Genomic DNA, 144,179 nt, shown 5'->3' with positions numbered 1-144,179 from the left:
GCACAGAGAGTATAAAGTCTGTGTGGTTTTTTTTCTGTGTGTGAGAGTATATGTGTGAGCCAGAACTATTGTTGAATTCAGTGCCTGGGCTTTGTATCTAAGCTTTGCTGCTTAAGGTTAGCACTGTATCACTTGATCCACTGCTCTACTTCCAGTTTTTTGGGTGTTTAAATAAAGATAACAGTCTCACAGGCTTTTCTGCTAGGACTGATTTGAAACCATGATACTAAAATCTCTGACTTCTAAACATCTAGTATTATAGGAGTGACTTTTCTGGCCCCAGCCAGGAATACATTTTAAGGGTGAAATCTGCTTATTTATATGAAATTACAATTAGATCCCACCCACCTTTGTAGTTCCTATGGCCCACTCTACCATATTTTATTATTCAAACGCTTGTGAACATGTAGTTTATGTGGAGAAAAATGGCCTACTTCCACTTGAGGTCAGACCTTCTGGAAAATTCCAAATGTTCACAATGTCATACTCTTCTTCTAATTTCCTTTTCTCAATCAAAATCTCTTGGCCTCAAAGAGGATTATGAAATTGTATTTTATTCACAAAATGGGTACACCTAAAAAAAGATACATCATCTTATGATGAAGTACATCTCAGACTTAAAACAAAAAATCTGAAATGAGTAAAGCTCCTGATTAAAATTTCAGATTCAGCATTCCAAAAGAGCAGAAAAACCTAATGAAGAAATAAAAAATTCTATGGGACAAAAAATCATCAAAATAATCTTTGGACATCCTGGTCACTCAGCAAAGAAATAGAAGTCTTTGTTTCAAGAGAAACCAGTTCCATACAAATACTCATAAATGAGACAATTCCCAATTTCCTCACTACAGTTTCACATAACTAAGTTTGTAAAAATCTATAGTTTGAGAATGGTAAAATTTTCATGCATAAAGTTGAATGAATTTAATTTACTTATAAAAATATGGATAATTCTGTTTAGCAGATTATCTTTACTAGTATTAAGAAACACATCAGGAAAAGGTGAATTTTTAATTTTCAAAACATTAGCTATGAGCATGTTGAGGTTATTTGAAACTAAATGAATTTATGGAAAAATGGAATATATTTTGCACTTTTTACTGACCTGCTTTAAATTAACAGCACAAGCACACATGTGTAAGAGACCTCAATTACAAACTGTTATACAGTAAGAGACCTGTCTAGGAAATGACGTTCCTCACTGTACCATCCAAAACTTTAAGTCCTTACCTGTGCAGGTGAAGGCACTGAACCTTTTCTATTTTCCGTTGTTTATAATATTGCTTGATGAAGAAGCGTGTCATGGAGAGCCTGGGCCACAGAATATACAGCATTCTATATACTGTAACTGTCTCCAGACATAGTCATGTCAAAAATGTGCCTAGGCAACCAAGCCAAAGAGGCATCATGAGGATAGTTCTCCCCATTACCAAATCAGAATCAGAACCTGAGCAATTAAAGGAGAAACCACAGCCCACCAAGGAAAATGTCTCCTGGGTATTTGGAACGGTTAACTACTTTGACAAAATTTGTGAATCCAAAAACATCTGGGTGATGATGTTAAAAAAATGACAGGTACATGTAATGAACTAAGCAGAAAATATTTTTCTTATGGTTAAATGCCATTCTACAACTTTTCCTTTTATTAAAATTTACTCAACACACACCATTAAATATAGTAGGAATTCATCATGGACATATAGGATGAGGACATACGCTGATGATTTACTTATATGGTTATAGGGTGCCATGATTTTTAAAATATACATCACTGGTTTGTTATTGCCAGATCAAATTATTCTTGGCCATCTCTTCTTTCAATGCAGGAAGAATCCGCAAACATTTTCATCTTGTAATGTTAACAGTCCTACCCAATTCCAGCTGAAGTGAAGTAGTAATAAGACCATGGCAGTTGCTACTGATGTGTTCTTTGGGGACATCTAATAGAGAGAAGGAAACTTTTTATGGTCACTCAGTACATGATCAAAAGTCCCAAAGGTAAACTAAAGATAAGGAATAGAAGATGCTCCATGAATGAGAACATTTCTATCTATGACAATCCCAGTCATCATATATGTTATATAACCATGTGAAGAAAATGGAAGGCATGTTTTTTTTTCTTTTTTCTTTTTTTTTTTTTTTTGCCTCTTCTTTTTTTCTTTTTTTCTTGCCCATGAAATTGTAACCCCTCTTTATGGTATTTTCAAAATAAAAAAATAATAAAAAACAACATTGAGATATCACCTCTTTTTATTACTTTTTTTTATTTTGAAAATACCATACAGAGGGGTTACAATTACATGGGTAAGATAGTGAGTACATTTCCTATCAAACATTGCTGCCTCCTCCTTAGTTTCCCCATACCATCCCTTCTCCTCCCCACCCACTCACCCCCACACCCCCATATCACAACCACCCTACCCCCTCCCCACCTCCTCACCCCGCCAAAGTTGTAAAGTTCGTTTTTTGGCATAACGTCTTGTACATCTCGTAGTTGTAATGGGTCTACCTCTAACCCTGTTTAAACAGTTTGTTTTTTCCCTTCCCCTCCACAAATTATATCAACATCAAATACAGTGAAAGCAGGGCTTATAAAGCATTGTTGCCTCCTCCTTTGTTTCCCCTTCCCATCCCTTCCCCTCTCCAACTCCCCATTCCCCCTCAATCCCACCACCACCACCACCACCTCCATTTGATAGGAAGTTGAAAGACTTGGAAAAAATTATATTAAGTGAAGTAAGCCAGGCCCAACGAAACATAGGTCCTATGGTTTTCTTATTTGCAATAACTAGTATATGTCTGAGACAAACAGAAACTCTTAAACAAGTTGATGTTAGGCAAAATAAACCCCAAGATAAGGATTCATCTGGGTTTTTTTTTCTTTCTCACGATTATTTCCATCATATTTATAAGATGCTTTCTTTGTTGCTGTGTATGTACCTCCCCCATGGTATAACCCCTGCTTTCACTGTATTTTATTTAGACATGTTTTTCTTTTAGTTTTTGAAAAGAAAAAATAAAACTTTTTAATTAAGTGTAAAACAAATCAATTTGTACAATGTCTTTTGGTCTTTGTCACTGTCTTTGTCTTTGTCACATCAACTCTTTTGGTCTTTGTCACATCAACTCCTCTCATTTGTATCTACCACAGGTATTCCCTGACTTTAATAGTTCCATTTTCACATATGTACATTGAATATTATGTTGTATTTGCCCAACCATATTCTTCTTTTACCTTTACACCTTTCCACATCCCCTTAAAACGCCCCAAGAAGATATGCTTCTGGGGCTCATTTTTTATATAGTCTGTTAATTTTTCAGAAAGGTTAGATTGATATGTACTATAATTTATTCAGATTGATCATGTATATATGTAAGTGAATATATGTGGGCTCCATAACTTTATAATATTTCATGAGCATAATTTTTATCTAATATTACATATGAGAGAACACATACCTACTTTTACTTTCTTTTTTTCCTGCCAATTGTGGGGCCTGAACTTTGGGCCTGGGCACTGTCTCTCAGCTCTTCAGCTCAAGTCTACCACTCTACCACTTGAGCCATGGCACCATTTCCAGATCTTTCTGCTGAGCAATGGAATCCAGGGTCTCATGCTTGCAAAGCAAGCACTCTACCACTGAGCCACCTTTCCACCCCCTACTTTCACTTTCTGAGCCTGACTTTCTTCATTCAATATATCTTACACAGAAGCATATGTATATGTGTGGTAATACAGGGATATAAACTCAGGGACTCATGTACTACTCCTTTCAAAGCTACCAATCAACAACTTGAACCACACATTAATTCCTGTTTAATTCTTGTTGATTCAGAATGTTTTCTGATTACTTGCACACTCTGCTTAACATATCTCTACACTTTCAAGTCATTTCCTGATTTTTTAAAGAAAATTAGTAAGGGTAAAACTTAAAAAAAAAACCCTCTTTGATGTGAAGAGTAAACAAAGGAGGAGGCTGCAATGCTTGGTAAGAAATGTACGCATTATCCTGCCCATGCAATTGTAACCCCTCTATACAGTATGTTCACAAATAAAATAAAATAAAATTTAAAAAACCCTCTTGTCATATCTAACTTTTCTCTTTTCAAACCAAAGGGACTATCCTATTCCATTATATTTGAGTACTTACTCTTTGATATTACAAAATTTGATAGGTTCATAAATCCAATCTCCTCCTATCATACTCTCCTAACAGCTGAAATGGCCCCAAATTTGATATTTTTACTATCGCCTACCCTTCCTATTCTTATCTGTGGACCTGTAAAGATTCAGAAATGTAACAATCTGGGCAGATATTCTTCCTGATGGTCCTGTAAATGCTGCTATGGACTTTTTTCCCTCATATGATTGTGGTTTGGAATATTATAATTTCTCAAGATGCAAATGAAGGGATCTTTAAATGCTGTTGAATTTCCATATTGAACATTATATACATACATACATCTATATCTATATCTATATCTATATCTATATCTATATCTATATAATCCCAGAGTCAAGTTATGTAAAAGACTAGGATATTTGTTGTGCTCTTTAATAGCAACTACCACAAAAAACACACTAGTAGTTCATGAATGTCAACCTGAATAATGAACATAGAATTTCAAGACTAGTATTTCAAACTTAGGATGTTGAAGTATAGAATGCTTACTTTCTTGCCCATATATATGTTAAAATATTACCCTAAATTGGGATATAATGTGAATATAGTTTCATGTGTGAAAGACATAAAGGAAATTTGTCATGAATGAAATTTAAAAAGTTAGTTAAGGCACAAGATAGTTTGCTTTATCTCTACTACCACATAAACCACAGCAATCATTTTCCATTAAATGTGGGGCTGGCTTTCATGAGACAACAAATATTCTATTGTTTTCATGTTTGGTAACTATCTCCACATATGAGAAAAGTTTTATTTCAAGCCACCTAGTTTGTGTAATGTGGTTATATTGCAGGTCAGAGTAACTAACAAATCTTCCATGTAAGAATGTCTTTCAGAAGCTAAGTGTCATTTAAGGAAGATTCTATAGCAAGTTATGTTCACAGACCCAACATAGTAAAAAAAAAAAAAAAAACACTTGATGCAATATCAAGCAAAACAAGAGCTTAACCATCAGGTGATGGAATTTTATTTCTCATTCATATAACAATAGTAAAGGGAGTCATCCAACTCCCAGGTGCTTATTATGGAGAGAGTAACCTCCAACATGGGGATGAGAATGTCAGCAAGCTTTACATTGAAATCCAATTTCCAAGGCCACCGTAGCACAATGCAGTAATCACTTCCCAATATATTTAGATTGAGATATTGAAAAGAATGACTATAAAAAAGTAAAGAGGATCAAAGTACTTTTCATTCTCTTTTGTCATGTTTATGTGTATAAAGTTATTCATGTGTGCACATTCTAAAGAAATTAATGCAATGAAATCAACAAACCTTTAAAGTTAACAATTGAGGCAATATTAAAATATAAGTAATTAAGAATTACTTATAGAATCCATAGAAGAACAGGAAACTGGCAATTAAAGTTTCATAAAAGTATAACCAAGCAATAGGGCAGATAATCAAGATACAGAAGAAAGGTGAGTAACATGTTAGGAGTTACTAAATAATTCTCAGTCCTAAATATCAATTTTATTGGACTTGACCCTACAATTAAATGACATAGATTGAGTAATTGGATCAAGATATAAAACACATCCACCTGCTGTCCCAACCAAAAAAATTATCAAATAGAAAGCAAACCCACAAAAAATAGGGTGGAGTAGCAATCCTAATATCAGATGAAATAGACATCAAATTAAATTAATGAGAATAAACACAGAAGGACATTACATACTAATAAAGGGAACTCTTTCTCAGAGTAATATACCAATTCTAAATATCTATTCACCAAATGCTGGAGTACCCAATTTTATTAAACAATGCATTTTAATCTAACAATGCACATAGATCTAAACACATTGATAATTGGTAACATCAATACATCATTGTCATCTCTGGATCATCCAGGAAAAGCTCTGCAAAGAAAATTCATACATATATGATTGTATGGACCACCTAGTTTTTCCAGATATCTAGTGAATATTTAAACAGGAGCATCAGAATATAAATTCCTCTCAACAACTTAATGAACACTCTAGCAAGTAGATCATATTTTAAGTCGCAAAACAAATCTTGCAAATTAAAAAAATATGATATTATTCCCCTGCATCCTGACATATCAAAATGGAATAAAATTACAGCTCAACACATAATGCTATGACAGAAAATTCTGTAAAGTGTGGATAATGAATAATATATCACAGAATGAAGAGATTAGAATGGGAATTCAAATATTTATTAAACAACATATATGAACCCATAAAATACAGATCCTCTAGGACTCAATGAAGACAGTACTCAGAGGAATATTTATAACTCTGTGCTTACAAAAACAAGTTGGGGAAATCTCAAATCAGTAGTTTAGTGATGAAAATCAAGGTTCTTGAAGAACAGGAATAAACCAAAAGCCAAAGTAAAAGGTTGAAACACTAAAAATTAAATCAAATAAAATAGAGAAGAAAATACCATAAAACATTAACAAATATTGGTTCTTTTAAGAAAATTAATAAAACTGGCATACTCTTAGCAAATCTGATCCCCAAAAGAAGAGTATGTACACACATAAAGAAAATTATAGGCAAAAATCGGAAAATCAAGAGAGATACAATCAAGCTTTAGAACATTAGAAGGGAATAATTTGTAAACATTTATCATGACAAATTGGAGAATTGGGAGGAATGGTGAAATTTCCAGAGAATGTTGATATATTCCAACAAACAAAATACATTGGAACCAAGACAATAGACCCATAACAAGTAATGAAATTGAACTGGCAATATAAGACCTCCCATCTAAGGAACGCCCAGGACCTGATGAATATATAGCTGAATTCTATAAGGCCTTCAAAGAGAACTCACTCCATTATTTCTTAAAAATCTTCAATGAAACAGAAAGGGAAAGATCACTACCAAAGTTCTTTTTTGAAACCAGCAAAACGCTCATCCAAAAACAACATACACTCATCATGAAAGAGATCTGTAGATCCATTTCTTGGATGAACATCAATGCAAAACTTCTAAATAAAATTCCAGCCAACCTAATTTAACAACTATCCAAAGAAGTTGTATTCTATGATCAAATTAGATTCAACACATCAACAGAAACAAGGACAGCAACTACAAAATCTTATAAACAAAGTATTTGACAAGATTCAACACCTCTTTATGAAAAATGCTCTGGAGAAGCTAAGAAGCCATGGACTACAGCAACTATAAGGTAATGGAATAACCTTCCATGGTCCTGATTGGGAAGGATTATCATCATGAAAATGGTAGTAGTGCCTCAAGCTATCTACAAATTCAATGCAATACTAAGAAAAATCTTAAAAACATTCTTCAATGATATAGAAGAAGCAATCTGAAAATTCTTGTGGAATAGTCAAAGACCAGAGCAACAAGAACAGTCCTCAGCATGAAGACTGGTACTATAAAAATATCAATACCCAACTTCAAACTCTGTGATAAAGTCATAGTAATAAACAGTTTGATAATAGTACAAGAATAGGGCAGAAAGCAGAGCAACAGCAGCTCATGCCTGTAATCCTAGCTACAGAGGAGGCTGAGATCTGAGGATCATGGTTCAAATCCAGCCCAGTCAGGAAAGTCTGTGAGACTCTTATCTCCAGTAAACCACTAGAATACTGGAAGTGGCACTGTGGCTCCAGGGTGCTCGCCTTGAGCTGAAGAGCACAGGAACAGCACCCAGGCAAAGAGTTCAAGCCCCACAACTGCCAAAAAAAGAGTAGAGGTGAGGACCAATGGAATAGAAGACCATGAAATGAACCCACATACTTATAGCCACATAATATATCAGGAGAGAAAAAAAATAGGATAGAAGGAAGACAGTATCTTCAACAAGTTGTCAAAAGAGAATTGTGTAAACATGTGCTGAAAACTTCAAAGAGATTAGAACAGATATTATAGAACCTTATATATCACCCTTCACCTAAATCAATTATACAAGAAACTAAGACCTCAGTGTAAGACCTGATACCCTGAAGAGGTGGGGAAACACCAACGATCCTCGACACAATTCAAAATGTCTGAAGTCAATATGCAGAATCACAACAAATCAAAGAAAGTCTGGATGCATGGGATTGCCTCAAAATGAAGAGTTTCTGCAATGCAAATGGCATAGCTAGCAAGATAAATTGAAAGCCCACAGATTGGGGGAAGATGTTTATTAAGTATGCATCAGACAAAGGCCTCGTATCTAAAATATACTCAATGGTCAAAACATTAAACCTTTCCAAAATCAAGTCCTCAAAGAAACAATAACCCAATTAATAAATGAGTTAAAGAGTGAAAGAGAGCTATCTCTGCAGAAGATGTAGAATGGTAAATTTATCCATCAAGAGAGAGAGATTTGACATTTCTCTATATGAAAGAAATATAAATCAAAACAAAATTGAGATTCCACCTCACCCCAGTTAGAATGCCCAATATAAAGAAAACTAACAATACCAGATTTTGCCAAGGATATGGCCAAAAAAGAATGCTTACTAAACTTTTGATGCAAATGTAAAGTTTTCAACCACTCATAAAAGAATTATGGACATTCCTCAAAAGAGTAAACATAGAGCTTCCCTATGACCCAGCAATTACATTCTTATTCATTCATCCAATAGAACACAAAAAAGACCACAGTGAAGACACCAGCCCAATGATGTTCATTGCAACATTGTTTACCATAGCCATGGTATGGAATCAACCCAGATGGCCCTCAGTGGATGGATTAAGAATGTGTGGTTTACATAGCTAATGGCATTGTATGCTCCCATCTGAAAAAATGATATTGCTAGTTTCATAAGGAAATGGAAAAACTTTGTCACTGTTCTTGATTTCTGATTTTATATAAGTTTATCTGTTTTGGTAAGGATAAGGGAGAACACAGAAATGGTGGAACAAAGTGTGAACAAATGCAGCAGTGATACTAGACACTAGGCAGAAACTGAAATATACAACTTGTGTGGAAGGGGCTTAGGAGGGAAAATCTGAGAGAAAAGGACAGAGGTTGCACCATTCCAAAAGAAAAGTACTCATCCAACATGTAACTCTAATCCCTCTGTATATCACCTTTAAAATAATAACAAAAACTTGAAAAAAGTGGAATAAAACATTACATGCAAATGAAATACAAAAAACTATGCGCAAGCATGTATAACATCATCACATCAAATAGACTTTAATGAAAGGATCAAAAAGTAACAAGATTTTAATGTCATGATAAAGGAATTAAATCAACAAAGTGAAATAGTAACTGTAGGTGTTTATTTTCACACTTCTAAGCAATTAACTATACTAACTGACTTTGAGATAGTCCTTAATACAATAATAGGTGAAGATTTTATGAAGAGATTTGCCATTCGGAATCAACAGGCAGGCATTAGAATTTAATTTCACCCTTGATTACATGAGCCCTATATATGCCAAAGAACATTTTAACCAACTTCTATTGAATAAAGCATTGTTCATCAATGTAATGAATTTTCTCCAGGAGAAATGATGGGGTAGGGCCAAATACCAGCCATGTTTTAACATTTTACAACTATCTTGAGCACACATGTAGGTTACACTGTAGTAATGCTAGAAATTACCAAGGAATATGGGCACATAATATGAAAATCAAATGAATTATATTTTAACCATTATTACTTAAATAATAATTGCATTAAAATTATTCATTGAAAAAATTGCTTCATGATAAAGTGAATTGTTTTTCAGGGCACATTTCATGAAATAATCTGGTCCTAGGAACAAATGAAAATGAAAAGAACATCAGAAACACATAGTTATAGAAAACAGGACTTAAAGGAACTATCAAATTTTGCTTAAACCAAGAGAAGGAATAATGAACTAAATAACTTGCACTGCATGTCAATGAACAAGAGAAACTCAAGAATAGTAGAAAGAATGAAGGAAACGATGTCAGGAGCAAAAGCATAGTGGCAATCAGCAATGAATCAAAAGGAGTTTGTGCAAAACAGAAGGGTTATAAGGCTGAAGTAAAAATCCTAAAGCAGCAATCAACAGAATGACATACATTAATCCATATCTCCATGATTCTGCATGGGCTGAATCAGTATGGTGAAAATAGCCATATTACTGAAAACCATATACAAGTTCAGTTCAATCTCCATCAAAATTTCTATCCCTTCCTAGACAAAAACAGAACAGGCAGACTAAATTTTCTGAAAAAGGAAATCCTTTATTCAGAATGATGTTAAGACATAAGAACAGTACTGAAAAATCACTGCCTTTCTCTTATGCTATGGGGCCAAATAACAAAAAACCACATAAATCAATGAAAAATAAGACAGAAATACTTGTAACATCTACAGATATCTGATTTTTGGAGAATTGACAAAAAATACATGGCCTAGAGATGGCACCCAAAATAAGGCATGGAGCCGTTAAATTGGTTATCCATGTGGCAAACATTGAAACTAAAGCCTATCCTTGAATACACAATTTTTTCAAATGAAAGTTGATTAGTTTTCAAATAGATACTGGAACATTGAAAGTAGTAGTGAAAATGAAGGTCAATATAAAATAACGATAACCTTAATAGATCTCACACCTGTCATAAAATAATAGAAAGATTTAAGTGTGGGGCTCGGAAGGTGGGTCAGTGGTAGAGTGCTTGCCTTGCATGCATGAGGCCCTAGGTTCAATTCCTCAGCACCACATAAGCAGACAAAAAAGACCAGAAGTGGCTCTGTGGCTCAAGTGGTAGAGAATTAGCCTTGAGCTGAAGAGCTGAGGGACAGCGCCCAGGCCCAGAGTTCAGGCCCCACTTCTGGACCAAAAAAAGAAAAAAAGAAAAAGAAAGATTTAAGTGTGAACTCAACTAGGTGGTAGAATATTTTTCTTATTTACAAGGCCCTAAATTCTACCCAAGAATGGAAATTTATAGCAGCTTTGTTTGCATCAAATTGAAAAGGTTCAGCACACTGAAAGAAACAGTGGGACAGCCAAATATTTGGTTGAAACTCATTAAATCATTTTAGCAATCAATACAATAAAAATAAAAACTACATCAAGCCACACAAAATTTTGCAGTGTTATTGTAACTGAATATTGGATGTGGGCGATGAGTAAATGGCAAACCTCAAGATAATCTTTAGGGCAAGAGACATTTAAATTAAAGGAGAGCATAGCAGTGTGGGCAGAAGAAATGTATTTTTAAATGATGATATCATGCATACCAAAGCTCAGGGATGAGGTCTGAGATGCATGCTAGGATCACAGTATTGTAATAATATATATGAAGTAGCTTCATATATATTAACTAATTTGCTAATTGTTTAAATGCCTGCAAGGTACAGTTTTACTTCTGTAATTCAGGGAGGGGAAGGGAAAAAACAAAATACTTAAATAAGGATACAGGTTGACCCACTATAACAATGACATGTACAAAACACTATGTGGAAAATGAACTTTACAACTTTGGTGGGAGGGGGTAATTGTGGCGGTAGGAGGGGAGGGATGGTAGGGGAAAAACAAAGGAAGAGGCAACAATGCTCAATAGGAAATGTACTCATTACCTTCTCACCCCTCTGTACAGTATTCTTACAATAAAAATGTACAAAAAATTAAAAATAACATTCAATGATGGAAACCAATGTCTCATGTCTGTAATGTTAGTCATTCAGGAGGCTGAGATCTGAGGATAACAGTTCAGAGCCAGCATAGGCAACAAAGTCCATGAAACCCTCCTCTCCAACTTAACCAGCAAAAAGCTGAAAGAGCTGTGCCTCAAGTAGTAAAGCCTTACCTTGAGCAAAAAACTCAGGGACAGCACCTGAGTTTAATCTCCGGACTGGTATGAACACGCACACAAACACACACACACACACACACACACACACACACACACACACACACACACACACACACACACACACACTCCATGCAAACACAGTAGTAGATCACATACCTGTAATATTTTCACCTTATTTCCTAGTGATCACATTTAATTTTAATTTGTTTCATTTTTTCTGCTAATAGTTATTACTTTAGTTGTACACACTTGTGGAGGTACAATGTGACTAATACATGTATTAATAATTAATATAATGTAATTATAATGATCAAATTAAGGTAGTTAGCATTTCCATCTCTTTAAACTTGATCTGCATGTTTTTTACTAGGATGGAATAAATAAAATTTTGAACAAAAAAAATACAGTTTTAAAAATACCATGCAAACAAAGAACCTGCAGATTATTGCCTTACAGGGTCCCACTGATAGAGAACGGCATTACATTTTCATTGTTTATTTCTGTCTTGGTAAAGTTTCTCAAATGCCATGGGAACTAGAGGATTCTCATTTCAATTATGACTTTTAATTATATTCATAGGTGGTTAACTTGCACTCCTATTTGCCATTCAAGCACATTTGTACCTGGATCTGTAAGAAACAAACCAACTAGTTCTTTATAAAGATGATCTAGAACACAAAGGTAGCTTCTCAAAATCATTGCTGAATTTCTTTAGTAGAAAAAACAAAAATAAGGGGCTGGAAGGTGGCTCAGTGGTAGAGTGCTTGCCTTGCATGCATGAGGCCCTGGGTTCGATTCCTCAGCACCACATAAGCAAAAACGAAAAAAAAAAGCCAGGAGTGATGCTTTGGCTCAAGTAGTAGAGTGCTAGCCTCGAGCTGAACAGCTGAGGGACAGCGCCCAGGCCCAGAGTTCAGGCCCCCCAACTGTACCCCCCCAAAAAAAGAAAAACCAAAAATAAGAATAAATTTATTCCAAGTATGTTGTACTCATATATGGAAATACCACAATGGACGCCTATCATAATATAATTTGTACAAATTCAAAACATACTAAAATATTTTAAATCCCTTCAAATGATGGTAATGCTATATACAAATTAGAGATTGGGAATACATCCAGAAAGTCTGGAAAATTATCTGTGCTGGGGCCTCATGCGTGTAATCTTATATAATCAAGAACCTGAGAATTGCAGATACTAAGCCAAAGTCAACTAGTGTAGAAAATTCCTTGACAGACTTTTCTCCAGTTAACCAAAAAAATCCAGAAGTGCAGGAGTGATTCAAATGGTGAGAATCAACCTTGAGAGAAAAGGCCAATCAAGAGTACAAAGCAAACCAAACACTAATATCCCATACCTGTAATGCTTGCTCCTTCAGGAAGGTGAAAATGAACAGAAATAATTAGAGATGTAGGAGAGAATAAAGGATGTAGAAGAAGGCATAAAAATGGAATTAAATAGACCATGTGACTATGAAAAAAGTTCATGGTTTGCAGGTGGAACTACAATATGAAAAATTATTTGGCACAAGTATCATATTGTTCAGAAATTGAGAACGATTGTGGGTGTAGAATTGAGTGAAATTTCTCATTTACTGCTGTGTAATTGCCATGGTCCACTTATATACAGGAAAGATTTCATGTATAAATATTATTATCTGTAGTCAATAATATGAAGGGTATGGTTTTTTGGGGGTCTAGTCATGGGGCCTGAACTCTGGGCCTGGGCTCTGTCCCTCAGCTCTTCAGCTCAAGGCTAACGCTCTACCACTTGAGCCACAGCGCCACTTCAGGCTTTTTTCTTTTTGCTTATGTGGTGCTGAGGAATCGAACCCAGGGCCTCATGCATGCAAGGCAAGCGCTCTACCACTGAGCCACCTTCCCAGCCCCACCATTAATGATATTTTACTAATACAGACTATTCTTTTCTTCATATCTATAGGTAGTTATGAGATTTGCTGAGATTATAATTCTCAATGTGTTCATATTAGCACAGAAACAAAAGTACACAAACATGTTTTGGGAAATTAAGAGAAGGAAAGTTAGCTTAACATGGATAAATACTACGGAATAAGAAAAATAAACTACGCTAGGGACTGGTGCATCATGCCTGTAGTCTTAGGTACATAGGGGTCTGAGATGTGGTGATCATGTTTTGAAGCTATCTTGGGCAGGGGCGACTGTGAGACTCATTTCTCTATTTAACAACCAAAAAGAATCAGATGTAGAGCTGTGGCTCAAGTGGTAAAGCACTAGTCTTGAGCAAGAAAGCTCAGTACAGTGCACATGCCCTGAATTTCTAGTACAAGCACAAAAGAAAAAAAGATAAGCAAACATACTACTGGCATATAAGATAAGGACATATATATATATATATATATATATATATATATATACATATACATATGTGTGTGTGTGTGTTTGTGTGTGTATAATAGGAGGGAAGGGAGTATCTGAAGCCTTTTAGTACATAATTGGTGACACTGACTCAAATGTTTGAAATAGCAGCCATCCCATCATAATCTGCAGTGACTTCTGGGATTAAGAAGATAGTTGAGTAAAGTGTAGTGCCTAGAAAGAGAAGCTGTATATGGGAGGAAACCAAATTCATTTCCTACTAGTAGATAGAAATGTACTGAACCATAGATGAAAGGTACAAGTATGAAACTGAGCTTTTCACTGGTGCATAAGGATGGGTTGGCATGGTAGAGAAGAAAGAGAACACTCATCTGTGCACCTAAACTTCCCTCAGGCATTGCCTATCCTGAGAACAAAAAGTAAATGGAAATAGATTAATGAGTTACTTAGGGCTTGTTCTCTTCACGCCTTGGAAACATCGCCTGTTACTGCGATCTTTGTCTAAAGTGTAGAGGGCCAAAACACCAGCAACATCCCATCTCCATCCATGTGTGCTTAGTGCTTCATTGTAGAAAAGCACATAATGCCAGCCAAGGACTAACAAAGAGTGGAAGCTGGAGGAAAAGGAATGTGAAAGTCGAAAGGTACATCCATGAAGTATCTGCTAAGCTAAAATCCTGGTTCAAACTGAGGCCCACAGTTTTAGGTATACACACACACACAGACACACAGACACACAGACACACAGACACACACACACACACACACACATATGTGTGTATATATATAGATATCTTTGCACATGTGCACATGAGTCCTTTTATTCACAAACATGTGTAGTATAGTCCATCTTTCATGGAAAACTCTTGTGAATCCCCAGGAAGAATGTATTAAATTCTTCCCTGGAGCTCTGCGTCTGTGGCCTTGCATCCAGAAGAAAAACATAGGTTGGAAAGCACACTTGCAAGTTCTCCTTATTCATCTCGGGTGCTACTGTTTCTTCCAAGACCACAGACAGTGAGTCCCTAGTGTTGAAGTTAACTTTGATATGTTTACTCCAATATCTGTGTCTATTTGCCGAAAAGTCATTCAGAATGATGCAATTGAATTGCATCAGAGGATCCCATGTCAGGTGCATGGTGAAATGGACAGAAAAAAAAAATGTATTGTAGTGGGATATCAACCAAAGTTATTAAGGCATCAGACCCAATGGGTCAGTTCATAAATTCAATGTCCACAGAACGTTGCTGGTTGATCTAGGCAGGGTTCCATAAAATTTCCATTTGCACAGGCTTCCAAAAATGTACCTGCTTACTTCTCCCTGGAAGCAATGATGATGCTGAAACCAACAAAATGTTACTAAGGGCTCTAGAATTTATATCTAATATATTCTGATAAATTCACAGATTAGTACATCATAAAAATATCCTCAGTAAGTTAGTCTCAATAAATCAAGTTTGATGCCAAATTGAATGTCACATTTGCATTCTGAACTTTCACCTTTACACAGGTAATTTTTACTCAACCTGCTTTCACAATCTAGTTTTGTTTTTCAGGACATGTTTTTGAGAACATATGGTAATAGAAGACTTCCTTCTCTACCATGAGCCTAAATCAATATCGGTACAGACTCTATGTTTTCTACTTGTCATAATATATTAGACACAAATACCACACAGAGACCCCAATGGCCCTTGAAAGCAGAGCTACTTCAGAGATGTGTACACACTCTGCAAATGTCGCAACCTTCCATGCACATGATGTACTTGCCCATAATCACGTACTACGTATCAGAAAATGTGCATTGCTGTTTAAACAAATCAGCAAATGTACTATAGATTGTAGAAGGAAAAACTTTTATTTATTGTGAAAATATCATACAGATGGGTTACAATTACATAATTTGCAATAACGTATATGTCTGAGACAAGCAGAAATGGTCAGATAAGTTGATTTTAGGAGAAATGAACCTCTAGATAAGGATTCAAATGGTTTTTCTTTCATGCGGTTGTTTCTAACATATTCATAAGATGATTTCTTTGTTGCTTTGTATGTCCCTCTCCCAAAGTATAACCCATTTTCACTGTATTTGATGTAGGAAAAAATTTTTAATGAGATTTCCACTGGCCCTTTAATCTTGTATACTCCTTATATTATATAATTATATCACTTACTTTTTCATTCTTAGTAGCATATGTTAATTCTATAGAGGGTTTATTTATACACATACATGTACATATGCAATGAACCTCAATCTCATAAGGTAGTGGTATTGGTTCATATCTTCAATCTATTTATCATTTTTGTGGGGTTTTTTTGTCAGTCATGGGGCTTGACCTCTGAGTTTGGGTGCTGTCCCTGTACTCTTCAGCTCAAGAAGAGTGCTCTACAGATTGAGCCAGAGTGCCACTTCTGATTTTCTAGTGGATTTTTGGAGATAAGTATCTCACAGGGGCTGGGAAGGTGGCTCAATGGTAGAGGACTTGCCTTTCATGCATGAGGCCCTGGGTTCGAGTCCTCAGCACCACATAAGAAAAAAGAAAAAAGCCAGAAGTGGAGCTGTAGCTCAAGTGGTAGAGCTCTAGCCATGAGCTGAAGAGCTGAGGGACAGCGCCCAGACCCAGAGTTCAGGTCCCACAACAGGAACCCCCCCCCAAAAAAAATAGAGTCTCACAGATTTTCCTGCTCAGGCTGGCTTTGAACCGCATTCCTTAGATCTCAGTCTCCTGAGTAGCTAGGATTACAGGCGTGAGCCACAAGCATCCAGCTTTTTATAATTTGTGAGAAACTACATACATTTCCATAGTATGAAATGATATTCCTATGAATTGTGTATAACTGATCATTTTATTTTGCCAGCATTTTTATTTGTGTTCTTGGTGATAGACATTGTCATTGAAGTGTGAAAAATTCAATGTCCTTTGGCTTTGCATTTCCTTTATGCCAAGGATGTTGAGCATCTATTTTTGTATTTTAATTGGCCCCATATACTTCCAGATGTCAGGAATATCTTTAAATTTGCTTGCCAATGTGTTCATTGACATTACTTAAGAGTTTAGATTTCTAACCTTCCTTCATATTCTGATAATTAAGTTCTTGGCTGATGTTAAGCTAATCTGTAAGCCATCTATTCACCCTAGTTACTGTTTATTGTGTTGTGCCACATTTTTAATTCAGTGTAACCCCATTTGTCAAATTTTGCTCTTATTTACTGAGATATTTGAAGTTTTAATCAGTAGCTTACTGTCTAAATAAAATGTTTCTTCTTTTATGTTGTCTGTAGTGTAGTATTTTATTTTACATTTTAGCTCTTCAATTTTTATGGGCTAGAAAAACAAGGACCATTCACAACTTAAGGCATACTGGAATACCTGGAGACAGTGTCCAGGAGAAGATGACTGGAATTGCGGTCAGAGAGAGAGAAGCTCTGTGAGTGGAAATATTTACTCACCACAAGTGCTGCCCTTGTGTACACATGTGGGACCTTTGGAGCCAGAGCGATCCTGCTTGTCTCATGGACTAGAAGTCTCCCTGAAGCCAGCAGTTGTTTCAAGTACTCAGAAAGTAATCTTGTGAAGTGAATCAAATATCCATTTGATGTTTTTAAGAATCAACGATATAGGGCTGGGAAGGTGGCTCAGTGGTAGAGCACTTGCCTTGCATGCATGAGGCCCTGGGTTCGATTCCTCAGCACCACATAAACAAGAAGAAAAAAGCCGGAAGTGGCGCTGTGGCTCAAGTGGTAGAGCGCTAGCCTTGAGCTGAAGAGCTGAGGGACAGCGCCCAGGCCCAGAGCTCAGGCCCAACAACTGGACCAAAAAAAAAATCAACAATATATTAAATAAAGCTACAATTTACAAATTGTCCACATACACTAATAGGAATCCTTATGCATTTCTGATCACAATAAGTAATGGAGGAAAGATTTTACCTGTTATTGGATTAACAGATATCTCCCTAGAGTAGTTTTACATATCCCTGATGCCATAAGGGTATCATGGAGTAAAATATAGACATTGTGACTTGATGAGTCTTTTACAAGGTATCCTACACTTAGACTTGTTGGAGTTGGTGAATTCTTCAAAACATGCAGCCTAACTCTGCTGACCATCTACTGGATGTTTGCCAACATCCACCTGGCACTGAACTATCTGTTCAAAATTTGAGTGCCAATTCTAATAATGTGAAACTCTTGACCTGCAGGAAAAGCATTGGAAATAGAGCCTGAAAATGGAGTGCTCAGATCAGAGAAGCACCCTCACTGGTTATTTTCAGCACCATGTTTTATGTGCCATGAAGATGCTGGCTTAGGCTGGCCCTTTAGAGTGTGCTGCTTACAGCTGTGGAATCTTCGGAATCTTTTTTTGTGCCTCTACTTTTGAATGAAAAAATGTTCTCTTAATCCAACTTCAACTATTTGATGCATGAGAATAAGAATCAATATTTATGAAGGGGGCACCTGATTCTATCTGAAAGGAGTTTCCCTAACCTATATATAGACAGAGCAAGGATAGCTTATAGCAGATTGTGAGACTTTAATCAAACAGGATTATTTGGAAAAGAGCTCGTTGTTCTAATACATTGCATAGATATGAACCACCTACAGTGTAACAGCATTCCCCCAGGCACTGGAAAACCCAAGCTCTGCTGCTCTCCAGGGAATGGACAGTTGGTCATTAACACTAGAAATCCTAAACAGTTTCAGTAGGTATGAAGTCCTCATGGGCTCTAGACACAATGAAATTCTTCCCAACTCCAGTTTGAACTTCATACCTTAGGACCAACTCACAAAGTGAGATTTTTGTGGGGTTGTTAGGCACTTTGAGACGTTTAGAATGTTTTTGACTCTTTTTGGAGCCCACTCTTGTGGCAACACTAGCATTAGTTTAAGATCTAAAGCCAGAGCCAGCTGTAGCACCTTGTGTTGGCCCACAGGCAGAAACTGTGCAATCTATATATTGTACTAATCACCCACAGTACCTGTTTGATTGGCAAAGCTGATATTCGAATTTTTTGTATTATCTGAGACAAACCCAACATCAGTTCTGTCAGGAGAAGCTTACGAGATGAGTAAGGAGAGGCCTCATAACTTGTCTTGCTTTCTTTCTTTTTTTAAATTGTGAAAATACCATACAGAGGGGCTACAATTACATGGGCAAGGTAATGAGTATATTTCTTATCAAGCATTGTAGCCTCCTCCTTTGTTTCCCCTTTCCATCCCTTCCCATCCTCCACCTGCCCCCCCAATCCTCCCACCCGCCTACCCCCACCCATGAGATGTATAAGTCGTTATGTCTTGCTTTCTGTACCTAGTGGCACATATTAATATATATGGTGAGGCTAAGGATGGGTCAGAGTTCCCCTTACTCTTGTGTCCTCTTGTTCTGTCTAGGACAACTTGCCTTTAAAAATGTTTTTATTGATACAGGTGGACCCATTGCAACAATGAGATGTACAAGTCATTATGTCGAAAACGAACTTTACAACTTTGGTGTGGGGGTGTGGTGGAGGGGAGGATTGGGGGGGTGGAGAGAGGATGGGAAGGGATGGGAAGGGGAAACAAAGGAGGAGGCTACAATTCTTGATAAGAAATGTACTCATTATCTTGCCATGTTATTGTAACCCCTCTGTACAGTATTTTCACAATAAAAAAAGAAAAAAATGTTTTTATTGATATTATAAAGGTGATACACAGAGGGGTTACAGGTACATAAGTTTGGACAGGTTCTGAAAGATTAAACATTAAAGTAGAGAGATGGGACCTTTTTCATTCCCATTAGAGCTGAACAGTCAAGCACTGGAATAGAGCTACAGCTAGGCAACCACTCATGCTCATCTGCCAGGAGAGTTTTCCATCTTCACCACGTATTGAGTTCCTGATATTCAGTGGAGCCCAGCCCACACATAATACTATTTGCTAGTAGTAGGATATGTTTACCTACACCAGGAGATAGACAAATGCTTGAGGGGCAATGGTAGAACTTGCTTCCATGACCAAGAAGTCACAACACCTCCCTGTGTTAGGATTGAGATTAGGGACTGAAAATTTTGTTATCCCTTTCCTATTTTCATTTCCTTCTGGGATACTCTGGTGCTGGGTATACTCTGTAGTTTAAATAAACTTGGCTATGGAGGCTCAGTCAGAGGTGACAAAGGAGTCTTTATTGGAGTGCTAGTTATGTGCAGATGACCAATTACAAAGACCTGCATCCACCAAATACACTGAACTCAGGAAACAGACCAAAGGAAAACAATACTAGCAAACCAATTCAGCTCCAATGGATTGCTGAGTTGGGATGACATGATGACTGGAGAAGAGCCAGGAGACATAAAACAGGACATGAACATGGAGATACGTGACATAGCATAATGGCTCCTGAGTAGGCCCATGCCTAGGTAGTCTTTTCTGGGGGCAGTATCAAGGAAACTCCTGGTCCCAGGCACTGGATGGACAGGCTTAATCGCCATTCATCCAGATACCCACCCAGAATTTTAAATTTTGCCATTACCAGTTTATTGTCTTACCAGTAAATTTTGTGCATTCTTGTGTATTTTCTTGTTCACTAATGTAGGTATCTTTTGGACTAAAAGACTTCAGTATTTTTGTAGAATAGGTATGGTGGATGTATAGTCTCTTAATTGCATCAGTCTGGAAATATGTTTGTGCATTTGTCCTTTATCTTTCTCTTGTGAAAGATATCTTTGAAAAGTACCGTTGTCATGGTAGATAGAATGCATTTTTTTCAGTTCTGTAAAGACTTCCTGCCAAACCCTGCTGGCATCTGTGTATTATATTTAGGACTCAACTGTTAGAGAAACAGAGACACACCTAAGTATTAGATCCATTTCTCTTCTAAGCTAGAGAATCTTCCATACAAAATTCACTTTTGACAGCTTGATCATACAATAGCTTGCCATATATGTGTAGATGTCATTGTCAAAAATTTGATTAACATTTTATGTTTTAGTTGGTATCATGTATTCTTATTCTTGTGTATGTAGGAATTTAAAATTCTGTCATTACTTATTAGAACAAGCATTTTAACTTGTTAGCATCCTCATCATTTCCTAAATCCACAAAACACTAATATTAACTATTATTTATACTGTTGTCAACTTTTGACAAAACTTCTTTCACATGTCTCCTCATCCTTGCTTTCAGTTTAGTACTCGACTAGATTTCCTTCAACGTAACTATTTTCTTCTATTTAGAAGACATCACTAAGTTAACAGGCATGAATTGAGAAATTTTAAATATATATATATATATATATATATTATACCATATGTTGAAAAAGTTAATATTCTCATTTGAATTTCCATGTTGCTACCATTGTTTACTCCTTTGAACAATTCGTTTTTACTTCCTTATATTAATTTCCTTAAAATGTGCACACATACATATATCAAAAGTGTACACAAAGAAAGAAATGTACTTTAATCCTTTTTACTCCTGTTTTCTTTCCTATCCACAATTTTAATCTAAAAATATTGTGAATATAATAGTGATTACTCCTTTTTGTCCTACTGGCCTTGGAATTGGAATTTCAATGTAGAGTTTGCTCACAATTCATTCCTCTTCCCCCATGTTTGATGTTCCTCTGTTCAGAATGATTTCCTAGAGTTGAATGAATCCCTTTGTGCTACATGAATGAAAATACAATTCCCTCACCTGATATTTGAGCTCTTGTTCTGATTGATATTGCAGGACGTGTTGTTCACAATGTTGGGTGTGTGAGCAGAGCTTACTATGGAATCTTCTCTAAATGACACTTTGCTTCTGAAAGATGTTCTTAAATTGAAATATTTGTTAGTTAGCCTGACTTCCCATATAAACACATAACCTAAACTGGGTGACTCGAACACAAATTTTAATTTTATTTTCAATTCCCTGGCTTGAATTTGGGGCCGTGGAGTTGTACCTGAGCAGCTTTGTACTGAAAGCTAGCATTTTACCACTTGAAACAAAGCATCACTTCCGAATTTTGAGTGGTTAATTGGAGATTAATATTCCATGGAGACTTTCCTGCCAGTGCTGGATTCTAACTATGGTAGTCAGATCTCAGACTCCTGAGTAACCAGGATTACAAGTGTGAATCACTGGTGCCCAGCCAAACAAAAGTATTTTCACACACATATGGAAATTGTTACCCCAAGAAAAAGACAACTGAATACTTGGTGTCTTATGAGAGTCTATTTCATATTTAAGGGACAAGTTTGTGCTGTGGTGCATGTGAAAGTGGGCATAAAGTAAGCTGTCTCAGAGCTTAAGTAAGTTTCTGAATCTCATGCATGACAAATTCCCTTCATGTCCTTACTTATTCCTATTTACAAACATAAGTATAATATTTGTAATTTATCCTGATTGGAGATAATGTTTTAACATATTCATTGGCAGAGAAGTAAGCATTCAAACAATCAAAATCTTAAGTTTTGAAAAACTCCCTAAATTTCTATGCTCATTATGCAGCTTGATTTTCAAGAACTATAATTCGTTTTGGGATTGGCTTTTTCTGTTGAAGAAATGAAAAAAAACTATAACTTGACCTTGGGATTTGATATTTATGTGGTTCAATATGGAAGTTGGACAGCATTTAAAAATCCCTTCATTTGCCTCTTTAGGAAGTACGAGATCCTTAACCAGCCTTGTATGAGAAACTGTAAGACTATGGCAGCATTTACAAGACCACCAGGATTAAAATCTGCCCAGATTGGGACACTACTGGACCTCTACAAGATTGCATAGGTGAAAGTGGGACGAGTGAAGTAATATCTTAAAATGTCTAAATTGGTGCCGTTTCAGGTGTTAGAAAAGAATGAAAAGAGGCTGAGAAAATGCAGTCACCATGGAGACGCAGCCAGTATGGGCAGCAATTAACCCTCAAAAGCAAGGCTTAGAACAATTTACCAGATCTCAACCGTGGCTCCTTGCCCCCGGTTACCCTGAAAGCGAACCATTCAGGAGTATGCAATGCCTTGACTCAACCACTTCCATAGCCCTCATGGGCTGGACGCCGGGTTACAACCAGGTTTACAAGGGGAAGAAGCTAGCTGAACAGATGTTTCAAGGACTTATTCTTTTTTCTGCAATAGTTGGATTTATCTATGCATAAATGGCTGAACAGTTTGGATGGACAGTCTATATAGGTATGGCCGGATTTGCTATTCCATGTTTGCTGATGCTTCCTCCATACCCATCTATGCACGACATCCCCTCAAATGGTTATCTGTTCAAGAATCAAGAACAGAAGACAAGAAAATTGGGGATAGAAAAATTAAGAGGTATGTTAAAAAAAATTCATTGGGTTTTTACATTTGTTTTCTCTGAGATGAGCTAAGTTGACATCATACCCAAATCATGAGCCTAAAACTCCCTATGCTCTTAAACACAGATTTCTTTATATTTTAGTTTTCTTTATATTTCTTTTTTGTTATTGTTTTGTTTTCTACCCCTAGTTAATTGAGTGTTGATTAGTTACAAAATAGTCTCCTATTGTTCACTTCTTATTTTGAAGAAGAAGCCAAAGCCAAGCCTGTCATAGTAGCACTAGCCTGGCCCTTCTCCTAGCCATCTGTGAGCATTCATGAGTGACAGTCAGGTTCAGCACATTCTTGGCTTTGCTTCTGTCTTTTTTGTACTTTTTTAATTCTAAAAATGCTGTATAGAGGGGTTACAGTTCATGAGCAAGGTAATGAGTACATTTCAGCTCCCCTATGAACCAGAAATCCCACTTTGGGGCATTTACGAAAGGATCACAAACAAGGCCATACTCAGGCTACCAGTACAACTATGATTATAACAGCATTATTTAACATAGCTAAGATATTGAACCAAACCATATGTCCTTCAATAGATGAATGGATCAAGAAAATGTGATATAGATATATATATACATATATACATATACATACATACATACTATATATACATATATAAACATACATACAATGAAGTTTTCTTTATATTCCAAAGGCAGTTAGAAATAACTCAGTTGTATTTGACTTACAAATATTTTAGACAAATATTTTAGACTTTTGGAAAACAAAAGTACATGTATGCAATGTTTCTTCCAGGTACAAATAATAATAAATGCCACATAAATGACAGCCAAAAAGGAAAAGGTATGATAGGAAAAAGGTGTATTTAGGAACATAATTTTTGTGATATCAAAGACTATGCATTCAAAGATAATAGGCTACTTATAATCTAATTGGCTTGAAAAAGGGAATGCAAAAGTTACAGTAGATTACTGGTTTATTTGGAGTTTTAAGCCCTATCAATAATTTCCTTTAAAAATTGGGAAGTTGAAAATGACTTTAGAGTGTGATAATATGTTGAACTGGGTGGTTCATACATAATAATACCAGTTACTAAGGAAAATTATCTCTAAGTACCCATCAAAACACAGGGAGTAATTTGTAGTTTAAGTGGTAAAGTACTAGCCTTGAGGAAAAAAGCAAAAAGTGAATAAGGCTCTGAGTTTGTCAACCTGAACTAGCATGTGTGTGTGTGTGTGTGTGCGCGCACACACACACACACACACACACACATACACATACACGCACACGCATGCTCATGTGCAAGGGATGTTGAAAGACTCAGAAAGAGAAATGGAGTGTAAGTCCTTTCATATGTATATTAGATCTAAAATATGACCATGAAATTTGAAAAAAGTAAAACACATGTCCATTAATTATATATGAGTTCAGACTATATAGTACAGAAAGCAGTAAAATTTTATGTTGAATTAATTTTTTTGTGAAAGTATTGTACAGAGGGGTTACAATTACATGGGCAAGATAATGAGTACATTTCTTATCAAGCATTGTAGCCTCCTTCTTTTTGTCCCCTTCCCATCCCTTCCCATCCTCCCCCGCCCCCCCAATCCTCCCAGGCGACCACCCCTCTGCACCAAAGTTTTAAAGTTCATTTTCGACATAATGACTCAATTTTATGTTCTAACCTCTCTGACATAACAGTATCACATGTGAACAGTAAAAAGATGAAGCATATCTTGTCCTTGGGTAGGTGTTAAAGGAGAAATGGAAAGAGGCAAAGTAATAGGGAGTAGATGGCTTGGAAAATACAACATAAGATTCAATGCACATATGTGAAAATGGAACTAGGAAAGAAAGGGGATGGGTGGGGTTTTTATAGACTAGAAGAGTCGATGGACACTATGACAAAGTCTAAGAGGCATTGTAAAAACCAATTGATACATTGTACAACTGTTTAAAAAAACTATCCATGAGGCCTGTAATTCTAATTACTCAGGAGGCTGTGAAATGAGGATTGTGGTTTGAAGCCAGCCATGGCAGAAAAGTTCATGAGACTCTTATCTCCAACAAACTACTCAGAGAAGGCTGGAAATAGTGCTGTGGCTCAAGTTGTACAGGGCTAACCTTCAGCACAGAGAGGTTTTGGAACAGCATTTTGATCTTGATTTGAAGTGCCAAGACAGGCACAAAAACAAAACAAATCAAAAGATAAAAAGAAACAAACCAAAAACAAAAAAGATCTTAATTTTTATATTTTTGAAAATTACAAGAAAAACCCATGTTCCACCTACTTCAAATAGTTAGATAATATACATTACATGGCTGTGCTTATGATGGATGGAAATTTTCTCATTCATGTAGCATCTAATGTTCAGTCGAGGCATGGTTTTTCATGCCTCCCAGGCTATGACTTGTGTAGGCTGAGGTTATGGGCTTGGAGCTGCAGATGCTGATACCCTTCTCAACCAGTGTTTCACCTCTTAACAGGGCAGTCATACCCAAGGGCTCCTTCAACTACAGCTTCATGACCTCTTCGTGGTCCTGTGGGCCCAGTTGGGGGTGCCATCCTGGATAGATGTGATTTGAAGTAAGTTCATTCTACTCATCCTCTATGCCAAAAGAGTCAAGTGTGAGAGGGTTTGCAGACATTTGAAGTAATGTACATACACGGTGCTCCAGTGGCCCCACATACCTACCCAGCATATGCCTGTGTATCCTAGGATTATTGGTCTGGAGCAGGGGATGCTTCCAACATATTCCCTAACTAGTGCTTCACCTGCTAAAGTGAATAAATGATTGAGAGCCTCTTGTTTACCTTAAGGAAATCTAAATTCCTGATCTGTGCCAGGCCACAACAGATGCCATCCCACATGCCCCCATTTCATTTTATGTTAGACATCTCCTGCCACACTGTGGGAACCAAATCACTGGTGAGCAGTTGTGCATGTATGTACACACATTCTCACTAAGGCATGTACATAGTGTCAGATTTGACTGGTTGTATACTATATATTATAGTACCAAAGTGAAAGAAGACTTGGAGATTCCTTGACTACGAGCTGTCCTGTTTTGCTATTTAGCTGTGTCCTGTATAGCCCAGGGTTGTGGGATTCGAAGTGGGCATGCGTCCACCTTCCACAACCAGTGCTCCTTCTCCTACAGGGAGAGCATACCCAAAACCCTGTTCTTTCCCTCTTGGACTAACATCTTGCAGGTCCTTCTCTGAAGACCGAGGTGACAGTGCCATTCCAGATGCCCTAGTTTCTATGCAAATAGGACCACTCTCCCTTTGTGGTAACTGAATATTTGTGTGGGGTTGAGTGAGTATATCATTGTGCTTGTGTATACACCAGTTTGTGGAACACAAGGACCTGTGGCAAGATTTTCCCACTTGGGTGCTGATGCCAGCCCAAGGGAAGAAAAGCATAGAGAGTAGGTCTTTCATGTCTCCCTTGCAGAGTATGGCCTGTGCTGCTTGGGATTACCGGGCTGGAGTTTGGCATGGTGCTGCACTTTCTAACCAGGGCTTATCCTGTTACAGGGAAGCCATACAAGGCGGCCAGTTTTTCTTCACTTTGGGACCTCTGGCTTCCTGGTATGAGTCAGCCCATGTGCAGCTATATGTGCCTATGTCCTTCTCAGTAAGTGGTTCCACTCCCGGTTGGAACTGTGGGAATCCAGTTGTGATATGTGTTGTGCATGTGTGTATACACATTCACAGGAGGGCACAAATGTGGTGCCATAGTGGCCTTGTTGTGCAATATATTGGATCCAGAAGAAGGGAAGCCATAGCTTGTCCTTTTTCCTTAGCTGGCTAATTTCAGTGTAGCCTTGGGAGGCCTTCAATTCAAAGTGATTCCATTCCCTCCTCTGTCCTGTGAAAATGAAATAATGGGTCAGGGATTTTGTGCATGTGTATACACATGTTCCCATGAAAGCACTTAACCTATTTTTAAATTAGATAGGTCCTAGGTGTTTTTGGACCCAAGAGAAAAAGGATGGGGTTGGAGACTGTAAAACATCCCTTTCACAGGCCTGTGGAGCCGGGCTTATATGCCTGGGACTTGGGGTGCTGCCTACCTTCCTAAATGTGCTTACTCCTGCTAAAGAGAGGTCGTGCCTGGTAGCTTGCTCTTCACCATGTGGACTACTGTCTTGCTGGTCCCTTCTGATAGGCCTATGCGCCAGTACACACTTTCATAAGAGGGCACATACATGATGCCAGATAGGCCTGATTGTGGGCATATTGGGCCTGGTCCTGTGTCCATACCCCTGTAATTCCTTTGTAGCCTGGGGTTATTAACTTGGATCTGGGTATGTTGCTACCTCCCTAACTAGTCGTTTACCTGGTACAGTGACTTCATAGTGAGGACCTCTTCTTGTTCATGTAAAGGAATTCTTTATTCATGATTTGTCAGCCTCAGAGACAGTGCCATCTGAGATATATCCATTTTCATGTAAAGATTGCTCCTACCCTGCCATTCTATGGGAACCCATTCATGGAATGTGGACACATGATTGTGTCTATGTGGTGCCAGTTGGACTAAGGGTGGGCTCTAGCGGGCAGAAGAGATGGCACATTGGAGCTTGGAGTATGTCCACCACCCTTCCCAACTATAGCCTATATACTGGGATTATGAGCCCTGAGCAGGGGATACTGTTGCTCACCCCATCCAGTGCTTCCCCTTCCACAAACAGGTCATGCCCAGTAGCCTGTTTTTCTTAATCTTGCAAACCTCTAGCTTCATGATTTGTGTTGTCCTAGATGCAGGTACCATTTGCAGATGACCCCAATTCAAAGGAAGCTGTTCCTCTCCTGCCCTTGCCCTGTGGGAACTGAATTGCAAAACAAAAAAGAAAACATTACGAACTAGTAAGTAGTGGGGTACTTGAAGTTATTTCACAAATGAGGGTCCTTATTAAGGCTTCTTACCCCCTTTTTTCTTCCTTGAAAAATTTTCCAGTGTACTAAAAATCATCACAAATACTTATGACAGTGCATATTAATTGTGATGTACTTCATATTATGTATGAAAATTTTCTTCATGAATTTTAGTCAGTGGTGTTTGATAACTTTTACTCCTCTATATGCAGTTTGCATAATGATAAAGTTGGTATCAATATCCACATATATTCTTATATAATCCTTATCCAATCATTTGGTATTGTCCAGTATATTTTTAACTTTTCCCTAGTCTGACAAGTGTGATATCTCTTTATTGTTCCTGATAGAATATTTTTCATAAATCTTGCCACATCACATATGCCTTTTCTTGTGAATTGCATGCTCAGATATTTTATTCAATATCATGTATCCTATCTGTCATCTTCTTGATTGAAATGTTCCTTTGTTGAATACATACTATTTAAATGTCTTCAGCCTTAAGAGAGGATGTTTATATTTTTCTTGATATTACTTACTCAACCAAAGGTGTTGCTGTAATGTAAACTTATTGATATTTTCCGACCTTTGTATTCATTTCCTTGGGGAAAATCTCCATTCTTAAAATGTACTCTTATTTCATTCTTAAAGCTTTTAAGTGTTGCTTTCTACCTTTGCCTCTTTGTTTTTAGGAATTGTTTGCTACGGCTTTAAGTTAAGGTCTATTTTGTATCTTATTCCATATAAATAGATAGCTCATCCAAATAGCTATTTGTTGAATAGTCTAATGTCAAATCTCAGGATTCTACATGGGCTTGTACTCAATTCTCTACCCTGTGTAATTCTTTTTCTTCAGCTGTAATACCAGATTGTCTTGATTACTAGGCTTTAGTATAACAAATCCTCATTTTGAGTTATGGTGTGTCCCCAAAATTGTTCTTTCATATTCTTTGTGTCTTTTGATCTTTACAAATCCTTCCCCTCCTCTGTTAGCGGGGACCAAACACCGAGTCTCTTGCATTTAAGGCAAGCACTCTACCACTCAGCAACTCACCTCATAACTTTGAGGAACAAGAGTCACTGGGTCCAGGTGAGGTTTGGGGAAGTTTCCCTCTATCAGTAGAAACTCTTGACTTAGGGTCCTTGGTCACAGAATAAAAATTTGCAGAGTAGTCACCATGGTAAGAAAACTTGGCAATACTTTATTGAGTTAGCAAGCAAACAAACAGATAAACAGATAAACAGGAAGACAGAGGCACACTCAGAGTGTGAGTGCTCTTAACAGTAGGCGCAAAGAGCTCTTTGACATCAGTGGCATTTATATAATAAAAGCAAGTCCTGTCATAAAGCCATATATATAGGTGTTTATCTTTGCTCTTAATCACTCTGGGGTTATACCATCTGAGTTCTTGGTTATTTGGTGATTCAGTCTTTAGTGTATTTCTTTTTTTTGGGGGGAGGGTCCAGTCATGGGGCCTGAACTCTGGGCCTGGGCACTGTCCCTCAGCTCTTCAGCTCAAGGCTAGTGTTCTACCACTTGAGCCCCAGCGCCACTTCTGGCTTTTTTCTTTTTTCTTATGTGGTGCTGAGGAATCGAACCCAGGGCCTCATGCATGCAAGGCAAGTACTCTAACACTGAGCCACCTTCACAGCCCCTTTAGTGAATTTCTTACAGGAAAGAATGCATATATTTTTGCCATAGAACAGATGCTCATCCTTAAGATGATGAATGCATCCTGAGTTAGAAGCAAAGAAGATAGTGCATGTATTATTCTAAATGTATTATTTCTATCAGAGTTCCTAGATGTCATTTTCCAGGTCTCATTTTTTCTAAGCTATGCAGCCTGAAACTATAAAAAGTCCTGATAAGACTTCTCATAAAATTCCATTCAATTTATAGATTGATTTGATAGAAAACAATACATTCTTTAGATATTGAGTATTCCCATGAATGATTTTTTTTTGGAGGTCCGGTCATGGGGCCTAAACTCTGGGCCTGGGCACTGTCCCTCAGCTCTTCAGCTCAAGGCTAGTGCTCTGCCACTTGAGCCACAGCGCCACTTCTGGCTTTTTTCTTTTTGCTTATGTGATGTTGGGGAATCGAACCCAGGGCCTCAAGCATGCAAGACAAGCACTCTACCACTGAGCCACCTTCTCAGCCCCCCATGCATGATTTTGACATGGCTGTATTTTGCTGTTTTTCAGTTATTTTTTAATGATTAATGTTTGTTACATAGTATTATATATCTTTTGTATGATATGCTTCTTTGTGTGTTTTTGTTTGTGTGGTTTGGTTTGAACAACGTGGGGAATTGAACTGGTGTATGGGAGGAAAGCATTCTACCACCTAAGCCACAATATAGCCATGTTAGTAACTATTGAAGCTACTTAAAATAATCATCCATCTTATAATTTGTTATTTTTACCTTTTTTTCATCCTGGGGAACTGAGTATAGGAGTCTGGTTTTTTTTTTTTGTGTGTGTGTGTGTGTGTGTGTGTGTGTGTGTGTGTGTGTATGCACATGCATGCATATAAGTGTATATGTGCCAATACTGGGGCTTGAATCCTCTTAACTTTTTCCAGCCAAGGTTAGCATTTACCATTTGAGCATGTATACACCTTCAGTGTGGCTTTTCTGGTTAAATCCTACTCAGGAGGATACACATGGCAGTTCAAAGCCAGCCTGGGCAGAAAAGTCCAGTAGTCCTAAGAACTACTTTGAAAAACTACTATGAAAAACCTGGAAGTGGTACTATAGCTCAAAAATAGTGCTCAAGCTTTGAATTGAAGCCCTCAATCCTTAGGGCCAGCACATACAAAAATTAATGAACTTTGAATTGTATAACCATGATGTATTTACACGATGATCTACAGATCTCAGCCTCTCAAGTAGGTAGCATTGTAGGTGTGATCCTGTAGTAATAATAAGTCATTTATTATTGTTACTAATGGATATATTTTAAAGACATAAGTGTATGCTAGTGGCTCAAGTCTATAATCCTAGCCAGTCAAGAGGCTGAAGTTTAAGAATCTCTGTTCAAAGCTGACCCAAGGGAGAAAAATCTATGTGTCTTATCTCCAATTAACAACCAAAAAGTTGGAAACACAGCTGTAGCTTTAGTGGCATAGTAGTAACCTTAAGCAAAAATGCTTAGGGACAGTGCCCAGACCCAGAGTTCAAGTCCCAGAATCAGCCCCCAAAATTAAAATAAATAGAACACAGAATAACTCCAGGTATGGCTAGTGATAGTATGCATAGTTTGCATGAAATTCTGAATTTGATTGCCACCAGCAAGAAAAATACACAAACCAAGAAAAAATGTTTCCAAAGTCAGAGGGAATTTTTTACTGATCCTTACTAACAGACAATTTTTTTCTTACACAATTTCATTTAGAAAGTTAGCCCAAGGCAGGTGCTAGTGGCTTGGCTCATGCCTGTAATACTAACTACTCAGGAACTTGAGAATTGAGGATAGTGGTTCTTGAGACTCTTCAATAAGCTACTCAAAAATAACTGGAAGTGGCCTTATGGCTCAAGTGATAGAGAGCTAGCCTTGAGCTCAAAGAAGCACAGGTACAGGGGCCAGGCCCAAAGTTCAAGCTTCATGGACAACAAAAATAAAAATAAAAAGCCAAACAATAACTCCAGTAGAAGAGAAATGATTATGCAATGGCTACTTTAGCAAGAATGCATTTCTCAGTTTAAAATGAGGTTTCACTTTGTATAACCTTATAAATATAAGATAATTAAATTTCAAGTAATTATTTAACTTCACTATCCACTAAGCAGCAACAAAAATGATCCTTATCAGAAAAAACAATGTTGGAGGAATATCAGTACCAAATTTCAAACTCTACTACAAAGCCATAGTAATCAAAACAGGTGGTTACTGGCGCAAAAACAGACCTCAGGACCAATGGAATAGAATTGAAAACCCAGAAATGAACCCATCTAATCTTCGATAAGGGAACTCAAAAATAGAATTGAAGAAAGACAACCTCTTCAGTAAATAGTGCTGGCAAAGCTGGTTAACTACTTGTGGAAAACTAAAGCTAAATCCTTATATATCACCCAGCACCAGAATCAACTCCAAATGGACCAAAGACCTCAGAGTCAAAGCAGACACCCTGAAAACATTACAGGACAGAATAGGAGAAACCCTGGGTTTCCTTAGTGTATGCCAAAATTTTCTTAATAGATATCCAGAAACACAATAAATCAAAGAAAGTTTGTTCAAATATGCTTTCATGAAATTGCAGAGTTTCTCCATGGCAAAGGACATAGCTAGCAAAATCAATAGAAAGCCCAGGGATTGGGAGAAGATCTTCACTAGCCATACAATGGACAAGGGTCTCATATCTAAAATAATAGTTTCATTTCATTTAAGTGTTTTTTTTTCTCAGTGGTGGGGCTTGAACTCAGAGCCTGGCCACTGGCCCTGGCCCTTTGTGTTCTCGAGGCTGGTGCTTTACCTCTTCAACCACAGCACCACTTCTAAGGAAGAAATGCTTCTGGGGGCTGGGCACTATAGTCTCACCTCTCTAATCCTACTCAGAAGGCTGCTATCTGAAGACTGAATTTGAAAGCACACAATTATCTCCATTTAGCCATCAAAACTGTGGTAATATAGCCTTAGCTCAAGGGATTGAACACCAATCTTGACAGAAAAAAACTAGAGGATAGTACCCAGGCCCTGAGTTCAAGTTCTCATACAAGCACAAAAAAAAAAGAAAACAGCGAGGTCGAGTAATAATGGAGCTTCCTGTTTTCATACCTTTCCAGGACTGCATGGAGGAAATAATCCTGTTATGTGAAAAGAAGTCCCCATTGAAGCAAATGAGTGAATAGTGGAAAATCTTCAGCAGCAACACAAAAGCTTTCAAGGTGGATGACAGGCATAGCAAAGTTAATGAGTGTTAGTAACATGTCTTTGATGTCCTTGTATTAAGGTAAGAAATGACTTGAAATTGCTTCCTACTTCTAAGCTTACTTCACTGAGCGAGGAACCTAAGCATGCCTTTCTTCTACAGTAATCTGGAATCTTTATAAACTTGCAGATTAAAGTTTGATGCTTAAAAAGAATACTTATAATTTGTGCATTAAAAGAGATTGATTATTAGTAAAAAGTTATTATGCATTAGGTTAGTATTGTTTTTTTAGTACTTGGGATTAAAAGCAGAGCCTCTGTTAGAGAAGTTCTGCACCTGTTTCTTTGAGACTGAATCTTCCTGTGTGTGTTACCCAGGATGTCCTTCAACTCCTGGGCTTGAATGATCCTCCCACCAAAAGTGACCAGCCATTGGTAGGATGAGGTATATGATCAGCTATTGCAGGGGACTGAGCTAAGGTTCAATGCTAATACTTGGTGTAGGTCTCAGGAGCGTGAGTAAACCAGATGTTCCATTTTGGAAATAGCGTTCCTGAATTTGAATTCCAATCCCAATAATCTAGACTATTGTCCTAAAGAAGGAGGTGTTAACATTGACTTAGATGGCTTGTAAGGAGAGTATCTTTCATGAAGCTGGAAGTGAGCCTAACAGTGGTCTGCTAAACAGAAATTCTGGACTAAGGAAAATGAGGCTAAGGATGGGAGGAATTTGCCACATTATGTTAACTCTCAACAAGAGAATGGATAAGGGATATCATTCCTTTTCCCTGCAAAGTCTTGAAGGTGATTTGGCCTTCAAGATGGACTATTTTTAAGCCCATGGATTGGGAGAAGATAAACTAGCCATACAATGGACAAGGGTCTCATATCTAAAATATACTTGGAACTCAAAAAATTAAATCCCCCAACAACAAATCATCAAAGAAACAACTGCACAAGAAATAAGTGGGCTAAAGACTTAAAGAGAAACTTCTCTGAAGAGGAAAGAAGGATGGCCAATAGACACATGAAGAAATGCTCAACATTCCTCTCCATAAAAGAAATGCAAATCAAAGCAACACTTAGATACCACCTCACTCCAGTTAGAATGGCTAAAATCACGAACTCTAATAACAACAGATGCTGGAGGGGATGTGGACAGAAGGGAATCTTACTGCATTGTTGGTGGGAATGTAAACTTGTTCAACCACTTTGGCAAGTAGTATGGAGGTTCCTCAAAAGACTCCACATAGAGCTCCCCTATGACCCAGCAATCCCACTTTTGGGCATTTACCCAAATGTATACAAACAAGACCACACTAAAGTTACCAGCATGACTATGTTTATTGCAATATTATTTACTATAGCTAAGATATGGAACCAAGCCCGATGCCCCTCAGTAGATGAATGGATCAAGAAAATGTGGTATATATACACACACACACACACACACACACAATGGAATTCTATGCCTCCATCAGAAAGAATGGCATTGCCCCCATTTGTTAGGAAATGGAAAGGCTTGGAAAAAATTATATTAAGTGAAGTAATCCAGGCCCAGAGAAAAATAGGTCCCATGGCTTCCCTTATTTGCAATATCTAGTATATGTCTGAGTTAAGCAGTAAACGTCAGATAAGGTGATGTTAGGGAAATGAAACCTAAAATATATATTCAAATGTTTTTTTTTCTTTCATGCGATTGTTTCTAACATTTATAAGATTATTTCTTTGTTGCTATGTATGTCCCTTCCCCAAAGTATAACCCCTGCTTTCACTGTATTTGATGTCAGTATAATTTGTGGAGGGGAAGGGGAAAAACAAATCGTTTAAATAGGGATACAGGTGGACCCATTGCAACAATGAGATGTACAAGTGTTTTGTCGAAAACGAACTTTACAACTTTGTTGGGGGGGCAGGGGGATTTGGTGGAGGGGGCGGGGAAGATGAGAAGGAATGGGAAGGTTAAACAGAGGAGGAGGTTACAATGCTTGATAAGAAATGTACTTATTATCTTGTCCATGTTATTGTAACCCCTCTGTACAGTATTTTCACAATAAAAAAAAACTAATTAAAAAATGGGCTATTTTGACACAAGCGATAGAATGGATTATATGAATTCTCTGGTCTTTCTAACCAGGATACAGGGGGACTCAAAAGGTAGAGAGCAAACTGCAAAAAACCATGTCTCTGCTAGCAGGCTTCCAAATTCACTGTATCCTTAAAATTTGAAACAAATTAGTTAGAACAGAAATCTTTTTTTTACATGTCTCCAATCTAAATGTTTCTTCCTTGGGTTTAGAACACTTCATAAACAAGCAAGAGCTAAGATAACACTGTATGACTCTCTCTTCCCCCAGAATTGCAGTTCTGCAGTGCTAGAACAAAGACTGTGTGTGAGGAAGGGACTGGACATATGTGTTTCTTGGATGAGAAAACTAGAGCTGATAAATTGCAGAGAACAGAGCAGATGTCATTCCTTTTCTTCCTTTCCTTGGGTAAGACTGATTCAACCATGATGCAAGATGCTGAACCAATGAATGAAGAGGGCATGCTGTGTAGGAGGAGGGGTTGCCCATGCCCAGGTGCAGCTGGGAACTTGGAGCTATTGATTCAACCTAAGGAATGTTTTTTTTTCATAAATATTAAGTCCCATTTCAGACTTCAGCACTGTCTGTGGCTGCTGTTCTGGTCTGTTTGTGTCTTGCTCTTTGGCTTTTTCCTTTGGTTACAATAGAAACTGCAGATGAAATGGAGAGTGTTGAGTGTGAGCTCAGCCATTGGGGATTAGTGATGGACTTTCCAGGCATGGGCATGCCTGTGGGATTGGAGTCTGCCTTTGACAAGCAGGGCACAGAGCGGGTTGTGCTGAGTAGAAAATGGAAAAGTCCTCTGATGAGAAAAATGCTCCAGAGAGACAATTAGCTCTAAAATGTATTGTTAACCTTCATGTCCCCAAAAAATGCTGGGGGATATTGGAGTAAATGGTTATTTTACTATAGAGATGGTGAACCTTCTGAAAAGATAAAATGGTTTAGGTCTGGGTGTAATGTTTTAAGCAATTGACAGCTACTCACAAGTTTGACTATTGATTTATTTCCATACTGATTGTTACTTTTGAGTATCTCTATTTTCCTTAGTAATTTTTTTTTCATATTGCCCACATTGGAATAGGTATTTTTTTTAACTTGTACTATTATTTCTTTGATTTCATGGTACATTATACATAAGGAAAACAGGGCAGAGGTAAATTAATTTCTTAGGCATGACTATGAATTAATTTCAATAATATGCATTGAGTATTTAAATTCTTCAACATACAATGTATGATCTAGGCTCAGTAGTTTATTCTAGAGGGAGTTTACCTTCATGAGCTAAGACAAAAGACAACTTTATGTTTTGCATCTCTATGCATAATTCCTGTAAAAAGAACTGTCTTTGAAGACTGGAAGGGTATGATTCTTATTTTGATTGGTTTCATAGAAAAATATCTCTACAGGTTGAGAGCCTTCACTTTACATCTAGAAGTTTTCTTGTTCTGTTTATTAGACCTGGAATTCAGCTTCAGGAAACCTTACTTCTTTTATGGGGAGGCAGTCAGTGTTATTTGTTATGATAATTTGTGTGTATTTGTATTTATATATGTGTTTAAATGCATGTACATACATATATATGCATATATGCATAAGTACATACATATGTATGTGTATGTATATATTAAAAATTTAGCTCAGAGTCCCTGGGTAAAGCCCTGGGAAGGGCAGAGAATGGAGCCACATAAAGAAACTACTTAGGTGTTGATGTGATGCAGTTTATGCCAACAGGCTGGTTTCTGAATCATTTTTCTTGTTTCTTTCTGGTAATTCAGGATGTACATGTTTCTAAGAGCAATATTAACAAGGCCTGTCTAGCATGGAGTTTGGTGAACTTGGCCATTGGGCACATACTTTCTGACCTGGGAAAGGTGACATTTGGGTTAGTTTCTACAGAGTATAGAATAATACAATTGGCATAATTTTGAAAGTTCTTTGGGGAGTTGTAATTGAGAGCTACATTTTGATTGACATTCATCTGGGACTGATATTCATCAGCCTCCAGATAGAACTTGGGACATAAAACAGATTAAGTCCTGACTGGATGAAACTCTGTAATCTCCAGGTGATTGTTCTCTTTTCCTCTGCCTTCCCTTTTAACATCTGAAGGGATCTTCAGTACTGTATATGGAGATGAGGTTAAAAAGGAGCATGGCTGCAAAAGTTCTCCCATGTGTTCTGTTCTTCACTTCTTATCTTTTAATATAACATAATAATCCCTTCTATGGAAAGAGAATCTAGCAGTCTTGAGTGCCCATCACTTACTCATCCAATGGGTACTTAGGAAGTACCTCCTGTGTTGTATTCTGATGTCTGCTTTTTAAGGGTATAGCTTTAAGAAATACGACATATCCTGACTTACCTTTGAATACTCAGACTGTACACCACCTGAAATAGAGAAATGTTTTTAATCTCTTCTTCAGTAGTACCCATTTCTTAGTACTGTGGACAAGGATTAAGGAATTTGGTAGCATGGAAAGCACAATAGGCACATGTCGTCTGCAGTTAGATGTTTGCTTATTTCTATTTAAGTAATGTTAAGAATTATATGACATATAGAATGTGGAAAAATTTAAAGAATGGTTTAATAATAGAAAATTTAAAACAGATTGACTGTCCTTCCTACAAAATACTTGAGAAAGGAGATATTTTGAATTTCAGATATTGGAACATTTGCATATATGTGATAAGGTAACTTCGTGCTGGGATTAATTCTAAACATAAAATGCATTCATTACTTATATACCTAGACTGAAGATAACTTTATATACTTTTAGTGTGCCTTGATGTTTTTTGTTTTCATTTCGTTTTGTGTTGTACCTGAGGCTTGATCTAAGGAACTGAGCACTTACCTTGAGCTTTTTGCTCAAGGCTAGTGCTCTACTACTTGACACACAGCTCCATGTCTACATTTTTGTGGTTAATTGGGGATCAGAATCTCAGAGACTTTTCTACCTACACTGGCTCTGAACTGTAGACATCCTTATATCTCAGCTAGCATTACAGGCATGAGCCCATAGCAGCGTGCTCCTATTTTGATGGCCACAGTCACAGGAAGCCCAATGTGGAATCTTCTCACTTGAGACAGCATCACAACACAAGATCCTCAGATTAGAGATGCTCAGCCTACATCTTACTTCTTAACCCCATTGGTTTGTCTGTAGCATTCCATTTTGAATACCACAGTTCTGAAGAAGTCCATAAAAGCATTTCTCCTCCTTCTCAGGGAGGTATTCCTGGGGTTTAGATCTTTTTAAACTCAAGTTATTTTGTTGTTTGTTAGCTTAGCTTCCTGATGCAAACTTATGCCCCCAACCCCTACCCTTTGAAATAAGAAAGTGGGTTAGGGTAAAGTAGAGACAGGTGTTTATAATGGCTTTTGTGCTGTCATTCTGAAAGGTAGGGGAGGGAAGGTGTAAGATTTTTGGGAAGGTCACAGAACATCAGCACTGGAACCCACCAATGGGAAGTCCTCATGACCAAGCCTCTTCTCCAATCAGAGCCCTCCAGGAAGGCAACCCTTTCCAGTTGTTTGGAAACTTTCTTGTCTCTGGGCAGTCACAAGGACAAAATGTTGGTGTGAGGAAGATGGAGCTCTACAGCTGTAGGAACCAAGTAGGCAAGTTAGTTGGAGGCATTGATTCTCATGACCCCATCTGAAGTCTTACGTGCCATGAGTGTGCATATGCCTGCATGTATTCCCTCTGGGGGAAATAAGAGGGACTCCCCTTTCTCCATGTCAGGGCAAAGGCCTGATGCCCAGCTGCCAGACTCAGGTGAAGGTTTGCAGGAAGTGCGATTATTCTCCCCTGTTAATTCTATAGGACAATGCCCAGAGACTCTCTTTGTGTGTCTAAGGAAGCTCACCTGTGCCTTGCTTACTCTTTGCAACCTCTGATCACTGGAGCTACTTCACATTTGTTGACAAGGTTTAATTCTTCCTGCTTACTGACTTAAAATTACCTCTAATTGTCTGTGTTCGTATGAAATTCTGTAAAGTTAACTTTCTTCTCTTTGTCTGAAGATCTACTTTTAGGTCTGTATGCTGTAAATCAGCATGTGATATGTCAACAAACTTTGTCCATACCCACATATTGTGGTCCACTTTCTGCCTATTGATCATGCGTTCCCAGGTCTCACTGAGGAATTGGCAGCAATTTGGGTTACATCTGTTTCCAGAACCAGACTTGCATCCCTTACTCCCTTTTTAATAAATCATGCAATGGCTTTGAAGGCAATGTGTTTGCAATAAGAATTGTTTGCAGAATGTTTGCCCTTCAAACTGATCATGGCCACATGCCCTGGCCATTGTCTATTGGCCATTGTCTATTGACCATTGACATTGGTCATTGTCCCAAATGTCCTTAATATGTTAAGTTTCCCACAGTTCCCCCTCAGTACCCAGCTAAGGAAGGTAATCCCATTACCACCATATTCTAACAATGAGATCAAACAAGCCAGGATTCAAAGCCAGGCCCTCACCACCAGCCTGCATGCCTTGCTCTAAGGGCATACACTTCGCTATTAAGAATAAACACTCGGTGTTTTCTTGTGAGCTGGGGTTCATAGCTATAATCTTAGCTGCTCAGAAAGCTGAGATGTGAGGGATCATGGTTCAAATTCAGCCAAAGTAGTGTGATTTGTTTCCCTTTTTTGTAGGTGGTTGTATTTTCCCACCTCCTGAGCAGATGTCAGGGACTGCATGAGACACCCAATTTGTGGCAGAGCAACCAGTCCCAGGACAGCACCAGTGAAACAGATAGTGGGAACACCACACTTTTAGTTGTGACAGGATAGCAGTTGCTCTGTTTTTGCATTTGGCATAATTATCTTGTGTCTAGAGCAAAGGAAGCATCATGATCTTGAAATATCACAAGTTAGTCTAAGCTGGTTCTGTTGAGTTGGTCTGCTTTTCCTGTAGCCATTCCCTTAAGTGTTTGGCAGGGCACCTGAAATGCTAGAATGACTGGGCATCTGTGTGTGGAGTCCTCAGAGACTGTCGTGTATACATGGTCTCTGGTGGCCTCAACACATGGCAGCTCATAACTGCAGCAGCTCAAAGGTGGCAGTGACTAGACCTTCTTCAGACTTAAGCCATAATTCTGTGGCTTGCCCTCAGATGAGACAAGTGAGGCCCATCTAATTCAAGAAGAGGGCCAGTGCCTGTGTGCTTGACTGGAAGCCACCAGTCAGACAGAAGCTGGGGGGTCCTTCAGAAGCTGAGGCTACTTCCAGTCACTGTTGGAGGCAGCGATTGGATGAGAAAGGTACCAAGGGCCTTCAAGAAGGTTCTGAGGAATTCTATTCGTGGATTTCACATCTGTTGAACCAATAACGTATGGGGGACAGAGCATTCCAAGGCAGAGCCCCCTCCTGTGCTACCATATGGCCTGGAAAATGGGATGCTATCCTGTCACATTGGTGCCAGTGAACAGCAGGCTCCTGTCAGATCCAACCTATGGTGCGATTTGCAACTGTTCTTCCCTAAGTGCGTTCTCTGGAGACCTCACTCTTCCGCTTGTGTGGTGGTGTCATTCAGCAAGAGTATCTCAAAGTAAGTGTCTGCACCTGCAGGGAAGTTAGGGTTATCTTGCCTTGGCTCCTGAAAGAAAGGCCTTGATATCCTTCACCATCAGGAGAGGTCCCTTTCCAGACCCCTGAGGAACTTTGGGCTGTGCAGTGGCTTCCATTGATTCATGTCCAATTCTTCCCATGTCGCTCAGACCTCAAATGGTTTCAGAGAAGGTGTCACCATATTAGGGGGTGTAGTGACTATTTGCCTATCAAGCCTGTAGAGAAGGAGATTCCAACTCAGTATGTGCACACAGGATTGTGAATCCAATGGTCACTACACTTGTCACATTGAATTGTCTGTTTGGAGGGACTGTTTTGAGTCTTCCCTGAGCACAGTCTTTCACCAGATACAAAGCATGTATCTGTTGTTGATTTCACGGTTTTGACTGCTATTTCACAATGATTCAGTGTAGCTTCCCTCCACAAAGCCAGGAAGCTGTCACGTTGTTATGTAAGTGAATGACCAAACCAGGCTCATGGTTTCATAGATGAGTTTGCCAGGTATTTGGTGAGAACGATTTCAGGTTCTCAGGTGAGGTGGATTCTATATGTCATGATGCAGATAGGGTTTGGGAAATGGGGTACTTGACATGCAGATTTTATTGAGAGTTGCTTAGAGATGGACTGTGAGAAAGTGAAGGGGCGCAGGGTCAGAGCAGTCACTATTGGGCAAATCATGAACATAGATGTGATGGGAATGTGTGTAGCCAGCCTACTTTGGGGTGGTTGTTAGACATTCAAAATGCATAATACCCCTTAGCTGGCTAAGTATTTTAAAGTTAGAAGCACAGGATTTTATGTTTTGGGAGAAAATTGTAACACATGTATTGAACTTTTTAAAAACCAAATTTAGGCTCTTAATTTTGTTTTTAATAAAAATTTCATCCCAGCTACAGGGAAGGGCTAAAATCAGGAGCATTGACCTTTCAGGATAGCATGGGGAGAAAAATTGAAAAGCTGAGGATGGTGGCATGCATCTGTCATCCAAGTGTGGCATGACATGCAAGTAAGAGGATCCCAGAATGTCTGGTCTTGGCATAAAGCATCACACAAAGGGATGTGGCATGGCTACAGTGGTAGAGCACTTGATTATCAAGAATGAAACACTGAGTCAGATGCCAATAATGCCAAAAGTACACAAATTAAGAGAATGAATCTAAATAAACCCCTCATGCCCACTGAATGGCCTTCATGAAATTCAAGGCCACCATTTCCTTCATCATTAGTGATTTTTGAAACACCACATGGGAATATTGGAAGGGCTGTCTGGGTTTTCCTGCTTCCTCTGCTGAGAAACCTGTCCATATGTTTTTAGATTTTAAGAACTACTATGAATTCTTTTTTTTTTGGTATTCATGTAAGGGGTAGGTTTATTCAAGATGGCACCAGGCCATCTTGGCCTTCCACAAGGCTGGGAAAGGCCTGGGAAAGGCCTGGGAAAGAGTTGGGAAAGAGCTGGGAAAGAGAACTGGGAAAGAGAGAGCTGGGAAAGAGAGAGAGTTGGGAAAGAGAGCATCTGGGCCTGGGTTAGGCCTTATCTGGGGTATGGGTGGAGAAAGGTGTGGCCACATCAAATTCAGATGTGACCTCAGTGGATGCAGATGTGACCTCTTCCAGGCGTTCCAGGCACCTAGGTAATGCAGGTACTCAGTGGAGACTTTGCTCTCCATCCAGGAGCAGACCTTACATTCCAGTCTTTTAATAATCATGAAATGGGGCACGGATTCTCTCTGGCTACTTCCTGCTGAACAGGGGCATTGACATTAGGGATAAAAGTCTGAAATTTGGTCCCCTCCCAGAGAAGGCAGTGAGCAGCTGCTGTCCCTTGGTGGTGTGAGTCCTTAGATGAACTCTGGAGAGGTCTCATGAGGCATTGAAGGGCTGGAAAAAAATACTAGAGAGCAAATAAATGGCAAGAGGAAGGACTGAAAATGTTGGTTGAAATGTCTCTAGCTACTTATGATATCTGGCAACTAGGTAGAGGATAAGTCAAGTGACAAAGACAAGAATATAAATTCCTGTTCAGTTAATAGGTAGACAGGTATAGACATTGGATGGGCAGGCTTCTTACTTCTATTGACCTCCCAACTGTGGTTAATTTTGAAAGGGCAGGCACAAAGTAGCTGTTTGACAACATCTCCTCTTACACCTATCCATGGTCCCTTGTTCCCCAGACTGGCTGAGTCTAGGTGCTCGTTGCTGGGATGGTTGTCCCAGTTGGTATTCAAGGAGGTTTGAACTCAAGGCCTGGGCACTATCCCTGAGCACTTCTACTCAAGGCTAGTGCTCTATCACATTGAGTTAAAGTACCATTTCCAGTGTTTGGCTGGTTAGAGATAAGAGTCTTGAGCCATGCTTCCAACCTGGCTCTTTTCAGGTTAGTTGGGAGATGGAGTCTTAGGGATTTTTCAGCCCAGGCTGCCTTTGAACTGCAATCTTTGCCACAAAGGCCCTTTATTATTTCCAATAAATCAACAAGGAGATCAAATAGAATAGAGAATAGAGCTTACCTGGTCCTTATCAAGAATTGACCAACAAATATTCTGCAATGACTAAACTTGTTAGATGTGATGAAAATTTTAGCACAGATAGGCCCAGTATTTTAAAACCACGTAGTTAGTAGTAGAATACACAACATAAAACAAAAAAGGCAAAACTCAAAACCTGAATTTTTTTTAATTGTGAAAATACTGTACAGAGGGGTTACAATTACGTGGGCAAGATACCGAGTACATTTCCTATCAAGCATTAACAACAGTGTGTAGACATCTTTGGTAACAAAGCACATCAGATGGTTGGGCCTCACTTACCAGGGCCTGAAAAAGAGCAACTTGTTAGCAAGATACCTTAGAATAGATGGATGGAGTAGTAAGCTTGGTGGAAGTTGAAGGGTCAGATCGGGCCAAACCCTTAACCCACCATGTGTGGCTTCCCCACTTCCCCAAGAGCCCTCTAGAGAAAAAAGGCCAAGTCCCAAAACCAAGCATCCTAGGCTTCAGAGGTGAGTGGCCTTTTTCAGCTAAAGGCTGTAGGAGCTCTCTGGCATGGTGCCATGTCTGGACAGAGACTGAGCAACTGAGAATTGTAGAGAGTAGTTTCACTCACCAGAGTAGAGAAGTGGTGTGGACGTGGATGTGAAGGCCAGCAATGGTATCGGTGTGATGTGTCCACAGCAGACAGACCAATTCGCAAAAGGCCATCAGAACTGTGGGTATTCCTCAGAGCAAAAAGGGAAAAACTAGCAAAAAAAGAAAAAAAGAGGAAAAAAACAGAGAGGAATCCCACCTATCCTGACTTTAAGCCCTTTATCCGAGTCACGACACCATTTATGTTAGATTTTTAAAAAGAGGTAGCTGAGTAAGAAGAGCACCACGCACTTGGTATTCAGGTAAGGGGTAGGTTTAGTCATTGTTCTGGCTGGCACCAGGCCATCTTGGCCCTCCACGCGGCTGGGAAAGGCCGGGAAAGACCTGGGAAAGAGCTGGGAAAGAGAACTGAGAAAGATCGCTGGGAAAGAGAGCTGGAAAAGAGAGAGAGCTGGGAAAGAGAGAGCTGGGAAAGACAGAGAGTTGGGAAAGAGACCTGGAAAAGAGAGAGTTGGAAAAGTACTATGAATTCTTGAATCATTTCTAGGAAGAGGGATTATGGGAAAGTTTGCAGGTATCAGGTCTTTGTTATGGTAGGCGTGAGGTTTCTACACAGCAAACATAGAGCCTCCATGATTTAAGGAGCCTTTCATTGGGTCTGGTACTCTTTAATTCTGTTGAAATACTTTCCCTTTTTCCTCTTGAAAAATAAGTTCCAAAATAGAGTTTATTTTAACTTCCATCACTAAAAGTTCTTCCTTTTACTCTATGGGCAGTTCACACATGACCAAAATATAAACCAGCTGGTTTTACTGCATCATATACCTTTGCTATGTATCAAATTTTTCATCCTAATCCTCAAATCATGTAATAATTTGCCTATTTATGACTGAATTGTAGTTCCTTTATTAATAAAAGCTACTGGGAAAGGATTGTGTATTTAGTTGATGAATAGACCTACATTTTATTTCCCTGAGATACTGTAGCAGAGTATTAAAAGGAATGTAATATATATATATATATATATATATATATATATATATATATATTTGGGGGGGTCCCATCGAGGGGCCTGAACCTGGGCCTGAGCACTGTCCCTCAGCTCTTCAGCTCAAAGCTTGTGCTCTACCACTTGAGCCACAGCACCACTTCCAGCTTTTTTATTTTTGCTTATGGGATCCTGAGGAATCTAACCCAGGGCCTGCAAGGCAAGCGCTCTACCACTGAGCCATCTTCCCAGCCTGGTATATAATATTTTATTGATAAGTCTATCCCTTAAAATGAATATATTTTGGGGCTGGGAAGGTGGCTCAGTGGTAGAGCACTTGCCTTGCATGCCTGAGGCCATGGGTTTGATTCCTCAGCACCATATAAGCAAAAAGAAAAAAGCCAGAAGTGGCGCTGTGGCTCAAGTGGTAGAGCGCCAGCCTTGAGCTGAAGAGCTGAGGGACAGTGCCTAGGCCCAGAGTTCAGGCCCCACGACGGGACCCCCCTCAAAAAAAGTAATATATTTTAGGATGTCATTATTTTAATGTGAATTATGTAAATGTTGATAATATGCTGTTGGTTATACATTTAGTTTTCAAGAGTTTCACTTAATTGCTTTTTTTGCCCACATATAGTACAAGTCTATTTGCAATTGTTTTTTAATGGCACTAATAGTATAGTTTATATAGAGAAAATAGAGTTATTTTAGGACCCTATGATTGGTTATAGTATTAATAACTTGAATAATAATAATAATAATATAATAATAATAATAATAATTTGAAGTATCAATATTTCTCACCAATTACTGACTCTTAATGAGGTTGCGTGTGGAGTTTTGGAGTGCAAATGAGATGGTGGATGTATAGAGTTGTAAGGAAGTGTTTAGGGACCATTAAAAGGCATTGGGTGACCCCAAAGTGTAGGTCCCTGGTCTTCTGTGAGTAACTAGCTCTAGGAAGGTCTCAGGAGAGATCTGCATTGCTCCTGATATGCATACCCCTGGCCCACCTAGATATGTCCTTTCTGGAGGCCTGGCTCTCTTGTGACTTTATCTATGAAGCACCCAGCCCTCATGGGGGATTTGATATTTCAGTAGCTCTTAAAGCCTAGGCAGAATAGAAGACAGAGCTAACCTCTCCCAGTTCCCAGGTCTTGCTTTGAATGGATGGATGGAGAATAGGGGAGACATGAAGCTGTAGGTCAAGCAGGAGTGGCTCAGGTCATGTGCCAGAATCCCAGATGTTCCTTGTAATTGTAGAAGACTCCTATAGCTTCTACAGTGCAGTGCAGGGCAATGAATATTGGCATTGAAGGCAGGGACAACATCAGGTACCAGATGTGTCTCCTTTAAACATGTCCAGGCCTCAGCCTGCATTTCCTCCTCTGAGAAATTGGGATGGTTTTCTTTCCTGATGGTCTTGCTTTGTGTCTATGAGATCCACTTGGAAGTCTTGCTGAGAAGGTGATGCTGTGATTCCCTCATCTGGGCAAGGAAGGCAGGAGGAAGAGAAGAGAGTGTGAGAAACAGAATCCTTCTCTAAGCTTGTCCTAAGGAGGTCTGTCTATGTGGTAGATAGTGCTTCCAATCTGGCTTTGTGTCAGAGCCTCTGCTACCTGCCTCTGGCTTTACTGGATGGCACCCTTGGCTGCAGAGAGTATGGGCTCGGCTTGAATGTTCCTTGTCTCTTGTGTGTTGGTATACTAACCCGGCATCCTGATTGACGGCTGAGAACCCTATCTCACTTGGGGGTAAACTTATCTCCAAGAAGCTCCAGACCAGTCACCCCTCTGGGCATTTGATTTACTAGGGAACTAAAGCCTGAGCATAGCATGCACACAGCTGCTGCATTAGGGTGCCTGACAAACTCATCAGCCCTTTAGTGCTCATTTGTGCATACTTGTGGATGTGGTGCCTGGAGCCTACAAGTCCAGCTTCCTTGTTACCCTGGAGCATTGAGGACTTCAGAGTGAGTACTCAGTGAGTACCTAATGGCGCCCAGTACAGAACTGCTCTGTGTACTCACAGTAGTAGACATAGTGCTCAATTACTGTAGGTGATTCATAAGTGAGTTAAGAGGGCACATGGAAGAAGGATTGGTTAGCTTGAGTTCATACCAAAAATAGATGAGAAATATTTAGGTCTTCACAGGAAGGTGATATTGATTCTGAATATTGGGGGATGAGATATTCTTTGGTGGTCTCTGGGAAGAGTCTGAGGCCCTGATTCTATTTGGTTCCTTGGTGCCAAATTGCCTGTCTAATACTAAATGGTTCCTGTTAGCTCCAATCAGATCCTATTATACTAGTGCAATTTGAGTTCCAGCATCAAAAGCTCCTTGTTCAGTTAGCCGAGCTCTTTGAGTTAGTTAGTAAATCTGTCTTTTGTGTGAAGCCTGCATGCTTGTTGTGGAAGAAAGTGCTGAAACATCAAATTATTTATGAAGCCTGTTTTCTTTGCTTACTCATAAAGGGATATATAGCGGTTTTGGAGCCACAGTATTGGCCGGAAAGGAGGAACAATGGCTCATTGTCTTCTCTAGTTCTGAAGGATCACTGTTCCCATGGGGCTCTAAAACAGAGCTAGCTGTGGGTGTGATGGGTTTAATCAAAACTGCTACAAAGACTTTACAAATAGGGCACAAACTCTTGAGAGTGTTTGCATAGATATGAGTCTTTTTTGTATTCATATAAGTAAATCAGTAGTACATTCCTCAGAATAAATACAATTTGTGCATTGTAGAAAATGTGTGTAATAGAGATAAAGCATGATGAAAAACTAATTCCAGGGGTTCCGGGAAGATGGCGGAGGAGAAGCTGGAATCTGAACAAGCTCTCGCATAGAAAGCAGTTTTAGAGTTCCAGTGAACAGGAATAAGCCAGAGAATCACACCAAGTGTGCCATCACAGGACAGAGAGTTAGACAAGAGAGGGGAAGCCAAGGAAACACATCAGCTGCCGCTGCGGCGGCAGGGTCGCGGCGGCGACCACCTCAGCGGGGTCATACCTGAGACACAGAGAGTCCGGGACGAAGGAGCCAGACGCAGCGGACGAGCGGATTCTACTCAACACCAACAAGAACCAACAAGGAGCGGACATCTTCATCCTGCTGTTTGCAGACCAGAGACGACCAGGATCCAAGACTCGGCGTGAGTACAAGCCCGACGTCCTCACTCCTTCTCAGGGAGCAGAGGAAGGAAGGCCACCCCTCCCCCCCCAGCACCGGTGATCTCCATCTTGGATACCGACAAAGCTCGGAGGAGCTGCTAGCTCCAGCTCAGGCCTTGGAATAAAACGAGTCATTTAGCAGGTCACAAGAACTTAACGGCGAAGTGACCTGCCAGACTCAGCTCCATCGAGGGAAAAGTCACCCAGCTCAGGCGCCAGCCATTGGAGTGCCTTGCCTCACTGGGTAACCAGAGCCAGAGGCTGCCCCTCCCTCTAGCAGTCTCAACAATCAATTGAAAAACAGAAACCCTGAGAATGGCTCCAGGCTGGGCGCTGTGAGCTTTATCACAAAATAGCCCCAGGAAAAAGCTACTGTTTGTTGAAAGGCCTCAACTCTACCCAGAACCTAGCCTCATCACCACATCCCCCTCTTTTGTGATTCTCAAAGCAGATCACCCTCCCAGAAAACTAACCTGGGAGGGGGATCTCAAAATCTTGGGTAAAGCAGAGCATTATTCTGCCTCTTCCAACCAACCGAATTAAGAAACCAATCAAGCCACAGGACCTCAAGCTGACCAGAGACTCCAACAAGAGACTGGTTACAGACAAAAGAGAGATACAGGATTCTTCCCACTCCTCCCCCCCAAAAAAAAAAATCAAAAGACTTTTTTTTCTTTTTTTTTTCTTCTTCTTCTTTTCTTTTTTTTGCTTGTTTTTTGTTTTTTGTTATCTTATATATATATATATATATATATATATATATATATATATATATATAAATTCTTTTCCCTTCTAAAACTTTTATTAATCTTTAATTTTTGCCTCTTCTGAAAAAATAATTGTTTTCCAGTAACTTCTTTTTTCTCATCTTATAATTTTTATTTTAGGAATATGTGAATGAGCGTTTTCCTTTCTTTTCTTGTCTTCTTTCTCTTTTTCTTTCTTTCTTAATTATCTTTTTGTTTTTTGTCTAGCTCTACTGAACTTCTGATCTTTTCTTCTCCCTTTCCCTTCCTTAAAGTTTTTCACATCTCCTCTATGTCCCTCCCCTTCTCTGAACATATTCACATTCCTCTCTAAATAGACGGTCTTTTAACCTCTATAATAACATTAATTTTTACGTTTCTATTTTTTTTCTGGTCTCTCTTCATTCCCCTTTCCGTCTCTTCTTTTTCTCTCTCTCTCTACTTGCATCCTACCCAACCCATTTCCTGCATTGTGATTAGGACATAGTTAACTCTCCCTGTGCCTCCCCACACCAATCTATTCCTATTTTTTACCCACATCTCTCCTTAATCCTAATAATTTCTGGTTTTCCAAATTCTTTTCTGTGGTTCGAAGTCCTTTAACATATAGTTGTTTGATGTTGAATAGATGAATCTGTTGAACTAGATTGTATCTGTAGACTATTGACTGTACAAACGCAAACTTTGGTTGATGGTTGCCTTAAGATAGTGTTCTAGCACAAAACTGGTGCAATCTTCATCTCAAATGGGCCGAGTAAGCCGGAAAACACAAGAAAAATGGCAAATTCGGGTATCTCAATTCCCAATCTTGATAATCAGGGATTAGAACAGATAAAGAATAATCCAGAGGAGAGTTCCCAAATAGCTCTACAAACACTAATAGCAAACATGATAAATGAGAAGTTTGACAATGTACAAAGGACTCTGTATGAGCGTGATAGGGAGAGAGAGGAGACATCCCAGAAGTTTATACAGGAATATCACAAGCGTGAGGAAGCTACTCAAAAACTGATACAGGATTTGCGTGAACAACTTGAGAATACTCAAAGAGAAAGGGAGGAATGGCGTGAGCAGGCAGAGAACACTCAAAGAGAACTGCAGGAATCCCACAGATGGGAGGAAGCTAATCAAAGAGTAATTCAGGAATTGAGAGACCAGGTAGAGAATACACAAAGATCACTAAAGGCATTCATGGAATCCATTAACAAAGAGCTGAAGGAAGTCAGGGAGACCACAAAGGGAATGCTGAATGGAACCCAACAGAAGGAATGGGAGTCCAAAGAAACCATAACCAATCAACTAAGTGATTTGAGAGCAAACACTGAACACCAAATTAAGGAAGTAAAGAAATTCATACAAGACCTAAAACAGAGCTTCAACAAAGAACTTGAAGCCATCAAAGCTGACCAATTAGAAGGAAAAGAGATAAAAAACAAAGTAGAGAGTCTTGACAGCAGGTTAGACCATGCAGAAGATCGAATCTCAGGGATTGAAGACAGCCTAGATATTACAGAGAAAGAACATACAACCATCCAAGACAAGTCCAAGAAATATGATAGGTCTATCCAACACCTGGAAGACACCATCAGAAGGCCCAATCTAAGGATAATGGGTGTAGAGGAGCACCTAGAAACAGAAGTTAATGGTCTAGGAAATTTGTTTAACAGGATCCTAGCAAAGAACTTCCCAAACATACAAAAAGATAGGACTATTCAGATACAAGAAGCTTTTAGAACCCGAAATAGACCAGACCAGAATAGGACATCCCACCGTCACATTATAATCCACACAGGATCAACCCAGACCAAGGAAAAGATCCTTAAAGCTGTCAAGGAGAAAAGGGTAATCACCTATAAAGGGAAACCAATTAGAATTACCTCAGATTTCTCAGCAGAGACAATCAAAGCAAGAAGAGCCTGGAATGAGGTATGCCATGCCCTAAAAACAAACAACTATCAACCAAGAACACTGTACCCAGCTAAACTCTCCTTCATAACTGAAGGCCAAATAAAAACCTTCCATAGCAAAGAAAAATTGAAACAATACATCTCCACCAAACCAGCCCTACAAAAGATTCTTAAAGATGTCCTACACATAGAAAACCAACAAGACCCCAACAAAGGCCAAGAAACTGCACCAAAAATGAGAATCCAAGAACCTTAGGAAGAACCCAGTTTTCACAGCCCCCAAGAAGGTGGATAACATGGCAGGAACTCCCAAATACCTCTCAGTCCTATCTCTTAATGTTAACGGACTGAACTCTCCAATTAAGCGACATAGACTGTCTAGTTGGATTAAAAAACAAGACCCTTCTATCTGCTGCCTGCAGGAGTCACATCTTGCCCGTAAAAACAAACACATTTTCAATGTTAAAGGCTGGAACAAAATCTACCAAGCAAACGGCCCTCATAAACAGGCGGGAGTTGCAATCCTAATATCAGATAAAATAGACTTCAAATTAAAATTCGTGAGAAGAGATAAAGAAGGTCGCTACATACTAATTAAAGGATCTCTCCTTCAGGAGGATATTACAATTCTAAATATCTATTCGCCAAACAATGGAGCACCCAAATTTATCAAAGAAACACTACTTTCCCTCAAATCCCATATAGATCCAAAGACATTAATTGTTGGGGATTTTAACACACCACTCTCCCCACTAGATAGATCAACTCGGCAAAAACTCAACAGAGAAACCGCAGATCTAAACAGCTGCATAGATCAACTAGACTTAACAGACATTTACCGAACATTTCACCCAGCAGCATCAGAATACACGTTCTTCTCAGCAGCACATGGAACGTTTTCTAAAATAGACCACATTTTAGGCCACAAAGCAAACTTGTCTAAATTCAGAAACATTGAAGTTATACCTTGCATTCTCTCTGACCACAAGGGAATAAAATTAGAACTCAACACCAAAAGCCACCAAAGAAAGTCCGGTATCACATGGAGGCTGAACAGCACACTGCTGAATCATGAGTGGGTCATGGAAGAGATTAGAAAGGAAATTCAAATGTTCATGCTATTCAACAAAAATGAACACACAAATTACCAGCTCCTCTGGGACACAGCAAAGGCAGTACTCAGAGGCAAGTTTATAGCTCTGAGCTCCTACATCAACAAATTGGAGAGATCGGAAACTAACAATTTAATGACACATCTAAACCTCCTTGAAAAAGAGCAGCAAGATAAACCCCAATCCAGTAGACGGAAAGAAATAATCAAAATTAAATCAGAATTAAATGAATTAGAATCCAAAAAAACTATAGAAAGAATCAACAAAACAAAGAGTTGGTTCTTGGAAAAACTTAACAAAATTGACAGACCTTTAGCAAACCTTATCAGAAAAAGGAGAGAACACACCCAAATTAATAAACTCAGAGATGAGAATGGAAACATCACCATGGAAACAACCAAGATTCAGAACATTATAAGGGAATACTTCTCAAAACTTTATGCTAATAAGTTTGAGAACTTGACAGAAATGGACCTTTTCCTAGCAAATATTGACATGCCAAAACTAAATCAAGATGAGTTAAACCAGCTTAACAGGCCCATATCAAGCATTGAAATAGAAACAGCAATAAGAGACCTCCCAGCTAAGAAAGTCCAGGACCAGATGGTTTTACAGCGGAATTTTACAAGGCCTTCAAAGCAGAGCTCACACCAATACTCCTCCAACTCTTCAATGAAATTGAAAGAGAAAGCTCACTACCGAACACATTCTATGAAGCCATCATAACCCTCATCCCAAAACCAGGCAGGGACTCATCAAAGAAAGAGAACTATAGACCCATTTCTTTGATGAACATTGATGCAAAACTTCTCAACAAAATTTTGGCCAATCGACTTCAACAATTCATCCAAAAAATCATACACCATGATCAAACAGGATTCATTTCAGGGATGCAAAGCTGGTTCAATATACGCAAATCAATTAATATTATTCATCACATCAACAGTAGCAAGAATAAGAACCACATGGTTATCTCAATAGATGCAGAAAAAGCATTTGACAAGATCCAACAACCCTTTATGATGAAGGTTCTGGAAAAATTAGGAATCCATGGAACATTCCTCAATACAATAAAGGCTGTATATGACAAACCTACAGCCAGCATTATACTCAATGGTGAAAAACTAGCCATTTCCTCTTAACTAAGGAACAAGACAAGGATGCCCACTGTCTCCACTTCTTTTCAATCTAGTATTAGAATGCCTAGCTACAGCAATAAGACAAGATGCAGACATAAAGGGGATCCAAATAGGGAAAGAAGAAATAAAACTCTCCCTCTTTGCAGATGACATGATCTTGTATTTAAAGAATCCCATAGACTCCACTCCCAAATTACTCAAGCTGATTCAAAACTTTGGCAAAGTAGCAGGTTATAAAATTAACCCCCCAAAATCAATGGCTTTTCTATATGCCAACAATGAGAAAAGTGTGGCTGAAATTAGGAAAGCAACTCCATTTGTAATAGCCCCACAAAAAATAAAATACCTAGGAATTAACTTAACCAAAGAAGTGAAGGACCTCTATGATGAAAACTTTAAAATCTTGAAAAAGGAAATCAACACAGAACTTAAAAAATGGCAAAACCTCTCATGCTCCTGGATTGGCAAGATTAACATCGTGAAAATGGCAATACTTCCCAAGGCTATCCACAAATTCAACGCGATACCTATCAAAATTCCACCCCATTCTTCAAGGAAATAGAAGAGGCAATCCCAAAATTCATATGGAACAATAAAAGACCCCGAATAGCAAAACGCTCCTCAATGGAAAGAACACTGCTGGAGGAATATCAATACCAAATTTCAAACTCTACTATAAAGCCATAGTAATCAAAACAGCTTGGTATTGGCATAAGAACAGACCTCAGGACCAATGGAATAGAATTGAAAACCCAGAAATGAACCTACAGACCTATAGCCATCTAATCTTCGATAAGGGAGCTAAAAAAATAGAATGGAAGAAAGACAGCCTCTTCAGTAAATGGTGCTGGCAAAATTGGTTAACTACATGTAGAAAACTAAAGCTAGATCCTTATATATCACCCTGCACCAGAATCAACTCCAAATGGATCAAAGACCTTGAACTCAAAGCAGACACTCTGAAAACATTACAGGATGGAATAGGAGAAACCCTAGGTCTCCTTGGCTCAGGCCGAAATTTTCTGAAGAGAGACTCGGAAGCACAACAAATCAAAGAAAGGTTGGACAAATGGGATTGCATAAGGTTGCAGAGCTTCTGCAGGGCAAATGACATAGCTAGTAAGATCAATAGAAAGCCCACTGATTGGGAGAAGATCTTTACTAGCCATACAATGGACAAGGGTCTCATATCTAAAATATACTTGGAACTCAAAAAATTAAACCACCCAACAACAAATCCTCAAAGAAACAACTGCCCAATAAATAAGTGGGCGAAAGACTTAAAGAGAAGCTTCTCTGAAGAAGAAAGAAGGATGGCCAATAGACACATGAAGAAATGTTCAACATCCCTAGCCATAAAAGAAATGCAAATCAAAACAACATTCAGATATCACCTCACTCCAGTTAGAACAGCAAAAATCAAGAACTCTAACAACAACAGATGCTGGAGGGGATGTGGACAGAAAGGAACCTTACTTCATTGTTGGTGGGAATGTAAACTTGTTCAACCACTTTGGAAAGCAGTATGGAGGTTCCTCAAAAGTCTTCACATAGATCTCCCCTATGATCAAGCAATCGCACTTTTGGGCATTTACCCAAATTTATACAAACAGGACCACACTAAAGCTACCAGCACAACTATGTTTATTGCAGCATTATTTACCATAGCTAAGATATGGAACCAACCCAGATGCCCCTCAGTAGATGAATGGATCAAGAAAATGTGGTATATATACACAATGGAATTCTATGCCTCCATCAGAAAGAATGACATTTCCCCATTTGTTAGGAAATGGAAAGGTTTGGGAAAAATTATATTAAGTGAAGTAAGCCAGGCCCAAAGAAGCATAGGTCCCATGGTTTCCCTTATTTGCAATATCTAGTATAGGTATGAGTCAAGCGGAAAAGGTCAGATAATGTGATGTTAGGAAAATGAACCCTTAAATATGTATTTTAATGTTTTCGTTTCTTTCATGCATGTGTTTCTAACGCATTTATAAGATTATTTCTTTGTTGCTTTGTATGTCCCTCCCCCACAGTGTAACCCCCGCTTTCACTTTATTTGATGTCAGTATAACATGTGGAGGAGATGGGGACAAACAAGTCGTTTAAGGATTCAGGTGGACCTGTTGCAACAATGAGAAGTACAAAATGTCATGTCAAAACCAACTTTACAATGTCGGTGTGTGGGGGGGAGGGGGGTATAATTGGGTGGGGGGAGGGGGGAGGCTGGGAAGTGATGTGAAGGGTAAACAAAGGAGGAGGCTGCAATGCTTGGTAAGAAATGTATGCATTATCCTGCCCATGTAATTGTAGCCCCTCTGTACAGTATGTTCTCAAATAAAAATAAATTAAATTAAAAAAAAAAAGAAAATGCAAAAAAAAAAAACCCAAAAAAAACTAATTCCATATCTCAGCAGAAAAAATGGAACACTACCAACACCTTAATGTACAATGTTTTAAATGTCTCTAAGCATGTGTGTCTATCTTACCTTTAGCATACCTACTAACACTTTTAAAAGAAGGGCATTAAAAGTGTATTTTCTTTTTATTTTCATCACAGCCACTGTCTCTCTCTGGTTCACCAGGTTGCCCATTGACTTGACAACTCTCCCATAGTCTTAGCTGATCTGTTGTCATCACCCTTCCAATAAGAAATATTCTTAGCCTTACTAAGAGCACATAACTTGTGGGGATGAGGTTATCACAGGAGTTACAGCTCTGTGGCCCTTAGAGTAGGGTTTCTAAGTAGTCCCAGGACAGGAGTTGGAATGGCTCTGTCACTTAGGAAATACCAGGTTTCTCTGAGTCCTTGGTGGAATGCTATTGGATAGGCCCCTTTATGGCTTACCCTAAGTTTTTAGGACAGTCAGGACTGAGTTGTGCTATGTCTCCAGCTCTGTCACTTGTCACTTTGTGGGTCATTGAAGATGCTTTTCACTGCTTGCAGATGGCTCCAGTGATGTTTATAGAAACAGTTTCATCAGAACATGCAGTATTTGGGAAATAGCATGGGAAATGCTTGGCTCTGTGGACCTTCTTGTCAGTGTGGGGAAGTAAAATTACACAAGAAGGGGCCAGAAAAAATTGTGTCTTCTCCTGATTTTAAGAAAACCTAGAGTTTTTTTTTTCTCTTTGCCTCTCATAATGAGTGTCAAAAAGTTCCATCTTGTTGCTGCTACAAAAGAATATTTGCTCAGTGTCCAGGTTCTCACATCCAGCCACTCCAGAAGGGGGAGATGAGTGTGTTCTTGAAGTCTGCCGAGGACTCCATTCTTAGTTGGAGTCCAAGACCCAGGTACCACCTGTTCATCTTGACAAGTTAAAGGCATGAGAGTCTGTGGCTCACCTCACCTCTCCCCTGCAGGACTTGGGCAGGAAATGTGAGGCTCAGCTACTTTGCCAATAACTGGCATATACCAAAGTACTTCCAGTGTCATAAAAAGGAACAGGATTTTCCCTGTGTCCTTTTACTTCTCTGATAGAAAAGAAGTAATGATTAATTTGTTTAATGCTGGTGATATTCAGCTATTGTGATACCAAGCGGTATATCTTTGAAGTTTGAGTCTGAAATGTTCCCTAAAGGCCCATGTGTTATAGACTTTGTGGCCACCCCATGATGAAGCTGGCAGAACATTCAGCTGTGTGCAGTGATCACCTCATAATTTTGTATTATGCCTGTCATCCCATTAATTGGGAAGCATATTAAGATTATAGGGAGGCATGAGTCAAGTGTTAGAGTGGCCTTCCAGCAATCATAGAGCTCTGAGTTCAATCCCTAGGACTTCAAGCAACCATTCAGAAACACACCCCATGCTATGGTAGAGTCAACCTTTTTATTCCACAGCTGAGGTGACCAGCTCCCAGTCTTGTCTACCTTCCTTCCTGCCTCCCTCCCTCTTTCCCCTTCCCTCGCTACCTCTCTTTCTTTCCTTCCTTCCTTCCTCTCTCTCTTTCTCTCTCTCCCTATCTTCTTCCTTCCTTCCTTTCTTTCTTGTTTTTGACCTTATAGAAACTCTTGCCTTGTAATCTGTGTTTACTTCACGTTTGTCTTCTGAGTGTGAAGATAGTTTTTCTCCCAAATGCTACAGCAGGTAATCATTTAATATTTTATGTGTTTCCCATCTGCATATTTGTTTGCTTGTTTATCTTGTTTACGTTTGAACTCAAGACTAGTTTGCTGGGCACATGCTCACACAGCCACTTGAGACACATCTCTACTCTTTTTAGCTTCAGTTATATTTTATATAGGACCTCATGTTTTTTGTCTTAACTAGGCAGAACCAACATCCTCCTGTCCACAGCTTCCTGGAGTTTGAGATGGGATACATGCACAATCATCCCCAGTTTATTGAGATGATGTTTCAATTTTTTGTGCAAGATGGCCTCCAACTTTGATCATCTTGATCTCCACCTTCTGAGTAGCTGGGATTTGGGGAGACAGACATGCACCATCCCATCCTTGGCTTTGAAAACTTCTTCATTTTATGTGTTTATTGTCTGTTTCTGGGGGCATTTTCCCCCACCGTGCCTCTTTCTTAATGAATAGAGATGTTATTCATTTTGTTCTCTGGTTAGGTTCATGTAAGATGTCAGCAAACTTTTTTGTGTGTGGCAGTCTTGGGGTAGAACTCAGGACCTGAGTACTGTCCCTGAACTTTTTTGTTCTAGGCTAGTACTCTACCACTTGAGCCATACCACCACTTCTGGATTATTGGTGGTTAATTGAAGATAAGATTCTCATGGACTTTTTTGTCAATGCTAGCTTTGAACCATGATCCTCACGTTTCAGCCACCTGAGTAACTAGGATTATATGCATGAACCATCAGTGTCCAGGTGTCAGCAGACATTTTTAAGGGGGAATGAACAAATGGGTAGTATTTCATTTTCACCTGTGTGTAGGTGTTTAATATTGGTCTGATTTTTTTTTTTTGCTTAGCTTTTCCTTGGGTGGAGTTAAAAGTTTCTGCTTTTCAACAAAGGATATTAATGTCTACTGAAGGAATAAGAGCTATATCTTAGAGAGACCATCCATATTCTTTTTGAATAAATGCTTATCTATGACAATCTGGATATGCATATTTCCTGGCAGGTTTTAGAAGCTCAGAATCTTCAGCATTTCAGCTTACCACAGACTCTAAATTATTTCATTCAGGTCTCCTGTTTCTAGGATTTCTGAAATTTTGAATTCTCTCCTTTCTTAGAAATTACAAAATAGGTAATTCTGTTATGCATTTCCTTTGATTTTACTGGGACTTTAGAGTGGTCTTCGATAAATAAATGGGTGAATAAACAAACTTTCTGTGATCTAACAACATACTTCTGGTGATAAGCTGAAAGTATTACATTCATTTTTCCTAATGATCTCATTCTTCTCTGTTCAAATTGTTGTCAGTCACTGATCAATGTTGCATATAAATTGAGGTCTCAAAAGCAAAATAATCCATAGCCTTCAAAATGGATACAGTCCCGTAATTATGAAGAACAACTACCTTCAAAGACCTCTTGTTATTAGAGATGTGCCTTATAAACCCACTGAGGGAATCTTTGGAGTGAATTTTGTAAGTTTCCTAAGGGCAGGATCATGTTCATACAATTCTGAGCACTTTCTGAGTGTTTTGTTATGTTGGCTTTTTGTCTTTCTTCTCTCAATGTCAAGTCTTAACATGTAAGTACTCAGTAGTACAGTTAATCAGGAGTGCAGCAGACTTGGTTTACAAAGAGGTGACTCCCAGTCACTTGTTTGTACAACTTCCTTCTCATTGGACCCTCTATGGGCTCTTATTAAGACCTTCAATATTGGGAAAAGGGAGGAGGACTGAAAGGGGATAGGCTTGACTCAATTGTCAATAGGTGAGGACTGTTTATTGAGGAACACCAAGGGGCACAGACCTTCCTACAGTTTGGAGGTTGTGGGTAGGAGCTGGGCTTTTCATCTGAGCAAGGAGGCAGAGATGAATGAAAGGGCCTAGTCTAGTGAATTGTGCCTTTCAAATGAGCTCACGTGGGATGTTCACAGCTGGGTTCAGGCACATCAAACAAACATACCTGGGAATTTGTCTGGCATCTGTATGGACCTGGGACAATAGGGTGGGAGTCAATCCTTCACTCTACATCTGATACTGTTGCCTTTGGTAGTCCTGTGACAGAACACCTTTTGACACCTGAATTCTTTCCTGTTCTCCTCACATTTTCTGTCTTATTGCTTAAAGACAAGCTATAAAATACTATTTCCTACTCCTGTGATTATTGAGCTTATGAATTGTCAATGAGCCCTTATACACACGGGATGAAGTAAATTTCTTCCCTGTGGCTTCTGGGCCCTGTTTGGCTAAGGTTAGCCTTTACATACACACACACACACACACACACACACACACACACACACAAGCACGCACACACGCACGCGCGTGTGCACACACACACACACTCACACACACACACACACGCACACACATGCACACATCTTCAGACTCTCATTGTTTCTAGGCTTTCTCCACGGTATTCATTGTCCCAATCAGAATTACTTAAATACTGAAAATTGGACCCTATTAATAATTATTCTGGGACAATGGCACAAGTTGGTTGGACTCAGAGAACAGGAACACATGATCATTTTAGGTATATCTCACTCTTGTTCCCTTTTCTTTCTTTTCCCATTCTTTTCTATTTAGTTCAGCTCAAGACTCTCTTGTCCTTAGTGGCTTATTGCTAGGAAGCTTCTCTGAATGAAGTCTGAGTTTACTAGGTCAAAATGATGAGGCTCCATGTCAGAAGCCATTTTGTTCTTCAGCTCAGTGTTTAACTACTGGGGTAACATTTTGGAGTGTGGGTTCTATAGCAGACTGTGTCCTGGCTATTAGTAGCAAGAACTAGACCACAGAGGGCTCAATGTCACTAAATTGTCTGTGTTTGTTGTACATATATGTCTTACATTTGCCATTCTTTTTGGCTTTTCAAGTCCCCTATTCTTAGAGAAGATCAACATTTTAAAGCAGTACCTATTTAAGATAAAAGCCATTTTATTAATGTTAATGATTAGCATATCTAGTCACTTAGCTATCTTCTTATATCTTTTACAAAAAACTGTTGAAGCTTCACACCTCTTGTTTAAACTTGTGTAAAGGGATTAAAGGATTAATATTAATACCTTAAGAAGTATTTGATAAGCTATAAAATAGTATCCACGTGTTAGTCCTTATGTTCTGTTTCAAATAGTAAAATTTAATTCTTGACCAATAATGCTATATATCAAGTTGTATAACACTCTCAAAGAAGCTCAGCACTTATATAAGGAATCTACTCTCAAACATGGATTTTTAAATTCTTTGTTTTATATTTCTAGATCTATGTTTTCATTGCTTATACCAGTACCAGTTAAATATGTTTTATGGTCATTCTTTTAAATCATGGTTTGGCATTTTGCTCTCTGGAAAGTGTTTGATGATAAAGATACACTTTAATTTTAACATCAACAAATCTGTGCCTGTTTCGTTTTCTACACAACTGAAATGTCAGGTAAAGGCTTTTCAGTTTTCCTTTGAATCAGAGTTCAGGAAGGGATCATTTAGACTCTTGCCTGGCAAAGATATCAGCAGTGACAGTGGGCAGTGTTCCTAATGATGGCTACCATGGCAGATGTGGGTGGCAGCTCCAGCTGAGGTGTCTGCCCCTGGCACTGTGCAATCGGTTGCTTCTTGACACGAGTTCTGCAGATGTGGAGACTCATTCTTGGTGTTGTGCCTCTGCACCAAGAATATTCTTGGTGTGTTCTCTGGCTTTCCTGGATGTTTAGAGATGTTTGCATACATATTATAAAAAAATTTAGCCTAGCAGAAGTAGAGAAAAATTATATAAGGAATATTTACCTATCAGCAGGCACATTTAAAAATTGTGCAAATTTTATTGTTTTCTTTCTTATCCACTTTACTGTTGCTATTAAAGAATTTAATTAAATTTAATTAAAGAATTCACTCCTAACACTTCAGTATAAGTCTCCAAGAAATAAGGACGTTTTCTTTATAAGTTTACTATTCTTCATCTTTTCTATTAAGTTAATAGCATTTCTTTAATATTGTCATTTAAGCCTGTATTTCCTCGATTTTCTAAAAAAAACAAACAAACAAACCTCTGCCTTTTTGTGTGTGTGATATTGGAGACAGAACTCAGGGCCTTGTGCTCCTAGTGTTCCTCCACTAGAGTAATTCCTCCAAATGTGCTCATTTCTCAGCTGAGGTCTTGCAAACATTTCTGCCTAGGCTGGTCCCAAACATGTGGTTTGCACAGGAAGTAGAAATAGCCATGAGGAAAGACACATGTGGATGTGTTGTTGTGTATATAGCTATTGAAGGTAAAATATTCTTACACAGAGGCATCCCCCTCTAGAGTCTAATCACCCAATGTAGACTTGTACATGGTATTTGTAAGCAAATTTAGATGGGGAGAGAGATAGTGGTATGGAATAAATTTCTAGGAAGAAGTAATTCTGCAAAGGGCATGTTCAGGGAAGTGAACAACCTAAGAAAATTAGAGATTTGTGACAGTTTCTCAGCAATTGCAGGCTGTGAAGGAAATGGCCCAGCAAGGTAAGTGTGCTTACAGAAGCTATAGGCCAAGCTACTTTGAACAATGACTGGTTTGGTTTGTCACCAGAATGTTCCTGCAGGGGTAAGAGTACTGGCTTATTTCAGATTGCTCAGTCTCAGGTCAGCCATGCTAGGCTCTTTGCTATCAGTATACTAGTTTCATTGTGTGCCATAACAAAAACACTTTCTTTGATGCTTATCATGATCAGGACAATTGTGAGGGCCATAAGGTTTCAGACTATGACAATAAATGTATTCATTCATTCAGTCATTCATTTTTGATGTTTCAGTGTTGTTCTGCCATAGGTCTTGCTGTGCCAGCCACAGTTGAGTCATACCTCCAAGCTTCCTACCAACACCTGAATGAAAGTATTACAGGTGTGTATCCATCTGTTTATCTTCTATGTTGTATGGTTTCCAACCTTGAATTGATTATTCAAAGAAACCGCCAAGACTGTAGAATAAAAGAAAATAATTTCTTTGGATGCTTGTATATGAGAGGAACAGTGAGCAGCTATGTAAAAGAGCCTTGTGTCCTGAGATGGGTTGCATAGTGTTTATGACTTTTAAGTTATGCCTGTGTGTCCCTGTTTGTATGTCCTGAGGTTTGAACTGAGGTCCAAGGTGCTGTCCTGAATTTTCTTTTCAAGACTAGTTCTCCATCACTATAATCTTGCATTTGAAAATTAATGTTTGTTTGTCATAGGGCTTGAACTCTAGGTTGACATTGTCCCTCAGTTCTTCAGCTCAAAATTAGCATTCTGTCCCTTGAGCCACAGCACCTGTTTTCTGGTGGTTTAATGGAGATAAGAGTCTCACGGACTTTCCTGCACAGACTGGCTTTGAACCGTGATCCTCAGTTCTCAGCCTTCTGAGTAGCTAGGATTACAGGCATGAGCCACTGGCATCCAGCTGGAAATTACTGGGGTTTTTAAGCATAGCAAATATTATTGACAAGTAAACAACTGTGGCCTCATCAGAAAGAAGCCCCTTTGCTTTCCACCATTGTCCCATTCCTATAATCTTACCTCAGAAGGATGAGAACTGGAGAATCATGGTTTGAAGAAACTCCTAAAAACAAGTCCACAAAACTCCATCTGTAGTTAACTAATCATAGTACAGAATGGAGGCCTGATTCAGTTGGAAGAGTGTCAGCTGTGAGCAAGCAAACAAATCCTAAAGAACATGAGTTCATGTTCTTAGTTTAAGTGGTTGCAAAATATGTAGATGACATCTAGGCAGACAGTCAAATAAATAGAAGATGAGAGATCACACTTTCTTGTTGCAAGTTGATCCCACAAGGTAAAACAGCTCATAATACTGGATAAAATATAACTTTTAAATTATGAATTGGATTTGAAATGATACCCAATGCATACAATTCTTGCAGCTCCAAAAATAGCTCTTTGCACCCCCACAAATACCAGTTTTTGAAATCAGAGCCTTGCCCTTTCTTGCCTTTGCTTCCTCATCTAGCCGAGCTCTCTCTCTCTCTCTCTCTCTCTCTCTCTCTCTCTCTCTCTCTCTCTCTCTCTCTCTCTCTCTCTCTCTCTCTCTCTCTCTCTCTCTCTCTCTCTCTCTCTCTCATATAACTCTCATTCCATGAGAATCAATTCGCTTGTCTTCCAAAAAATTCAGCAGTTTTCATTGTTCTGTTTCCATACATGAAAATAAGTTACATCAAGACTTAAAACCTTTAGCTTTGGGATATACCACTTGGGGTAGCTGGTGGCATACTCATCATTAGACATTTCCAGTCCTAAGAATGGTTGTTACATCTATTGGGAAAGCAGAGGAGGAGCACTGGAGGGCTGCTTAAGCATCTTGAAGACCAAAGAGTACCAGATGGTTAGAGGAAGCCTTGGTTCTCCATCAGGTACCGGAAGAGGGGTGCAGAAAAGTTCTGGTAACTGTTGATTTTGCTATTACCTCTCACAGAAACAGTACCAATTTTGATTCATGTGACCACCCACAAATACACCATTGGTGTATTTTCCAGGCATGAAGTATAAAGCCAGCAAAGCATGAAATCCCTTGTAATGACTAATTTAACAAGAGCCCATGACTTTTTGAGAAGAATGGACCTGGGGCCTAAACCCAGGATATAGAGTGAAGGGATCGGAAAGGCACTGGGCAGAGCACAGTGACTGTGGCATCCCAAAATGGTTGATTAGAGTAACAGCAATTATTGTGCACTTCAGTCTAGTCTACATAGGTGGGTTTCAATACTGTAGTTGGATCCACTTACAACGAATGGGACAATGGTTGGAGGCAAAGGGGCTTCTTCCCAATGGGGCCACATTTGTTCATTATATTTGTCAAGAATAGTTTTGCCATTTTTTAAAGCAGTAATTTTCAGCTGGGTGCTAGTGGCTCATGCCTGTAATCCTAGCTACTCAGAAGGCTGAGAACTGAGGATCATGGTTCAAAGCCAGGGTGGGCAGGAAAGATCATAAGATTTTTAAGACTTTTTTATGTATCTAATCAAGCCTATTTCCTATTTCACCCTGACAAAAGCAATGTGAAATGTGTAAAAAATGTCAGGTTCAAACAAAAATCAATCCAGCAAGATACATTTGCAGTTTTAAAAGTTACAAGAAAAGTAGTGCCTTGTGGTAAAGTTTCTTACTCAACAATTTCAAATGTCTCAGTGTCTGTGTATAAAAAGATTATGGCAAGGCACGAGTGGCTCATGTCTTTAATCTTAACTATGAAGGAGGCTATGGTCAGAGGATTTAGATTCAGTCAGCCTGGAAAGGAAAATCTGAGAATCTTTTCTACAGTTAACCAGCAAAAAGCCAGAAGTGGAGATGTGGCTCAAGTGGGTAGAGTGCCAATCTTGAGGGAAAAAGTCAATAGATAACCTTAGGCCTTGTGTTTTTGCATTCGAGTCTCTGTACACACACACACACACACACACACACACACACACACACACACACACACAGATTATGGAAAGTTTGGCAGTGTGTAAAAATGTGAAAGGAAAATAATTTTCAGAAATTCACATGTATGTTTTCAAGATGACTTACTTTCCTCTTGATGAAAGCAATAGCAATATGATTATGCCCATTTTAAATGTCTCTGGATTTAGTTATCATAGTCCTTTAATAGTTCAGGAGTTTATCACTAGGCTTAATATAAGAACTCCTGTCTTTATAGAATTAAAATAATTTTCTTTATATCGTCAAGTGTGCTGGACATTACAAACAATTCTATATCATTTTAATAGATTTTTTTTGCATTTTGTAAACTGAATATGTCTTTTCTTTTGAATGACTCATGAGAAAGAGGTGGTGCCTCTTTGAATTTGCTTCTTTCAATATTGAACTCGGACATAGCTAAGCATTTCCAATCTCTCTTCTAAAACTCACCTTAAGACTCACCTTTGAAAATTAATTAACTTTAAGATTTCTTGCCATTTAAGTTGCAGACTTTGATTCTGCAAATCTCAGGTGTCAGCTCTTGCAGTGTCATGTAGTTCTTGTGAGACTGTTTATTTTCCTGGTGTGTATAATTTGTCAGATGTACTCAGCTTACAGTCCCATTATAAGTTTCAAATACATAGAAAATAAATCTGACTTTAATATTCTGATAAAACATTTAGCTACTTCATGTACAAGTTCTATATCCATGAATTCAACTCACTTTGGATCACAATTATTTAAGAGAGTGATTTGATCTGTCAGGAAACTGTACATGCATTTCTTTTTCTCAGGGTTTCCTAAACAATAAAAATACTACTTGTGAAGCATTTATATAATATGGAGCATTTTAACTTCTTTAGATATGGGAGGATATGGGTGGGTTCTGAATTGATAATCTGTGTATTTTGGCACTTTTAAAATATAAAAAAAGAAAGGAAGAGTGGGGTGGAAGGAGGGGAGGCCCATCTTGGAGCCAGTTACTAGATATAGGGTCAACCAAAGGAGATCACCTGCTTTCTTGAGGTGGGCTAGGTCTGTAGGGTTTGTCCATTACACAATGGAGGCTTCTCTGCTTCAGAATTCCAGGAATTCCATTGGATGGCCACCAGGAAGCAGGAAGTATGGGTTCCTCAGGCATTCCACTTAGGCTGTCCTGAATAATCCTGTCCAATTCAGGAAGAATCACAAAATGAGTGTGTTGTGTTCAAATAATTTTGGGAAGCGTCGGGTTAAACAGGAGTAAGTGCTTCCTCAATGTCAAACACTTCAAAATGTTAACATGCTGATTTTTGTCATGAAGCTAAAACATAACCTCTTTGCGAGGCAGAGGCTTCAAAGCTATACATGCCCATTGGTGGTTTGCCAGAAGGAACTTGACTGTCCTCTAGCGTTGCTGCTGAGAATTATCCATACAGGAATTACCTTTCATACAGAAATTACCTGTATGAAAGGTAATAGCCAGAGGGCAAGGGGGTGGGGATGGCGGTGTGGGAAAAAAGTCCAGTCTTTATTCTTTTCCTGGGCATGTGGTCAAGCCTGACACTTGCTCCAGTTCCAGAGCAGGTTTGAATGCAAGAATCACTACCTAATTCCTGAGAAGTAGGAGTTGGTGGGAGGAGAAACACAGTGGAAAAGGGCATCATATTTAGTCTACACCTTGATTTATACCTGCATTAAGCACCAGCTGCATCCCTTACAGCTGCACCCTTCTTTCCACTCCTTTGCTTAGATTGGCATTGGTTGACAAGATGGTATAATAGTTGAGGATCCAGCCTCTGGGCTTGAAAACTGGCCCTACTGTTTATTATTCTGTGTGCATAGAGGAGGTTCCTTGGCTTCTCAATGATTTGTAAAATGAAATCAGCTCTCATCAAGCTGCTGCACACATGAAATGCACTAACGGTTTTTCCATTTGAATGAAGCCACTCAGCAAAATTCCTCATATATATATATATATATATATTTCTTATATATGTTTATAGATATAGTATGTATTACATACATTATGTATGATATACACACATTATAAATAGTACAAAACACGTACGTAATCACAACAAGAACAGCCAAGACACAGCTTCTCCCCCAAAAAATTTATAAGAAGGCAGGGACAGATAAACACCTCTCAGTCCTAACTCACAATTTTAATGGTTTTAACTCTCCAGTTAAGCATCATAGATTGTCCAGTTGGATCAAAAAGCAAGATCCTTCTATCTGCTTTCTTCAAAAGACACAACTTACCCACAAAAATAAACATTCTGAAAGTGAAAGGCTGGAATAAAATATATCAAGCAAATGGCCCCCATAAAGAGATGGGAGTTACTATATTAATGTCAGATAAAATAGACTTTAAATTAAAATCAATGAGAACTGACAAAGAAGGTCACTGCATTCTAATTAAGGGAACTCTCCTTCAGGTAGATATTATGATTTAAAACATCTACTCACCAAATAATGGAGCACCAGAATTTATACAAGAAATGCTACTTTCTCTCAAATCCAAAGACATTAATTGTGGGAGACTTTAATACACTACTATCCCCACTAAATAGATCCACCCAGCAAAAAGTCACCAGAGAAACTTCGGATCTTAAAATTTGCATAGATCAACTAGTCTTAACTAACATCTACCGAATATTTGACCCAGCCCCATCAGATTACACCTTCTTCTCAGTAGCACATGGAACATTCTCCAAATTAGACCATATTCTAGGCCACAAAGAAAATCTGTCCAAATTCAGAAACATTGAAATTATACCCTGCATTCTCTCAGACCAGAAGGGAAAAAAATTATAATTCAATACCAAAAGCCACCAAAGTAAATACTGTAACACATAGAGGCTGAACAACACAATTTTGAACCACCAGTGGGTCATGGAAGATATTAGAAAGGAAAATCAAATGTTCATGATATTCAACAAAAATGTTCACACAAATTACCAGCTCCTCTAGGACACAGAAAAGGCAGTACTCACAGGCAAGTTTATAGCTCTGAGTTTGCACATTATCAAATTGGAAAGATCTGAAACCAACAATTTAATGAGGCAACTAAAGCTTTTTGAAAAAAGAACAACAAGCCAAACCCCAATCCAGTAGATGGAAGCAAATAAAATTAAATCCGAACTAAATAAATTAGAGTCCAAAAAAAAAAAAACTATAGAAAGAATTAACAAAACAAAGAGATGGCTCTTCAAAAAATAAAATTGACAGACCCTTAACAAATCCTACGGAATGGAAAAAAGAGAACACACCCACATAAACAAACTCAAGAGAGTACAATGGAAATATAACTACAGAAACAACCAAGATTCATAATATATAAAAGGATACTTCTCAAACCTTTATACTAATAAGTTTGAGAATCTAAAAGATACGGACTAGTTTCTAGCAAATATTGACATGCCCAAACTTAACCAAGATGATTTAAAACAACAGACCCATATGAAGCATCGAAATAGAGCAGCAATAAGAGACCTCTCACACAAGAAAAGTCCAGGACTGGATGGTTTTACAGCTCAATTCTACAAGGCCTTCAAAGCAAAACTGACACCAATACTTCTCCATCTCTTTAATGAAATGCAGAGCAAAAATTCACTATCACACTCTTTTTATGAAACCAGCATAACCCTCATCCCCAAACCAGGCAGAGACTCATCAAAAAAGAGAACTATAGACCTATTTTTTGATGATTATTGACAGAAAACTTCTCAACAAAATGTTGGCCAATCGACTTCAACAAGTCATGAAAAGAATCATACACCATGATCAAACAGGATTCATTTCAGGGATGCAAAGCTGGTTCAATATATGCAAAACAATATAATTCATCACATTAACAAGAGCAAGGATGAGAACAACATAGTTATCTCAATAGATGCAAAAAAAGAAACATTTGACAAGATCCAACACCCCTTTATGATGAAGGCTTTGGAAAACTAGGAATCCATGGAACATTCATCAATATAATAAAGGCTATATCTGACAAACCTGCAGCCAGCATTATACTTAATGGTGAAAAGTTAAAGCCATTTCCTCTAAATTCAGGAATGAGACAAGGGTGTCCACTCTCCCCACTCCTCTTTAAACTAGTATTAGAATGCCTAGCTACAGCAGTAAGAGAAGAGCACGGCTGAAATTAGGAAAGCACCCCCTTTTGTAATAGTTCCACAAAAAATAAAATACTAGGAGTGAACTTAACAAAAGAGTCACCTTCACAGGAACTCTATGACAAAATCTTTAAAACCTGAGAAAGGAAATTAAAGCAGAACTAAGCAAAGGGAAAAACCTCCCATGCTCCTGGATTGGGAGGATTAACATCGTGAAAATGACAATACTGTCAAAGGCTAAGTATAAATTAAATGAGATACCTATGAATATTCCAACCTCATTCTCCAATGAAATAGAACAGGCAATCCAAAAATTCATATGGAACAATAAAAGACCCCGATGTCAGTATAATTTGTGGAGGGGAAGGGGAAAAACAAGTCATTTAAATAAGGATACAGGTGGACCCGTTGCAACAATGAGAAGTACACATTCTCATGTCGAAAACGAACTTTACAACTTTGGTGGGGGGGGGAGGTTTGGGTGGGGGAGCGGGGGAGGCTGGGAAGGGATAGGAATGGTAAAGAAAGGAGGAGGCTACAACGCTTGATAAGAAATGTACTCACTATCTTGCCCATGTAATGGTAATCCCTCTGTACACTATTTTCACAATAAAAAAATAAAAATATAAAAAAAGAATAAAAGACCCCGAATAGCAAAAAAAAAAAAAAATCCTGAGTAGAAAGAGCAGTGCTGGAGGCAGATCAATACCAAAATTCAAACTCAACTACCATAGAAAACTCTCCTCTACTCAAACTCTACTCTACTCAAATTCTACTCTACCATAGAAATCCAAACAGCTTGTACTGGCACAAGAACCGACCTGAGGACCAATGGAATAGGACTGAAGACCCAGAAATGATCCCACAGACCTATAGCCACCTAATTTTCAGTAATTGAGCTAAAGAACTATATTGGAAAAAAGATAACCTTCTCAGTAAATGGTGCTTGCAAAATTGGTTAAACACTTATAGAAAACTAAAACTAGATCCATATATATCACCCGCACCAGAATCAACTCCAAAATGGATCAAATATCTCAAAATAAAAGCAGACTCCCTGAAAACATTACTGGAAGGAATAGGAGAAACTGTAGGGTTCCTTGGCACAGGCCAGAATTTTCTTAATAAAGATCCAGAAGCACAACAAATCAAAAAAAGTTTGGACAAATGGGATAGTATGAAACTGCAGAGCTTCTGCAAGGCAAAGGACATAGCTAGCAAGATCAACAGAAAGCCCAAGGACTGGGAGAATATTTTCACTAGCTATACAAAGGACAAGGGTCTCATATATGAAATATACATAGAACTCAAAAAACTAAATCCCCCAACAACAAATCCTCAAAGAAACAACTGTCTGATTAACAAATGGGCTACAGACATAAAGAGAGACTTCTCTGAAGAGGAAATACGAATGGCCAATAGACATCAAGAAATACTCAACCTTTCTAGCCATTAAAGAAATGCCAATCAAGACAACGCTAAGATTCCATCCACCCCAGCTAGAATGACTATAATCAAGAAATCTTGTAATAACAGGGAACCCTACTGCATTGATGGTGGGAGAGTAAACTTGTTCAACCACTCTGGAAAGTAGTATGGAGGTTCCTCAAAAGACTCCACATACAGCTCCCTTATGACCCAGTAATCCCACTTTTGGGCATTAACCCAAACGATCAAAGACAAGGTCATACCAAAGCTACCAGCACAGCCATGTTTATTGCAGCATTAATCACCATAGATATGGAACCAACACAGATGCCCTTCAGTAGATGAATTGATCAAGAAAAAAAGAATGATATTGTCCCATTTGTTAGGAAATAGAAAGACTTGGGAAAAATTATATTAAGTGAAGTAAGCCAGGCCCAAAGAAACATAGGTCCCATTGTTTCCCTTATTTGCAATATCTAGTATATGTCTGTGTCAATAAGAAAAGGTCAGACAAGTTGATATTAGGGAAATGAACCCCAAAATAAGTATTCAAAAGTTTTTTTAATGTGATTGTTTCTAACATATTTATAAGATGATTTCTTTGTTGCTTTGTATGTACCTCCCTCACGGTATAACCCCTGCTTTCACTGTATTTGATGTTGGTTTAATTTGTAGAGGGTAAGGGGAAAAATAAATCGTTTAACTAGGGATACAGGTAGACCCATTGCAACAATGAGATGTACAAGTCATTATGTCGAAAAACGAATTTTAAAATTTTGGTCGGGGGTGGGGGCAGGATCTGGTATGGGGTTTGGTGGGGTATGGGAAGGGATGGGAAGGGTAAACAAAGGAGGAGGCAACAATGCTTGATAAGAAATGTGCTCATTATCTTGCCCAAGTAATTGTAACACCTCTGTATGGCATTTTCACAATAAAAATGTGATATATCTCTATCTATATATCTATCTATATATAGATATAGATCTATCTATCTATATCTATCTATGTATGTATCTATCTATCTATATAGATAGATCTATATCTATCTATGTATGTATCTATCTATCTGATAGATAGATACATACATAGATAGATATAGATAGATACATACATACATATATATAGATATAATTATATAAAATGTTATTCTATGTCTCAGCCAGAAAGAATAACATTGCCTCTTTCATTAGGAAATGGAAAGACTTGAAAAAAATTGTATTAACTGAAGTAAGCTAGGCCCAAAGAAATATACATCCCAAGGTTTCCCTTATTTGCAGTGACTAGTACATATCTAGGACAAGCAGAGAAAATCAAAGGCTATATACATAAGACCACATGAGATAATGTTAAGCAAAATGAACCCTAAGACAGGGTCAAGAGGTTTGTTTTCCTTTCTTGCAAGTGTTATTAATGTACTTACAATGCACTATGTGATTCTTTTGTTTCTATTGTACGTCCTTCCCCGATGGTATAAACCCTGTTTCCACTGGATTTTATGCTGGTGTTCTGCACCTTGTATAAACATTTTTGTAATTTGGGGAGGGGAAGGGATATTGCAGAACCGCTTAAAATGGGGATGTAGGCTGACCCATTGTGACAATGAGATGTATAGGACACTATACTGAAAATGAACATTACAAGATCAGGGTGGGGGGGCTGGATGAGTTGGGAAGGCGGGGAGGGAAGTAATAGTAGGGGGAAAATAAAGGAGGAGGTAACAATGCTTACTATGAAAAGTGCTCATTACCCTACTCATGTAACTGTAACCCTTCTGTACCCTACTCATGTAACTGTAACCCTTCTGTGCATTTTTACAATAAAAAATTTAGAAAAATAAATAGTAGAAAATATATTTATATATTATATAACATATATTTTATTATACTAGTTATATATTATAAAATATATATTAAAATGTTTCAGATGTACTATATATTTTACATATATATAATATATACACATTTTATACAGATTTATTTATATACTTTATATACGCTTTATACATATATATGTAGAACTTTTGGAAGCACAGTGCCAACTGTCTGCCAGGAAACCATGCTGTGTAAAGGTCAAGCCCTCCTTTGCCATTTTTATTGGACATTAGCACAGGTTCTTGCAAGTTTGTGTACAAAATTTCCTGGTGCTGGCTTTGGTGGATTCTGTGTCTTTACAGGCTGGCTTCTCCCACAATCTCCTAACCTCACATACCTACTCAAGTTGTCTGGAATTGAAAAGCTGAAAATCACTTGATTTACTTAACTAGGGTAAAATACAAATCTATTGCCTCAGTTCACGTGGTGCATCATGCATGTAACAATGAAATGGATTTGTTGCTGTCCTCCCTGATCCTGATAGGTTACCTGGAGGAGCTGGAGAAAAGATGGATGGGATCAGGCAGGGAGGGGCATGGGAGGAGCAATAGCTGCCCACGTTGTGTTAGACACATCCCTGAAGAGCTCTGCTAGAGCCTCCAAGCAGACAGAAGGAGCAAAAGGAGCAAGCTAAAGGTGAGGTTAAGACGAACATGGGTAGCTGAGGTTGGTTCCAGTGGGACCCCATAGGGCAAGGGATACCTCCTAAACTGTCTAGTGTCCTTCTGTCCTTGGGTTTTGGGGGATCTTCTCCCAGTGTGTGCTCCACCGCGGGCAAGAGGCCTGCCCCAACTTCTCTCTGCTCTTCTGCCCCTATTATAATTGAGTGGCTCAGATCTGTAGGGACCCACGCTACTCTGCCTAAAGCTCCTTCTTGTCTACTCCTAATCCCAGGCATATTCTTTCTGGCCTTCTTTATTATTTGTTATCTCTAAAGAGAACCATGCTCTTTCCTCTAGGGGATAGCCATTCCTCTCTGCCTAATCAGTGGCAGGCCTTTTCCATCTGTCTGCTCACTGAGTGGAAAGGCCTGGTCTATGCAAAATGGAAACCATTTCCCTCCATGTTGCCTGCCTTGGAACCCAGTGAACACTACAGGCCTCTGCTGGACTGAATGAGGCAGGTGGAATGAAGGCGGCACCAGAGACACAAACCTGGCACTCCTGGATTGTGTTCAGTGTAACCAGCCACCACACTGGATGATAATTGGCCATCCATAGGGAATAGACACACAGAGCAAATCATTTCTCAATTAGGCAAATGATCTGGAAGCGGTTTTTCATTGTGTCTAATGTAATGATTTTTCATGTAATAATGTAATGATTGCTTATTCAAGTCAGTTTGGGCCTTAATTACAACATAAATTTCTGATTAATTACTAGCAGGGATACTCATCAGGTTATACAGCATTATCCCCTTCAACATTACCTTTGCTTGTAGATATTTTTGTACTTATGCCACCTGTGATTGGCAAGGTGTGTGCAGGTGAACTGATGGTTAACAGTCCATCGAGGTCCCACCTCTACAGGATGCATCAAGCATTACCCTTCTGCCGACCAAATCTATAGATCACACCTCTCTCTGGTATGAAGTGAGCTTCAGAGAAATAGTGGAGCCTTTTAGCAAGGCTGCTGCCAGCAAGGAAGAGCTAACAAAGCAGGCCTACTGCAGCCTCAGCATTGGCTATAATCTGGGATCCTGGATCTTGGGAGAGCTTTGTCCAATTCTCCAGGGAACTATGTCTTCCTAGTAGTCATTTGCTTGTAGCATAGCTCACCATGTTTTTAATTGAATGTCCAAAGAATGTGGCCATGAGGAAGCTTACTTTCCTCTGGAGTCTGGAACTTGGTATGTTCCATGAAGAAAGGCTAGGGATCCGCGCCAGTGGACTTCCCAGATGTTGGCTTTCTGCTTCCCTTCCCTCCCCTGCCCTGTGCTGCCCTGACCTTTTCTTTCTCTTCCTTCCGCTCCCTTTCTTTACTGTTCCCTTCTTTTTCTTCTTCTCCCTCTCTCCTCCCTTCCCATCTTCTCCTCTACCCCTAAACAGAAAATCAAAATTCACTAAATAATGATACCTCCTGCCCTTTCCCCAGCCCTTGACAGTTACCATTTCACTTTCTAAGAATTTTTCAATGCTAGTTACCATATGTGAGTGAAATCATACAGTAACTCAAGCTTAGTACATTGACAAAGTATCCTCAAGGCTTGTCTGTTTCAGACCTACATGACACAAGTGATGCACACATGACCCATAGGACTATGTATACATTGTGTGTGAGTATGAATTTGTATATGTGTGGCTCATTCATGGTTCATACATGGTTGTGTGTCAGTATTTATATGCGTTTGTGTGTATAAATTATTATTATGCTCACATACATACCATGTGAGTGAATGCATCACCATGATTGTGGTTTGGTTATATATTCCTGTGTTTTCACATACATGTCATTATATATGCATATTTATAGATGTATATGCAAACATGTTTGTTGTTCCAACTGAAGATTGTCAGTTAATCTTTCCTGCTGTCTCCTGCACATTGTTGCCTGCATTAATGTTTCTGCACTAGCCATAGCATTGCTGGAACAGGGAGTAATTAGCTTGCTCACTTTGGGTGAAATAAATATCTCAATGTGCAGAAACTCTTAAGAAATGTAATGTTCAAACTTTGAAAGGTACTTTGCACTAAAAGGTAATAAAGCACAGAAGTGCAAAGGCAAATCACTTGAGAAATAATTTTTGAAGCTTTCTGGAAGAGGGTGAGTGTCTGAATCTCCCTCCAAGTTAACAGTGCACTCTTGGGCTGTCTCACCTAACGATGTTAGTACAAAACACACACACATGCCATCTTGGTCATTTATATCACAGTATCTTGAAATGTTTTTAGTTAGAAAATGCTTCTGTGTCTTTGGCTGAAGAACCAGAATGCTGAAAACCTATTTTATTAATTAACTAAGTTCCATTCTTCACATTTTCTTTGATTCTTTTCCACTCCAGCACCCATCTAGGTGACTACATTATGTTCAGCATCGTGCTTTCTTTATTTGACAGTCTCCTAGACTTTCCTTGCTTTTGGTAACTTTGACAGTTCAGAGGCATATTTGTCATGGGTTTTATAGCACTGCCCTCAATTAGAATTTATCAAATATTCTTGTTACAATTTGATTGAGTTTGTGTGTTGGGTAAAAAAGTCACAGCAATACTTATTTTCAGAATCCATTGTATCATGAACCCAGGGAGTTGGCGTGGTGGGGCATAACTGTAATCCCACTACTCAAGGTGCAGAGCTAGGAGGGACTCTTCTATATGTAGATATGTTTTTCTCCCTCATTACTTACCTATTCCATTACTTATTTCTCTGTATTTTTACCTATGTATTGGATATGCTGTGGGTTATAACCTGACATTGCTGTCTTTTTTATTTATCACTAGAAAATTCTGTCTATTGGTCAGTAGCAAGTCTGCATATTGGGTCCTGTGTCCCACTGACTTCCTGGAGTTTTCTATTATTTTGCTAAGATCGTGTGTGTGTGTGTGTGTGTGTGTGTGTGTGTGTGTGTTGTCCCAGCCCTAGACCTAGTCATTTCTACAAGGAGTCTGGCTCTCCCCCATTAAAAAAACAGTTTGTGAAACTGTAATATGGATTTTATATGTTCTCATTGATGCCAGAAGTTATTGATTCTATTTAACTGAGACATAAGTTCTATATCTTTAGGTCTATGCCTTTTTAAAATTATCATTATAATGGTGATGTACAGAAAAGTTACAGATGTATAAGTCAGATAATGGATACATTTTTTGGACAATATCTCCCCTTCCCTTACTTTCTCTGTTTTTCTCTCCCATCTCACCAACAAATTGTATAGTTCATTTTCAACATAGTGTTCAGTGAATTTGTATGACTACTGAATTTGTTTGACTTTTGTATGACATATTTTGCAAGTTGTGGGGTTTGAACTCAGGGCCTGGGCACTGTCCCTGAGTTTCTTTGTGTTCAAGGCTAGCATTCTACCACCTAATCCATAGTGCCACTTCTGGCCTTCTCTGAGTAGTTTATTGGAGAGCCTCATGGACTTGCTTGCCTGGGCTGGCTTCTTACTGTGGCCCTCACATCTCAGCCTCCTGATTAGCTAGGAGTACAGGTATGAGCCTTTGGCACCCAGGATCTATGACTGATTTTTAATGCTGGAATGGTGCTCTCTCTCTCTCTCTCTCTCTCTCTCTCTCTCTCTCTCTCTCTCTCTCTCTCTCTCTCTCTCTCTCTCTCTCTCTCTCTCTCTCTCTCTCTCTCTCTCTCTCTCTCTCTCTCTCTCACACACACACACACACACACAAACACACACATAGATTTCCTATGATGTAGATACTTCAGGGAAACGTATGCTAAAAATCTTTTTTTTTTTTTATTGTGAACACACTGTACAGAGGAGTTACAATTACATGGGCAAGATAATGAGTACATTTCTTATCAAGCCTTGCAGCCTCCTCCTTTGTTTACCCTTCACATCCCTTCCCAGTCTCCCTCTGCCCCCCACCCAATCCTCCCTCCCACCAAAATTATAAAGTTCGTTTTCAACATGAAAACTTGTACTTCTCATTGTTGCAACGGGTCCACCTGTATCCTTAAATGACTTGTTTTTATAAGGATGTGAGCAAAGAGAATTGAGAAGGTGTAACCATCTTGGCTGGGCTTATGGGAGAAAATACGAGATTCATGAAATGGAAAATCCTGGGAAATTTAGAGCTAGGAAGAGTGAAGCTGGCCAAACAAGGTGGCTTCCTACTGAATTTTGTAGTATTTATTTTTCCCAGTTGTTGGCAAGGGAGGGCCTCATCGTCAGGGGCACTAGAGACTTTGATTCCACTCATTTATGAATTGGACATTATACAGGAATGAGACGTTTTAGTCTTTAAAAAATGAAGTCATGGCCCTCTGTGGCTGCATTATATTTGAAAAGCGGATTATTTGAAAACACAATCTGTGCAATTACAGAATAATAAATTATTAACTGAGAGGACTTTTTTACGGCTCTTGGTGATGTATCCTGCTATTTTTGCAATTATTTTTTTTCTTTTTTTTTATTTTTTTTATTGTAAAGATACTATACAGAGGGTTACAGTTACATGAGTGAGGTAATTAGTACACTTCCTCTTGAACATTGTTACCCCCTCCATTGTTTTCCCCCTACTATCCCCTCCCTCCCTCCCTTCCCCGAGGTTCTTTTTTTTTTTTTTTTTGATTGTGATTAAGTGATTACATAATTTCCGGAAATTCACAGTATTGTGGAATAATGATGCTCATTTAAAGTCACAAGTTCATTCTAACTTTCCTGGAGCAAATTGTCTATCACAGTCTGTAATATATAACGGTGCTCACATGTTATATACCATATATGTGATCAGCAGCATGGGGATATTTGGTAGTGGTTCAACCAGATGAGTGGGAGTTCTTTGTTTCTTAAGTCCTGTTAGTTTTGTCATATCACCTAACATTTTGGATTTAGCATCCACTTATCAGGGAGACCATGTACTGTTTGTCTCTTCATTTTTGGCTTACCTCACTCAACATGATTCCTTCTAGCTCCATCCATTTCCCTGCAAATGCCATTATTTTGTCATTTCTAATGGCTGCATATTATTCCATTGTGTATAGATACCACAATTTTTGGATCCATTCATCTGTGATGGGGCATCTAGGTTGTTTCCATATCCTAGCTATTGCGAACAATGCTGCAATAAACATGGAGGTGCACGTGTCCTTGTATATTGGTTCCTGTTGTTCAGGGTAGATGCCTAGAAGTGGTATGACTGGGTCATAAGGGAGGTCAATCTTTAGCTTTCTAAGGACCCTCCAGACTGCTTTCCAAAGTGGTTGTATAAGTGTACATTCCCACCAGCAGTGCAATAGCGTTCCTCGTTCTCCACATCCCCTCCAGCATTTGTCGTTGGCTGATTTGTGGATGTGGGACATTCTGACTGGGGTAAGGTGGTATCTCAGGGTTGTCTTTATTTGCATTTCCTTCACCACCAGGATGATGAACATTTCCTCATGTGTTTCTTTGCCATTTTTATTTCTTCAATTGAGAAGTCCCTCTTTAGTTCCCTTGCCCATTTAGTAATTGGTTTGTTGGGTTTGGGAGGGATTCATTTCTTGAGTTCCCTGTATATACAGGATGTTAACCCCTTGTCTGATATATTGCTGGTAAATATTTTTTCCCAATTAGTTGGTTGTCTTTCTAGCTTGGTTGCGACAGCTTTATCTGTGCAGAAGCTTTTTATTTTAAGGTAGTCCCATTTGTCGAGTCTCTCTCCAACTTGTTGTGACCCTGCGACTCTGTTCAGGAAGTTCCTTCCTGTGCCTATTAGTTCAAGTGTCTCTCCTACTCTGTCCTGCAGTACTTTCAGAGATTCAGGTTTAATGTTAACGTCTTTAATACATTTTGCGTTGATGTTGGTGCATGGTGATAGGTTGGGGTCCACTTTTAGATTTCTGCATGTGGCTGCCCAGTTTTCCCAGCACCAGCGGTTGAAGAGGCTGTGTTTCTTCCATTGTATGTCTTTGGCTCCTTTGTCGAATATCAGCTGGCTGTAGGCCTGTGGATTTATTTCTGGATCTTCGATTCTGTTCCATTGGTCTTCGGGTCTGTTTTTGTGCCAGTACCATGCTGTCTTTGTTATTATAGCTCTGTAGTAGAGTTTGAAGTTCGGCATGGATAGCCCTCCCATATTGTCTTTATCCCCTAGAATTGTTTTGGCTATTCTAGGTCTTTTGTTGTTCCATATGAATTTTTGGACTGTTTTCTGTATTTCAGTGATGTACGTCATTGGGATTTTAATATGAATTGCATTGAATTTGTATATTAGTTTTGGAAGTATTACCATCTTTACTATATTAAGTCGGCCTATCCAGGAGCATGGGAGGTCTTTCCATTTCCTAGTGTCTTCTGCAATTTCTTTCTTTAACTTTTTATAGTTCTCATTAAATAGTTCTTTTACATCTTTGGTTAGGTTAATTCCTAAATATTTTATTTTTTGGGAGGTTATTGTGAATGGGGTTGCTCCCTTTATTTCCCTCTCTTCCTGTACATTATCAGTGTATAAGAAGGCAACTGATTTTTGTGGGTTTATTTTGTATCCTGCTATTTTGCCGAAGTGATTTCTGATTTCTAAGAGTTTGGGGATGGAGTTTTTGAGATCGTGGAGGTATAGTATCATGTTGTCTGCAAAAAGTGATAGTTTAACTTCCTCTTTCCCTATGCGGATCCCTTTAATGTCTTTTTCTTGCCTTATTGCCCTGGCTAAGGGTTCTAGGACTATATTGAAGAGGAGTGGAGACAGTGGACATCCTTGCCTTGTTCCTGATTTTAGGAGAATTGGTTGTAGCTTTTCCCCATTAAGTATAATATTGGCAATTGGTCTGTCATAAATGGCTTTTATTGTTTTTAGAAATGTTCCTTCTATTCCTATTTTCTCCAGAGCTTTTAGCATGAATGAATGTTGAATTTTGTCAAAGGCCTTTTCTGCATCTGTGGCGATAATCATGTGATTCTTGACCTTGGCTCTGTTGATATGTTGGATTACATTTCTTGACTTACGTATGTTAAACCATCCCTGTGTCTCTGGGATGAAGCCTACCTGGTCATAGTGAATTAATTTTTTTATGTGTTTCTGGATTCTGTTAGCTAGAATCTTGTTAAGGATCTTTGCATCTGTGTTCATCAAGGAGATTGGCCTGTAATTCTCCTTTTTGGTTGGGTCTTTGCCTGGTTTGGGGATGAGTGTGATATTGGCTTCGTAGAATGAGTTTGGGATAGCTCCCTCCTTCTCTGTTTCTCTGAAGAGCTTGAGGAATATGGGTATTAGTTCTTCTTTAAAAGTCTTATAGAATTCTGCTGTGAATCCATCTGGTCCTGGGCTTGTTTTTGTTGGAAGACTTTTGATAGCTTCCTGTATCTCATTATAGGATATTGGCTTATTTAATTGGTTAACTTCTTCTTTGCTCAGTTTGGGCAACTTCTATTTCTCTAAAAATGCATCCATTTCCGCCTGATTTTCTTCCTTTAGAGAGTATAGCTTTTGAAAGTAGTCTGTTAGAATTGTTTGGATATCTTGGGTACGTGTTGTGATGTTTCCTGTGGCATCCCTAATCCTATTTATATGGGTTTCCTCTCTTCTTTTTTAAATTAATCTAGCCAATGGGCCATCAATTTTGTTTATTTTTTGAAAGAACCAGCTTTTTGTTTGGTTTATTTTGGTTATGGTTTTCTGATTTTCTAATTGGTTAATCTCTGCTTTTAATTTGGTTATCTGGCTTCGTCTAGTAGCTTTAGGTCCCATTTTTTCTTGTTTTTCTAGCTGTTTTAATTGCAACATGAGATTATTTACTTGGTCTGTCTCCATTCTCTTGATCTGGGCACTGAGGGCAATAAATTTGCCCCTCAGGACTGCTTTTGCTGTGTCCCACAAGTTTCTTTGTGAGGTGTTTTCATTTTCATTGAGTTGTAGGAAATACTTTATTTCTTCTCTGATCTCTTCTGTTATCCAGGCATTGTTAAGGAGTGTGCTGTTCAATTTCCATGTATTAGAGAAATTTCTGTGGTATGCTTTGTTATTGAGAGCTAGCTTGATTCCACTGTGGTCAGATAGGATACAGGGGATTATGTCGATCCCTTTGTATTTGCTTAAGTTCCTTGCATGAACTATGATATGGTCTATTTTGGAGAAAGTTCCGTGAGCTGCTGAAAAGAATGTTTACTGTGTTGTTTTAGGGTGAAATACTCGGTAGATGTCAGTTAATTCCACTTGGAGTATGGCCTCTCTTAATTCGGTAGCTTCTTTGCCAATCCTCTGGTTGGTAGACCTGTCCTTTGGTGAGAGTGGTGTGTTAAAGTCTCCTAGTATTATCGTATTGGGATCTATTTTATTCTGTAAGTTTGAGAGCATTTTTTTGACATATCTGGGTGCACCAATATTTGGGGCATATAAGTTGATGATGGTTATATCCTCCTCTTGGATTGTTCCCTTTATTAATATGTAGTGTCCGTCCTTGTCTTTCTGTACTGATTTTAATGAAAAGTTTATTTTGTCAGATATCAGGATAGCTACACCTGCTTTCTTACTGGGGGCATTTGATTGGTAGATCCTTTTCCACACTTTCACTCTGAGTTTGTATGTTTGGCTGAGAGGTGGGTCTCCTGAAGGCAACAGATGGATGGGTCTTGTTTTCTGATCCAGTCCTCAGTTCGTTTTCTTTTAATTGGCGAATTCAGCCCATTTATATTAAGAGAAAGTATAGAGAGATGCATTGTTGTCCCTGCCATTCCGTTTTCCTAAGTTTTTCTTCTTTCCTTTCCTCCTGTGCTTGCTCCGTTAGACTTTGAGTAACGCCTGTTTGGGGCAGGCCCCAGTTCCTGGTTGCTTTCTTCAGGTTGTGTCCCCCCTCTTAGAATTCTTTGTAATGCTGGCTTAATGTTTATGTATTCATTTAGTTTTTCTTTGCTATTAAAATTTTCAGTTCTCCATCGAATGTGAATGCTAGCTTTGCCGGGTATATTAGTCTGGGTTGGCAGTTATTGGCTCTCAGGGCTCGTATGGTGCTTTCCCAGGCTTTTCTTGCATTCATTGTGTGGAGAGATCTGCAGTGATTCTAATTTTTTTTCCCGTTGTAGTATAGCTCCTTCTTCATTTTTGCTGCATGCAGGATTGTTTCCTTATTATTCAGATCTATCATTTTTACTATAATGTGTCTAGAAGTGTTTCTCCTGGGGTCTTGCTTGTTGGGTGTTCGATAAGTTTTTGTGATGTAGTTAAGATGGTCGTTTTTGAGGTGGGGAAAATTTTCATTGATTATCTTGTTAAATAGGTGTTGCATTCCCTTGCTCTGGGATTCCTCACCTTTGTCCACTCTGATTATGCGAAGGTTAAATTTTTTAGCATTATCTGCTTGCTCTTGAATTTCCCTTTGGTTTAATTTGAGTGATTTTGCCATATCTGTCACTCTTTGGTCCATTTGGTGTATTCTGTCTTCTGTATCTGACACTCTACCTTCCATTTCATTCACTCTGTTCATTCTATTGTGGTTTGCATGGAGGAAATGGATCCCTTTATGGATTCAATGTTGGTTCTCAGAGTACTGATCTCACCTATCAATGAGGTATGCATTACCTCTAATTTGGCGTTTATCTCACTTCTTACTGAGGTTTGTGCAGCTTCTATTTTTGCATGCATCTCTTGTTTGATACCCTGTATCTCTTTTGTTAGTTCATCCATGTGCTCTTTCAATTTCTGATCAATTTCTCGCTTTATTTCTTGAGTCATTGCCTCCAGCAACCCTTGGATGTAGCTTTTGTCTTCCATTCATGCTTTGCTCCCACTGGGGCTCTCCCCTGCGTGGCTGCTGGCTTTTGAGGTTAGCTTGCTGTCCTGGGTGGTGGTAAACCTTGTGATATTTCTCTGTGATTTTCGCATGGAGGTTCAGGAGACTGCTCTTCAATTTTGTTTTGGTGTGTCTGTCTTTGCTTGGTTGCTGATTCTGTATTGGTAGAGAGAGTCTGTGCCTGATCTGGGTTCTGTTGGGAGCCTATTTCCAGCTGCTATTCTGACTTACTTAGGATTCTCAGCTCTCCGCTGTAGATTGCTGGCAGTTCCCGCCTTTGGAAGGGTTGAGCAGCCTAGACTGCTTGTGTTTGCTCCTACGGGTGCTCTTGTGAAGAACAGATGCTCTAGATGCACTCTCCCAAATACTGGAGTCTGCTATGGGCTCCTGATGCATTTTTGTTTGTTTGTTTTGGGCTGGTTGTGGGCTTGAACTCTAGGTTTGGGTGCTGTCCCTCAGCTCTTCAGCTCAAGGCTGGCACCCTCCCATTTGAGCCACAGCACCACTTCTGACCCTTTTTGCTTTTGTGATGCTGAGGAATCAGATCCAGGGCCTCATACATCCAAGACTATCACTCTATTGCTGAGCCACCTTAACAGTCTGACCTCCTGCTTACTATCAGGTGCTGGCAGCCTGTGTTGCCCAATTCCCAGTCTAGGATATATGGGTGGAGTTTTGGTGGGGTTTGGGCTTCTCTTGTCCTGGGCCTCAAGGTCTTTTGTTGTCACAGGCGTGCTTCCCGGGGAGTGTTGTTTCCTGGTTTTCTCCCCTCTGTTGAGGCATATGCTCAGCTTTTTACTTCAGTTGGGAGGAGTTGGTCGTGTTGTTCAGGCACCGGATCCCGGGGCCTGGTTCCGGCCCCAGCCTGGAGCACGCTCATTAGGCCTGTGCTGATGTGTAGACCACCTAGGTTATGCAGCCTGGAGCGCACTTGTTAGGCCTGTGCTGATGTGTATACCACCTAGGTTATACAGCCTGGGGGACACAGTTCAAATTTCTTCTACTGTTGGTAGTCTTGACCCAGGGGCCCTGTTCCTGGCTTGGGCATTTAAGCTCCCTTCCAGGGCACTCTTGCTCTAGCCTGGCCAGCTGAGTGTGCTCCATGGGCTGGTGGAGCTCTCAAATAGTTCCCAGTTTTAGTGGGTCCTGTGGTCTGGGTGTTGGGGTAGGGAGTCTAGGTCAGGGTCTGGGGATTCGCTCCAGCTCTGGTCTCCCTTGAGGGATACACTTCCCCTGTGGGATACTCACCCTGGAGCTGGTTGTTTCTGTGTGAGTTCTTGTTGCAATCCGAGTTCAGTTGGGGTGGTTGCGGGCTGGGTTGGGTGGTGGTGGCTCTGTGTGATTCTTTTCTGTCTCTGCCTCTGTTGAAGCTGTCGGGTCAAAAGTGTCCATGCTCAGGCAGCTTCTTCGCGGTGCCTCTGGGGCCCGGGCGGCCCCGCCAGGTCGTTGCGATCGCGATCGGGCAGGTGGTCTGCCGACAGGTCCCTTTGTGGCGCTGCTGGTGCCGAGCGGCTTTGGTGGGATGGAGCCTCTCTGCTCCGGTGGAGAGTGAGGGGTGGGGGTGGGATCCTCGTGGAGACTCCCGGAGACTCTCTGTTCCTGGCGATCCGCTGTTCTGCAAACCGGTACCTGGTGATCTGAAAGTGGCCCCCTGTGTGTCTCGGGCTCCGGCAGCCCCCGCCGGGCAGGCTGGCCGGCGGCTTGGCACACTGCCGCGCGGCCAGTAAAGGTTTGGGGAGGGGTCTTTGCTTTTCTCTGTTCTGAAATTCTTCTTTTCCTCTCTTTCTTTTTTTGTTATTCTCCACCTCTGGTTTTTCTCTGAGTGTTCATCTTTTTGTTGTTGTCGGTCTCTTGGGGAGATTAAGCGTTGGAACTTGAACTCTCTTTTTGGTTGGAGAGAGCTGTGGCGTTTCCCTACTGCCCCGTCGCGATCTTCCCCACTTCTGCCGCAATTATTTTGTATGAGCATTCTAAGGTACTGTATGATTGATCTTCTTTTTTTTTTAATTTAATTTTATTTTATTTGAGAACATACTGTACAGAGGGGCTACAATTACATGGGCAGGATAATGCATACATTTTTTACCAAGCATTGCAGCCTCCTCCTTTGTTTAGGTGATTGATCTTCTTTTGAGAGTTTTCCTTCCCTCTTTCCAACTTCCTAACTTCCTAACTTTCTTCTCTTGTACATGTTTTTGTGCCTTGAGCTGAAGAGCTGAAGGACAGTGTTCAGGCCCAGAGTTCAAGCCCCACAAAAAGAAAAGTTTTCTGGAGAAGGATCTAAGCCTGGAGTCACAACTCTGTCAGCATGGACTGACCTCTGTCACTTGCTGACACCAGAGTGACAGGAAGCAAACAAGTATAAATTCCTCACTTTGTGCAAGCTTCAGGATCTTCATGTTCCCCTGTGCTCCCCTGCTTGCTTACATTCTGTATTTGCCCATTTATTTACAAGTCTTGACACAATTTTTCGTAATGGTATCTGGCAAGTCTCACATTTGGTAAGTAGGTGTTCAATCCCCATTTCTCCTGGAAGGTGCATGCCTTTGTTTAAATCTCGAAGTATTTCATTGTTCCAGTGTCTCACCTCAATGAGAAATTCAATGGAATAGTTGTGGGGATTTTTTCTTTTCTGTTTTTTGTAAGGCATGGGGCTTGAGCTCTGGGTCTGGGTACTGTTCCCGAGCTCTTTTTGTTCAAGATTAGCACTCTACCACTTAAGCCAAAGTGCCACTTCTGCTTTTTTTTCTGAGTAGTTTATTGGAGATAAGAGTCTTACCAACTATCCTGCTTGTGTTGATTTTGAACTAAGATCCACAGATCTCAGTCCCTTGAGTAGCTAGGATTATAGATGTGAGCCCTGCAACCTGCTGAAGAAGTTTTTGACTTGCAATTTGTCTGGACATTTTTTGTGCACATTTGGTTTGATGTTATTTGTGGCTTTCTTCTGGCTGGAAATTTTATGCAAATATTTCACTTACTTGTGTGAGAATTGCTTTGACACATTTATTAATCACAGAATAGGGTCTGGGAAAGCAAATTCCCAGCCCTAAGCTGTGGTTTCTTGTTTCTCCATGGTTCTCTAATAATTTACCTGCACATGGACTCTCCAGAGTGACTTTCACTCTTGTGCTGTGAGTCTTCTGTCCACAAGATGCTTCTCACATGAAGTGCACTCTCTCCTAGTCCATGAATGTTAGCACACAGCTCCCTGTGTAAAGGCACATTGAACAACACCCTCACAGGCCTGTGACTACCTGTGTACCATTCAGAACTGCAAGGTCCATATCTTTCTAATCCAATAGACCTATACCAGAATCAACTAAATACCTGAAAAAGATTTAATAAACAGAAACATCAAAATTTGGCAAGAATAAACAAAAACCTCACATTGCATTAGTGTAATTGGCTGGTGTGTCTGTCTCCACTACAAATTTATGAGCTACAGCCAGGATTTATACTGCACATTGGGGTGTAGCATAATCCAATGTTTATCATTTTATAAGGACAGAAATCAAAAGATGAAACATAGAATGTCACGTGCTACTTCAGCAGAGGAAAAGAGAGAAAAGATGAATAGAAGAGAGAATCACAAGGAGAAGAGCCCAGAGTCAGTTTATCATCAGTCCCCAGTCAACTGAGGAATGATGATTTATTGAAACACCTGGCAGAGTTCTGCAAAAGCCGTTCTTTTTTTATTATTTTAATAAGTTTTATTGTGAAAATACTGTACAAAGGGGTTACAGTTACATGAGCAAGGTAATGAGTACATTTCTTATCAATAATTGTTGCCTCCTCCTTTTTTCCCCCTACCATCTTTCCCTCCTACTTCAACAACTACACTCACGACTCCTCGTCCAACTCCCCTCCATCTCACCCCACAACCCCCCTGCTGAAATTGTAAAGTTCATATTTCAACATAGTGTCTTCTACATCTAATTGTTGCAATGGGTCAACCTATATTCCTATTTAAACATTTTGTTTTTTCCCTTCCCATTCTGAAATTATACCAGCATTAAACACAGTGAAAACAGGGGTTCTACAGTGGGGAATGGACATACAAAGCAACAAAAAACATCACAAGGTACCTTATAAAGATATTAGAAAAAAAATAGAAAGAAAGAAAAACATTACTTATGTCCCTATCTTGGGGTTCATTTTGCTTAATGTCATCTTAACTGGTAATATGTATATAGCTTTTGACCTTTTCTACGTGTCCCAGACATATACTAGTTATTGCAAATAACTAGGGAAACCGTAAGGCCTATGTTTCTTTGGGTCTGGCATACTTCACTTATTATATTTTTTTGTCTTTCCATTTCCTAAAAAATGGGGCAATGCCATTCTTTCTGATGGAGGTATAGAATTCCATTATATATGTATATATATATATATATATATATATATATATATATATATATATACATATATGTGTATTGTGTGTGTGTGTATCACATTTTCTTGATCCATTTATCTACTGAGGGGCATCTGGGTTGGTTCCATATCTTAGCCATGGTAATGGTAAATAATGCTGTAATAAACAGTAGTGCTGGTAGATTTAGTATGGTGTTGTTTGTGTTCATTTGGGAAAATGCCCAAAAGTGGGATTTCTGGGTCATAGGGGAGATCTATGTGCAGTCTTTTGAGGAAACTCCATACAATTTTCCAAAGTGATTGAACAAGTTTATACTCCCACCAACAATACAGTAGGGTTCCCTTTTGGCCACATCTCCTCCAGCATCAGTTGTTATTAGAGTTCTTGATTATAGCCATTCTAACTGGGGTGAGGTGGTATCTCAATGTTATTTTGATTTGCATTTCTTTTATGGCTAGAGCATTTCTCCATGTGTCTATTGGCCATTCTTCTTCAAATAATAACAAAAACACAAATAAACACAAAAACGAAGGATCCACACTTAAAACTGGTCCCAATTTTAAAACAAAAGTAGACAACAACCAAAGGCTGAGTTGGGGACTAACGGGTCCCCAGTACATCCCTACCAGAATTCTGCCCTGTTCTCACTCAGCAAGCTGAATGCAGAGTCTGCTGAATGAGCCTGCCATGCTCACCCAGAACTTCCCTACCTCAGAAAACATAGAACAGAAAACACACTGAAGTAAACAAGACAGACAAGTGGCCACAAAAACAAAATCAATTCTCAGTGAATGGGACAACATCTCACCACCATTCACTAAAAAGAGGACTCTAACCCCACCCCCCTCCACTCACCTCTGGAGGATTTTTCTTTTAGATTCTTGCAAAAGTTGACCTAGGGGCATTCCAAGGTGGAGAAGAATTCCCAGTCATCTTCAGGCAAGGAAAAAATGTCCTTAGCAGTGGTCCCTAAGACTGACAGGTTCTCCCCTATGCTCAGACCCCCTGAGCAAGGCCTGAGGCTGAGATCTAACTGGGGCCACTTGCAGGTGGTCAGTGGCAGTTTCATAATTGACAAATATTTAAGCAATCTCCCGTCCAACTAGGACTGCTAGGACAGGTAGAATTGAGGGGTTGAGGCGTCCCTGGACCTCCTCAGCCATAGGGGACTCTGCTGCGTCCAGCCTCACCCTACTTTTGGCCTCACTCTGGCGCCTTCTCTACCTAGGTCGACCCCGCTTACCTTGAGGCTTTTCTCGGAACTTCTCTCCAACAGCCAAGTGCTCACACACTGTCCTACCAGCCAGGGACTTCAATCCCCCTCAGGTTGGAGTGGCTAAGAGCTCTATCCTGGACAAGCCCTCATTAAATGTAGTAGGAAGACCCCCTACTCAGGGCTGGCAAGCCAACCTAATCTTCTGGAGTGACAGATTCCACTGCAACAAAGATGTTTATAAGGAATCAACTTTATTGAGGTTCCTACACTGACCAGCCAGGGCCTCAGCACAGGCTCGGAAGCTGATACTACAACCTGGAGCGGCCCCCATTCTTTGGTTTTTAAAGACAAAATCCATGAGGTCAAGCCTTGTCACGTGCAGGTGACCAATGGGATCGTAACACACACAAAGGATTGTATGGCCATACCAGACCACACACAGTTGGCTAATAGGTGGAGTTTACTGTAAGCATGTGCAAAAGGCAGGGTTTATCATAAAGCATGTGGTGTCACCAGCTGGAGCCAGATTACAACCTATCTGTTTTATGGGTCAGTCCTTAACTGAACAATCAAGGTGGGTAAGGTTGTTAAGGGGAGAGGAGCATAGAGGCATTCTTTCCATTGCAAGAAATGGGCTGGTTGGAGCCAAGGTCGAGTTAACCTTGTTTAGAGGGTTTTTTTTCTCTAAAATCCCTAAAACAAAGACAAAGCCAGGAAAGAAGCTGTACCAGCTCGAGTCCCTGTCAGGGCATACTTCAGTATATATGTGAGAATATAAGTAGAAAACAGGTTGGGTTGGCGTAAGGGAAGGAAGAAAAGTGGAAAGTTTGACAATGATCCAGATGTATTGTACATTGAAATGTACATACACTCTATTCAACATACGTACATACATAAATACATTCTATTCAACACTGACATGATGAAGCAAAACCCTTTTGGACTACTAGCTAAAGATTAAAAAAAAAGTTTTGTTTTAATATTAAGAGACCAGAAGCATAAACCTTTAAAGATAAATAAGAGGATAGCATTAATATATTGTTGAGGCTGCGCTCTTTTCAATACAAAATTTAATAAGTGTCAAGTCTGCTGCAAATGTAAATTTTATTTGCCAATTCTTTTTGCAAATTGCTTAAAATATAAAGAACCAAATTCCAATATCCATTCACTTCCAAAAAAATCTTATAGATCTCTAGGTTTCTCAGTTGTTTCTAAATATCTTAATGTAATGCACTATTGGAACTAATTTCATTCCACATTTAAATTTAAATTTAAAATCATTAAAGTCTTTTAAAAGCCTCTCACTCCGGCACAGGTATGGATAAATAACTGATGTTGTCAGAAGCAGAATTATTCAGAAGACTGTAAATGGATGCTTACCTAGTTTCCTCTCTGCTGGATCATAGAATACAACTGTCCTAATTGAAAAAAGTTAGCCTTCCCAGGTTTTCTGAATATAAATACTCCATCAATATTTTGTTATTAGAGGATTATTCATGATTAGCTATATGTTGATTGATAATGACCGAGCATGAGAGAAATTTGAGGGAAAACTATCTACACTTCAGTAAGGTTCTGACTTGTGTTTCACAAAGTGTTATGAAAGCTCTCCATGAGAAATCTAGCAGCTGCATTTCTAAAAAGTCCTTGTGTGCTTACACTTTCTGATACTGTCTCAATTCAAGTACTTCTCCTTGGCGTTCCATACTATTCAGTGATGCTGTATTAGCTCCTTGTTTTGCAGACCGGTCTTGGTGATGAAATTTGTGCTTTTCAAAATTGCTCTCCCAATTCCATCCACAAAATGTGGACAAAAATTATCTGAAAAAATTGTATCTGTTGATAGTGCATATACTTTTATTTTTCATTACAAACATAGAATGTAGTAAAAATTTTCATAGCAATTACTCTGCACTAGTTTGTGGGCAGATTCTAATGTAAATAATATACTGTGTTCACGTAGAGAATTAGAGTATCCAAAGTTTAATATGCCTGTGGTCCTAAAACCAATACCTTACTGATATTAAGTGACAAATACAACTTCCTATAAGTACAGAAGTTTTCATTGTATCTTTTTAATATATATTTTTATTGTAAAAATACTGTATGGAGGGGATACAGTTACATAAGTAAGGTAATGAGTACATTTCATTTTTTTTCTCTATTGTCGTTCATGAGGCTTGAACTCTGGGCCTGAACGCTGTCCTCAGCTCTTCAGCTCAAGGCTAGCACTCTACCACTTGACCTACAGTGCCACTTCCTGTCTTTGGGTGGTTTATTGGAGATAAGAATTTCTCAGGGGCTGGGAAGGTGGCTCAGTGGTAGAGTGCTTGCCTTGCATGCATGAGGCCCTGGGTTCGATTCCTCAGCACCACATAAGCAAAAAGAAAAAAGCCAGAATTTCTTGGAATTCCTTCCCGGTCTGGCTTTAAATCGAGATCCTCAGATCTCAGCATCCTGAGTAGCTAGGATTAGAGGCCTGAGCCACCTGCGCCCAGCATGAGTATATATCTTATTGAGCACCCTCCCCTTTGTTTTGCCCCTACCATCCCTTCTCTTCACACCTCCCCAACTCATCCCTCCACCCCCTCTTTGATAGTGTCTTGTACATCTCATTGTTACAATGGGTCAACCTGTATCTTTTCCTCATATCTTAAATGAAGAAATACTGGCTTGATTTATGCTGATTCTACTTGTGTAGACACATGTAAAATCACTCACCAAGTCCAAGAGCACATCATTTTTTGTCAGTTGGTATAGTTGTTTTCTACACAATTATTGACAGTTTACAAATTATTCTCAAACTTTAATACATTAAAAATACTTTCTTCTTTTCTTATTTTCTTGGCCAGGAAATCAGCCAGACCTCAGTCAGCATTTCTCTCATAGGACTTTTCACATGGGTTGGTTAAATGTTGGTCTGAGGTCCAGTCTTCTGAGGACTCACTCATCTGCTTAGGAATTGATGCTGTCTTTTGGAAAAGAGCTCAAGGAAGGATGCTATTTAGCGCCTTATAACTTTATTTTTTTTATTGTGAGAACACTGTACAGAGGAGTTACAATTACATGGGCAACATAACGAGTACATTTCTTATCAAGCATTGTTGGCTACTCTTTCTTTCCTCTTCCCATCTTTTCCCATCTTCCCCCTACACCCGGTCATCCCCCCACCCACCAAAGTTGTAAAGTTCGTTTTTCGAGAAAACAACATTGAAATTCCACCTCACCCCAGTTAGAATGGTTATAATAAAGAACTCTAATAACAACAGATGCTGGAGGGGATGTGGACAGAAGTGAAGCTTTCTACATTGTTGGTGGGAGTGTAAACTTGTTCAACCACTTTGGAAAGCAGTATGGAGGTTCCTCAAAAGACTCCACATAGAGCTCCCCTATGACCCAGAAATCTGACTTTGAGCATTTACCCACATGATCACAAACAAGACCATACTAAAGCTACCAGCACGACTATGTTTATTGCACCCCTATTTACTACAGCTAAGATATGGAACCAACCCAGACGCCACTCAATAGATTAATGGATCAAGAAAATGTATATATACACAATGGAATTCTATGCCTCCATCAGAAAAGATGACATTGCCCCATTTGTTAGGAAATGGTAAGACTTGGAAAAAATTATATTAAGTGAAGTAAGCCAGGCCCAAAGAAACATAGGTCTCATGGTTTTCCTTATTTGCAATAACTAGTATATGTCTGAGTCAAGCAGAAAAGGTCAGATAACTTGATGTTAGGGGAATGAAGCCCAAGATAAGTATTCAAATGTTTTTTTGCCTTTCATGAAATTGTTTTTAACATTTTTATAAGATGATTTCTATGTTGCTTTGTATGTTCCTCCCCCACGGTATAACCCCTGCTTTCACTGTATTGATGTAGGTATAATTTGTGGAGGGGAAGGGAAAAAAATCATTTAACTAGGGATATAGGTGGACCTATTGCAACAATGAGATATTTTCCTGCTACTTTGGTTGTTAAGAGTGTCTATAAGAGCAAGCATTCTGTAGGGAGCTGGGAGACACCATATATTCTTTACTTACTGAGATTCCTAAGTGACTTGTACTGCATTTTGCAAGTCGAATCTGTCAAAACCTACCAGTTGTAAGAGATAAGAGGAGTGGTAAAAGAACTCATGGAGACAAATACATTTTCAACATATTTTGTTCCAAGCATTCCATCTAAGGCATAGTCAACAACTAGTGAAACTTGTGTTGGCTGTAAATATGTGTCTTTCTCCATGTGTGCATGTATACATGTGTATATGTATGTGTGAATTTGTGTGTATAGTAACATACATGTGTACATATATAAGGGCATATACATACATATATGCATATATAAATAAATATACATATGCAAATACATGTACATATATATAAATCAGTGTTCAGTGATTTAATCAATAGTTCCCAGCACATTGTCATTCTCACAAAGTGTACATGTTAAACTGCTCTGAGGAGCTGTGCTCTATGATGGGTATCCTTTGTTCTCACTTGCCCCATTACCTTGTTTTTCATCCCCGTGAACAACTTCGGTCTGCTTACAATAGGATAGTTTTGTTTTCATTACATGTAGTTACTTACTGATAATCAAAGACAAAGGTTTTTTGTAAAAGAAAAAGAACTTTTAGGTCTCAAGTCAAAATATCTTACCTATCCCAATGATTCCTATGAGATAAAATTTATAACAGAAGAAAAGTGAAAAGGAATTCCTAGATCTGTTGTTTTGCCATTTAGAATGGCAAAGAATAATATCACGCCAATCTTATAATTGTTAAAAACTGCAAGGGAAACTGTTGGTCCCTATCATGTTCCCACAAAACCAGTGGATCCTGAAGGATAATAGACCAGCTGAAATTCTAAGTAGCAGACATGGAGCCTGAAAGAGAAAGACTATGAATGAAAAAGGGTGAAAGAGAGAAGTACAATAACACTGAAAGTACATAACAGATAAACAAGAGCTGTATGAGAATATTCATACTGCTATCTTTAGACTCTTCATGTACATTTGAAGGTATCTGATGTATGATAACCCATCAATATAACATATAAAATGATTTTGATAAAAAATAAAAATGATGATTCCCTGCCTGGTTTTAGGATGAGGATTATGATGGCTTCATAGAATGTGTTCAGTAGTGAACTTTCTCTTTCAATTTCATTGAAGAGTTGGAGGAGTATTGGTGTGAGCTCTGCTTTGATGGCCTTGTAGAATTCCGCTGCAAAACCATCTGGTCCTGGACTTTTCTTAGATGGAAGGTCTCTTATTGCTGTTTCTATTTCAATGCTTGATATGGGCCTGGAAAGACTTCGAAAAAATTATATTAAGTGAAGTAAGCCAAGCCCAAAGAAACATAGGTCCCATGGTTTCCCTCATTTGCAATAGTTAGTATATGTATGAGTCAAGCAGAAAAGGTCAGAAAAGGTGATGTTAGGAAAATGAACCCTAAGATACGTATTTAAATGTTTTTTTTTCTTTCATTCATTTGTTTCTAACGCATTTATATGATTATTTCCTTGTTGCTTTGTATGTCTCTCTCCCACATTATAACCCCTGCTTTCACTGTATTTGATGTTGTTATAATTTGTGGAAGGGAAGGGGAAAAACAAGTCGTTTAAATAAGGATACAGGTGGACCCGTTGCAACAATGAGAAGTACAAGTTGTCATGTCGAAAACGAACTTTACAACTTTGGTAGGGGGTGGGGGGAGGATTGGGTGGGGGGGAGGCTTGGAATGGATGGGAAGGGGAAATATAGGAGGAGGCTACAATGCTTGATAAGAAATATACTCATTATCTTGCCCATGTAATTGTAATCCCTCTGTACAGTTTTTTCACAATAAAAAAATAAAAATGACTCAGAAGAAATTATAAGTGCAAATATAATCTTCCCAGAAGAACAGTCTCAGAGATATTTCATGACTTTGAAAAGGATAAAGTGGCTCAAGTTAGCATAAATTTAGAAGTATGACAATTCACAAAAATATAAAAAGATATTCATATATTTCATTATATAACCCAAAGCAGAAAGCAAATATTGTTTAGATGATTTTTTAAAGCACAGTCTTTCTGGAGCTGGGAAGGTGGCTCAATGGGAGAGTGCTTGCCTTGCATGCATGGGGCCCTGGGTTTGATTCCTCAGCACTACAGAAGTAGAAAAAGACGAAGGCTCAAATGGTACCGCTAGCCTTGAGCTGAGGGACAGCACCCAGGACCCAGAGTTCAAGCCCCATGACCAACAAAATAAAAATCAACAAAACACTGCTGGGTGCCGGTGGCTCAGGACTGTAACCGTAGCTATGCAGGAGGCTGAGTTCTGAGGATCCCGGTTGAAAGCCAGCCCAGGCAGGAAAGTCCGTGAGAATCTTATCTCTAATAAACCACTAGAAAACCAGAAGTGGTGCTGTGGCTCAAGGGATAGCGTGCCAGCCTTGAGCTGAAGAGTGCAGGGACAGCGCTCTGGCCCAGAGTTCAAGCCTCAAGACTGACAAAAACAAAAAACACAAAAACAGTCTCTCACTTTTGTGGTCTCAACTCTGTAATACCGCCGCTTCAGACGAAGGCTAAGATTTTGGGTGTGGACCTTTATCATCCCTCCTAATTCAGACTGTACTTGATAATTTTTTTAATAAATAATTTGTTCTTAATTTTCTTCTTTGTAAACTCACATGCACCTATAAAAAATGCTTTGGCCATCCCAGTAAGCTTCTCAAAGTACCTCCTGAGGACGACTTATAAAAAGTTGTATTATATTACAAAAAGGAAAACAATGCAACAAATAAAGAAAATGGACAATTAAATATTAATGATTAATCAAATAAAAAAACAAACAATTACCAGTGTTCTACATATTAGATTTTACTACTTTCTCATATTCCTGTACATTTAAAACTGGCTAAGATTATGATGTTTAAAAAGAGGATTTTGTTTTGGTTTTTATTTTGGGTCTGGTCGTGGCCCTGGAGTCTGAGCCTGGGCGCTGCCCCTCAGCTCTTCAGCTCACGGCTAGCACTCTACCACTTGAGCCACATCACCACTTCCAGCTTGTTTTTTGTTTATGGGTGTTGAGGAATCGAACCCAGGGTCTCAAGCATGCAAGGCAAGCGCTTTACCACTGAGCCACCTTCCCAGCCCCTTAAAAAGAGTTTTATAGGCTATGAGTAGTCTTTAAAATTACCCACTAAGATTACTTTTTATGGCTCATCTCATCATTTGTATATGGCTTATATCATCATTTGTTCCTCACTAACATGTAAAGTAAGGAAGCCCTAAAAATTAAACAGAAACTATCTAGTTAACAAAGTCTTAACTCTTCACTCTGCTTCTTTACGCAAAGACTTTGCAACTTCTTATTGGTAATGTTTCTATAAACTCTGAAATGTACATAATTAGTACCATATGTCTGCTACCATAAACCTTAAATACTTTATAGAAAAGTTTATCACCTGCCAAACAGTCCTAATTTTGGCATATATATGCAAATTCCCAAAATTAAATACATTTAAAATTTAAAACTTTTAACAACCTTAACACTTGCTGCAGTGTTCATTATGACAGGTGCCTTGTATAGAACAATTGAATTCCTCCTCCTACACATCTCTTGAACAACAAATATCTGGAATTATTTTGTTTTTGACATGCCAGTCTTGACTTTATTCTTAAATGTGTGCTTATGTAAGAAATGCATGGTACTAACAGTTTGTTGTATTGCTAACAAAAAAAAAAAAAGAAATACATGCTTCTAAAATTTCACAAGAATTCTTTTGAACTTACTTTTTTTTGAATTGTCTAGTTTAAGAAAATCAATTACACTTTATATATAAAAAATGTTCTGTGCTCAATTAGGCAGCAAATACGCTAAAATTGGAACAATACAGAGAAGATTAGCATGGCCCCTGAGCAAGGTTGACATGCAAATTAGTGAAATGTTCCATATTTTTGCAACAACAGATGCTGGAGAGTATCTGGCCACAGGGAACTCTAGTGCATTCTTGGTGGGTGTGTAAACTTGTTCAACCACTTTGGAAAGCAGTATGGAGGCTCTTCAAAAGACTCCATATGAAGCTTTCCTATGACCCAGCAATCCCACTTATGGGCATTTACCCGAATGATCACAAACAAGACCATACTAAAACTACCAGCACAGCTATGTTTACTGCAGCATTATTTACAATAGCTGATATAGAGCCAACCCTGATGCCCCTCAGTAGATGAATGGATCAAGAAAATGTGGGTGTATATAAACAATGGAATGCTATGCCTCCATCAGAAAGAATAGTATCACCCAATTTGTTAGGAATTGGAAAGTCTTGGAAAAAAATTTATTAAGTGAAGTAAGCCAAGTCCAAAGAAACATAGGTCCCGTGGTTTCCCTTATTTTCAATAACTAATATATGTCTGAGATAAGCAGAATAAGTCAAAAGCTATGTGCATATGAGCAGATAAGATGATATTAAGGGAAATGAACCCTAAGACAGGGACACAAGTATGTTTTTTCTTTCTTGTTATTGTTTCTAACGTACTTATGATGTGCAATGTGATTTTTTTTTCTTTCTGTATATGTTCCTCCCCCACGCTATAACCCCTGTTTTCATTGTATTTGAAGTTGGTACACCTACATCCTGTGTATATGTTTCTCTAATTTGGTGAGGGGAAGGGAAATACAAAATGGTTAAATAGGGATACAGGTTAACTCATTGTAACAATGAGATGCACAAGACACTCTGTTGAAAAATGAACTTTACAATTTAGTCAGGGGGAGGGGGGAGGGGAGCGTATTTGTGGAGGTGGGAGGGAAGGGATGGTGGGAAGAGGGAACAATGCTTGTTAAGAAATGTACTCATTATTTGCTCCCATAAATGTGACACCTCTGTACAGTTTTTTTATAATAAAAATTGTATGAAAATGTTCTTATGTCTTGGTAGTGTAAAAATATCAGGAACAGAATAATGAAGGAATGTTGTAGACTGAGGTGAAGTCCATATAAAAATGTGCAAAACTGATGAGCGGTATATTGTGTTTTACATCATTTAAGTTACATTGAAAAAATAGGGAAGACCTAGAAGAATGAATTCTCTTTTTGATATCCTATCATAGTTCCTTAGCAGGATGAACTCTTTCCTCATTGTTGTAGAGGCATCATCAGATGAGAGGAACTGATTTTTTTTGTTGGCTTCCTTACATTTATTTGTCAGTTTATGAACTACTAGTTTATGTCTGAGACAAGAAGAAAAGGTCAGATAAGTTGATGCTAGATGAAATGAACCCCAAGATAAGTAGTCAAATGTTTTTTTTTTCTTTCTTGCAATTGTATTTAACATATTTATAAGATGATTTCTTTGTTGCTTTGTATGTCTGTCCCCCACGGTATAATCCCTGCTTTCATTGTATTTGATGTTGTTATAATTTGTGGAGTGGAAGGGCAAAAACAAACCGTTTAAATACTGATATAGGTGGACCTATTACAACAATGAGTTGGACAAATCCTTATGTTGAAAAACGAACTTTCCAACTTTGGCAGGGTAGGGAAGGTAGAAGGATGGGAAGGGGAAACAAAGGAGGTAGCAGCAATGCTTGATAAGAAATGTACTAATTGCCTTGCCAATGTAATTTTAACTCCTCTGTACAGTATTTTCACAATAAAATTTTTTAAAAAAGAAACTAAGGGAAATTAGACACACAGGCTTTGGAAAGTGTAAGGTCTGCTCCTAGATGGCAAGCAGACTCCACCCTCCTCGCAGCAAATTTTGTACCCAGTACTTGCGTTATCTAGGCAACTGGCACAAATGGAAGAGGTCACATCTGCATCTGCTGAGGTGACATCTGAATTTGATGTGGCCACAAATTTCTCCGCCCATAACTTAGATAAGGTCTAGCTCAGGCCCAGATGACCTTTCTCTGCTCTTTTATAGCTCTTTCTCATCTCTTTCCTTCTCTTCTCTTTCCCAGGTCTCTTCTCTTTCCTCGCTCTCTCTTTCCCACCTTTCCCAGATGGTCTCTATTCTAGCTCTTTTCTAGCTCTTTTCTAGCTCTTTTCTCTCTCTTTCTCAGCTCTTCAAGCTCTCTTTCCCAGGCCTTTCCCCACCACGTTGAGGACCAAGATGGTCTGGTGTCAGCTGGAATGATGAATAAACCTACTCCTTACCTGAATACCACGTACATGCTGCTGTTCTTCCTTAGCTAACTCTTTTTAAAATCCTAACAGAAAATGACCATTTAGGATGAATGATATTTGATTTTACAATCAGAAAAATGTTTAAAAAATTATATAGATATAAAATACTCCAAAAGATTTATTCTATGAATCTATCCCTTGGAACAAATGATACGAAGTTGATTAATGTATTTTACGATAATACATATATTCACATACCTATTTATGTTCACATAAATTTCACTTAAACAACAATTAAATGACTATATTTCTACCATCTACTTGGAGTATACTTAAATCTCTAAAAATGACTATGCTGCTGCTATAAACAGCAATTCCCCAATTGTCCTCCACAGAGGGCATCCACAGCGTACTTTGTGATAGGGCCAAAGCCTGAGTCAAGAAACTTCCCAATGGTGCCCAGTGGGTAAACTGTTTTGATTTGGTTTAAAGAAAACTAAAAAGAAACATTATTAATACCTTGCTCTTTCGTGATGTGGAGACCACCTATGAGAAAGAGTTCCTACCTTGCTCTTCAACACAGTTGTAATGAAAAAGGAAGGGACAAGACTGTGAACTTACGATGCACAGAGTTGAGTGCCATGCACTGGGAGTCAAGGCGGACCATTAGTCGAGAAACAAGGAGTTGCAAGTCTAACCCACAAGACACGGCAACATCAGGCAGGCCATAGGCAGTGACGGTGAATTTGTAGCCCCATTCATTATTACTGCTGTCAGAATGAAAGAGCACCATCCTTAAACGTCACGTTCTAGAGAGAAAAAAAAGTCATGTGGTCAACAAGATGGAAGGAGGCAACAACTCAGCAGTTAAGTATATTCTTTGTGACTCAAAAAAATCTTAAAAGCGGTCTCCATTTCTATAAGTTCAAAATGATTAAGAGAGAAATGTACACAGATGATACCAAAACACAAAACTCACAACTACATTTAGAAAGCAGAATTAGTAGAAAACTGCTGCTCAGCTTTCTAAAACTCAAGTGACTATCTGCTCAACCAGTGATCACTGACTCAGTTCTTTGTTCTCAACCAAGACCCTTGATAGGAGAGAGAAGTAAACAGTCTGAAGCAGGCTGCAGCCCAGATATTAAACAGATCTGTCAGCCGGGCTCCTAGCTTTCACCATGGTTTAAGTCTTTCTCTTGGATCCACTGGCCCTTCTGAACTCAGAGATTAACAGCTCTTTAATTTATTCTGGACAACATTGGTATTAGCAAATTTCCTATGAAGAGCCAGATAGTTAAATTTTTAGCTTTTGTGGGCTACATAATCTCTAGTGTAACTGTTCCTTTCTACAAGTAGAGTATCAAAGCAACCCTTAGAAATATGGGTGTGGTTACATTCTAGAAATGTGCCAGTATTAAGGTTTGTACTTAGAGCTTTGAGTATTTTTCAGCTATTTTGCTCATGGCTGTCATTGTACCATTCAAGCCATGTCTCCACTCTGGCTTTTTGCTGGTTGAGATAGGGCTCTCTTAGATTTGTCTACCTAGGCTAGCTTTAAATCCTATTCCTCAAATATCAACCTGCTGAGTAGCTAGGATTTTGAACAATATGACCATGAGCCACCAGAGCCTAGCTAGTCCTTCTCTTTCTACACACCATACCATTATTGCTCTAAAGTTGGAAAAAGGACAAGAATTGCTACAGAAGTACTTATTTACCTTGTTTGGGGAATATGACTTACCTTAGGCCACTTATAAGTACCAACTTTGTGTCAGTGTGTCTTCCCACCTCTAGAGTCTGTAAATTCCAGATAATCATACCTGTGAAGGCATAATCTCTATTATATTCTTTCTCTTGTTTTTGATCCACTATTGCTTGGAAGAAAAAACATGTGAGTCTTAGCGCTTTTCGGTTTCACACCTCTCATCAAATTCCACTTCAAAATAGGTTGCCCTTGGGCTAACAAAGACAGATACTTCATGGCAGTTATTTTCATAGTTATGGGCAGATTTCTTGGACCATATATGTAATACCACAGGCTGTTCCTGCTGCCAGGTCTCAACATCCAGCTAGGCAGACAAATGAGTAAGAGAAAATTCCAGATATTACTACACAACCAACTGTCAAAATAAACTATCAGTGCTGTAGATCACAGGCTTTGACAGCCCTGATGAAATTTTATACAGGCTAATCTGATTTTCCTGTCTACGCAGAGATCAATAGACATCTATCACTCAGCAGAAGTGCATTAGGATTATACTTTAGGGACTCATGCTTTTATCTTTTAGCAGTGACACAACTATTTTTAAAAATAAGTATTAGTATGAATTCCACTGGAGAAAAACACTGAATTAAAAGTTTAAAGAGCTCACATTTTTACTTAGGACCTTGGCATGTCTAAGACCACTCTTTTTTTCCTCTAAAAAATAAAGTTTTCTTTTTAGCTCATGATTCTAATCCTAGTTACCCAGGAGACTGAGATCTGAGGATTGCAGTTTGAAGTCAGCTTTGTCAGGAAAGTCTTATCTGTAATTAGAAGCCAGAAATAGGTCAAGTGGTAGAATGCTAGTCTTGAGAAAAAGGAGCTAAGGGATAGTGCCCTGGCTCAGAATTCAAGCCCCAATACTGGCAAAAAAAAACCGATTAAGATTGGATGCTGTGGCTCAAGTGGTAGAGCACTGGCTTTGAGCTGAAAAGCTCAGGAACAGTGCCCAGGCTCAGTTTAAGCCCCACAACCAACAAAAACATCAGGTTTGGAGGCATGGATTAGTTGGTTGGTAGTGCACTACCCAATGAGCCAAAGCAACAGGTACTAAGTTTGAGTTCCAGTCTTACACCAAAAAACAAAATGAGAAAATAAAAAAGATCTGCTAAATGTACATGCCCTTTCTATTACCATCAGGCAGTTATGAAACTCAAAAAGACTGTGAACAAATCTTATATAATAAAAATTAAGTGTGGGAGATAATTCTTTTAAATACTAAACCTTCTTATTTGTCTTTCCATGTACATTTTCTTTTTTAGACTTCATTTTTTGTGTGTGTGTGCCTGTCATGGGGCTTGAACTCAGGGTCTTGGTGCTCTCCCTGAGCTTTTTCATTCAAGACTAGCACTCCACCACTTCAGCCACAGCTCAAGCCTACCCCTCCTCATTAGCCCCCCTCCCCCCCAACTGGTTATTTGGAAATAAGAATCTCACAGGCTTTCCTGCCTGCACTGGCTTCAAATTGAAATCCTCAGATCTCAACTCCTGAGTAGTTAGTATTACAGGTATGAGCTACAAGCACCTGGCTAGACAAAAGTTTCAGCCTTTATTTACATAGATTTTATGTAACTTAATATAACCTAAAATGATTGGATAAATGATTGGATAAAATGATTGGATATACAGCTTTTTGGCCTCCTTTCTTGTGCTAATGACAAATCAAGATGATATTTACTATCCCTGTTGGCAAAAATACCAATAAAGCTTCTAGAGGCAACTTATTTGTATATATCTGTAGTCCAGTAGGTTTTATATGGTAGAGTCATATCTCTCTGAAGAGAGGAAGCAAAATAGGTTCAGGGCCAACTGAAGTTACCTTGCTCAGTCCTCCTTCAGGGTCATTGTAGAGCTTCTTCAACAGCTCTGTTAAGGTACTGAACTCTCTCAAGAGAGTACATTGTGAAATGTCCAAAGAACAGAAGTCTAGGAGAAAGATGACCTAAAGGAAGATGAAGGAAGTACTCAGTATTCACTGCACATGCTGGTATTTCCACCAGCCCCCTCCTGGTTATTGAAAATAGCCACTTCTCCTTACCAGTTCATGAGCTGCCATGGAAAACACTGAATTACACAGTTTTTCTTTTTTTTTGGGGGGGGGGGGAGTCTGGTCGTGGGGCCTGAACTCTGGGCCTGGGCTCTGTCCCTCAGCTCTTCAGCTCAAGGCTAACACTCTACCACTTGAGACACAGCGCCACTTCTGGCTATTTTTTTCTTTTTGCTTATGTGGTGCTGAGTAATCGAACCCATGGCCTCATGCATGCAAGGCAAGTGCTCTACCACTGAGCCACCTTCCCAGCCTTACACAGTTTTTCTACTATGTTTTTTCCACTATACTGTGACAAAAGGGATTCCAAAATCACTCTCATGCTTACCAGAAACTGTCACATATCTATCAAAACATAAAGTAGTTAATATTTTATATGGTAAAAACATCATTTACTACATTATTACCAAGGGCAAAGCTAGGGAGGGCTATAGAAGCTGACTACCAAAACAGGGAGAAGGGAACAGCAGATCACAAGAACATTAAGCATCATCCTAATGAACAATGTCAATCTAATTACCTCTGAAAGGGAAAAGCAGTGAAAACTTCAGTAGTTGGTATGAGTGATAGTTAAGTTTAAGGTGATTTTTTGTGTTGCTTTTCAATGAAGTGGAGATATCACTCTAAGTTATATCTGATCCCAGCACACAGAAGGCTGAGGAAGAACTGAGAATTCAAGCGCAGTCTGGGTAGACAGCAAGTTCAAGGCCAGTATGGGCTACACAGTGAAAACTTATCTAAAAAGAAGTGGTGCTGCCTGTAGTCCTAGCTACTTGGGAGGACTCCAGTTTAAGGTCAGCCTAGACAAGAAGTTTCAGAGAACTCATCTTGAGCAACCACATTTCAACCAATAAAAATCTGAACATATGATTATATATTTGTAGTTCCAGATATTTGGGAAGTACAAATAGGAAAATTGCCGTCCAAGCTGGCACAGACATAAATGTAATACTCTATTTGAAAAATAAGTTAAGTAAAAAAAGGGGTGTGGCTGACTTATACATGCTTAGCAAACACAAAGCCCTGAATTCAAATACCAGTACTGTGAAGGAGTGAAAGAGAAAGGGAGAGGGTAAGGGAAAAGGAAAAGGGGAAAAGAAAAGGGAGGGGGGAAGGAAAAGGGAAAAATAAGAAAAAATGACCAAATGAGTCAGCTCTTACCCTTCCCTTTCCTTTAGTTTACAATGTGTCCATGAATCAAGGGTTCTGATCTAAAGCCAAGGCCTAAGTGGCCTGATCCAGAACTCTAAGCATTTTGTCATAATTGCTGAGACCAAATTTGGCAGAAGTGAACAGTCAATTTCTCACCATCTGTTGGATTTCATACAATTTTCGGTCGATTTACAGGAAACAAGTATCAATATTTTCAGTGACTTATAAAAGTCATAGATTTTAAAGACTCAATACTTTCTTTTCTGGGTGATGATTAACAGAGATGGAAGACTCCCCTGACATGGAATAATATCATTTAAGAGTGCTGTATGATTGCAAAGAGAATGACTAGGCAGTAGAAGGACCAAATTCTAAATAAAAACACTAGTGCTAATGGCTCATAACTGTAATCCTAGCTACTCAGCAGGCTAAGATCTGAGGATCAAAGTTTGAAGGCAGCCCAGGCAGGAAAGTCCATGAGACTCTATCTCTAGCTAACAAGCAAAAAGCCAGAAGTGGAACTGTGTCAAGTGTCAGAGTCCTCATCTTGAGCAAAAAAGCTAAGGGAAAGTGCCTAGGCCCTAAGTTCAAGTACTGGCACCTCCCTCCCCCCACAAAAAAAAAAAAAAGATAAGAAGGCTAGGCACTGGTGACTAATGCATGTAATCCTAGATACTCAGGAGACTGAGATATGAGGACTGGGGTTCTATGCCAACTTGACTCTCATCTCCAATTAACCAGCAAAAGACCTGGAAGGGGTGCTGTGGCTCAAGTAGAGCACTAGCCTTAGGTAATAAAGTTCAGCAATCAGGCCCTAGGTTCAAGACCCAGAAATGGCACAAAAAAAGACAAAAATAAGCTGAACAAGGTGGTGACACAGGCATGTAATTTCAGCACTTGAGAGGCTGAGGCAAGAGAGTCACAAGTTCAGGACATTCATCAGCTACATAGTGAGATATGGTCTCAACAAAACAAAACCTTCCAAATAACAAAAACAAAAGCAGAAATAACTATAGATCTGAACTGAAATTAGCCATATACATCCTTGATGCATGAGTTATAATTATCTGTTTTCATGGATTGTGTATTGATACTCACATTTTTTCTATAATGTCCACAGTAAGATCTTTGGCTCCAGATCTTTGCTCTTCAGTTGCAGATAGCACCAGGAGAACAGGCTACTTTGCACAGATCAGAACAGAAAAAAGCACAGAGACAACTTCCCCTGGTGCCTCACTGAGCATCATCAGCTCACACTACAAAGAAACAGACAAACAGGAAATGTCCAAATAAGGTGTTCCCCGAACTTGGGCAGGAAATATCTCTATAGAAGCAGTGGTCACTGGCAAAGCAAAAACAAAAAAATACTATGTGTATGGGGCAAAGTTATGAAAGAGCTTTCAATCCAGAATTGAACCAAGAAAAATGGTGTTAGGAAAACTTCCCTATTGCTCTGCAGTTTTGTGGAACCTATAAATACTCTTTTTGCTCCACAAGACATCTTCTGCACCCCAAGACGCCCACCCTATTGTTCATCTCTTTCTCGTAATGAATCTTCTGTCTCTGGGCCCTTCTCCTGAGTCTTCAATCAAATCTCTCGCTAGCAGAGTTGAGGGAGAGTTGAAAAGAAGGTGTGAGTTTGATCAAGGTACATTGCATGAGTTTTATTTTGTTTTGTTTTTGTCAGTCATAGGGCCTGCACTCTGGGCCTGGGCGCTGTTCCTCAGCTCTTCAGCTCAAGGCTAGCTCTCTACTTCTTGTGCCACAACGCCACATCTGGCTTTTTCTGCTTATGTGGTGCTGAGGAATCAAATCCAGGGCCTCATGCATGCAACGCAAGCAATCTACCACTGAGCCACCTTCCCAGCCCCCACATTGTATGAGTATATGGACATGTCAAAATAAATCTACCATGTACCATAAATTGATAATAAAATATGGAAAAAATAAAGATAATCCAACATTAAAGGACAATAGGAAAATCACATTTTCGAGCAATTCATTTGAAAATGAAAATATAAATTCGAACATCAAAAATTGTTATGCTATAGTCATGTGACCTCTTTATTAGGTTTAAACAACAATAACAACAACAAAAACAGTATTGCTTGTGATATCACTGATATTGTGTGACTGGGGGCAGTGATCTCACTAAATGTTAGCTCTTCATTTTTGGAAAAGTATGTCTAATTTCAGGCTAAAGACCAGTGTCAAGGTACTTGAAGAACTAGGAGCTACATATTGTTTTTAAATGGTAAATATATATCACTAAAAAGAACAGAAGCATTTATTTGTTCTTTTGATGGCAGTTCTGGAGCATGAGCTAAAGACCTGAGTGCTGTCCCTCAGCTTTTTTGCTTGAGGCTACTACTTGAACCACATCTCCACTTCTGGCGTTTCTGGGGAGTGGGGGGAAAAGATGTGGTTAATTGGAGATAAAAAAAATTATTATATTCTGGGCTGGGAAGGTGGCTCAGTGGTAGAGCGTTTGCCTTGCATGCATGAGTCCCTGAGTTCGATTCCTCAGCACCACATAAGCAAAAAGAAAAAAGCCGGGAGTGGCACTGTGGCTCAAGTGGTAGAGCGCTAGTCTTCAGTTGAAGAGCTGAGGGACAGCACCCAGGCCCAGAGTTCAGGCCCCATGACCGGATCCAAAAAAAAAAATTATTATATTCTTTCCTGCCCATACTGGCTTGGATCTCAGCTATCTGATTAGCTGTAATCTAGCACCTGGTGAAACCTTTAATTTTTTTAAAAATTTTTACTTTTGCCAGTCCTGGGGCTTGAACTCAGGACCTGGGCACTGTCCCACAGCTTCTTTTGCTCATGGCTAGCACTCTACCACTTGAGCCACACCACCATTTCTGGCTTTTTCTATATATGTGGTAATGAGGAATCAAATCGCAGGCTTCCTGGATGCTAGGCAAGCACTCTAGCACAAAGCCACATTCCCAGCCCAACCTTTAATTTTTAAAAGCGTAATTTACAAAGGATTGAAATTGGACCACTGTGTGGAATCTCTCTATAAGAAGGATGTTTTTAGAAAACATAATATTTTAAGTTAGGAGAATTGACTAAATGACTACAGAATTTAGAATTTCTAAATGAAAGAAGTAGCCAAGTAGCTTGTAATCTTCCTACCATTGAAAATGCTTAGAGATGTCTGTTGAAGATGAACCTGTATACTAATGAGCCCAAACTTTAGAAATGTCCATTCAATTTGTGTCTGATTTTTGTGTACCTGAAAAAAAAATTGTGCCTATATATTGGAAGGGAAGATGGGATTTTCTCACTTTTTTATTTTATTTTAAAAACCTACTTGAAAATAATTCATGATCTTTTTGTAACTCTTTGTCATCTTTGTTCTTTGGACTTTCTCTGAAGGGGCATCTAACCTCCAGAGGGTCTGTCACATAAGAATTATGAAGTTGGAACTGGGAAGGTGGCTCAGTGGTAGAGTGCTTGCCTTGCATGCTTGAGGCCCTCAGTTCGATTCCTCAGCACCACATAAGCAGAAAAATCTGGAAGTAGGGCTGAGACTCAAGTGGTAGAGTGCTAGTCTACAGCTGAAGAGCTGAGTGTCAGCACCCAGACCCAGAGTTCAGGCCCTATGAACGACATACAAAAAAAATAAAGAAGAAGAAGAAGAAGAATTATAAGTAGCCGGGCATCAGTGGCTCAGGCCTATAATCCTAGATACTGAGGAGGATGAGATCTGAAGATCGCAATTCAAAGCCAGCCTGGGCAGAAAAGTCGTTAGACTCTTATCTCCAATAAATCATCAGAAAACCAGAAGTGGCACTGTGGCTCAAGTGGTAGTGCTCCCCTTGAGCTGAAGATCACAGGGACAGTGCCCAAGCCCAGAGTTCAAGCCCCACGACCACCAAAAAAAGAAAAAGAAGAAGAAGAAGAACTATGAAGTGCCAAATGCTGGTGGCTTACACCTATTACCCTACCTACTCAGGAGGCTGAGATCTGAGAATTGTGGTTCAAAGCCAGGCCAGGCAGGAAAGGCTGTGAGACTCTTATCTCCAATAAACCACCAGAAAACCAGAAGTGGCACTGTGGCTCACATGTTAGAGTGCTAGCCTTGAGTTGAAGAGCTGAGGGACAGCACCCAAGCCCAGAGTTCAAGCCCCACAACCAATAAAACAAAACAAAACAAAAAACTATGAAATATGCTAATATTAGCACTGTCTGTAATTAATTCCTCTAAACTAGAATCAACCCATATGCCTCGCCAAGTTAAGCAGATAATTATGGTATGCCATAAAGAGACTATTGTGGTACACCAGTGAATACAAGTGACAACACATGAATGAAACTCCAAAACATTGTTAAACAAATCAAATATTTCACAGAAGATTGTATGCTATCAAGGTGAAAAAAAAAAAACCAAGCAATAACCAACACATTGTACAGGGATAACTAGAAGGGAAAACAAGGAACCTGTGAACACACACTTAAGAATGATACTACAGAGAGTTGTTTTCACTTATTGTCCCTCCATATCTATTCTTTTGTATGTGAACCACATTTTGAAATGGTCCCTTCATGCTGTGGCTTTGCTTTTCCTTCAGTCCCATTCTACTGTCTCTATTGGATCACTCCCCAGTTACCACTTGGAGAGCAAAGCCCCTCCACTGAAACTCAGGCTCTGCAAACTCTGGCCCTCTTTAAGTTCTTTCCCTTTCTTTTTTTTTTTTTTTTTAGTTCTTTCCCTTTCTCTGCCAGAATTTCTTCCTGATACTCCTTCCTACTGTACTGGTTACCTTCCTTGTAGATTTGCTCAAGATGCCCATGACTGATGTGAGGCAGTCCCCAATCATGACTTCCTGTTCGTTACTGGTTACAAATCTTTAGCCACAATTTCTTTCTTTCTTTTTTTTGGGTCTGGTTGTGGGGCTTGAACTCTAGGCCTGGGCGCTATCCCTCAACTCTGCAGCTCAATTTAGCCACAATTTCTATATTGAGAGAGCAACTAGGTCTTACCACCTTAAGGCCAATAAAACCATGAATACCTCGTGTTCAGAATCTACCCATTATCATCCCCTTTTTAGTAACCTGTTCCTTCCCATTTATCACAGGCCCATTGTAGGTGTACCTCCCTCCATTTGAAATGTCTCTAACTTCCTCTTTGCTTGTTTAAGCCTATTCAAAGTCCTTCCCTGAGCTCAGCAATTCTTTTCCAAAATGCTTTTCCCTAGTTGCATTCCCTGTCCCTAGACCTGTGCTCATCCTTTGACAGCCTGAATTATGTACAAAACTATGTAATCACACATTTGTTTGGGTTCCTCTATCATTGTATCCTCTGTATCTAACATGGGGCCTCCAACACAACAGGCATTGGGTAGGCATTGTTGAACTAACAGACATGAGCAAAAAGCTCAGACTTGCTGTAATTTAGACCATTTTTACTTTTTTTTCTCCTAATGTAACTCTATCTCCCTCCCTATAACCATAAATGCTTGCTTTTACAAGAAGATAATTCAGTGGCTGCAATAATCTCTGGCCTAGAAAGTTTAATTGTATATGCAATTTCCTCTGTATCACAGATGAGAGAAAGGGAAGAAAGGTCAAGTACTTGATGTCCCAGTGGTAAGGGATTATGGGAAACTCTCTTGGACAGTCAGTGAGATTTCAGAGTTGAATGGCCCAGTTGAAGAGCCAGGTTTCAGTTTTGTTCCAGCATGTTGAGCTCCTGTCTCTATCAACTTGTGAGAACCCTGAAGTGTTCGCCCAGTGGCTTTGACTGAGAATGGTAAGAGCTTGAAGAAGTTTTTAGAGATTGAAGAATATGCAGGATTTAGATGTGCTACAAGAGAAAGAGAAATTATAGAAAATGGCAGAAATAAAAATGGAGATCAGAATGATCCGTGGTGAACTGGAAAGACAGCACATATCAATGATCTTGTAGTGAGAATTTTAAGGAGGACACAGAGATGGGCAGAATAGTCTAGACATATGAGAGAAAACTGATGTGATGGCAAAAACAATACTAAAAAAGTTAAGACTGTAGCCAGGTATGGTAGATCATGCTATAATCGCAGCTGTAGTTCAAGGAACACTCAGAAAAAAGTTCACTACATCTTACCTTAAAGGATAGCTTTGGGTGTACCTCTTGCCACTATAGTTACTTTGGAGACCAGCACCAGGAGGATCTCAGTCCAGACCATGCAAAAACTGAGACACTATCCTCAAAATGACAGGAGTAAAAAGGGCTAGGAGGCACAGCTCAGGTGGTAGAGCACTTGCTTAGCAGGAATGAGGCAGTGATTTCAAACTCAGTACCATCAATCCCACCCACCCTCCAAAAAACCCCTACAATAAATGTCTTATCAAATACTCTTAAAGAAGCATGAGGTAAAGAATGGAGAAGAAAACAGGATGTACCTCTCGAGCAGCCACACAAAGGAGGGTATTCATGACAGCTAGGACTTCACCAATGTTCATGCCAGCAAGGTCACTTTTCTCAGGTATAAGTATAAAGCCACCTGGATCTTTATCACTGAAAGGACACAAACTCACACCTGTTTGTAGGAAGAGGCTTTTCCTGGTCAGGTTCAAATAAAGAACACAGAGAGGTGTCAGCATCAGTTCTATGAAATAGAGGGGTCTGGGTCAGGAAGACAAATGGTAGTTACAACTAGGAATATGCCACTGTCTGTCCATATATCCTTCCAAAAGCACAGGCACATAAATTACATTGATATCAGTGTTCAATATATCTGATATCATGACTGGTAACTCAACAATCCAGGCTAACAATCCCTGTATCTTCAAATGTTCTTCATGCAACACCTCCAGGACCTATCATCATCTTCGTTAACTGATTCTGAAAGCATTTTATACAAATAGCCCTAAATCTGTCATCCAGACCAGATAGTCCAACTTGTAAGCAGATGCTCAGTTCCCTCCCTCTTTCAAGAGTCTGTGCCTCAATTAAGGAACTCTGCAGTCCCATCTGCTTTTCTGATGGGACTGTAAGTCTCCATATACTCTCTTCCTGGAATGTTTCTTTCTACACATTACTACTCTGCATTTTCAGTTGTTGTAATGGAAGACTGAGGACCCCAAACTCTTTTGGTTTTAGTTTTTGTCTTTGATATTTAATTAGAGACTGAAGGTCTGAAGAAGTTTTCACTGGGTTCAATACTACCTTGTCTTATAAGGGCCTTGGATTAGGTCTTGAGAAGAGTATCAGTCTATCACTATTTTAGTCATTCTCATGCCTAGTAGGAACTCGAGAAACTCTCTAAATTCTGGGTAGAAGAAGCACTACTCCAAAAGCACAGAAGGAAGGACTAATTAAAGAAAAATAACTACAGAGGTTAGAATTATTCAATAATCGAGGAGAATCAAACTTACCTAAAATATGTGCACAGTGAATGGAATGTGAGCTGCAGGGACTGCTTATGATCTTTCTCAGTGATATTCTTCTAGAAAGCCAGGAAAAGGACATTTAGAAAATTTACTTCATGACACTCCACAGACATATGGTACCATGAAATAACATCACATACTTGTCCCAAGTATGAGAAGAGCAGATTCAGCAGACCACTTTGTGGCAGTGAACTAAACCCTTGTCCAGTATCAGGAGAGGGAAGAACCTACTACTTAAACAAAACTGGCAGATAAGTTTAGATTATGCCCAAAAGTAATATCTGCAAGTTTTCCTTCTGGAAGGTTTGACCCAACAGTTGAAGAAGCTGACTTCTAAAAGATATGCACTATCAGATGAAGAGACAAAGGCAGGGATAGAGAATTTTTTGTGAGCTTTCTGTTGCTTAAACAATGTTAAAGATTTCCCTTTATAATGTAGATTTACAGACTATGCTTTCAAACATAGGATTCAGGCCTCCAGACAGGGTTATGGAGTTAATTTTGAAGAAACTTACTGTTTTAAAATAAATGTACCAAATAGTTAATGCTGTGCAAGGCATTTGTTGGAGGGTTCAAGAAGACCCAACAGGAAGGCTGGGAAGGTGGCTAAGTGGTAGTAGAGTGCTTCCCTTGTATGCATGAGGCCATGGGTTCAATTCCTCATCACCAATACAGAGAAAAAGCCAGAAATGGGTGTGGCTCAAGTGGTAGAGCACTAGCCTTGAGCTGAAGAGCTGAGGGACAGTGCGCAGGCCCAGAGTTCAGGACCCTCGACCAACCAAAGACAAAAAAAAAAAAGAAGACCCAACATGACAAAGACAGTAAGGGAGACAGGGACGTGGGTCACATGAACATAAGGATGCTGGACAAAGAATGGCTTAGTCAGGTAAAATATTAGTGAAGTTCAATTCATTAGAATAAGAAGGAAAACAAAAACCTTCACCATAGCTTTCTGAAGGGATGATAAAAACAAATGACACAGCGTTGATCTATTAATAGTCACTAGTGTTATTCAAGAAGCCATATGCCCTCTACTTTTTTGTGTAGGATGAAGTAAAAATTAGTCAATCAGCTACCTGGTGAATGCAAAGAATTGGGACAATATTCCATTTGCTAACAGAGTACTTGTAAATACTTAAAGCACCCTTCTACTCCACTACTTAGTCTGAGTAACATGACAGTATCTAAAAACTGAGCAATAAAAAAAACTGGAGAAACAACACTTGGTAATATTGTTTTACATCTATATTTTGAAGTATTAATGAATAAAATGGTCATATACTTTCTCTAAAATAATACTGGGAAGGAGGGAGAAGAGTAGGTGAGGTATATTATAAATGAAACAAGATAAGCTTATTATCATTGAAGGTAAGTAATGATTTAACTTGGGGGTGAGACAACTATCTACTTTTTTTTTTTGGCGCTCATGGGGCCTGAACTCTGGGCCTGGGTGCTGTCCCTCAGCTCTTCAACTCAAGGCTAGCACCCTACCACTTGAGGCACAGTGCCACTTCTGGTTTTTTCTGCTTATGTGGTGCAGAGAAATTGAAACCAGGGCCTCATGCATGCAAGGATACCACTCTACCACTGAGCTACCTTCCCAGCCCTCCTCCTCTTTCTTTTTTGTCTGTCATGAGGCTTGAACTCTGGGCCTGGGCACTGTCCCTCCACTCTTCATCTAAAGGCTAGTGCTCTACCACTTGAGCCACTGTGCCACTTCCAATTTTCTGGTGGTTTATTGGAGATATATGTCTCATGGCCTTTCCTGCCTGGGCTGGCTTTGAACCGCGGTCCTCAGATCTCCACCTCCTCAGTAGCTAGGATTACAGGAGTGAGCCACTAGTTCCTGGCCAACTTTACTTATGCATTTGTTTAAAATTTTCTCATAATTTGTTTGTAAGCAAGTCATAAAGCTGGAGATTAAACTGTGACTTGTGACAAAAAAGTTTATACAATACAGATTGGAAATGAGCACAGGGTCATGTCCTTTGAAGCTATTTTGACCTTCTTTATCTCTTCTCACGAATTTTAATTTGAAGTCTATTTTATCTGATATTAGGATTGCAACTCCCGCCTGTTTATGAAGGCCGTTTGCTTGGTAGATTTGTTCCAGCCTTTAACATTGAAAATGTGTTTGTTTTTATGGGCAAGATGTGACTCCTGCAGGCAGCAGATAGAAGGGTCTTGTTTTTTAATCCAACTAGACAGTCTATGTCGCTTAATTGGAGAGTTCAGTCCGTTAACCTTAAGAGATAGGACTGAGAGGTATTTGGGAGTTCCTGCCATGTTATCCACCTTCTTGGGGGCTGCGAAAAATGCTACCAGCACAACTATGTTTATTGCAGCATTATTTACCATAGCTAAGATATGGAACCAACCCAGATGCCCCTCAGTAGATGAATGGATCACGAAAATGTGGTATATATACACAATGGAATTCTATGCCTCCATCAGAAAGAATGACATTTCCCCATTTGTTAGGTAATGGAAGGGTTTGGAAAAAATTATATTAAGTGAACTAAGTCAGGCCCAAAGAAACATAGGTCCCATGGTTTCCCTTATTTTCAATATCTAGTATAGGGTATGAGTCAAGCGGAAAAGGTCAGATAATGTGATGTTAGGAAAATGAACCCTTAAATATGTATTTTAATGTTTTAGTTTCTTTCATGCATGTGTTTCTATCGCATTTATAAGATTATTTCTTTGTTGCTTTGTATGTCCCTCCCCCACAATGTAACCCCCGCTTTCACTTTATTTGATGTCAGTATAACATGTGGAGGAGATGGGGACAAACAAGTCGTTTAAGGATTCAGGTGGACCTGTTGCAACAATGAGAAGTACAAAATGTCATGTCAAAACCAGCTTTACAATGTCGGTGTGGGGGAGGGAGGGGGGTATGATTGTGTGGGGGGGAGGGGGGTGGCTGGGAAGGGAGGTGAAGGGTAAACAAAGGAGGAGGCTGCAATGCTTGGTAAGAAATGTATGCATTATCCTGCCCATGTAATTGTAACCCCTCTGTACAGTATGTTCTCAAATAAAATAAAATAAAATTTTAAAAAAAGAAAGCTATTTTGAACAAAGGTTTTAGAAATCTATCAACAAACATTTGGGAAACTCAAATTGAAATATTCAGAACAAATAAAAAGTAACAAATCTCATCGTAATCAACTTCAGCGAAAGAATCCACACTTTCAGTACATAATTACCATCACAGTGAAGAGATGGTTCCAAGAGATCTGTCGATTGGGAAAGAATATGGAGAGACATGGAGTGAACCAATGCAGCAGTGGTACTCAGTAGAAACCATGTTGAAAATGAAATATACATACAGCTTATCTGAAGAACCAGACTTAATGAGACTCTCATGACAGAGGCAAAATGACCACTATATCTCAAAAGAGCTATGGAAAGGGAGGCCCAGTTTCTTTGGCTCATTTTCCACACATCTGTCTGACTAATGTGTGACCAGTGTGGGGTCTGGACACTCACAAACAGCTGAACGCAAAAGTCTGGGGACATTCAGACCCTGGAATTTCAATAAAGAAAATCACTCTTCATAGGCCTTCATGTTCTTTTTAGTTCTTAAGAAGTCCTTCTGAAGCTAAAACAATAGAATGGAAGAAAGACAGCCTCTTCAGTAAATGGTGCTGGCAAAATTGGTTAACTACATGCAGAAAACTAAGGCTAGATCCTTATATATCACCCTGCACCAGAATCAACTCCAAATGGATCAAAGACCTTGAACTCAAAGCAGACACTCTGAAAACATTACAGGATGGAATAGGAGAAACCCTAGGTCTACTTGGCTCAGGCCGAAATTTTCTGAATAGAGACCCGGAAACACAACAAATCAAAGAAAGGTTGGACAAATGGGATTGCATAAGGTTGCAGAGCTTCTGCAGGGCAAATGACATAGCTAGCAAGATCAATAGAAAGCCCACCGATTGGGAGAAGATCTTTACTAGCCATACAACAGACAAGGGTCTCATATCTAAAATATACTTGGAACTCAAAAAATTAAACCACCCAACAACAAATCCTCAAAGAAACAACTGCCCAATAAATAAGTGGGCGAAAGACTTAAAGAGAAGCTTCTCTGAAGAAGAAGGAAGGATGGCCAATAGACACATGAAGAAATGTTCAACATCCCTAGCCATAAAAGAAATACAAATCAAAACATTGAGATATCACCTCACTCCAGTTAGAACAGCAAAAATCAAGAACTCTAACAACAACAGATGCTGGAGGGGATGTGGATAGAAAGGAACCTTACTTCATTGTTGGTGGGAATGTAATCTTGTTCAACCACTTTGGAAAGCAGTATGGAGGTTCCTCAAAAGACTTCACATAGATCTCCCCTATGATCCAGCAATCCCACTTTTGGGCATTTACCCAAATGTATACAAACAAGACCACACTAACGCTACCAGCACAACTATGTTTATTGCAGCATTATTTACCATAGCTAAGATATGGAACCAACCCAGAAGCCCCTCAGTAGATAAATGGATCACGAAAATGTGGTATATATACACAATGGAATTCTATGCCTCCATCAGAAAGAATGACATTTCCCCATTTGTTAGGAAATGGAAAGGTTTGGAAAAAATTATATTAAGTGAAGTAAGCCAGGCCCAAAGAAGCATAGGTCCCATGGTTTCCCTTATTTGCAATATCTAGTATAGGTATGAGTCAAGCGGAAAAGGTCAGATAATGTGATGTTAGGAAAATGAACCCTTAAATATGTATTTTAATGTTTTCGTTTCTTTCATGCATGTGTTTCTAACGCATTTATAAGATTATTTCTTTGTTGCTTTGTATGTCCCTCCCCCACAGTGTAACCCCCGCTTTCACTTTATTTGATGTCAGTATCACATGTGGAGGAGAGGCGGACAAACAAGTCGTTTAAGGATTCAGGTGGACCTGTTGCAACAAGGAGAACTATAAAATGTCATGTCAAAGCAAGCTTTAAAATGTCGGTGTGGGGGGGAAGGGGGGTATGATTGGGTGGGGGGGAGGGGGGAGGCTGGGAAGGGAGGTGAAGGGTAAACAAAGGAGGAGGATGCAATGCTTGGTAAGAAATGTATGCATTATCCTGCCCATGTAATTGTAACCCCTCTGTACAGTATGTTCTCAAATAAAATAAAATTAAATTAAAAAAAAAAAAAGAAAGCAAAATGAGAGTAAAAAAAAAAAAAAAAAAAAAAAAAGAAGTCCTTCTAAGCCAGGCACTGGTGGCTTACACCTATAATATTGGAGGCTGTGATTTGAGGACCGCAATTCAAAGCCAGTCCAAGCAGGAAAGTCCATGAGAGAGACCCACAACAGACAGAAAAAAAGCAGATTTATGTATCATATTGAACTAATGGTTTATATAATGACATATATAAAAATGTAAGCCATCAGGCCAAGGAATGAATAAAGGCAGTTTTTGTTATAGAATAGATTGCATGCACAATATTAAGGAAATAATAACAAGTTGCTGCCATTTACTTAATATCAGTAAGATAACAGGAATAACGTAAAACACAGAGAATCTCCCTGGTGAGGCTGACATTTGTGTATAATCCTAGATATTCTGAATGCATATCTGAGAACTGATGTGTGAAGCAAGGCTGGACAGAAAGTTCATAAGACTCTCATCTCCAATTTACCAGCAATAATCCAGAAACGGAACTTTGGCTCAAGTAGTAGAATGCCAGCTTTGAGTGCAAAATGTCAAAGGAGAGTGCAAGTCCCTTAATGCAAATGCCAGAAATGGCATAAAGAATAAAAAGCAAAACATTAAACACATGGAAACACAAAAAGACAAAAGTTATGCAAATTTAAATGCTACATTGAGAGATGGATCACACCAAATACAAGAAATGACATTTAGACATTTTCACTCAGTTGAAAAATAAACCAGGATAAGGTGGAATATATACAAAATGGAATTTTACTTATCTATTAGAAAGGATGATATTGCATCATTTTAAGAAATGGTAAGACCTGGTGAAAACTAGATTAAGTTAAGCCAAAAGAAACTAAGAATGTGTGTTTTCTCTCACCTGAGGAAGACAGAATTAATCTATAAATATACAATAGACAATTGGGTAAACTTGGGGCACATAATTGTAAGGAGTGAAATATGATAGATTCATATTAGAAATTAAATTATATAATTTATTAGGAAAACTAACTTATAGTCCAATAAAATAAACACCAGGAATCGAGTAATCATATGTGGAAGTGAAATCAAGAGCAGAAAGGCAAACTAATGAAGACATAAAAGGTGTAGAAATAGGGTCTGGTAAGGTGGTTCAGTGGTGGAGCACTTGCCTTGCATTCATGAAGCCCTGGGTTCGATTCCTTAGCAGCACATTAGCAGAAAAAAAAAAAGAAAATGGCGCTGTGGCTCGAGTGGTAGAGCAGGTGCTTTGAGCTGAAGGGCTGAGGGACAGCACCTAGGCCTAGAATTCAGGCCCATAAATAACAAAAATGGTGGAGAAATAGGTATGAAATCAAATTTCCAATTAAAATTAATGATTTTAAATATGCATTTAATTTTACATGTATTTATTGTTTATAACTCTAATCTTTTGGTACCTCTTGCCTTTTGTGCTTTTAGGTTATCTTAAAATCTCTTTGTTGTGTGGACAATGCATGGACCATGATACTCCTACCTATGTCTCTTGTGTTGCTGAGATTAATGGCATGAGTCACCATGCTTTACTTATTTGTGCAGATTGGGACTTGTAAGCTTTTGTCCAGATTATGTCCAAAGTGTGATACTCTTGATCTCTGATTTCTGATAGTGATCATAGATGTGAGCTGGTACATAAGGCCATTCATAATCCTTTATCCCACTTTGAAGACATGAAGTTTAATTTTCCAAATGACATACAAGATGACAAACAGAAAAATAATCCCTTAGTTCTGGTAAAGATGAGCTACTAATGAGAAACAAAATTACTTTCTAAAATATTTGACTATTGTAATTATATTTTCAATCTTACCCTACATTTAATATTTATGCCAGTGATTAAACTCAAATTGCAGGCATGCAACTGTGGTTTGCCCCTGTTATCCGAGTTACTTAGGGTGCAGAGACCCCAGGATCATGGTTCAAAGCCTGCAAGGGCAGGAAAGACTGTGTGACTCTTATCTCCAAAATTAATCACAGAAAAACACCTGAAGTGTCACTGTGGATCAAGTGTCAAGCCAAAAGATCATAGAGACATTGACTAGACCCAGAGTTCAACCCCCAAGACTGGCACAAAGAGACTATTATTACCTTTAACCATTCATTTGGATCACCTATAGAGAGGGCAGGCTATTGAAGGTCACATAGTTAACTGAAGAAGTAAAATTTGAGAGGATCACAATTCAGAATCAGTCTGGGAAGGGAGGTAATAAGATTTCCATATCTCCCTAAAGCCAGGCAGGTTGAAATGCATTCTGTGATCCCAGCTAATTGGCAGACCAAGGTAAGAATGAGCTTAGCCTAGTCTCTGTTTTGCCATCAACAAAACTGATAATGTATGAGCAAAGTCAGTAAATAAAAAAGATTGTTGATGTGTCCTTATTTGTAGAATATCTGTCTAACAAACAACATATCTAAATTAAAATTAAAAGAGAAAGGAAGAAAGAAAGAAAGAAAGAAAGAAAGAAAGAAAGAAAGAAAGAAAGAAAGAAAGAAAGAAAGAAAGAAAGAAGAGAGAGAGAGAGAAAGAAAGAAAGAAAGAAAGAAAGAAAGAAAGAAAGAAAGAAAGAAAGAAAGAAAAAAAGAAAGAAAAAAGAAGGAAAGAAGTGAAGGAGATAAGGAAGGAAAGAAGGAAGGAAGAAAGAAAGAAAGAAAAAAGAAGGAAGGAAGTAAAGGAGATAAGGAAGGAAGGAAGAAAGAAGTAAGAAGGGAGAAAGAGAGAGAGAGTGGTAAAAAGAAATATAAAAAACATATAGTCAGCATGTGATAGATGTTAATAGTGACACTATACCATGTTAGATATAATTGTCATTATTTATTTCTAGGAGCAGCCTAGATAAAACAAGAGCAGATTTCAGCCAAGGATACATACATGTGTTCACCACTAACAAACTGTTATTGATGCCTCCTCCTGGACCAGAGGACATCTAAATAAACAAAAATAAAGCCTAAATAAACCAATAACATACATACTTTGATAAAACACAGGACTGGCTTAAAGTGTTGGACCAACAGTATTGCATATCTAGGAGGTATGGTAAAGTGTGTGGGAGAACATCATTCTGATGATCTTGCAATGATGAAACTGCCTAACCACACAGCTCCTGGGCATATCACTGCTGAAACAAATATTCAGTCAGAGGTTAACAAAAGTAAGATTTACAATGAAACAGACATTCTGACCAAAGGTATTTTTACCTGATTCATTGTATTTCTTACAGTCTCCAGTTATATATCACACATACAACGTTCCTAATTCCCTTCTGCTTCATTATTGTCTTTCCTTGTTTTGGTTTTGTTTTCAGAAATACACAGGGCATATCTTATATTTTTGTATTTTAACCTTCAGAAGGTCTATAGTTAAATATCCTTAAGTTCCTTTTGTTAGAAAATGAAAGACACATTGGGTGGTTCTTCACCTGTTATAATTATATAACTATATAATTATATAATTATACTTTTTTATTTCTAACATTTTAGCTGTATAATCCCAATTCATTTTTTCCCAAAGGGAACCTTAGTGGAAGGAAGAATCTGAAAGTTCATTCTGGAATTTAGAGAACTTCTGTTATTAAAACTCCAGTACATAGTATGGAATGGAACTCTGAAATTATTCATTAAACAGATGAGGTGAAAGTCAGATTTTGCACTCTAATACTCTTTCCTCAACCAAAATAACTAATATTCTTAAAGTTAATGGGCACAAATGTGCATAAATTTTCTAGAAATAAAATGATCACTTATGAAACATTAATAATACCTGCAAAGAAATCTTTACAATATAAGATAATTCCTTCACACAATATGTATCTGTCTAGTACCATAACCCCAAACTAGACTAAGGCATCTAATAGCTATCACAGTTGGATGTTCCCTTTTTGTAAAACTGTTTTATCGTGTTGAGTAATATGAATTGTATACCAACTTAAAATCACATTTGAAATAAAACAGTTACTAGGTAAGACCTTCGTGGTTGAGGTGGTGTGGGGTTTCCAGTCAACCCCTCTTGAGTTTTCCAGGAAGGAGCTTGCTTTGCCACAGCCTCTGTGGTAGAGCAGGGCAGGGTTTTGAGAGTGGAGGCCAGTCTGGGTAGGGCTTTGAGACATTTGGAAGGAGGTAGGAAGTATTGGGTTTGTAGGGCGGGGTTTCCAGTGGAACAGGACAAGGCTTTAGGAAGGAGGCTCAGAGATAGCCATGTTCAGAGGAAAACGGCAGGATTACCAGGGAAGATGTTGTTTTCATTCCCAGCTAAGAGAAGAATGGGGCTGCAAGCGAGGAGATGTAATGACCTGTGAGCGAGAAAATACACATAAGCACAGTTAAAGATGTCAAAGGTGTTTTACTAATGTGTCTGCAACCCTGCCCTAGGTTACTAGAATTAGGAGCAACTGCAACCTCCAGGGGGCAAGTTGTTTTCCTTTTTCCTCCTCCTTGCAAGCCTTGCCTCTCCACTCTCCATTGGCCACTTTGCAAGCCTCTCTGCCTCTCCACAGGCCTCTCCACCTCTTCACAAACCTCTGGGCTCTCTGTAGTCCTCTCCGCATTTCACAGGCCTCTCAGCTCTCTGCAGGCCTCCCTGCTCCTCACAGGCCTCTCAACTCTGTGCAGTCCTCTCAGCCGTCTAGGGCTTCCCCAGGTCTCCCTGCCTGACCGGACTTCCTCCAGCCTTCTCTGACAGCCTGGGATTTCCCAGATATCTCCTTGATCCAGCCTCCTCGGGCCATCCCAGATTCTCCTCAAGCCTGAGGAGAGCTGGGCACAGCTCTGGTCCAGGAGCCATGTCTCTTCTCATGTGTCTCTTGTGGCATCTCCTTCTTTCCATCCCCTCCCCAGAAACCGCTGTTGCTACATCTGGTGGCCTGTCCCCCAAGCCACCCTTTGACCCCTCTCCCCCAAGTGGCCTGGCGTGCATGAAGATGGAATCAGCATGGGGCAGGACTTCCCGGACCCTCAAGCTCTCACAGAGTTTACTTAGAGGAGGGGTTACTGGTGGAACGCTGTGGGCCTGCATGGGATATGTAAAATGGGATTTCCCGTAGAGCAGGGTGGGAAATTTGAGGGAAGAGGCTGATGGAATGCAGGCTTTCTGGTGGAGGAAGGCTGGGCTGACGGGGAGAGGCTTATTGAGGGGCGTGGCTCTGAGAGGGAAGAAGTGTTATGAAGGACTGGGCTAGTAAAGGACAGCATTTCTGGTGGAAAACCCCATACTTTCTGGCATGTGGTAAGATGGAAGGATTTCTGGCAGAGCAGGAGGGGGCAGCAATGGACGAATGAGCCTTGTCAGGACAGGGCGTTGAGGATCCAAAGGACTAGTTAGGGTGGGGATTTCGGTGAGGCCAGCCAAGACTTGGAGAGATGGAGTAAGATTGAGTGGGGACTTCAGTGTTAGGAGGCAGGATATCTAAGGAGTAAGCCTATTGTGGGCAGGGTTTCCAGTAGGGCAAGACAAACCTTCAAAGAAGGGGATAGGGATGGACAGGTGCTTCCAGTCAAGCCTGGTAAGCCTTCCAGAAGGAGGCCAACTGGTGGAATGGTTTCCAGTGGAACAATGTGGCCTTCCAGAATGAGCAAGGATGGTGGGATTTTCTGGTGGAGAAGGGCAGGGCTTGGAGCCATGAGGCTAGTTGGAGGTGGGGCTTTCAGAAGGTGGTAAGGCTACAAGGGTTTAGGATAATTATATGCAGGGTATCCTGTGGAGTGGAGTGTGGATTCCACAGAGAACCCCAACTAGGGGTTGGATGAGGAGCTCAGCTGAGGGTTGGATTATTGGGGGAGAATGGCAGGACTTACAGAGAATAGATGGAAAGGTAGGGAGGTATCTGGTGAAGTACTCGGGCTTTCCAAGGATGAGGTGGTCTGTGCCAGTAGCTTCTAGTAAAACAAAGCAGGGCTTCAAGGGCAAATATAGGGTGGCGGATGGATTTTGATGTAGCAGGACAGGGCTTCATGGGAGGAGTGTAGTTCAGGGAAGGGCTTTGAAAGGGTTGTCTGGGCTGTAGGAGTAGGCTAGTTATGGTGTGGGGGAAGGGCAAAGGGGAGAAATGTTCCCTGGAGCCTCTAAGGAGCTTGAGGGAGAAGGCTGGTTGAGGGTAGGCTTAAAGGGAAGGGTGGGTTTGGAGGGACTAGGTTAGGTAGGGGCAGGGCATCCAGAGAATAAGGGTGGGGATTCAAGGGAGGAGCCGGATGGAAGTGAAGTTCTGGGTAGAACAAGTTGGGTATTGAGTGAGGAGATATGTTTCTTTGGGGCAGAGAAAAGAGTAGATGGAGTGGAAGAGGGATTTCCAAGTAGCAGACCAGGGATTTGAGGAAGGAGGCTGGTTGCAAACAGAGCTTTGAAAGTTTATAGCAGGGCTACTACGGTGTAGGTTAATTGAGGGTGGGATTTCAGGTGTAGCAGGACAGGGTTGCAAAAGAGGGGCTGAATGGAAGTGGGTCAAGTTGAGCTTGTGAGAGGGGATAGGATAGAGGCAGGAGTTCAAGGGGGAAGGGAGAGGCTATAAAAAAACAGCAACTACTAATAAAAATAATGCAAGAACACCATTTTCAGCCAGTGTAGAGTTAATTCTATTTCTGTATGTATGAGAGATATTGGATAAACTAACCAAGTAATTTCTTCCTACTGAAATTTTTCTTTATTCTAATTGAGTGAGAATAAAACAACAGGCCACGTCAGGCTCATAGGCACACAGTAGACTGACACATGAATCACTGGATTTGATTACCCAGCAACTCCTTTAAGGAACACAAAAATTTTAAACTCTCTCCATTAGTCATAATGGACACTCTATTGACTTAAAATTGTGAATAAATAGAAATTTTCCTCTGAACATTTTAGAAATTTTAATCTAAACAAAGTAATAGTAATTCTTTAACTTTATACTTCTATATTGGAACATATACTAACACTAAATAATTAGGAAAATATAATAAAATTATACACAGAATGTTCATTCTTGCAACATCAATTTTAATCTAAAATAATTTAAAACCAGAAAATTGCTTGCCATATAGTGAGATTGCAGTATGGTTTCCTTTTGTGATCAAAATGGTGATTTAAGCAATATGCCTTTATCATTGGAGGCATTGATGGTTAAAAGATATCCAAGAATGTGAAGTACCCTAAAAAAATACCCTGAAGAAATTCACAGGGTACTGTGAGTTGATGTTGAAATAAAATTAATTACTGCATACAGTAGGAATTAATATTAAATAGGCACAGAAATATTTTCTACAATAAACGGCTACATTGAAAAATAAACAATGAAAAGGAAGCAGGCAGTCAGACCATCAAGTTAACATTATCTAATGAATAACATTTATTGAGACTTGTTTGCAATCTGCTTGACCTAAATTCTTCCCTGAAGCCAAATAACAAGAAAAAAACATGGAAATACAGTATTTTCAAGGCATTATTAGACTTTAGAGAGTGAATTCAATTAATATATTGCTAGAAAATAAAGACAGATGTCCAAGATAAACAGCGAAGGAAATATTCCCAATCTATGGCTCTCTGCTGTGAGAGGGATACAGGCCAAGGCGTGAATGGACTGAAGAACAGGAGTGCATACTAGTAATTCCCAAGATGCAATGATGAATGTAACATGGGAGAAAATCAACATAACTGTCACATGAATTTATCACTGGAGAGTACAGAGAAGTACAGTGAAAATCCCAGGAGAATTATAAAGTACAATCTTACATATTTTTCAGAACAGTAAATTCAAATGTTTTCAGAAAAGTGTCTGGCATTGTGTCCTAAAACACTTGGAAAGACTACAGGAAACTACCGGGCACACACATGATGCCAAGAAATGATTAACTTATAATTTACAAGACATTGAATAATCATAAAAGTCTTGTTTCAGTAGTGCAAAATTAAGCCTTAATACACTCTGTTCTGAAACAACACATTATAAAACCAAATCAAGAACAATGAAATTATATATGTGACTCAACTGTTTCCAACAATAGAATTCAAAAATTCAAATTACATACTGTATCTGTAAACTGATAAAAATCATACAGGATGACAAACATAATTAATCTTTCAACACTGCATATTTTATGTGAATAGTCCTGATGATAAATGATTTGTTTTCCTTACAGATTTTGGATGAACACAACAACAACAATACAAAACCAAAAACCACTTGGCAATACATCTGGATACCAGTGGCTCATCCCTATTCTTAAATGCCCAGGAGGCTGAGATTGGAGGATCATGGCTCACAGGTTGCTGGGGTAGCCAAATCCATGAGACATTGATGTTCCATTGATCAGTCAAAGGCCTAGTGGAACATTGGCTCACATGGTATAGCATCAGGCATGAGTGTAAACACCAAAACTTCAAGGCTCGAGTCAAATCTCATTACTACACCCCACACACACAGTCACAACCTACACACAAACACACACACAAAGGGGAAGATACAGGAACAGGGAGAGAAAGGGAATCTTAAGAGTTTAAAAAGTGAAGCCTATCCTAGAAAAAAAAATCCTTTCCAAAAATATACAACTGTAAGATTACTTGTGAGGGATTCTAGAGCTGAGCAGTGAGATCTGGAAAGAGATAAAAGATTAGAAAGCCATCTTAAACAAGACTCAGAAGGCTGAGATATGTACCCTGGAAAAGTCAAATCATCAAGGCAAGATAGTGCTATAAGTTACTACCTTAAGTGTGTTTAAGATACAGCTGTTAGGACACTAAAATAGTAAGATCTTGGAGATAAGACAAGATATTTTATGGCTAAAATATGTATTCCTCCCTTCTGCTCCCTAACAGTAAGAGAGTTAATTGTCACTATTTATACAAAGTATACCTCATGTTAGTGGTTGTAACACAAGATAGATTGATGACCTAATTTGTGCAAATAACTTTAGCCACACCCCTATATTAAGTTGGATAAAAAGTTTGTTAAGCAGGACCACCAAAAACTGGTGGTGAGCCTTTGGGTCCCCTGGTGTCCCTCTTTCCTTTCCCTCTCTGTAATTTCTCAGTTCATTGGCCAGGTATCCCTTCATCTCTGCTGTTCCAGAGTTGTGGACAGAACTGATATTCTGAGCTCCTCAATACAAACTGTGGAAACACACTTTATCAAAGAAGATACACAAACATATATGAGCACCTGGCAAGATACCAATCATCAGCAGTCATCCTGTGAGTCCTTATTGAAGAAGTGGAGTTCCATTATGGTGGTCATAATGGCTAAGTGTAAAAAGTATGTAATAAAACCTTTGGAAGGTTCTTTTTCTCTTTTTGCTCTGTAGTCCCAGATGGCCTGGAACTTTCCAGCCTTGTCTCAGCCACAGAAGTGATGGGAGTTTGAATATGTGCTGCCATGCCTGGCATTTAGGAAGTTCACAACAAAGCAATACCAAAGTACATGAAAGCAATTTTGTAAATGATGTACATTTGCTTCCTCAATTGTAAAATAAAACAATACGAAAGTGCATGAAAAGTTTTTTTTTTCTTTTTTTTTTTTTTTTTGTCGGTCGTGGGGCTTGAACTCTGGGCCTGGGCGCTGTCCCTCACCTCTTCTGCTCAAGGCGAGCACTCTACCACTTGAGCTACTGTGCCACTTCCAGCATGAAAAGTTTTGTAAGTGATATGTATTTACTTCCTCAATTGTAAAATTAAACAAATATATGTCAAAATATCACATTATTAACATTATTTATATATATGTATATGTATATATATGTATATATATATATATATATATATATATATATATATATATGCAGTTCATCAGGCATCACTATACCTCAACAGATCAAATGCAAAGTCAAATTTCTACTTCTTTCTAGGAGAAGCAGAAAAGGTCAAAATCTATGGATATATGACCATATAAGATGATATTAAGTATGCTTAAATAGGGATATAGGTTGACCTTTTGTAACAATGAGATGTATAAGACACTCCATTGAAAATGAACTTTAAAACTGGTGAGGGGGAGGGAGGGAGTAGCTGTGGAGGTGGGAGGGAAGGGATCGTAGGGAAAAAAACAAAAGACGAGGCAACAATGCTCCATAGGAAATGTACTCATTACCCTGGTCATTTAACTGTGACCTCTCTGTACAGTATTTTTACAAAAAAATGTACAAAAATTCTACTTTAAAATCTAACATCTAAGGCAGTGTCTGGAATACAAGGAGATAAAATAAATCTACAGGAGGGATATCTTTAACACTGTGACAATGAGACGTGAAAGCTGGATTTTAAATCAGGGTTTGACAAGATCAAATGTCCACTAAATATGTGATTACAGCTACAGAGCTGACCATGATCGTAAGAATGGAGGTACAACTGAAAGTCAGCTAAGGCTGCTACAGCATTGTATGTAGACATAAGGTGACCTCTCCAATAATTGTAAAGCACAAAATACAAGTTAAGTCAGTAAAATGCATGGGAGGGTTTTCCCACTGAGAAAAATTGCAGTGGGTGATCATTGCTCTTTGGTTGAGAGTATACATCCCATCTCATTTTACTTTAAGCTAAAGTATATTTCTGATATGAACACAATTGTAATATATCAGTGTTTCATGAGTGCAGACTAGTGTAGGTGCATGTTACTCTAATATATATAAAGGCTCTACCTTCACACTCCATTCTATGTTGTTAAGTTTGCATGGAGAAATGTTCATAACTAGGAAATTTAGACTCTTGTGAATCTGATTCAGGCAACTGAAATAAGACATTTGGGTCATCCACTCCAATTATTTGGTTTGTGACTATGAAATAAATACCATTATTTAAAATGCACATGAATTTTTGAAAATTCATGCAATACCATATGGCAAACATACAAAAGATACAATTACTCATCTTCTTATATGAGCTGAAGGGAAGTTATTCCTGACATGCACTCGTTTTTTTAAAGAAATACATTTAATAATGTCTACCCTTTTTATATTACTTTTTCAAAATGTAAATATACATACTTGAGAAAAGATTCTGTGCTTTTTATTAAATACTTCATTATATCTATAGCTCTATCTATCTATCTATCTATCTATCTATCTATCTATCTATCTATCTATCTATCTATCTAATCTATTTTTCTATCTAAAGAACTAGGCAGGCAAAGCCAACCAAATTTCCCAAATACTTGAGACTGACCAGTTGCAGACCTAGAATTCAAATCCAGTTTTCCATCATGCTTATCTGAGGATGTTCTGTGAATGTCACATTACCTTTTAAGAGATAAGGAACAGAAGAATCTACATTATTTTTCTAATTATAGCTCTAATGGCTATGAAATTGCTATAGAAGGAAAATAATTTATAAATGAAAAAGGTATTGGGTACAAATTTGTTAGTAATCAAATCAAGATTGGTTAATTTTCTAAAGAAATTCCTGAATGACCATCATTCAAGCTTCCACTGTTTATGCTGCCTGGAGTAAATGCTTTAGGAGAACAACTCCATGCCAATGACACCAGTGCATATGAAGAAAACATGCTTTTAACATTCAGCATCTTGAATGCAAAAGAAATAATTTACAAATATAATCTAAAAGGAAAAATTTTTGTGACTGTTACTTCCTCATTATACCAAAGAAAACTTACTCCCTTTTCTAAAACATATATCTATTTTACTGATATTACTATAATTACTATTAATAATGTAGGAATAATATATTATAATATCATTAATGTTATGTAATCTATAAGTAATATATGTATAATATGTTTATAATAATTGATACTACTATAGTAACTATAATTAATACCTGTACAAAACTGAATTTTGTGATATATATACTATGAATGGCATAAGAAATGAGAACTCTAATATACACCACATGCTTTACTCACATAATTTATGGTTTTGCATGAATATGGAGGGTTGAAATAGGACCCAGGTGCTGTCCCTGAACCATATTACTCAGGGCTTGTACTCTACCACTTGATCCACACATCAATCTCCTACTTTTTTTTTGGAGGCTAATTGGTAATATGAGTTTCACAATTTTTTTTCTGTCTGGGCTGGCTTCAAACAGCTATCCTCAGATCTCAGCCTCCTGAGCAGCTGGGATTTCAGACATGAGCCTTGTTACATATTTTTTAATTCCATGCATGGCAAGTTGTTAGGTCATTATTTTTGTGTGTTCAAATATATTATGGTGGTTCATTTCTAAACTGATTCAGAATGAACAACCACTTTTTGGGAAAGACTATATGTTGGAATTGAAATTGTAAATACACTTATCTCACTATCAATTTTCAAAGATAATGTTAAATATTTCCAATTCCTGGAACTAAAACATTAAATAAGCATCCCTTCCTTAACTGTCTCATTTTCAACAGTATAAAACCTACTCTATAAACATCTATATTCAAGAAAGCAAGCCTCTCTAACCACATATTCACCTTCAGTTATCCTCCTCATCTCTATATGGCCTTTTACAATGGATGTCCTCTAACATTGGCTACACATCCACCAGAGTCAGCCTACCACATCAAACACTTTGTGAAACTTCCTAGATAAAGTTGTTTGCCCCATCCTCATCAGCCTTTCTGCAGCCTCAGTGGAGAGCTTGTTCTCCTGCTTTACCTGTAGACTATATCCTGTTATATTTCCTAGCAAAGAAATAATAGCTAGCAGGCCTGAGCCTTGGTATATTCAGAGGTTCATTGGTATTCAATGTTTCCTTTTCCATTTCCTTTCCTTCCTTGGTAAGTGAGTTGGAATAACAGAACAAATCAATTTGAAAAGCAGTGTGTTTTAGTGTAAATGAAAAGATACTTGTACATCTCATTGTTGCAATGGGTCCACCTGTATCCCTAGTTAAACGATTTGTTTTTGCCCTTCCCTTCCACCAATTATACCAACATCAAATACAGTGAAAGCAGGGGTTATACCGTGGGTACGATATTTTCACAATAAAAAATAAAATTTTAAAAAAAGAAAAGAAAAAATACTGATTTGAAAATACTACAAGTGTTTGTTCTTTACATTTGTATTTCAATTCAAATATAATAGGACTGCTGCTAGTTGTTCATGCCTTTAAACCTAGCTATTTAAGAGCCTGAAAGATGAGGATCATAGTTCCAAGCTAGACCAAGTAGAATAGACCATGAGGCTCTTATCTCCAACTAAGAACCAAAAAGCTAAAAGTGGAGCTGTGGCTCAATTGGAATAGTGCCAGCCTTGAACAAAAAAGAAAAAAGAAAGCACATAGCCCTTGAGTTTAAGTCCTATTACGAGCACACATACACCATACATACACACACATATATATACATATATATGTATACAGACATATTTAATCTACTATGTATAAATTATATGCATACATATGTATATATAGTTATATAATAAAATATTACAGAGTGTCAAATATATACAAGCAAATGTTTGATCTTTCTCTTCGAAACAGATTCATATAGAGTTATAGAAGTCCTGCTCAGAGCAACGCATAGTCCCTATTAAAGGAGCAAAGCCAGAGAGAGATGTCTTGGCCTGTGAGCCATGGTAAATCACAGCAAACAAACACCAAAGATTCACTAGTACAAGGAAGGCCATCTGTTTATGGGACCACCAAATAATCAGTACTTGGCTTTTCAATTTGAGATCAAGAAAACAAACAAAAATATTTGACTACAATGGATTATAAATGGTAAACATTGGTCCTTTTTTAGCCTAAAAGCTACCACAGATGGAGGACAGGTTCATTATCACAAGATCCAGATGGTTCTTTACCAGGGCTGGGCCATACAGAAAAATCTCGAAATTCCTAAGGCCTGTTTAAAATTTCATTGTGTGTAAGTACAATTGGGTTTTTTTTTTTGATCTACTCATTTAATGTGGGGAAGCTGGGCTGTTTCCATATTTTGGCCACTGTGAATAGCTCTGCAATGAACATAGGTGTGCAGGTGTCTTTTGGATCTAGAGCAAATCATGTTAAGTAAGGTAAGTCAACACACAGTTGCATGTTCTCTCTGATATGCTGAAGTTAGACCTAAAATGTACTGGAATATGACAAATTATACAGGATTCTAGAGACGCACATACAGGGAGAACAAAAGACGCTACTCTTAGGAGAGAAACTCAAAGGCACAATGCATAAGTGCCTTTCCATATTTATATAAAATAATATACATAATAAAACAAACTCTAAGACTTGGAAAAAAAGGATTTTTTGTTTTTAATTATGGATGATTCTATATTCTTTATCTTATGTATGGTGGATTCAAGTGTACAACTTCGTAAGTGTTGGGGGAGGGTACAAAATTCAAGAGAAAAGGGGTGAAAAGTGCAGCCATAGAACTCACTGGACACGGATGAAAGTGAACTATACAATTCACAGATGGAGATGAGAGGGAGGGCCTGGGAGAGAAAAAGGGAACAGAAGACACTCTATGAAAGGCAATGTTCTGGGGCTGGGAAGGTGGCTCAGTGGTAGAGTGCTTGCATTGTATGCATGAAGACCTGGGTTTGATTCCTCAGCAACACATAAGCAAAAAGAAAGAAGCCAGAAGTTGCCCTGTGGCTCAAGTGGTAGAGCGCTAGCCTTGAGCTGAAGAGCTGAAGGACAGTGCCCAGGCCCAGAGTTCAAGCCCCACAACCGGACCCCCTAAAAAAAAAAGAAAGAAAAAAAGATAGGCAATGTTCTCATTACCTGATTCAGGTAATTGTAACCCCTCTGTACATCACCTCTAAAAGAATAATAAAGCAAATTAACAATAATAAAAATCTCTACATTCCACTCAGCTGAGTCAATCCAAATTATAAGAATCTTCAGCAAACTTACTTTCTCATCTTTACCACCTCCTCCATCCTGTAGATTTAAATGGAAAATAAATGGCAAAAAATGAAATAGCTTTATTGCCTCTTTTGGAAAAAAGAATTAAATCAACTATCTAATATCTATTTGGCTGATCATTAAATAGTTGAGTGATGGTCTGCTAAGAGGCAGACCATCATCCTAATGGAGCTGTTATCCTGGGATTTCTTCTATAGCCAGATGTGCCCTGAATGAGGAATTTATTTATAATAAAATTTCTAAGGAATTCACTTATAACTGAAAAAAAATATTTCAGTGGTCAATCGTGAGCGTCTATTTGCTTTTCATATGACTAGCACTCAGACTTCCTCTACAGATAGGAATTTATTTTAGAAAGATCTACCCAGAAAAGAAACTGAGTAAAGGGGAGGGGAAATATGGTATACAGGATCTCCTGGAGAATTGAAGGCAATTGAAAAGCAGTGTTGATACATGTGAGTCTTATTTCTAAGACAAGTCACTACTGATGGTCAGGCCATGAAGTCTGATCACATGACTTGAACCTCATTCCAACACCCTCAAGACAAACCTTAGGACATGATTTCACTGTGCTCTTCCTCCTGAGAGCCTCATCTCCCCGTGCTCTGGCTATGCTGGCCTCCTTATCCCACCACACAGAATCTTGGGGCTGAGAATCTTTCTTCTCTCTACACTTTTTGAACTGATTCTTTTTCCTCAGGTGCCTCTTGTATGGCCCAAGACACGTTTTCAGAACGTCTCTACCAGGTTCACTGATTTTGTTCTGAGAGATACTCTTTACATCCAGTAGGCTGGACTTTGAAGCTAGCCTTGGCAAGAAAGGCTGTGAGACTCTTATTTCCATGGAATCATTAAAAAAAAAACTGGGTGTGGAGCTGTAGCTGAAGTGATGGAACATTAGCCTTAAGAAAAACAAAAACCAAAGCAAAACAAATATTCTCAGGGAAGAATCAAATGTGGAAATCTGGGGCTGGTGGCTCATGTCTGTAACCCTAGCTACTCAGGAGGCTGAGATCTGAGTATTGGTGTTCAAAGTCAGCCTGCACAGGAAAGTCTAATGAATCACCAAAATAGCTGGAAGTGGAGTTGTGGCTCAAGTTGTAGATCACTAGCCATGAGCAAAAGAGCTCAGGGACAGTGCCCAGGTCTAAAGTTCAAGCCACAAGACCAAACAAAAAGCTGGAAGCGGTGCTGTTGCTCAAGTGGTAAAGTGCTAAGCAAAAAAGCACAGGGATAACACCTAAACTCTGAGTTCAAACCCCAGAAGTGGCAAGGAAGGAAGGAATGATGGAAGGAGGAATGGAAGGAAGGGAGGGAAGGAGGGAGGAAGGAAGGAAGGAAGGAAGGAAGCAAGGAAGCAAGGAAGGAAGGAAGGAAGGAAGGAAGGAAGGAAGGAAGGAAGGAAGGAAGGAAGGAAGGAAGGAAGGAAGGAAGGAAGGACCTTACACAATATCACTGGAGAAATTCTATAATCCATGTGTGGTGACTAATGCTAGGTTAACTTGACCAGGCCCTGGAGAATGCAAATACTTGTTCAAGCATTCTGTCATCCAGGTTTCTTGATGAGATTAACACTCTGTAGACTCTCCAAAGCAGACTTTGCTCCCTAGGCAGGATAAGCCTCGTCCAATCAGGTAAAAGCACAGACTGAACAGAAGCAGCAAGCCTCCCCCAGACACATGCTCCTCCCCCGGACCACCTGCTTCCGCTGGAGCATGGACCTCAGCAACCTATAAGCCAGGATAGGAACAAGGCTCTTCTGTGCCTCAGGTCTGGCATATACCCGGACCAGTGCACTGACTACAGACTTGAGGGGGTGAGGATAGAGAGGGACACTTGCATATTCTTTCTTTCTTTCTCTGTCTCTCTCTCTGTCTCTCTCTCTGTCTCTGTCTCTCTCTCTGTCTCTGTCTCTCTCTCTGTCTTTCTCTCTCTCTCTCTCACATACACACAGACACACACAGACACACACACATACACACACTGGTTGTACACTGGTGGGGAAGGGCCTGGGAACCTCTAGGGAGAACTTACTCTTAAAGGAGGTGTGATCAGATGACCTGCTTGGCCTGTGATCAAAAGCCTCATCCTGGGATGGGAAGTATCAAGCATCAGTAGACTGAAAGCAAATGGTGAAGTTAGGGCTCTCCAGAGATGGCATCTTGTTTCCCTGTAAACCGAAGTGATGATTCCATTTGTGTCCTCTCAGCTCAGATGATCTTCTTTTTAATTTCCCCCTGAACACAAGACAGAATTAATTTGCATGTTCAATTCACCCATAGACATTGTGTAATTTGATCTTGGCGAAGCCAGCCTGTGCTGAATGATCTGATTAAGTGAGGAATTCTCAGCTTCCATATGGATCCAAGGAGCTACCATGCTCAGGAGTGCAGAGAATGTGCTCACCTGGGACAAGGCAGAGCATAGACCATTCAAACACATGGCGCCCATCCTCTCTCAGGCAAAGACAGATGAATCCGTCTACCCACCCTGAGTGATCATAGTAGACATGAGCCTCCATGCCTCTCATCTCCTGCCCTTTCTACAGCCTTCCAATCCCCAATCACTAACTTTGTTCAGAAACCCATGTACTATTATATACAATGTTGTTAGGCAAATCACTTTTTTTTCTAATCACTGCATAACTGGGATATTTTCTCATGTGATTAAGTACTTCATTATTTGGTGGATTTGAGTCACTCAGACTGAAATATCATAACACAATGAGAGTTTCCTTTTATTGGAAAGGGAAAGAATTCCTCCATGTCTGTTATCCTATTTAAAACAAAAACACCACGATGGATGTTCTTGAGCTATACTCTTTCTCCACGGATTTCCTGAGTTAAATAATTAGAGGCAATATCACTTCTGGATCAAAGGAAGTGTCTATTTGGAAGAATTTTGGAACACATGTGTACAGTTCTTAGAGATATCCTCATAGGCACATATCTTGGGGAGAGCATGTTTCTCTGATAGTGGGTGAGATGGATTCAGAAATACTTTGGGTTCCATAAGGCCATGGACAAAAGCTAAGCTTACAGCTCAGCAGTATTTATTAGCAATCTCATAGTCCTTAGTGGCAGCATGCCCTTGAAATATATGTGGTGTCTCCCTGGTCAAAGTTGTAGACTCTATCACTTTTTTTTTAGTCCCCCTGAATACTGTTAAAGACATTAACAAGAAACCGCTGGGCTGCTTGTGAAAGAGCCCTGAAGAAACCAAGGCTCTAGACACTTGAAAGCACTGGCCACTAGGGGGCAGTGGAGAGCCACAGACAGCTGTCAGGATGCCTGTAACAAGGTTGTTATATTTGAAACTTTCTTTCTTTCTTTCTTTCTTTCTTTCTTTCTTTCTTTCTTTCTTTCTTTCTTTCTTTCTTTCTTTCTTTCTTTCTTTCTTTCTTTCTTTCTTTCTTTCCTTCTTTCTTTCTTTCTTTCTTTCTTTCTTTCTTTCTTCCCTTCTTTCTTTCTTTCTTTCTTTCTTCCCTTCTTTCTTTCTTTCTCTCTTTCTTTCTTTCTTCCTTCCTTCCTTCTTTTCCTTCCTTTCTCCCTTCCTTTCTCTCTTCCTTTCTGTCTTTCTTTCTTTAATAAAATGTTATTGCAAGTCAATGCAAATGTTGGGTTGCGTGCAGCCTGTGGGGCATCAGCTTCAGTTTTAATTGGATGATTCAGGTCCGTCCATCTGAGGAGCACCCAACTCAGCACCCCCATCATCTTTCCTCCACTCCGTCCCCCGCCCCGGTTTGCCACAGTCATGGTCCTTTGCCTATATATAGCAAACCCACGAGTTTCAGTTCTGCCTTATCCAGCCCTGCCTGCCCTGCACCTGTGCAGACTAGTTCCCTTCAGACCAGATGTGCACCAAACTGGTTGCACATTTCTGGTACTTTCTGATCAGGAACCAAAGAACTTCGCCTTGAGTCCCAGGTCCTGTCATATCCTACTAGGAAATCTTGGTCACATCTACCATCTTCACCAGGTCTCAGTTTTGCATCAGGAAAATGGGTGTATTGGAATACATCTGCCACAGTCTCTATTATCATCTTCCTACTCTTCTTTGATTCTACAAAAAAAAAAAAAAAAACACAAGAGAGAGCCCATTTCTGGGTTCTGGTGCCTTATTCCTGTCATCCTAAGTACTCAGGAGGCTGAGATTCGAAGATCACAGTTCAAAGCCAGCCTGGGCAGGAAAGTCTGTGACACTCTGATCTCCAATTAACCACCAGAAAACCGGAAGAAGAGCTGTGACTCAAGTGCTAGAGAGCTGGCCTTGAGCCAAATATATCTCAGGGCAGCATTCAGGCCCTGAGTTCAAGCTCCTGCCCACCCCACCCCACCCACACAGAAATCATGTACTATGTGTTTGTGTGTGTGTTTGTGTGATGGTACAAAGACTTGAATTGAGGGCCTTGTGCTCTTGCTTAGCTGTTTTTTTTTTGATCAAGGTTGACACTCTACCACTTGAACCACACCTCCACTCATGATTCATGGTTCAATAAAAGGGCTTTAGTAGCAGCTCATAAAATGACATTACCAAGCACCAGAGGAAAGGGTGGTCTTGCTTTGTTCTCTCTAGCTTCTAGAAAACATTTAAACTCACGGAAAGGAGCAGACATTACGGGCAGCTGTCTGAAATGTCCAGCTTTTCCTTTGGATTTTTCTGTTCATCCTTTCACAGAGATCAGCTTTTTATTTTTTATTTTATCTGTGCCAGTCTTAGGGCTTGAACTCAAGGCCTAGGCAACCGTCTCTGAGTTTTTTTACTCAAGGCTAGCATTCTGCTACTTGAGCCACACAGCTCCATTTCTGACTTTATTTTAGTGGTTTATTGGAGATAAGAATCTCACAGAGTTTCCTTCCCCGGGCTGGCTTTGAACTTCAATCCTTAAATCTCAGCCTCCTGAGTAGCTAGGATGAGAGGTGATCTTTCTTTACCTGGGTTGCTGTGCTGGTTGCATGTTTTGTGTAATGTCTTACCAAGTTGCTTCATTCATAATAAGGAATCCAAGGCTGAGAACACTTAATTGGGATTGTGAAGTATGTGCATAAATTAAATGACAGCCTCGAGTCAGACTCCAGTATTCAAGTGTCACTCTTTCATGACATTAAAATACTCCTCAGGTACCACAGAAGCCTTCATTCCAAAATGAATACTCTGTGTAACTCATTAATGGATACAGAATAAAAAGAGAAATGAATCCTGTTACCTACCAAAAAGCTAGCTCAGCTCCTTAGTGATAGGGGAAAATAAATATTGCAAACACAGGTTTGAAATGAAATATTTTTTAATTTAATTTTATTTTATTTGTGAACATACTGTACAGAGGAGTTACAATTACATGGGCAGGATAATGTGTACATTTCTTACCAAGCATTGCAGCCTCCTCCTTTGTTTACCGTTCACATCCCTTCCCAGACTCCCACCTCCCCCCAATCCTAATCCTTCTCCTTCCCCCCCATTCCCCCCCCAAACCGACGTTGTAAAGCTCGTTTTGGACATGACAACTTGTACTTCTCATTGTTGCAACTGGTCCGCCTGAATCCTTAAACAACTGGTTTTTCCCCATCTCCTCCACAAGTTATACTGACATCAAATATAGTGAAAGCAGGGGTTATAATGTGGGGGAGGGACATACAGAGCAACAAAGAGATAATCTTATAAATGTGTTAGAAACACATGCATGAAAGAAAAAACCTTTAAAATACACATGTAAGGGTTCATTTTCCTGACATCACATTATCTGACCTTTTCCGCTTGACTCATACATATACTAGATATTACAAATAAGGGAAACCATGGGACCTATGCTTCTTTGGGCCTGGCTTACTTCACTTAATATAATTTCTTCCAAGTTTTTCCATTTCCTAACAAATGGAGCAATGTCATTCTTTCTGATGGAGGCATAGAATTCCATTGTGTATATATACCACATTTTCTTGATCCATTCATCTACTGAGGGGCATCTGGGTTGGTTCCATATCTTAGCTATGGTAAATAATGCTGCAATAAACATAGTTGTGCTGGTAGCTTTAGTGTGGTCCTGTTTGTAAACATTTGGGTAAATGTCCAAAAGTGGGATTGCTGGGTCATAGGGGAGTTCTATGTGAAGTCTTTTGAGGAACCTCCATACTGCTTTCCAAAGTGGTTGAACAAGTTTACATTCCCACCAACAATGAAGTAAGGTTCCTTTCTATCCACATCCCCTCCAGCATCTGTTGTTGTTAGAGTTCTTGATTTTTTGCTGTTCTAACTGGAGTGAGGTGATATCTCAATGTTGTTTTGAGTTGCATTTCTTTTATGGCTAGGAATGTTGAACATTTTCTTCATGTGTTTTTGGCCATCCTTCTTCTTCAGAGAAGTTTCTCTTTAAGTCTTTCGCCCACTTATTTATTGGGCAGTTGTTTCTTTGAGGATTTGTTGTTGGGGGGTTTAATTTTTTGAGTTCAAGTATATTTTAGATATGAGACCCTTGTCCGTTGTATGGCTAGTAAAGATCTTCTCCCAATCCATGGGCTTTCTATTGATCTTGCTAGCTATGTCGTTTGCCCTGCAGAAGCTCTGCAACTTCATGCAATCCCATTTGTCCAACCTTTCTTTGATTCGTTGTGTTTCCGGGTCTCTATTCAGAAAATTTCGGCCTGAGCCAAGGAGACCTAGGGTTTCTCCTATTCCATCCTGTAATGTTTTCAGAGTGTCTACTTTGAGTTCAAGGTCTTTGATCCATTTGGAGTTGATTCTGGTGCAGGGTGATATATAAGGATCTAGCCTTAGTTTTCTACATGTAGTTAACCAATTTTGCCAGCACCATTTACTGAAGAGGTTGTCTTTCTTCCATTCTATTGGTTTAGCTCCCTTATCGAAGATTAGATGGCTATATGTCTGTAGGTTCATTTCTGGGTTTTCAATTCTATTCCATTGGTCCTGAGGTCTGTTCTTATGCCAATACCAAGCTGTTTTGATTACTATGGCTTTATAGTAGAGTTTGAAGTTTGGTATTGATATTCCTCCAGCAGTGTTCTTTCCATTGAGGAGCGTTTTTGCTATTTGGGGTCGTTTATTGTTCCATATGAATTTTTGGATTGCCTCTTCTATTTCCTTGAAGAATGAGGTTGGAATTTTGATTGGTATTGCATTGAATTTGTAGATAGCCTTGGGAAGTATTGCCATTTTCACGATGTTAATCTTTCCAATCCAGGAGCATGGGAGGTTTTGCCATTTTTTAAGTTCTGTGTTGATTTCCTTTTTTAAGATTTTCAAGTTTTCATCATAGAGGTCCTTCACTTCTTTAGTTAATTCCTAGGTATTTTATTTTTTGTGGGGCTATTACAAATGAAGTTGCTTTCCTAATTTCAGCCACACTTTTCTCATTGTTGGCATACAGAAAAGCCATTGATTTTGGGGGGTTCATTTTATACCCTGCTACTTTGCCAAAGTTTTGAATCAGCTTGAGTAATTTGGGAGTGGAGTCTATGGGATTCTTTAAATACAAGATCATGTCATCTGCAAAGAGGGAGAGTTTTATGAAATGAAATATTTTAGAAAGAGCAACATCAGGATTATTTTTACTCCTCTTATTTTTGTTTTTTTATTTATTGTTTATTGTGGATTCCATTGCATCATGAAAATAAATGGACAATGTCAGCATTTTCTCCTCCCAGCTGGCTCCCAGGTTGGCAACGTTTTACTCCCATATGGGAAAAAAAACCCTACAATCTCATAAAATTGAAGGTTATTAAGTTGCAACTGAATAATCCATGAGACAATTATGAAACATTTATGGTGGAATATTGAGAACTTCCAGAGTAAAGAAGCCATTTGGGGGTTTCCCCCTTGCCAAACTTGGGTAGCTCCACCTCGCTCTCCTGGCTTTTTGCTGTTACCTCAGATGATCCGAGGTGGCTAACGGCCCTTCTGATTTGTCTAAAAGATACCTCAGAACCTGGCAAAGCTAGGCACCGGGATGGCTCACACTGATAATCCTAGCTGCAGATTCCTAATGAAGACCCTGAGATCTGAGGACTGTAGTTTGAAGCCAGCCTGTTCAGGAAAGTCCATGAGACTCTTATCCCCAATGAGTCACCAGGAAACAGGAAGTGGAACTGTGGCTCAATTGGTAGAGTGCAATGCGCAGGCCCTGAGTTCAAGATCCAGTACAGGCACACATACAACATTTGCCTCTGATTAGGAAGCTGAGTTCCAAGAAGAGGCAGGTTTTACCCAATCCAAGTTAAAGGTAGATTTCAACCCTAAATCTTATGCTACTGTACTGGAACCTTACTTATTTTGTTCTTATGTATTTATTATTTATATATTTATTTATAATAATTATTATTATATATTTAATATATTTTTGTCAGGGGCTTGAACTCAGGGCCTGGGTGCTGTCCCTGAGCTCTTTTGCTCAAGGCTAGTGGTCTACTATTTTGAACCACAGCACCACTTCTGGTTTTCTGGTGGTTCATTGGAGATGAGTCTCGCAGACTTTCTTGCCCAGGGTTGGCTTTGAACATGCATCCTCAGATCTAAGCCTCTTGAGTAAGTAGGATGACAGATATGAGCCACTAGTGCCTAGCTCTGAATCTTATTTACAGAGGAATAAATTAAGACACATAGTCACTCCTGTCAGAACTTCTCAGAGCAAGGACCAAAGCCAGCATTTGTCCCCAGTGCTTTTTTCCTAATGTGAAGAAGACAGGTTCGGAGTTTCTTAGAGGGGTTGGAATGCCAGCCTCAATCCCCGACAGTAAGGAGGAGATTCTTCATCTGTGCCTGGATGGTTCTTCTAAAGCACAGGCATTTGGCAGTGAAGTGCTATATCCTGTCATGGTTACTGTATGGGTATAATGTGCTCCCTGATCAAAACACACACATTTGAATTCCAGTGTCATCTGACTCATTAAACCAGGGCACCAAGGTTGATACTCTTCAACTCAAGATAGACATGTCAAGGAAGTCCAAACTCATCTGAAGCAGCATTGGTTGGTATCTGCAGGAATGATATCAGACTAAAGAAATCTCTCAAGAGAAAATTCTACACTGCAAACGCCAGGCAGAGGAAATCTCGAACATGATATCACAAAAGCCCTCAAGTGTCACTTGATCACATTCTGTAATACTCCATTTACCAAGATCCAGCACCTAAAATTAACATTCTTTCAGAACCACTTAGAATCACCAACCATCTATCACTATGATTGATCTCTTCTGTCCATCCTCACATCAGGCCCTAAAAAAGGGAGAGATCAATCATAGGGGCACAGCACCCCCTGCTGCCAGGTTTGCCACAGGACACTGTTAAATGAACAAAGAACAAGTGCTAATATTGGGTACCATCTTGGATTGGCTTGCATGGGCAATCTGTCTTTTACTGTGTTCTTTTTTATAATCTAAGCTCTGAGACTCTTTTTTTTTTTAATTGTATTTTATTTTATTTGAGAACATACTGTACAAAGGGGCTACAATTACATGGGCAGGATAATGCATACATTTCTTACCAAGCATTGCAGCCTCCTCCTTTGTTTACCCTTCACTTCCCTTCCCCGCCTCCCCCCTCCCCCCACCCAATTATACCCCCCTCCCCCCCCCCACACCGACATTGTAAAGCTGGTTTTGACATGACATTTTGTACTTCTCATTGTTGCAACAGGTCCACCTGAATCCTTAAACGACTTGTTTGTCCCCATCTACTCCACATGTTATATTGACATCAAATATAGTGAAAACGGGGGTTACACTGTGGGGGAGGGACATACAAAGCAACAAAGAAATAATCTTATAAATGCATTAGAAATACATGCATGAAAGAAACGAAAACATTAAAATACATATTTAAGGGTTCATTTTCCTAACATCACATTATCTGACCTTTTCCGCTTGACTCATACCTATACTAGATATTGCAAATAAGGGAAACCATGGGACCTATGCTTCTTTGGGCCTGGCTTACTTCACTTAATATAATTTTTTCCAAACCTTTCCATTTCCTAACAAATGGGGAAATGTCATTCTTTCTGATGGAGGCATAGAATTCCATTGTGTATATATACCACATTTTCTTGATCCATTCATCAACTGAGGGGCATCTGGGTTGGTTCCATATCTTAGCTATGGTAAATAATGCTGCAATAAACATAGTTGTGCTGGTAGCTTTAGTGTGGTCTTGTTTGTAAACATTTGGGTAAATGCCCAAAAGTGGGATTGCTGGATCATATGGGAGATCTATGTGAAGTCTTTTGAGGAACCTCCATACTGCTTTCCAAAGTGGTTGAACAAGTTTACATTCCCACCAACAATGAAGTAGGGTTCCTTTCTGTCCACATCCCCTCCAGCATCTGTTGTTGTTAGAGTTCTTGATTTTTGCTGTTCTAACTGGAGTGAGGTGATATCTCAATGTTGTTTTGATTTGCATTTCTTTTATGGCTAGGGATGTTGAACATTTCTTCATGTGTCTATTGGCCATCCTTCTTTCTTCTTCAGAGAAGCTTCTCTTTAAGTCTTTCGCCCACTTATTTATTGGGCAGTTGTTTCTTTGAGGATTTGTTGTTGGGTGGTTTAATTTTTTGAGTTCCAAGTATATTTTAGATATGAGACTCTTGTCCGTTGTATGGCTAGTAAAGATCTTCTCCCAATCGGTGGGTTTTCTATTGATCTTGCCAGCTATGTCATTTGCCCTGCAGAAGCTCTGCAATCTTATGCAATCCCATTTGTCCAACCTTTCTTTGATTTGTTGTGCTTCCGGGTCTCTATGCTCTGAGACTCTTATCTCCAATTAATTACAGTGAAAGCTGGAAGTGAGCTCTGGCTTAAATGGTGGAGGGCTAACCTTGAGCACAAAAACTCAGGGACAGCACTCAGGCCCAAAGTTCAAGCCCTGGGATGGGGGAAAAAAAGAAAGAAAGAAAAAAAGCAAAGAAAAGAAAAGAAGGAAGGAAGGAAAGAAAGAAGGAAGGAAGCAAGGAATGAAGGAAGCAAGGAAAGAAGGAAAGAAGGAAGGAGAGAAAGAAAATTTCTTATCACAGGGACAGAAACAGGAATAGCAGAATTAATTGAAACCCACATTGTTCTATGCACATCACTGGAGAAAACCCACAGACTTTAGATTTCCAGAGTGGTAAACTACTATTCCTTTAGGAATTCTGCTCCATTTAAGGATGTGGTATACCGATTTGTTGTTGGCCTTCCATTCTCCCCAGCATCCTTCTATCTCCCATGCCTCCCTGCTCTGTCAGTAGATCATCTAGGCCCCACCCAACAGTCAAGAAGAAATTAGAGCACCTCTTTTCCCATGCTTCTGATTTTCAATTACATCAGTATAATGTACTTAAAAGTCAGTCTTGTATTTGGAAAGAGAAATCTAGCCGGGTGGTAATTTCATTGCTCTGTCAATTTTTAAAGAAGATTCTATGTAAGTGCAGCGATTGGCTCTCTGCCACACTGCCAGCCAACAGCAAGCTAGTGTCTATATGGACAAGGAGATGTCAGCAGAGCCCCTGGGTGCATACCACAGCTGGCAGGAAAAGTCCCTGCCTCCCTTCTAGTACCTTCTGGGACTTTGCAGGAGTTTCCTTTGGGATAAAACCTAGAATTAAACACAAAAATATTGAATTATTATCGTTATAATTATTATTATTATTGCTTTACAGTTTCCAGATGCTTTGCATCAAGCTCATAGCAAATAATGAGTCCAGCCCTACTTTCTACTCACTAACCATTCACACCTCAGAAGCCTCCTTTGTTACTAGCTGACTTTTGAGAGAAGTGAATTTGAGAGAAATTAGACAGTGTGAACAACATCTCTCTCCTATTTGATATCCCAGGCACAATCCCATGTTTGTCTGTTCACAGAGGTGACACGTTTGGTCCACTGAAAATGGATTGCTCCTCCACTGTCCTGCTTATGCTAATCATAGTCCTGCACATGTTTGTGAGAGAAAATGAAGGTATAAGCTGGCTGCTGGTGACTCAGGAGGCTTAAATCTGAGGAGCATGGTTCATCAAAGTCAGCCTGGGAGGGAAAGTCTGTGAGAATCTTACCTCCAATTAATCAGCAAAAAGACAGAAGTGGAGATGTGGCTCAAGTGGTAGAGCACTAGTTTTGAGCAAAAAGGCTTAGGAACAGTGCCTATGCTCTGAGTTCAAACAAACAAAAAACAAACAAAAACAAACAAAACAGAAAACAAACAAAAAACCCGGCTATGGAAAATAAATGTCAAGTATCTCCATCATTGACTAAAGCTGGAAATGGATAAGATTATCCAAAAATTTTCACTGCAAGCAAATCTTGGGTCACAAGATTTAATGTGTAAATCATTTAGGGAAAAGATGAACCAGGGGAAATGATGGCATGATATTCATATTTGCATTACTCTATTAGTTCTTTCATCAAGTATTTGCTGGATGTTCATTTGGGGCCTGGTTGTAGACTACAGTATTGAAAAGCAAGTCCATTCTTAGCAAACTGCCTTGGTCTGGTTTAGAGCTCTCCATATCTCAAAGAAAAGGGAGCTTCAAGATTGCTTGCTTCAGGTCACACAGACTCGATGATGTCAGAATGTTCTAGAAAGTTCCAGAAAGTTCCCTCCAGTTGACAGAGGCCTCAGTGAGCCTGGGTCGGAGTGAGGGAGAGTCTGTAAGTCTTCAGTTCAGGTTAGACTTTAGGCTACAGCTTGAATCAGGGATCACTGGCTGCAATCAGAGGCCCACCTTGATAGAACAGGAGAATTCTCTGGCTGACAAGAAAATCACATTATCCATTGAGGATCATCTATGTTTTTATAGACCCAGGCACCAATGATTCACATCTATAATCCTTGCTAATCAAGAGGCTGAGATCTGAATATACGAGTTCAAAGTTAGAAAAGTCCATGAAACATTTATCTATAGTTCATTGCCAAAATAAAAACCCATCCCACAACAAAACAAAACAAAACCCCCCTGAAGTGGAGCTCAAGAAGTAGAGTGTTAGCCTTGAGCAAAAGGGACAGCTCCCAGGCCCTGAGTTCAAGCACTGGGATCAACACACACAACAACAACAACAACCACAACAACAAGAGGCAAAGGAACAGAGATTGCCCTTTGTTCAACAAGGAGAAAAAAATATTTGCAGTAGACTGACCTGCAAGGAACACAAAGAACTATTAGTTCTTACCAAAGCTACTTACCTCCTTCCTAAAATTCTACAGCCAGCCAGCACCACTGGCTCCTGCCTGTAGCTACTCAGGAGACTGAAGTCTGAAAGTCAGCCTGGACAGAAAATTCCCTGTAAGACTCTTATCTCCAATTAACCACTCAAAAACCAGAAGTGGCACTATGGCTCAAGTGGTAGAGCATTGGCCTTGAGCTCAAAGAGGCTCAGTGATAGCACCCGGGACCAACACAGAGACACAGACAAACAGAAACACACACACACACACACACACACACACACACACACACACACACACACACACACACACACATACACACACACACACACAATTTCTGCAACCACATTATACCCAAGTATAAAACCAAACCTCCCCAACCTGGCTAAATGCTGGAATCCACCAGACAGCCCTCAAATAACATAGCTACCTTCGGCCTAGCCCAAGGGCTTCTGATGACACAGCCTGGGATTGGGTCTTGGCAGTGGGAAGCTTTTAAAATCTCCCCAGTAGGTAACTTGACTGTGTAGCTAAAACTGAGAACATAGGGGCTGTAAGGTTTTCAGAGCAGTTTTCACAATCAATACCACATCCATCCATTTGCTATTCAAGGCAGG

The 144,179-nt window shown here is 39.2% G+C and overlaps 1 long non-coding RNA gene and 1 other non-coding gene across 2 annotated transcripts; both read left to right on the top strand.

Moving 5' to 3' along the window:
• Window positions 1-23,188: 23,188 nt before the first annotated feature.
• On the top strand, window positions 23,189-123,808 carry LOC138809323 (uncharacterized). Its single transcript, XR_011366807.1, has 5 exons — window positions 23,189-23,549; window positions 26,034-26,133; window positions 28,312-28,419; window positions 33,213-33,379; window positions 123,760-123,808. It is a non-coding gene; the product is annotated as an uncharacterized lncRNA (long non-coding RNA).
• Window positions 95,841-95,947, top strand: LOC138809324 (U6 spliceosomal RNA). The gene has a single exon (XR_011366808.1). It is a non-coding gene; the product is annotated as a U6 spliceosomal RNA (small nuclear RNA).
• Window positions 123,809-144,179: the final 20,371 nt, after the last annotated feature.

The sequence above is a fragment of the Dipodomys merriami genome, unplaced genomic scaffold (genome assembly GCF_024711535.1).
Source record: "Dipodomys merriami isolate MVZ:Mamm:240054 unplaced genomic scaffold, mDipMer1.0.p SCAF_490, whole genome shotgun sequence".
In the NCBI taxonomy this organism is placed as follows: Eukaryota; Metazoa; Chordata; class Mammalia; order Rodentia; family Heteromyidae; genus Dipodomys; species Dipodomys merriami.
The sequence above is the reverse complement of the archived record's forward strand: the minus strand, read 5'-3'. Positions and strand labels throughout refer to the sequence as shown.